Source organism: Mustela erminea, chromosome 14 (genome assembly GCF_009829155.1).
Source record: "Mustela erminea isolate mMusErm1 chromosome 14, mMusErm1.Pri, whole genome shotgun sequence".
In the NCBI taxonomy this organism is placed as follows: domain Eukaryota; kingdom Metazoa; phylum Chordata; class Mammalia; order Carnivora; family Mustelidae; genus Mustela; species Mustela erminea.
This window is the reverse complement of record NC_045627.1, coordinates 14,600,205-14,733,909: the sequence shown is the minus strand read 5'-3', so window position 1 is coordinate 14,733,909 and position 133,705 is coordinate 14,600,205. Positions and strand designations below refer to the sequence as shown.

General features: G+C 43.5%; 4 protein-coding genes, 2 long non-coding RNA genes and 1 pseudogene across 9 annotated transcripts; 4 read left to right on the top strand and 3 right to left on the bottom strand.

Moving 5' to 3' along the window:
• Positions 1-12,014: 12,014 nt before the first annotated feature.
• Positions 12,015-80,019, bottom strand: LOC116573605 (zinc finger protein 25-like). Its single transcript, XM_032313769.1, is given in 6 exon segments — positions 12,015-12,835; positions 12,838-12,959; positions 15,320-15,416; positions 63,551-63,691; positions 64,717-64,776; positions 79,628-80,019. Coding segments are annotated over 5 exon segments (1,185 nt in total). The 5' UTR covers positions 64,721-64,776; positions 79,628-80,019.
• On the bottom strand, positions 72,860-75,535 carry LOC116573477. 3 transcript variants are annotated; one of them, XR_004278812.1, is made up of 3 exons: positions 73,862-74,238; positions 73,045-73,146; positions 72,860-72,944 (listed from the first exon to the last, which is right to left on the bottom strand). It is a non-coding gene; the product is annotated as an uncharacterized LOC116573477 (long non-coding RNA). The 3 variants fall into 3 exon arrangements; XR_004278813.1 differs by lacking the exon at positions 72,860-72,944 and adding an exon at positions 75,508-75,535 and having other exon boundaries at positions 72,951-73,146; positions 73,862-73,933; XR_004278811.1 differs by lacking the exon at positions 72,860-72,944 and adding an exon at positions 74,898-74,937 and having other exon boundaries at positions 72,956-73,146; positions 73,862-73,933.
• Positions 75,059-75,955, top strand: LOC116573475 (glycine-rich cell wall structural protein 1.0-like). Its single transcript, XM_032313639.1, has 2 exons — positions 75,059-75,113; positions 75,360-75,955. The coding sequence occupies exons 1-2, from the start codon at positions 75,080-75,082 to the stop codon at positions 75,686-75,688; spliced, it is 363 nt and encodes a 120-aa protein (XP_032169530.1). The 5' UTR covers positions 75,059-75,079; the 3' UTR covers positions 75,689-75,955.
• On the top strand, positions 76,053-92,961 carry LOC116573476 (zinc finger protein 37A-like). 2 transcript variants are annotated; one of them, XM_032313640.1, is made up of 6 exons: positions 76,053-76,071; positions 76,203-76,370; positions 89,986-90,098; positions 90,220-90,346; positions 90,591-90,686; positions 91,501-92,309. In XM_032313640.1, exons 3-6 carry the CDS (start codon positions 90,033-90,035, stop codon positions 91,539-91,541), a joined length of 330 nt encoding a protein of 109 aa, XP_032169531.1. In that variant the 5' UTR covers positions 76,053-76,071; positions 76,203-76,370; positions 89,986-90,032; the 3' UTR covers positions 91,542-92,309. The 2 variants fall into 2 exon arrangements, with proteins under 2 accessions (XP_032169531.1, XP_032169532.1); XM_032313641.1 differs by lacking the exon at positions 91,501-92,309 and adding an exon at positions 92,818-92,961 and having other exon boundaries at positions 76,054-76,071.
• LOC116573483 lies at positions 82,193-101,725 on the top strand. Its single transcript, XR_004278822.1, has 3 exons — positions 82,193-82,646; positions 86,906-86,917; positions 101,713-101,725. It is a non-coding gene; the product is annotated as an uncharacterized LOC116573483 (long non-coding RNA).
• Positions 101,726-102,156: 431 nt separating this feature from the next.
• LOC116573604 lies at positions 102,157-104,048 on the top strand (annotated as a pseudogene).
• Positions 104,049-122,326: 18,278 nt separating this feature from the next.
• Positions 122,327-126,651, bottom strand: LOC116573603 (zinc finger protein 25-like). Its single transcript, XM_032313767.1, is given in 6 exon segments — positions 122,327-123,943; positions 123,946-124,076; positions 124,535-124,598; positions 126,437-126,479; positions 126,481-126,533; positions 126,642-126,651. Coding segments are annotated over 6 exon segments (1,218 nt in total). The 3' UTR covers positions 122,327-123,026.
• Positions 126,652-133,705: the final 7,054 nt, after the last annotated feature.

Genomic DNA, 133,705 nt, shown 5'->3' with positions numbered 1-133,705 from the left:
CATCATTAAGCAAGTCAAATGCATTTTTTGTTTCCTAGTATTCATCAAAGTTACATTTATATCATACCATAGTCTATTAAAGTGCTCAGTAGCATTATATCTAAAGAAAAAAATAGTACACACATTGATTTTAAATTATTTCATTCCCAAAATATGCTACCCACTGTCCTTGAGTTCTCAGGGAATCATACTCTTTTTGCTGGTTGTGGGTCCTCAGTGTTGTTGGCTGCGGACTGGTCGGGGTGGTGGTTGTCGAAGGCTGGGTGGCCGTGGCCGACTCTAACGGCAGCAAGGCACACTTTGCTGTATCAGCTGATGCTTCCTTTCACAAACAGTAGCATGTGGTGCTGCTTGATAGCATTTTACCCACAGAACTTCTTTCAAAACTGGAGTCTGTCCTTTCAAACTCACTGCTGCTTAATCAGCCACACTCTGTGATAGTCTAGGTCTTTTCTTGACATTTCAGCCATCTCCACAGCATCTTCAGAAGTAGATTCCCTTTCATCCATAAGAAGCAACTTCTCGTCGTTCAGGGTTTATCATGAGATTATAGCAGTTCAGTCACATCCTCAGGCTCCACTTCGAATTCTGGTTCTTGTGCTGTTCCCACCACAGCTGCAGTTACTTCCTTCCCTGCGGTCTTGAACCCCTCAGAGTCCTCCCTGAGGCTTGGAATCCATTTCTTCCAAACCCCTGTTACTGTGGATACATTGACCTCTTCGTGTGAACCACATGGGAATCTGGAATAGGGAATCCTTTTCAGAAGGCTTTCAATTACTTTTCCCAGGTCTGTCAGGGAAATCACTTATGGCAGTTATAGCCTTTTAAAATGTGTTTCTTTTTTTTTTTTCTTTTTTGAGAGACAGAGAGGGAGTGCAAGCAGGGGAAGGCACAGCGGGAGGGGGAGAAAGAGAATCTTCAGCAAGCTCATTCCCAGCTGAGAGCTGATGGGGAGCTTGATCTCATGACCCATGAGATCACGACCTGAGTCAGAATCAAGACTTGGGTGCTTAACCGACTGAGCCACCCAGACACCCCCAAAATGTATTTCTTAAATAGTTAGATGTGAAAATCAACATTATTCCTTGATCCTTGGGCTGCAGAATGGATGTTGTGTTAGCGGACATGAAAACAAGATTAATCTCATTGTCCGTCTTCATCAGAGTTCTTGGGTGACTGGACGAATGAGCAGGAATCTTTTGATCTGGGTGATACATGTCAATTATTGACTTAAAATATTCCGTATACTGTGATGTCAACAGATGTGCTGTTATGCAGACTTCATTGTCCCATTGATAGGATACAGGCAGAGTAGATTGAGCAGACTTATTAAGGACCCCAAGATTTTTGGAATCATAGATGAATATTGGTTTCAATTTAAATTCATCAGCTGCATTAGCCCCTGCTGAGAGTCAGCCCGTCTTTAAAAGCTTTGAAGCCAGGCATTGACTTCTCTCCAGCTATGAAAGTCCTAGATGGCATCACCTTCTAGTAGAAGGCTGCTTTGTCTACTTGAAAATCTGTTGGTCAGTGTAGTGCCTTCCTGAATGATCTCAGCTCCATCTCCTGGAGAGCTTGCTGCCGCTTCTCCATCAGCACCTGCTGCCTCACCTGGCACTTTGATACTTCGGAGATGGCTCTTTTTCTTAAGTGTCATGAACCAGCCTCTCTAAGCATCTAACTTTTCTTTTGCAGCTCACTCACCTTCCTCAAACTTCACAGAATTGAAGAAAGGTAGGACCTTGCTCTGGAGTAGTCTTTGGCTTAAGGGAATGTGGCTGGTTTGATCTTCTATCCAGATCACACAGACTTTCTCTGGATCAGCAAAAGGGCTGTTTTGCTCTGCTTAACATCTGTGTGTCCACTGAGGTAGTACTTCTAATTTCCTTCCAGAACTTTTCTTTTGCATTCATGACTTGGCTGAGTGTCAGAGGAGGCCTAACTTTTGGCCTGTTTTGGCCTCTGATGTGCCCTTTTCACTCAGCTGAATCATTTCTAGCTTTTGATTTAATTTAGGAGACATGTTGACATTTTGTTTAACACCTAGAGGACATTGTAGGGTACAAACTGGCCTAATTCCAACATCGTTGTGTCTCAAGGAATAGAGAGGCTCTTGGAGAGAGAGAGAGAGAGATGGGGGAATGGCTGTTTGGTAGAACAGTCATCGCACACATTTATGATTAAGGTGTTCGTCTTGGCTGGGCACAGTTCTGGTGCCCCCAAATAATTAAAATGCTAACATCAAGGATGACTGATTACATTTCCATAACAAAAATAATAACAGTGAAAAAGCTTGAAATGTTGTGAGACTTACCAAAGGGTGACAGAGAGACATGAAGTGAACAGATGCTTTGGGAAAAATGGTGCTAACAGAGTTGCTGGACCCAGGATCACCACAAAACTTTAATCTGTAACGAATGCATTATTTGTGAAGTGCAGTAAAACAAAGCACAATAAAAGTATGCATGTATTTGGAAATCTTTCAAATTTGGCAGAAAACATAAATACACAGATTGAAGACGAAAAGTAAACCAGCAGAGCATAAATTAATACAAGTCCATGCAGAGACACATTTTAATCAGCCTAAAAACTAATAACAGGAAAAAAGACCTTGAAAGAAGTGCAAGAAAAACTATTAACTTTTAGGGAGGGCTGATACAAATGGCAGGAAATTTCTCATCTGAAACCTTGGAGGCCAGAAGTATATGGCATAAAATTGTCTAAACCATTAAATAATTGTCTACTGTGAATCTGTATTAAAAATAGCTTTTGGAAATAAAAGTAAAATATTTTCTCAGATAAATGAATACAGTTTGTTGTTTGGTGACCTATCTTCAAACAGTGGCTAAAGGAGGTTTTTTCAAGAAAATGATAACAGAAGGAGTCTTGGAAATTCAGAAGAAAAAGAAGGGAAGGGGTAAAAATATTGGTAAGTATAAAACTATTTTTATAGGTTTCTTAAATTATTTCATACTGGAAGCAAAAGTATAATATCACCTGACTTGGTACTCAGTATATATAGAGAGAAAATACTAAGGACAATTATATTTTGAAGTAGGACCTGTAAAGAACATGGGTAGTAATTTTCCATATTTCATGGAGTGATAAAACATCAGTACTAGTGGACTGTGAGCAAACAGTAAGAAAATGATTACACTCCCCTCCAAAAAAAATACACTGAATGTTAATTTTGCCCCGGTCATCCCTGAACAGAATCTGTACTGAGGTGTGTCCTTTAGCGTCATTCACAGTCCACAGTCGCATTAGCCATTGTCCTCTCCAGTGGCACTTTTTTAACTGTCCCTCTTTAACTGTTCAACTCTGTCCTTGCCCTCTCCGTTTCCCGAGGTGACCTCCAAAATGAACTATCTGTGCCTAATTCTGTCTCTGCTTTAGTGCAAACCCAGTGTAGTTCTAGTGGTGTCCAAAGTGGTCCCTTCAATGAGAACTTGACTTGGAATTTAAAGCTCCATTGCTTAGTAGTCACATTTCGCTGAAGGGCACCTCGCTGATAGTCTGAGGCTAGCCCTCGTCGTCCTGCATGGAGGAGGGTGAGGACGGGTACATTTGTCCTGTGTAGTTGTGGTGGCACGTGGAACAGGATGGGGCAATGACAGGTTTATGAGTGGCGGAGTTCCTGACTTTCTGCCGTAGAGGCCTCGAAGATACAGGTTCAAGTTAGCTGTCAACTCCGGGCACACAGTAAAGGATAGTAGACCTCCATAAAAGCATTCAGAAGACTCTTCTGTCCTGAGAAGTGAGGTTGTGCCCTGTTAAGCCCTGCCCAAGGTTTAACTTCCGGATAGCAGGAGACTGCAGCGGGGCAGGTGTTACAGACTTCTTGTGTGAAATTCAGGCATCTCCTAAAGAACGAGTGGAAAATTGGGATCTTGAATGGGGAAATTTGCAGCTGTTTACCCAAGACTCTTGAGCCCAGAGGTTCTGTTTAACTCTCCAGGCTGCCAGAAGCAGCCGTTTCTGTTTAATGGAGAGCGTACCCTGCCACTTGCTGGAAACCGTGCAGATGCCTGCAAGGAGGCCAGAGCCTTTCAAGACCATACTTGGCCTTCTCGAAAACTCCCATCCCTCTCCTCGTTTCCTTCCTTCATATTTAATGTAGCTGTTGATGGATTTAGTTCTATACTTCCATTATTTATGTTTGGTCCCTCTTTTTCTGTTTACTGATCTCTTGCCCTTTTTCTGTTGAATTTGAATATTTTTTGAATCCCACTTTAATTGATATGTTGGCATTTTAGCAATATCTCTTTGCCTTATATGTGTAGCTGTTGCTAGGGCAACTACTTCAGTATACATCTTCAACTTTTCACCTTCTAGTTGGAGGTAACCAGGTACCATTTCACATAAAATGTCAAAAACCTTGTAGCCATAAAAGTCCATTTCCCTCCTGCCTGGCATGTTCCTTTCGTTATAGTTGTTACATCTGCATTATAAATCCAGATGAGGTCGTTCTTCGTTTCCAGTTGTTGTGGACTGAATGTATCCCGCCAGAATTCATTTGTTGAAACCCAGCCTCCCAGTAGGTTGGTGGTAGGAGTTGGGGCCCTTGGGAATGAATTAGTATTAGATGTGTTCTTGGGGTGGGGCCCCCTACTTGCTCTACTTTTGATGGTCAGTGTTGTCACTCGCCACCTGTGTTGTCAGAATTCCGTCATCTTTGGCCTGTGAGCAGTTCATAGCAGCGTCTCCTACCATTAGCCTTGGCCTACAGAGGACAGTCGCTGCTAAGCTCGTTTGTTGTACCTGTGCTCCCCTAACTGGTATGTTCCCTCCCACTTTAGTGGCCTCTGGGCCCTACCGATTTGGCGTGGTCACTTTTCAGAGGACCAGCCCTGTGACCCAGCAATCCCGTTCCTCTTTGTTAACTCCTGGGGCTTTGGTTTTAAAATTGTAGGATGACATCTGATAGTAGGCTGTTCTTTCAGTGGATTTGTTTTCAGATGTTCATATGCAAGCTAAAATAGAAATAAAATAGTGCATTATAAATAGTGAGGGTATCTTTTCAGCGATTTGTTTAGGATATACTTCAGTTGTATTTGTATGTACTACAAATATTTTTTGTCTTTCTGCCTTAAATGCTTTTACTGTATATAGTGACATGGCTCATCTGATTATATCCTTAGTGTTTTCCCATGTGTAATGTCCTTTGAGGACTTCCTTGACAACCCGCACCCCCATCAGTTCTCCAGCTTTCTTTCTTAGGTTTTCATAACAAGTATCTTACTACCTACCCTGCCTTCCACAGCTAGAAGTAAACCTCGGTGAACACATGGAGTTTTCTTTTGTTCACTGCTATAAACCCCATGCCAAGAATAGTGCCTGGTACATAATAAGTGTTTAAGCATTGTTGAAGGTATCACCACATTTGAGTTCTTATTGCTCCTGGAGAATACTGCATTGCTTAAAGAGAACTGAAGTTTAAAAAAAGAAAGAAAGAAAGAAAGGAAGAAAGAAAGAAAAAACTTACTTAGAGAAACTTATTTAGAGTAAGTTTTCTTACTTACTTACTGAGAATAAGTTTCTTAGAGATACTTTGTAACCTTTTATTTATTAACGGGGGGTAGGTATTATTCTTTTATTATTCTCCATTCTTTTCTGTTTTATAAAGTATTTTATTTTTAAAATGACCAGGCTTCCAGTACCTTGAAAAGGTTATCTGTAGCACAAAACCTTGTACCTCTCCTGGCCCTAGTGCTTCTCTGGGAATTGGACTCGTGACATTGAGGGCACATGTCCTGGAGGTTTCCAGAAATGGCAGTTCTTTAGTTTTATGGTATGAACATTTTGCCACTAGAAGAGGTAGGTGTATGGTCTAAGATACTGGAATCACCCACCACCTCTGCTCTCAGTCTCTTCAGGGGAAGATTTGGTCAATCTTAAAGCTCCCTTAAGGGGGATTCGGGGATGAAATGGATTGGCAGGCACCATGGGGAAAGTTGAGGCCAGTCTTGTCACAGACATGTGAGATGGGATGGTCACAGTCTTGCAAGGACTCCCCCCAGGGTGTGACAAGAGTTTGAGGGGAAAGACAATTTCAAGCCAAGGGAATGATGAGATGAGATAGTGTGAGATTTTGCTCATGCTGTTGGAGCCTCTGAACGGTTATCTGTAATTAGGGAGTCCATATTCCATCAAAACGCTAATTAAGAGATATCCTTTACACAAATTTACTCATACAATAGAGCAATGCTAAAATGCAGGATTTATTTATGAGGATAAATGGGAAATCATGGCTACAATGAGAACAGTGAATCTTATCTATTCTGTTTTTGTAGGTAAACTTAGTATTTTGGCAGCTAACAGAAGCCAGTCTGGGAAGTCTCCCTTTAAGTAGCCTACCCACGACATCCAAGAATATATTAATTTTTATGGATTCTCTGAAAAAAAAAGTGAGAGTTAAATGGTTAAGTATTACTCAGAGGCTGTCTCTGTATAATGTCAGTGTTCTCCTCTTAGCTTCTCCACATTAGTTAGATCTGTATTATTTTCCTCATTAGAATTTCTCAGTTTCCCTCATTTGGTCAAAACGTTTTTGACCATTGAAGCCTTTAGTCTCTTCAGTGCAGAATCACCATTTATTGTTGGCTGATCATACCGGTGGCGCGGCAACAGTTAAGCATCTGGGGATCAGACATGGATAAAGATTCTTTCTGTGCAGTGGTCAACGTAAGTGTTATTTCCTGGTATTACTCCAATGAATGGATGTATTTTAGCCTGTGGGGCCTTTACAACGTAAGCTGTTTTGTCCATTTGTTCCAAAGGTAGAAATAAATAGATCAAATATTCTGGTGATTTGTATCGGTGGTTTTATTCTTGTAGCATTTATTATTAAGTGTATAAATACAGGAGATGATCGTTTTCAATATGATTTTAAGACTGACATTGATTGGTACCTCTTTTAACATAAACTCGTTAGAGAACATGTAGAGGTATTTCTGGTGACTTCACTTTTGGAAATGCAGTTCTTACCTTTCAGGCATACATTTTACATGACATTAGATATTTGATAATCCCAGTTTATGAGGGGAAAATTCAAGTTGTTCCTCAGATCATTTAGTAACAATTTCATGAGAGTTTATAAGGATTTTAGAAGTATAGATCACATTATCATTATCATGAGGAATAGTCTCTTACCTGAAAGCATCATGTATCGTCATGTTTTTCCTGTATTTTATGTTGGGCAACTTTAAAAAGCTTGCTGGCCAGGGACAGTCTGCCTCTCTTAGAGATGGCCCAGGGCTGGTCCTGGGGTACATCTTTCAAATGCAAACCAACTAGTCCCAGCCCCAACCTCCTCCTCTTAACTCTCTCAGGGCAGCCCAGTACTTGGCTCTGACCTGTATCAACCAGACAACCCAAAATACCCCTTTGGCCCAGAGCTATAATGCACCACGAGGGAGGGCCCCAAGCCATGTCTGAACTTCAGAGATAAAGCAAGATCTGGTCACCTGTTGAATCTCTTAAATAGAACCCTTACGGTAAAAAACTGTCTGGACAATTTCCGTCATTGGAGTTTAGTCTTTTTAATTTCCAGCATACAGCTGTAGTTGAGCTGGGATTGCTTCTCTGTCATGGGGGTAGATTGTTGTATGTGGGTAAATCCTTTTTAGACATCAGATTAAACAGTGGTCATTGTAGTGTTATTAATGTGGCAAAACTTCTCAGGGCTTCACATGCTGCATAGTTTTTTGAGATAGAAGAGATTAGTCAGTATCTACAACAAGCTCGATTTATGGCTCTCTTTCTGTTTCAGCTATCTATTACTGCGTAACAGAAACACCCAAAACTTCCTGGCTTAAAATGATTGTTTCTTGTAGGCAGAGTGAGTGGATTCTCTGCTTCCCTTTGGCATTAGCTAAAAAGTCTTGTTTGGCCAGCTAAATTCAGCCAGTGATGGAATACGCCAGAAGGTCTAAGGAAACTTTGCTCACGTGTCTGGAATTAAATGGGGCTTTCTCCTCGTGGCTTGAGTTTCCTCCCAGCTTTGTAATTTCAGACTAGTTGAACTTCCTGCGTGATGATTAGCTTCAAGAAGGAAAGTGGAAACTGCCATACTTCCTAAAGGTCGGGGACTTCTGCCATATGCTACTGAGTCAAAGCAAGTCACGAGGCCAGCGAAGATAGAAGAGGATGAGGGAAAAAAAAAGGAGAAAGAAAGCAATATAGCTTTTTAGAATGGAATAAGAGAAGGAATTGATATTGTCTGATATTTTCTTTCTTAGACCACCATAGTAACCGAAGATGGGCTATACTTCTAAATCAGCACAGGAACGTAAGAAGTGATAGAAGACTTGGGAGATGGATTCAGGGATTGGTGGGCTTTCAAAAACAGGAATGTTGAAGGACTGACTGGCTGGCTTTCAGTTGTAAAAGTTTGGTCACTGGAGTGAGGATGTAGCTGACTTTCTGACTGTACAGAACACAGTCATAGTGAATGCTATTGCCGATTGCCCTTCAGAATTGTGGAGCTTTTGGGCTGGCTGGCCCTCGTAAGCACGTGTGCTGATGAAAAACCCATCAGTTGATCTGGTGATCCGTTGTCCCTGATCCACTGACTCTTGTGGTTACTAATTCATGGATTAAAACTGTGGCCAAGAGGCAGGCAGTCTCTCTCCACCCTTCTAGACTTTGAAGGCCAGGAATATTTTATTCTCATCAGAGTATCTTTAAAGTCTTTTCATTAGTACAGATTTTATTTTTTTTAATTATTTTTATTAACATAATGTATTATTTGCCCCAGGGGTACAGGTCAATACAGACTTTATTCTTAATGACAGGTTTGACAGAGTTATTAGATTTTCCTCAAAAAGCAGTGATTTTTTAATTAACATATAATGTATTATTTGTTTCAGGAAAAAAAGCAATACTTCTTCATTTTTGATTGAAAACCCAGGGGAAATTAGGAAACATATTTGCTCTCACAGCAGGTTGAAATAAAGAACTTCTCCAAAGGCATAGCTATAAGCAAGATGGCATGCTCATGTCAGTATTGGGTAGAGTATTGGTAACAGTATTTACTCTACTCTCTTTGAGTATTCAGAAGTTACATAGACGACAAAGCAATTACTGAGTATCACAAGCAGGTGTTCATTAGTGGTCAACAGCAGACAAATCAAGCCATGTTGACAAAGTTGAACTTCAAGAAAGTCCTCATTTGGAAGGGGCAGAAAAGTGGCAGGATTCAGATCCGAGTGGCATTTAGCAATCACGTAGTTTAGGCAATAAAATAATGCTGCTCATACTCTAGTAATACTCGTAATGTAGGTTACTAGTAATGGAGCTGGTGGAGTTGGGTACTATAAGGTTTTTGTTACTAGATTATGCTAGTTAAGTATGACAAAGATGCTCATGGGATAGTGAGGAAATTATAAAATGATATAGGGAACACTGGCCATTGACTTGGAAGAAAATAAGGGAGTGTTTTTTAAGTAAGGACCAATTAACAATTTGATTTAATTTAGACAATGTTTATTTTATACACGTACCGCTACATTCCATCAGAAAATGTTTCAATTTTATAAGAGTTCAACAAATAAAACACACTTATTTGAAAAAATTCAAATGCTTTGGCGTTTAAAATATAAATACAACGTACAAAATAAATACACTGCACAAAACCACCCATCCAAAAATTGCTGTCTGCATCATTTCTGAAACGTAACATACAGAAAAGTACATCATATACATTGATTGTGGTGTTTTCAGCTCTAAGTAACAGAAAAACTTAATGTTGTAAAGTGCCAGACAGTAGCTGGGTAGGCTCTGTGAGCCATATGGTCTCTGTCAGAACTACTCAGCTCTTCTCTTGTAGTGCTGAAGGCAGCCTCAGGCAAAAGAGACAAATGAGGGGGCACCTGGGTGGCTCAGTGGGTTAAGTCACTGCCTTCGGCTCCGGTCGTGATCTCAGGGTCCTGTGATTGAGTCCCGCATCAGGCTCTCTGCTCAGCAGGGAGCCTGCTTCCTCCCCTTTCTCTCTGCCTGCCTCTCTCTCTCTCTGCCTGCCTCTGTGCCTACTTGTGATCTCTCTCTGTCAAATAAATAAACACAATCTTTGAAAAAAAAAGAGAGACAAATGACATTTATTAGTGTTCTAATAGTGTTCTAAACTTTATTTATGGACACTGAAATTTGAATATAATTTCACATGTCACAAAATATTCTTTATTTGCTTCCACCACTTAGAAATGCAAAACCACTCTTGGCTTGTAGGCTACAGAAACAGGCTTTGGGTCCCATCTGAATATCTGAATCACTTGTGGGAAAAGGCACAACCAAGCCAAACCAAGGCACTACAGCAATAAAGTGAGTGGTGAATGCTGGTAGCAAACTTTTTTTTCTCCAACTTTATTGAAGAAATACAAATTATAATGATAATAGTATCTAACATGTGCTTTTCTTGTGTCTCAGACACTATTCTAAGTGCTCTAAATATATTAACTCATTTATACCTCAAAGCAATCCTATCATTATCACTTCTCTTTTATAGAAAAGGAAACAGGCACAGAGAGCTTAAGTGGCATGCCCCATGCTGGAATTTGAGCTGTGGCCAAAAGAGTTTGGAGTTCCCACTCTTAACCACTACAATGTTGCTTCTACTCTGAAGAAAAAGGCAGTGAAGAACATTCTTAAAACATACAAAATTCTAATGCAGATAGCTCTGCACCCCGCTAAAATATCAACAGTAAGATAGATACTACTACTTTACATAGCATTGTTTTTAGCTGTTTTTAAAAATAATTTGTCTTTTCTTATGAATAAATGTGCCCCTAATGTAAAATTCACTGACCTTTCTTAACAATTGGTTCAGTAACGTCTATATTCATTAAAAAATACAAAAAAATAGGAGAAAAAGAAACGTTACAATTGTAAAAGAATATTACACTTAAAATACACATGAGAGTAACAGCAGGAGTCACTGCCCAGACATAATGTGAAGTATGTTCACATTCGTGAAAACTACTGAACCAAAGCTACATATTTCCTTATGTACAAATATGGATGGATCCACGTGCACATATACATCCACAGCCTGTCTTGCAGTGCGCTGACTCACATTAGTTCTACATACTAAAGGATTCTTCACATGTGTGCAAGGATGTCACCTGGTTTTTTCAATGTGTTTGTCCTTTTTAAAAAGCTTAAAATGGGGACGTCTGGGTGGCTCAGTGGCTCAGTGTTTTTCCTACACTCCTGACACTCTGCCTTCGGCTCAGGTCATGGTCCCAGGGTCCTGGGATCGAGCCATACATGGGGCTCTCTGCTCAGTGGGGAACCTGCTTCCTCCTCTCTGTCTGCCTCTCCGCCTACTTGTGATCTCTGTCTGGTAAATAAATAAAATCTTTAAAAAAAAAAAAAGCTTAAAATGTCTGGACATTGGTAGGTTTCTTTAAAAAAAAAAAACAAAGAAAACTCAAAAAGCAAAGAAAACCCCTCAGAATCTAATTGCTGCAACATGACTTCTGGCGTATCTGTTAACCCCACTCAGTACAGATTCTCCTTGAATTTTTGTCAAGAAACTTGCACATATTTGGAATGCTTGCAACGGTTCTAGCCTGGTATTATGGATCTGCAGTTCACGGAAGCAGCACTTCTCGATACAGGCGGTCTATGCAGTTACACCTCTGAGTGCTCCAAGTGCACCTGGTGTCAGCGGTTTCGGAATGCTCAGGAAGGGGACTGATAGGAGCGTCTCAGGTGAGCTTTGGCATCTACCGATGGCTGCCCTGTCAGAAAACTTCCTGATACTCATTTGCTTTTATAGGATTTCTCTCATGTGATTTCTGTGTTGTGCAATCTAGTAGGACTTCTGAACGAATGGTCTCCCTCAGATTTTATAATTTGTCGGTTGTCTGGTACTTAGTTAAGTCTGACATGCTGTCAAAATCTCTCCCTTATACATTTAAAGAATTTCTGTGTCTTTTGTTTTCTGTCAAGGCATACTGTGACCAAAATTTTCTGAGATAGATGATATTCCTAAGTTTTTTGTCTTGTGTGAATTATCCAATTATTCTAAAGGATGAATTCCCAAAGAAGTTCCCAATACATAGTATTTTACATTCATAGGGTTTCTCTCCTGTGTGCGTCCTTTGATGTAATCTGAGGACTGAATTCACGGAGAAAGATTTACCACATTCATGACATTCGTAGGGCTTCTCCCCTGTGTGTTTTCTCTGATGTTTAGTGAGGTCTGGTTTATAGTAACAGTTTTTTCCACATTTATTACATTCAAAGGGTTTCTCCCCTGTGTGAGTTCGCTGATGTACTTTGAGGGCTGACTTCTGGTAGAAGCATTTCCCACATTCCTTACATCCATAGGGTTTCTCTCCTGTGTGAGTTCTCTGATGAGTTTTGAGGTGTGGATTTCTAGAAAAGAATTTCCCACATTCCTTACATTTGTAAGGTTTCTCCCCCGTATGTGTTCTCTGATGTACTGTGAGGTGTGATTTCTGGGAAAAGGATTTCCTACATTCCTTACATTCATATGGTTTCTCCCCTGTGTGTGTTTTCTGATGTACCATGAGGTATGCCTTAACATAGAAGAACTTCCCACATTCATTACACTCCAAGGGTTTCTCTCCTGTGTGTGTTTTCTGATGTTCTACAAGGTGTGGCTTCTGGCAGAAGGATTTCTCACACTGATTACATTCGTAGGGTTTCTCCCCTGCATGAGTCCTCAAGTGTCTACTAAGAGATGACAGGTGATAGAAAGTTTTTTTACACTCTTTACATTCATAGGTTTCCTCTCTGGTGGGAGTTTTCTGTTGTACTGTGCGGCCTCCATTTCTAGAGCCAGATTCCCCGCATTCCCTGGTTTGTCCTTTGAATGAATATGCTGATGTATTACGAGGATAGACTTCTGGCAGAAGGACTTTCCACAGTCGTTGCATTTATGGATTTTCTCTCTGGCTGGAGTTTGCTGGTGTTTTGTGAGTTCTCCATTCCTGGGGAGAAATTTCCAAATTCAGTAATGTCTAAGGCACACTCACTGAGAACCCAATTTCTAGAGACTTTTCCTGTCTATAGATATAGAATCTATAGAGAATATTCACAGTTTCTCCACTATGAATTTTCTCTGACACCCACTGTGGTTTACCATTTGGTAGAAGGAACCTTCCCTTGCATTGTATGCACAGCGTCTCTCAAATGCCTGAGACCTATCTACAATGCCTCCCTTACTGTGTACCTCAGAAGAATTAAAAAGCAACTTCAAAGCTGGAATATCTTGGTCCTACATAAGATCTCCATTATGGAAGAGAACTTTCTCATTTGGGCTATATGCTTCGGAATGCACTCCAGTGTTAGTTTTCTCACATTTAGTGTGAATTAGTGTGGTCCCACTTCTAGTACTCGCGTTCTTATTACAAGGCTTCTAATATTAAAATCAAAATCTTGGACTTGTCTTGAATTTTCAGCTCAGATTTCCTGGCATTTTGCTCCTCTGTCATGAATTTTCCAGAGATCTTCTATAAAGAAATCCAAAATTTAGTACTATATAAATCTCAATGTTATTAGTATGGTTGTAGCGCTAATTCTTAGGCTTCAGGCCAATCTCCCCAAATAAAGGAACTCTCAAATGCAAATTTCTTCTAACCCACTGGTTTAGTAAAAACACATAAACATTAAAAACTATGGTACCAGACCCAGGAAGAAACGTAGTTATAAACCTAAGTACTTCTAGCACTTTGCAAAAAATATGACTTTAAAAACTTGGGAGGAAAAAGTTAAGGGGTTGGGGAGAATAGGGAGCAGAGAAGAACAGATCTTGAGAGTGCTGCTGAAGACGACTTTGGGACTCAGAATGCTGTAAGCCCATGACAGACAAGAAAGAGGAAGTCGGATGAAAAGAAAAATAAGTAGACAGCTATGTCTACTGGAATATCAGGGGAAAGATGAAACTGGATGGAAAGCTAAGAGCTCTTTGTCGCTCAAAATTAATTTGCTTTGTTATTTTAGCAGACTGTAAACTTCTGCTTGCTTCTCTCTGTACCCGCACACAACAATCCGGATGCCGACGCTAACGGGATTTTCTGGGCACACCGGTTTCCCCGTGTGTGGAGGAACAGTTTCACACTTAGAGCTCTCGCTCTCAGGCTTGGTCTCCTGTTTTCATAGTTTAGTTCCCACCTCTCTGTTTCAATTTACTACATGATCTCTAAAGAATTACTCAACATCATTCTGGAACCCTTACTGACCTTCATATTTATTCATCTTTAAATGCTTGACAGAAACTGAAAGATTATGAGCAGAGGCTTGGGACTGGAATTTCGTAGCATTTGTGGGGAAGACAGAAGATGCTGCTTGATGAGAACCTGGACAAGGCTAACTGGGACACTCAGGAACCAAGATCCTGTGTGTCTCTGGTCTTAGGAAAGGGGGAACCCTTGCAGGAGTTACTGTGAAGGGCACAGAGAAGACAGTGCCAGCCTCTTACTAAAATTCACATTCAGTCTCTCAACAGATACCTAGTGAACAACTACTAGAAACCAGACATTGTTCCTGGTCCCGGCAACAGCTAAGTACACATGTCAGGAGTATAAAAAAAGCATTTACAGAAGCAGAGTGAGATCATCTTAGTAGTCTTTTGGCTTGTTTTTAGCTTTTTAAATCTTTGTGTTACAATACTTCCGAGTAAGGTGTGGTAGATTTTAGAAGGGATAATAATTAATACTTTATGTGAAAGACAAACCACATGTAAAAGGAAGCATCAGCTCTGAAATAATGTAGTTGAGGAAAGGTATAAAGGTTTATAATTTGATATTTCAGAGTTTAAAGAGAAAAAAGGAAGTTAATAAAACCGGTGTTGAAAATAACTGAGGCATCTCATTGTTAGTAAAGGGAGGGAAGGACATTTGGAGAAAAATTTATCATCAGATTTGAGATCACAGTGTTCTAGAATTCCAGTAACTGGGAATTCTAGAAGAAAGATAGAAATCTAAGATGGGGTTGGGCAGCAATTAGATTTCATATATAGGAAAGAGAAGTCTATTTTTAAAAGTGTGGCAAAGGAGGAATTAATGTGGAAAAACAAAAACTGGAGGTGTGATTTATGGTACTTGCATATGCAGATCCAAGAATCCTTGGGAGAGAGGAGGAAGCAGGCTCACCTCTGAGCAGAGAGCCCCATGCAGGGCTCGATTCCAGGACCCTGGGATCATGACCTGAGCTGAAGGCAGAGGCTTTAACCCACTTAGCCACCCAGGCACCCCACTATAGAGCATTTTAAAAGATGCCTAAAAATATTTCGTAATGCAAAAGGCACCAATCACCTCACTAGCAACGGGCGCCACAGGTCCTCACTCACCCGGGTAATTCCGGTATGGAAATTCCACTTCCAATATCCACGGTTTCTTTTCCTTGTTTCAGCTTGAAGACTGCATTTGACTTATTCACATGGTAACCTATTAATGGGAAAGTGTGTAATACAGATTACTTGAAATTTAAAGGATTCTGAAGGATGAGGAAATGCAGCTTTAGCAGAACAATTGAAGGTCCCACTTAGGCTTGGCAGATGTTCATCTAGTTCTGAGTAGCAATGTTAACAGAGATAAGCATATACTGAGCAATCCTTTATATTATTATCACCTTAATAACAGGCAATAATTTTACTTAAGACAATTTTTTTTAAGAGATAGAGCACAAGTGAACGGTGGTGGGGGAGAGGTGGGAAGGGCAGAGGGAGAGGGAGAATATATTTTTTTTGTTTTAAGATTTTATTTATTTACCTGACAGGGAAACAGATCACAAGCAGGCAGAGAGGCAGGGAGAGAGAGAGGGAAGCAGGTCCCCCGCTGAGTAGAAAGACCAATGTGGGGCTCAATCCCAGGACTCTGATATCATGACCCGAGCTGAAGACAGAGGCTCAACGCACTGAGCCACCCAGGCACCCCCAGAAAGGGAGAATCTTAATCAGCCTCCATGCTCAGCGATGACACAGGGCTTGATTTCATGACTCTGAGATCAAGACCTGCGCTGAGATTAAAAGTTGGATACTTAACTGACTGAGCCACTCAGAAAGCCCCAGGATATTTTGTTTTAGGTACTGTTTTAAGGACTTTAAAATCACTAATTCATGTACTCTTTTGTAACAACTTTATAAGGTACAAATTATTTTTATCCCCATTTTACAGACGAGAATACTGAGGCCTAAACCCAGGCAGTCTGGCTCCATGGTCTCTGCTTTCATTCACTCTACTATGCTATTATAGAGGGAATAGGAGTAATCTCCACAGAGGCCAATCATCACCTAGTGCCTTTTTCAACAGAGAAGACAATGCAAACAAAATGAATGGGCAAACAAATAAACAAGTGCACAAATTAAACAAGCACACACAGTTTTGTGTAAAACTGATCAGACTTCTGGAACTACAACATGCATACAACATGTATGCTAGGACATGAGGTCTACAAATACCTCTGCAAGTTAAAAAGCCTCTTAGGGTTGAGAAGCTACAACAGGCACCCTCCCTAGCTCAATCTTTCCTACAAATTTCCCTTCTTACACACTCACCTCTACTGAACGAAAAACTCCCCACCCCCTTCTGCGCTCACTAACATCAGCAGCATTAAACCTCAGGCCGCTTCTCCTCAAATTCTGCTCTGGGATAATCCAGTTCTCCGCTCCATTTTCCATGGATAACACTCCGAGTGTTGCAATATGCTGCACGTTAATTCGTCCCATAACATGATCTAGTCCACGATTTGTCGTTTACAACAGCCCATCACAACACCCCATGCTTTCTTCCACCTGGAACCAGAACACAGAAATCTTGAGCAAACGTGCTCCAGGTATTGCCATGGTTACACAGGCGGCGGGGGGCGGGGTGGTGGTGGTGGTGGTGGTAAGGGGAACGACTGCAGCGGGGACTCTGTGCAGACATCTGCGAAGTTCTAGATACGAGCTAAAATCGAATTGCATTTTCTGTTTAAGTAGATTTGGGACACTTCTTCGTTCATACTATGAAAGATAATATGTGTTTTTAAGCCTTTTTTTCATAGCAGAATCCTTTTGTGTAAGGTTTGAAAGTTGCAAAAATCCCTCCCATCTAGGTAGAAATCTTAATTGGTTTCATAGATCGTCCTTCATCTTCTCGAAAGCTGACTGTCTTACACAGTAAAAGGGTACCTGGAGTTTTCCAAATAAGTACTTTTCAGAGACTGATATTTAATTGTGCAAGGCTGAGGTTCAAATATGCTTGGAGAAGTATGTAGGAAAAATTTCAAGCTTGAAACTCCTTCTTGAATAAAAAATATAAAAGTGTTACTGGATTATTAATGTGGATGTCAAAGATAAATTTACTGTTTGATATTTTACCAATTTGCAAAACTGATCTAAATTCTTTTTTTTTTTAAACTCAAGTAGGGATGCTCCCAAATTGGAACACACAAAGGTGGCTGTCAGATAAGGAATAAATACCAAACAGTAATTATTGCCAAGTTTCAATTCAGTAAAGCTCCAAAAGGACAGAATTCATATGAAGAATACAGGTGAGGTTTTTGGCTTTTACTTTCAGATGCCCCTCCGCCTTTTTTTTTGGCCCCATGAAGCTTGATTCTCTCTCCAATGATAGGAAGGATTCCAGAACTATTGCACACTCAGGTTTAAGGAATACATTTCCCCTTCCCCAAATCCCTCCCTCTCTCCACCCCAGAGCAGCTATCAGGAAATGCCTGAGTGGTAACGCTTTCCTTTTTTTCTGTGAAGGGAAAGCATTCCTGATCCTTTTTATCAGTAGGAATATCTGACAAGGCAGGGATCAGATAATTCCCATTTCTAAATCGGTTAAAATTAACAAGTCAGGAAATGACAGATGCTGGCGAGGATTCGGAGAAAGGGGTACCCTCCTACACTGTTAGTGGGAATGCAAGCTAGTGCAACCACTCTGGAAAACAGCATGGAGGTTCCTCAACAAGTTGAAAATAGAACTACCCTATGACCCAGCAATTGCACTTCTGGGTATATACCCTGAAGATACAAGCATAGTGATCCGAAGGGGCATGTGCACCGAAATGTTTATAGCAGCAATGTCTACAATAGCCAAACTATGGAAAGAACTAGGATGTCCACCTTCGGTTCAGGTCATGATCCCAACTTCCTGGAATCGAGCCCCGCATCGGACTCTCTGCTCAGTGGGGAGCCTGCTTCCTCCTCTCTCTCTCTGCTTGCCTCTATGCCTACTTGTGATCTGTCTGTCAAATAAATAAATAAAAATCTTAAAAAAAAAGAAGATGTGGCATATATGTATACAATGGAATACTATGCACCCATCAAAAGAAATGAAATCTTGCCATTTGTGATGACGTGGATGGAACTAGAGGGTATCATGCTTAGTGAAATAAGTCATTTGGAGAAAGACAACTATCATATGATCTCCCTGATATGAGGAAGTAGAGATGCAACGTGGGGGGCTAGTGGGGTAGGAGAAGAATAAATGAAACGAGATGGGATCAGGAGGGAGACAAACCATAAGTGACTCTTAATCTCACAAAACAAACTGAGGGTTGCTGGGGGGAGGTGAGTTGGAAGAAGGGGGATGGGGTTATGGACATTGGGGAGGGTATGTGCTATGGCGAGTGCTGTGAAGTGTGTAAACCTGGTGACTCACAGACCTGTAGCCCTGGGGATAAAAATACATTATATGTTTATTAAAAAAAAAAAAAAGATGGGGGCGCCTGGGTGGCTCAGTGAGTTGGGCCGCTGCCTTCGGCTCACGTGATGATCTCAGGGTCCTGGGATCGAGCCCCACATCAGGCTCTCTGCTCAGCGGGGAGCCTGCTTCCCCCTCTCTCTCTGCCTGCCTCTCTGCCGACTTGTGATCTCTATCAAATAAATAAATAAAATCTTTAAAAAAAAAGATGGAAAAAAAAAAGGGAAAGAGTGCTAGTCAAGACTTCTCTTTCAGAATTTGAAGACCAAGAACAGAGGACTTTTGCTCCTATTCTTTCATTTCTGCCTCAAATATGGATGTGATTCTCGGTGGTGCTGAGCAAGCCCACAACGATGAAGCAACAAGAATGGGATGGAAGCCAATGTGCTAAGAAATAGTACATGTAAAGATAAGGGGCGCCTGGGTAGCTCAGTCATTAAGCGTCTGCCTTTGGCTCAGCTCATGATCCCAGCGTCCTGGGAATGAGCCCTCCATCGGGCTCTCTGCTCAGTGGGAAGCCTGCTTCTCCCTCTCCTACTCCCCCTGCTTGTGTTCCCTCTCTTGCTGTGTCTCTGTCAAATAGATAAATATTTTTTTAAAAGTTTAAAGGTGAAAAAGGACATTTGCCCCTGATGCCAGCATTGAGCTGGTCATTAAAAATCCACACCTGCTTTCCTATAGACTTCATATTTGAGACAAGTAAGCACTCATTATCTAGCCCATCAACAGGGGATTCTATTACTACAGCTGAATACATTCACTGTGAATATAGCTATAAATCAACATCTCAGACTGGGCTATTTGACTTACAATGTTTGTGTTGGCTACTTAGATGATGCTGAAAACACCCAAGTCCACAAACAAGAAAGCAGACCCACATGTGCACCCTTCTCCTACAGATCATTAATGAATAATATGAACAATATGAATAATATGGGGATATTTAAAACATTTTTCCATAGGAGTCTCTGTTGTAGACTTCACCGAACATTTTAAAATTTCAGTGTAAAAATCTCCCCATTGTAACCTTAAGATTCTTAAACTATTTCCTTAAATAGAAGCCTCCATGTGTGTAGGTTTAATGAGTCTTTACTTTGTGCTAGGCTCTGTGCTGAGTATGGAGAATCAGAAATGACAAGACAGTAGGCCGCCTGATGAAACCCAGGCTAACCGGGGATATGAAAATGGAAAGAGTTACATATTAAAATGTTGGGGGCAACTTTTGCCTGTAGGAGACAGGAAAGATGCGAGAGAGGAGAAAAGAAAGGGACGTCTAGCTGGGGCGGTGACGGATAGGAAGAAGAGCACTCACCTGTCTTGCACTAAAAACTGCCCTCCCCTGCCACCTGAGCAGGAAAGGGGGAGCAGGACAAGTCAAGAAGGAGCCGACTAGAGAGAAAAGGAAGCATCATGTGTGCAGAGAAGGAGTCACAAAAAAACGGCCCAGTGTGCTGTGGGGAGTAAGGGGGCTTGCAGAGCAGGCAGGATGATTTGAGAGGAGACCAGAGCAGGTGCCAGGGCAGATCATGGTAAATTGCTTACAGTTTATCCTATAGACAATGCAAAACAACAGGAGGTCTTTTACCAGTGGAGAGAGAGGCTCAGATTTCAGATAACTCATCATTTCAGTATTTTTCTGTAATGTAAATATAATACATAGCCAGGTGGATGTTTAAACAATACAGAAGTATATGAAAATGGAGGATTTCCTTGCCTTCCTATCTATCCTCTCTCAGAAGAGCTCCTAGTACTATTTGGTGTATATTCTTCTGGACTTTTTCTTTTTTGTGCATATTGTACCATCTATTTTATCTATTTATTCCTTCCCTTGCCATCTGTCTCTGTCTCCCTGTATCTGTTTGTATATGTGTATATATATATCTCTATATAAATATAGAGAGATATGGATATAGGTATATAGATAAATATACAAAGATAAATATAGACATTTATCTTTTTAACAAAGATAGAAACACCAGGAAAGATAAAATGACAAACACAGGATATATTAGTAGCATACTATTTTGCCCAAGAGTATATTATTGATATCCTTCCTTGCCAGCACATGCAGATTTATCTCATCAATTTCTTTTTAAAGATTTTATTTATTTATTTGAGAGAGACAGAGAGAGTGTGAGAGAGAGCATGAGATGGGAGAAGGTCAGAGGGAGAAGGGGAGAAGGTCAGAGGGAGAAGCAGACTCCCCATGGAGCTGTGAGCCTGATGTGGGACTCAATCCCAGGACTCAAGGATCATGACATGAGCCAAAGGAAGTTGCTTAACCAACTGGGCCACCCAGGTGCCCCTATCTTATTATCCTTAATATACATACTGTAATCTATGCCAGGGATTGGCAACCTTCAGGCCTAGGGGCCAAATCAGCATGTTTGTTTTTGCAAATAAAGTTTTATTGGAACACAGTCATTCATGCTCATTATTTTACGGATCATCTTTTTGGCCACTTTTTTGTTTTTTTCATTAAGATTTGATTTACTTATTTGTTTTAGAGAGAAAGAGAGAGAGAGAGAGAGGGAGAGAGAGAAAATGCATGAGTCCACACAAGGGAGGGGCAGAGTGAGAGAGAGAATCCTAAGCAGACTCCATGCCAATCACAGAGCCCGATGTGGGGCTAGATCCCACCATCCCAAGATCAGGACCTGAGTTGAAACCAAGATTCAGAGGCTTAACCAACTGAGCTACCCAAAGGCGCCCATAATTATGGCTGCTTTCCTGATGTAAGAGCAGAGTCAAGTAATCATGGCAGAGATCATATAGCATGAAACCCCTAAAATATGACTATTTAGCTCTTTACAGAAAAAGTTCTCTGATTTCTGGTATATTAGGTAGGCATTAGAAAAAATGTCATTTTTTCCATATGATAGACACTTAAGTCACCCAATTGTTTTGTCACAAATAAAATGGGAACAAATGTTTGGATACATACATCCATACCCTTATGTGTGAGGAGAATCTTCTAGAAGTGGATTGGCTGTATGAACAGATTATCGTTAAGGTTTGTTTCATTTTGTTTTTGGGAAAGAATCCTGGTAGCAGTGTGTAGGGGAGTCTGAGTAAGGAATCTTAGGACAAATGGATCAATTAGGAGGCTGTGCTTATCATCCAGGCCAGAGATGAGGAAAGCCCGAAGGTGAGAATGGGCAGAAGTGTTAGAACTGAAGCAAGAAATACCAAGAAGGCCACACTGGATAAAGTCAAGGTCGAAGGGGTGTTGTAAGTGCTTCTGGGTTTAAAATGCTCCTGAAATCACAGGGTGCGTAACTCACCCCCCAGAAGAAGAATAAACAACAACAGAAATGTGAAGTTAAGGCAACATATTTTCCTGAACATCACTTTTATGACACAGCCATGTGAAACTCACACATGCACTTTCATTTTGTGACAAGCAAGATCGTGAACTAAGATTTGTGATTCTTTGTATTACCAAAGTCAGCGATTTAAACCCAACAGTTCCTTGTGTGGCCATCTAAAGCCTGCTGTCTTTCCACCTTCCTGCCCATTGTGAGCCTGCCCTCAGGTCCCCTAGGCAGCCATCTTCATTACAATGCTTTCCCTCATGCACAGAAAGGTGGGTAACACACTCCTGAGGCTAACATCCCTGAGTCCCTCAAATTGAGATTACTGAGATGTTTATTCAGGTGCCTTTTTCTGCATCACATTTTCATAGGGAATCACGTGTTTCCTGTGTATATCCTCATACCACAAGTTAAACATATTTTCGTATTTTGTTAAAATTATTTCTTTCACTTGATGGCCATTTTTCACAAAGAATTAAATTTTCTATGTCATAGGCATTACTGATTACACTCAGATCACCAGAGGACTACAAAGTCATATGGATACAGAGAGACACTGGTACTGTCTAGGTTTACCCACGGCCTTTGGAACCATTCGGATCTAGATGCCACAAACGTTCATTGAATCTGAGAGGAACCACATGTGGCCAAAATAAAAATTACTAAATCCGAAAATGCCATGGGGGTCAGCTGTACCCTCCAAGCATGTTCAACATGTTTTAATACAGAGCTTTTGTGCCTATTGATGAGGGAGCAGGAGGCTGGCTGAGGACAAAGTAAAAGCTGGCACCTTGCACCCCCTCTTCACCTGCTCCCCTCCATATGTGTAGCATTCCTCAGGCACCCCTGATTGCCACAAAACGATAAATAGTTAACTTGCAGGGATCGCAATCCTGCAGAACAGGAATCTCCCTTGCTCTACAGATGTCCTAGAGACCTAAACAGGGAGGTTACCTTATCAATAGCACAAATTTCCAGAGGCAAATAACTCTCGGTTCCTGAAGCCCTAATGTCTCCCTCCCACCATAAACTGGAGGAGGCTGAGACAGAAGGGAATGTAAATGATAGCCAGATCATAATACCCCACCAAGAATCTCCCAACTATCTTGACGTTAATGCCTGACCTAAAGACGACATTGATCAAGCCATAAGGGCAAGGACTCCCCCCCCCCCCGGCACCTTGTAGGCCCTCCCTAACATGTGAGAACTCTGTTGAAACCTCCCATCCCTTCACCACCCTTCACCACCTCCCCCCAACTGTATATAACATGCCTACCCTCACAAGCCGAGGCAGCAGCTCTTCGTGCCCACGGGTCCTGTCCCCGTGCTTTAATAAACCACCATTTTGCACCAACGAAGTCTTAAGAATTCTTTCTTTAGTCATCGGCTCCGAACCTCCTCACACCACCGAACCTGACTTAGGTTCAAGAACTTCATCAACTATTAAACCAGAATGCTCTAAAATCCAAAAACCACTTTACTATTTTTTTAATTGTTTTTAATCAAAAAACACTTTAAAAATGAGTTGATACTGGGATGCCTAGGTGGCTCAGTCATTTAGCATCTGTCTTTGGCTCAGGTCATGATCCCAGGAACCTGGGATCGAGCCCTGCCTTGGGCTCCCTGCTCGGTGGGGAGCCTGCTTCTCCCTCTACCACTCGCCCTGCTTGTGTTCCCTCTTTCTCTGTGTCTCTCTGTCAAATAAATGAATAAAATCTTTAAAAAAATATGAGGTGATAGATACCACATTTGTGGTTTGTTTGCTGTTTATCATGGCAATTTTTAAGAGAAAAGGAGGTGCCATAAGAGACAGAATCTGATCAAAAGAAAGCTAAATGCCCAAAAGAACAGGTAAACTGAAAACAAATGATTCTAGATCCTGAGGAGGAAAAAGTGATGGAATGACGGAGTGATCTAGAAAGAGAAGAGCTACAGCAGCAAAGCTGACAGCAAAATTTCATGATTCCTCTTGGAACATCGGGTTTATACAACTGTTCTACATACTGAATAGGTCAGCAATCATACAACCAGACTTTCCATTTGAAAGCAAAGATCCTGTGGCTGTCTCTGTCTGGGAGAACCAGAGTTCTTAGCTCTGGCTGACAAAAGAGCGACATAGATGCATTTGCTTGAGACTTCTGAGATCAGATCCAGGGAACTAGGGGCTAGGACAAACAAAGCCCCCCCACCCTTTTTAAAAGATATTATTTATTTGTCAGAGATCACAAGCAGGCAGAGAGGCAGGCAGAGAGAGAGGAGGAAGCAGGCTCTCCACTGAGCAGAGAGCCCGATGCGGGGCTCGATCCCAAGGACCCGAAGGCAGAGGCTTTAACCCACTGAGCCACCCAGGTGCCCCAACAAAGCCCTTTCTAATGGCCACCCAAGGGTGCCACATGCAGGTGGTAATGCAGAGTGCCCTTTGCTACCGACGGCCCCAGATCTCCCCCTCTGGAATGATCCAAGGCCTCACCACTCCCCCCCACCATAAAATAGCTGAAATGAAGAAGAAATTCAGAACACTGATGTGTAAAATCATGCAGGACACGTTCTGGGGAGAAAAAAAAATCACTGATGTTCTGGCCTGGCCCCCATGGAGAAGTCGGGAAAGGCCAGAGTTCTAATGCAGGAAAATGTTCAATCTGGAAAATGTTCTGACCCTAAACAAGCAATTTCCACAAGATCTAAGGATTTCACTAAAGGAAGCATCAGATACAGGAAAAAAAAACAAGAATTCAATACTACTAACAAAAGTTTAGACAAACAGTTACCCCCTCTATTTCTCGCTGCATGTTTTTTTATTTTTATTTTATTTATTTATTTTTTAAGATTTTATTTATTTATTTGACAGACAGAGATCACAAGCAGGCAGAGAGGCAGGCGGAGAGAATGAGGAGGAAGCAGGCTTCTTGCTGGGCAGAGAGCCCGATGCGGGGCTCGATCCCAGGACCCTGAGATCATGACCTGAACCCAAGGCAGAGGCTTTAACCCACTAAGCCACCCAGTCGCCCCCGTTTTTTTATTTTTAAACCTACATTTAGAATTCATTTCATCCTGCCCTGCAGTGGATTTTTTACATGTATTTTCACCAGGCTGAGCTCTCCTTGAAGGCACAAGTCCCACTTTATTCATCCTTGTCTCCCCCTCATGCCCCTCCATCCTTTCCCAACTCCAGTAACCACGAGGCATCGTAACGGTCATATAATTTTACCCCCTTCTGACTGCTGCCAAGTCTTTGTTTCAGTATTTTCCAAAAAAGGCATTCCCTTGAAACAACCTGATGGAAAGCAATACTTTGAAAGTGAACGCTGATCCTGAGGTATGCTTTATGAGAAAAAAATTTCTGCAGCCAAACAGATTTGACAGATGGGATATATGCTCTTCTCCTCTCAGTTCCCAATGTACATGAGCAAGTTCAAGGCTCCAAGAAGACCTGTAAGAAGATCAGTTCAGTCCTGCTTAGCCCCGTCTTCCCTGTTTTGCTAAGAGTACGTTTTTTGTTTTAATCATATCTATAGAAATACTCTGGAAATACTGCACTCTAGAACTTTGCTACTTGTGGTGAGTGTGCTAAGTGTGGTCCCCATGGTCACCAGCACGGAAAACTTATTATTTCTAAAGAGGAATATAAAACAACCTAAAAATAAATAAGTGATTGGAGGTGGCACAGTCACTTAAATCACTGACCCATGCACAATAGGGAAGGAGTTGGCAGTACTGTAAGCTTATAATATTAATGCTCAACTTACCCCCAAGAAGAAAGCTCATGGAAGACAAACGTTTCGGGTTTCTTAGTGTCACAATCTGGAAAATAACTAATACATTTTCTTTTCCCCTGAATACTGAAGGAATTCATGGGAATTCCTAAGAGTACTTTTTCAGGAGGGTCCAATCTCCAGGCCACAGATAATAATATTTACCATCTTCCATTTCATAGCACATTGGTGCTTTCAAAATATTACACCATATTTATTTGGGATTACTGTTCATTTGACATAGTATTGTACAGATTACTATTTCTGTCTAGACTATGCTGCTTAGCCACCTTACTTAAAATGGGGTTCATGTCTTCAAAATCATTCAATTTTAGGGAGGATTGAGTGGCTCAGTCAGTTGAGCATCTGATTCTTGATTTCAGCTCAGGTCATGATCTCAGGGTTGTGAGATAGAGCCCCACATTGGATTCCACACTCAGTAAGGAGTCTGCTTGAGATTCTTTCCCTCTGCCCTACCCCCAACACTCTCTCTTTCAGATAACTAAATAAATCCTTATAAAAAGTTTTTTTAAAAACTACTCAATTTTGTCATCTGTACAATGGAAATAATATTTCACAAATTCACTGTGAGGTTTAGATATTATATTTATGATATACTGAAAAGTTTAAAAAGCTATTTGAATGCTAGACACTCTTTTGCATGCCTGGAAGAGGTCAGTGCAGCCCCCACTTAAATGCTAGTCAATGTTCATAATAGTGTGTCATGTTTCTCACTTACTGTCTCCCAACGCTAAGGCTAGTGCTTTGGTTTCAGTTATAGGCAGTGGTTGTTCCTTTTTGTTTGCATGTTTTCTTTGTTACAGGAAGCTAATTTTCTGTACATGCACCTTGTTCTTGCAGAAAAATAAAAGAGCAAATGGGAAAGAGGGAATAAGTTCTCTTCATGGGTTCCATTTGCAACAATTTAATAGCTTTCATCTTAAAACCCTTTATTTGCTAATGCTATCAAAAACAGACCTCAAAAACTGCCACAGGATTTTATAAGGGTTGTACAATTATGACTGTAAAAGGATAATTATCTTTGCCACTTTTACAAAGCATCTTATAACAACAGGAAATTTCATTTTTAACATATTTTCAGCTTGTGACTCACTATAGCTTCTACAATCTTACGTGGTTCCAACCATCTCTATCATGGCAGGTGGCTTAATTTCTTTCTAAAATTTAATACCTTGTAGTTTCATTTAATTTTACTTACTTTGTGATTGCTCATCCTACTTGCCAAGGATAGAATTAACCCTAATCTTATATTTTGAGATTACGATTCCCTTTGGATTTGGAATCCTCTACAAATTTAATGAATGTGCTTATTATTCCCTCCTTCCTGTCACTGGTGAAATTATGCAGAAAGACTGAGGGGGAGAAAGTTGAGCAAAGGCAACTATTGGAAAATGTATTTCATTTTCCTGCAATGTTAGACAGAGGCCCAAATTCTCCCACATTAATTAATGAGGACATATGACAAATGCCTTTACTCATTCATTCCATTGACCTTTATGATGCACCATGTGTGCACTACACATTTTGTGATGTGCAGTGGGGACTTTGAAAAGGGTGTGTCATGGATTCTGCTCTCAAGGGGCTTGCAATTTATTGAGAGGTAACTTGTAAGCCTCAAGGAATAATACAAAATAAAGCAGAGACATGCCATAATGCTAGGTAAAGTGAAAAGCTGAAAAACTGGAGATGAAGTCATAAACACTTCTCTTGGGGGGAAAAGAAATCCACAGACTCTCATTTGGGACGTGATGGCTGAACTAGGATTTGAGGAGCTGCAAAGAGAGGGAGAGTTCTGGAGTTCTGTTGGGTGTGACTGCCCACTGCGTGTGCAGAAGGAAACGACCCGAGGTTGGGAGATGGACCCCAAGAAAGGAGTATCAAAGCAATCTTCAGAATACACAGGCTGGGGAGAATTTGTATTTCACCCATCTGGAGTGGAAAGGTCTCCTGACACTTGGGACATCTGGCAAAGCACTCCGAAGGCACCACTGCAGGAGTAAGGCCACAGTAACTTTAGACCAGAGACTTTCTGGGAGTCTCCTAAAAACGTTAAACAGAAGTATCAAAGAGCTTGAAGTGTTTCCAACTTAAATGCATCCCAAAACAAAGATAAAACATTTTAGAGGGATACAAAGTAACAGTAACCCATAGAATAAAATTCACAATGTCTGGCATCAAATCTAAAAGTCCTCAGACATGCAAACAAACAGAAATGTGTGATCTCTAATGAAGAGAGAATCAATAGAAATGAGTCTGGATGTGAAACTGATGGCATCATTAGTAGATAAGGACACTGAAAGAGCTTACACACACACACACACACACACACACACACACACACACACACACACACAGTGGTGAGAAAGTAAAGTAGGAGGATGGTAACAGGATCATACAAGACGTAAGAAGAACCAAATCAGAGATGCCTGGGTGGTTCATGGACTTGGATCATGATTCCAAAGTCTTGATATCGAATCCTGCATCGGTTTCCTTGGTCCGCAGGTGGCTGCTTCTCCCTCTGTCTGCTGCACTTTCTCTCTCTCAAATGGATAAATAAAATCTTAAAAAAAAAAGAATCAAGGGCCATCTGGATGTCTCAGGGGGTTAAAGCCTCTGCCTTTGGCTCAGGTCATGATTCCAGGGTCTGGGGATCAAGCCCCATGTTAGGCTGTCTGCTCAGCAGGGAGCCTGCTTCCTCCTCTCTCTCTGCCTGCCTCTGCTTGTGATTTCTGTCAAATAAATAAGTAAAATCTTAAAAAAAAAAGTCTATTTTGACAGAACGTCAGAAATCCATCCAATTTCCTCCATTGTCTTCTCTAAGATACTTGAAATATCTAGACTTGTCTTCACACCACCACCACCAAGGAAACCCTCGCCAAGTTGTAAACTCCAATTAATTGTTATCCCACATTTGCCAGAAGGACAGAGGTGACTGGGTATTATTCAAAACTTAACTTCTTAAAAGTACGTATTTTCAGAACACCATTAAGAGAGGTTTCCAAAACTGTGCCAGAAAAATGATCTATTTAGATATCAATTGGGCCAAAGGGTAGAATTGTGTTACCTGAAGCAGCATGACGACTGTATTGTCGTGTGTAAATACATGCTGTTACTAGTTTGGTTTTGTTTCCCCCTCCCATCGTATGACGTTGCAGAACTCATAAAATATCTTCATTTACGTATCATTTCTATTAACTTGTTGTTTATATTGTAACGATGTTATTCACTTCTTTGGCGGAGAGAGAGAAAACACTCCCAAGTAGGCCGAGCGACAGGCCAAGGCAGAGGGAGAAGCAGGTGCCCCTTCCCTGAGCAGGGAGCTTGACTCGGGCTGGATCCCAGGGCCTGGACCTGAGGCGAAGGCAACTTCTTAAGCAACTGAGAAACCCAGGTGCCCCAGGTAGAAACTGTTGTAAAGAAATCACATTATATTTGCTGCCTGTAAATGCCTACTATCCCCTGGGTTGTTGCCAAGGAGTTCTTGATGGTCACTTTCCAAGAGACCACATGGCAGTGGCCAGGCCCGCAGGGACTTAAGATGGATGTGGCCCCCTGCATGCCAAGCTCCCGGGAGTGCACGCACAAGGGGTGAAACCAGCAGAGAGGTTTTGGGTCCAAACACTCCAGAGTTCACAGACTGACCTCGGCAGAAGGGACCTACCCAGCTGTCAGCTGCCTCATCCTCTGTGTCCATGCAGGGACACCACATGTGCGTGCCATGTATGCAGGCCCCGGAGGTGCCATCTGGTGCTGGAGACGACCCGCTGTTCACAAAGGGCGACCCTCCCTGCAGACCAGAAATGGAGAATGGGGTGCAGGCAAGAGGGAGGTCCGTGCACTAAGGGCCTATGAAATCGAACGCACACAGAGAATTCAGGGTTTTCAAAGGTATCTCTCTGTCCCCTGCAGAAAGGGCACCTTGCGATCCACATTAATGCAGCTCACTGAAAAATGACAGATGTATGTTGGGCCTTCCTGGGGAGGGGAGCCCTGCAGGAAGCCCTTTACATATTTTCCTCCTTTTTAAATTACTTATCTATTTTCTATCTTTTCGGCGAAACAGTATTCATTGTTTTTGCACCACACCTGGTGCTTCATGCAATACATGCCCTCCTTAATACCCACCACCTGGCTCCCCCAACCTCCCACTCCCCGCCCCTTCAAAACCCTCAGGTTGTTTTTCAGAGTCCATAGTCTCTCATGGTTCACCTCCCCTTCCAATTTCCCTCAACTCCCTTCTCCTCTCCATCTCCCCATGTCCTCCATGTTACTTGTTATGCTCCACAAAGAAGTGAAACCCTATGGTAATTGACTCTCTGTGCTTGATTTATTTCACTCAGCATAATCTCTTCCAGGACCGTCCATGTTGCTACAGAAGTTGGGTATTCATCCTTTGTGATGGAGGCATCCTACTCCATAGCGTATATGGACCACATCTTCCTTATCCATTCGTCTGTTGAAGGGGGGCATCCTGGTTCTTTCCACAGTTTGGCGACCGTGGCCACTGCTGCTATAAACATTGGGGTAGAGATGGCCCTTCTTTTCACTCCATCTGTATCTGTGGAGTAAATACCCAGTAGTGTAATTGCAGGGTCCTTTATCGACAGAGCAGGCAGGACTTGGGGGAAGGGCAGAGGGAGCAGCACTCCCCCTGAGCAGGGAGCCTGATGCTAAGATTGATCCCGGACTCCAAGAGCAGGACCTGAGCCGATGGCCAATACTTAAGTCACTGAGCCACCCAAGAACTCTTGGAGAGACTTTGTGAAACAATCTCGTAAAAATAGGAGTTTTCCAGAGTAGTAGATGGGAAAATGAACATTTCAGTCTCCTAGGTGCCCTCAGGAGTATCCTTTTTTAATGTCCAAAAATGCAGGTAGTTAACATACAGCGCAGTATTGCATTCTGCAGTACAACTCAGGGACTCTTCACTTCTCTACACCACTCAGAGCTGACCACAACAAGTGCCTTAATTGCCCATCATCCATCGACCCCTCCCCCACCCACTTCCTTCCATGATGCTGCAGTGTGCAGGGATGCCTTCACCCTCAGAGTTCTGTCATGAGCCATCGCCACGGTGACCTGATGACATGCCTCCAACATTACATTTCAACTGTCACTCTGTGAGCCGAGCCCCTGGCGGTTGGGTGAACAGGATTAAAGGTCCCCACGATATGGAATCTTAACTGCTGTTTTACAGGTATGTGCCTATCGATTTTCTCAATTCTCTTCCCTCGAGCTGGCTGCCTCCCTTTTACAGAGACCGGCTTCTTCTCTTTGACTTTTCCTCTCCAGCCTCTGATTCCTCCTCCCGGTTGGATGCCTGTGTTTGTTCGTTTGTCTGGGTGATTTCATTGGGATTTCGTGGGGAAGCTGCCTTCCTTAAAGCGCTCTGACGTTCAGAAAACCGTACTCTTTCTGAATGCCCATTTTAGACACAGTCCTACAGGGACAACACACAAGTCACACGCCACACTGCTGTCCCTGGATCAGGAGAATCTTGGTGCGACCCAGGCACCACATTTGAGGGGAACGAATTGCCGGTCTCCTCTTCTCGATGGACATGACAAAATCGGAGAGGAAAGGTCAGAGGTCGAAATGCAGCTGTTCTTAGGAGAGACGCTGGAGGATAGCGGGGTGGTCTCATGGGTTGATGTGCAGGGTTTCCCGGGCCATCTGCTTGATGCCTGGGAGTGCACGGAAACGGGCTGTGCCACCGGGTGGGTGGACAGAACACACAGCAGCTGCACAGTGGACTGTCTCCTGCTCTCAAAGGTACTGCTGGGCTGGGTTCTCCAGGCCCAGCTTAGGGAGGGAGACAGGAGACTGTCCGCTAAACCTACAGTCTCCAGAGGGGATCAAGAGACCTGAGAGTAGACAGGGGATGCTGGCGAAGAATGAGAGAGCAGGGATGGACTCACGCCAGCCAGGGTAGCCTCACTTCCATCCAGCCTCCTCAGAGCAGTCCGCAGGGCAAGAGCGGGCCACTCAGCATCATCCGTCTCCTTCCTGAAACCAACCACTTGCCCAGCCCACATGGCCACCTCCATGTCCGTTTGTACCATCGACTGCTCCTCAGGACTGGCAAGCTCAAGGCAAGCGAGTTCTCGGCCGGGTCCTATGCTACTGTTGGGAGTTTGAATCACCTTGGGAGCCAAGCAGAACCCCAGGAGCCTGGGCTGAAAATGGCCTTCAGGACGGCCTTGGGCGACTGTGCTGACCTTGCAGAGAGGTGAGGTAACGTGGCTCATGCTACCCGTTCCTGGTCCTTCACTAGGGCCCCACTGGGCAGAAACCACCACCTAGTTGATGTCAGGGCCCCAAACACAGAGGTGAGTGAGGACTGAGGTTGGTCTCGTGGCCCTCACTCTCCCCTACAGACACAGTGGCACAGAGGGATTTGAGACTGTGAGGGCAGCTCTTGGTTCAGGGCTTCAGGACCTTTTCTCAGGGGCCGTGGGTTGGTGTCAGGGGCTGCGGGATCTCTGGCCACAGGGAAACAACGACTTTCCTGTCCCAGATCCATCCTTCATCAGGGTGGCAACTCTGGACGGTCCCTTCTGCACCCTACATTTCAGGGCCCTCCACTGTCCTGCACTATGGCTTCACCCACAGCTAGCCGTCTAGCTGAGTCCCTAGGCGGTCCGTTCCTCAACAGCTGCCTAGCGGCTGGGAAGCATCCAGTCCTCCCCTAGGTACCAGGTGATCCTTGAACTCAACCACTTGGAACACTGTGGCGGCACACTAACATCCGGAGGTCCGGAGGGCAGGGAAACAGGGCACAGAGGGTAGGTGTGGCTGCTCAATGGATGTGACCGAGGACATCACGCGTGCTCACGGGACTCTGCTGCGTTTCTTTCCTGTCTCTGCTCCATACAAGCTGTTGCCCACGGAACCTGTGGGTTTGGGAGGGGGCGGAATTCAGAGCACAGCACACGGTGACCTCTTTTTAAGTCCCACCTGGAGGGAGGAATGCCTGCTGGGCAGCTGGCGAGTAGGGGCAGGAGACGGATGGACTAGAAGGAAAGGACGTCCAATCCCCCTATGGGCTCCTGACGACAAGGTACCGACACTGCTCTCTATTTCTGTGCGTCTCCCAGAAATCTGTGGGGAGTGTCTCCTCGAGGATGTGGAGATGCCCCCACCCACGCCGCCCCCTCCATGAGGACCCAAGAAGAGAGTCCGGTTCTCTTTCCACGATGAGGTCTACACCATCAAGGACCCTGAGGAAGGTACCTTGGGGATTGACTCATTAGGTTGATTGGAGACGCATTCTTCCCTTCAGTAGCACAGACATAATGGAAGCTTTTAAAACTGCTGAGACACATTGTCCTCTGATTTCACTGGTAGCCATTTCCCTCTATGCCGTCAATCCGTCCCCTTTTAAGTCCACAAGTCACAATGAGATCCTCATTCAAACTGGATCCAAGGGGCACAGGAAAAAGTGTCTACTAGCTGAAGGGATGGATCTTAGGTCTTTCTGGAACACACGGGTCCCTACAGGTCTCCCCAGGAAACATGGTTCTTAGATGTGTAGGAAGGAAGAGACTATGTTTTCCGCCAGGAACGCTAAAGAAAAATGGACCAGAATACGACAGGAGGTTTCACGATGCCCCCCCTCCACTTCTGTCCATTAGCCACATCTTACATGGGTGTGCTACGTAACTTCAAAGCAACGAAACGACTTCACCACATTTGGGGAACTCAAGTACCCAGTACATTCCACTTGGTTACTGTTGTACAAATGGGGCCAATGCATTCGGTGATGTCTTCTCATTCTGGAAACAGACAAATCTGCACACTAATGTCTCACACAGCTGGGTTCCCAATAGCCCCAGACAGGCACTGCCCCCAAATCCATCATGGGAGGAAAGAACACATTCTATGGCATCCATACACATCATGTAGTGCAATTCAGGCGTAAGAAGAAACAAAGGTTTCCAATATTTTACAAAACAGATGGATCCTGGAAACCTAACACGCATTTTGAAAGCAAGCACACAAGGAAAGAGGTACATTACCCGATCCCAGGCTTTGAGGACACTCCAGTAGAGACATTCGTAGACCCAGAAAGTGGAAGGGACAGTGGAGGGAGGAAACGGGGAGGGCCGGTCATGGCGTCACGGGTACAGAGGTGCCATGAGATAGGATGGCAACGTTTTCCCCGTAGATGGCAGTGTGGTCTACAAAGCATCACGGATGTCAGCAGTGTCACTGAATGGACACGTACTAACAAATACAACCTTCCCCAGTACTTAGATTCCATCACCGAAAAACCCACTACTCCAAGGCACGATAGAGGAGCGATAGGGTCACACAGCAGAGGTGCAGGGGAGACAGCTGAACAGGCCCCATGACCAGCTGAAGAAGTGGAAAGCTGGCTTGGCTTCACAGTGGGCAGGAGGGATCAGGGGACTGTGCCCTGAAACCCAGGGTGCCTTGAGGGTTTCCCAGACATACGCTGAGAGTTCCCACTGATGACATCCCCTCTGTTAGAAAGCTAAGGCCCCATTTCCCTTTTCCATCCTGATCCCCTACTCTGTGTTTCTGTGTACATCACTGTGTACTGTGTCCATCACTGTGTCCACCACTGCTGGTCCACTGGCAAGTCAGGCCTTGCTTGGTCACCCTTCACATCCATTCCCTCCAGCCCCGCATAACATCCAGCAGACTTAACTCCCCGAGTCATTCCTGAGTAGTGCAGCCAGTGTCCTGACAGCTCCTCTCTGTTCTCCTAGACCGGGTGGAGGGCCAGTCCAAGGACCTTCCTAGGGGCTGGACAAAGGAAGGTCCCCCAACTCTCCCTGAGGTAAGCTCGCCTCTCTTTCTCAGAGACAGAAATGGTGCTTCCTTGATTTCTTCCATCAATGGAGTTTGATGGACATCTGGCACTTTAACTCCCAGGGGAGTCTCCCCTCGTGGTGGAATGCTAGGTCTGACCTCTTACGCACAGTGGACCCAAAAAGGGTGAGGACACAGGACAGCCTCAGTTACAAACTCCATGGGATCAAACACCTTCTTCAGCAGAAAAGGTTTCTCCTTGAAAGAGAACGTTCTGCCTGTTGATCAGAATGGACTTCGGAGATTGAATGATGCTCTAGCATCATTCAGCATCATTCAAACAATCCCCTTGAACTCGAGTGGGGGGGCATGGACTCAACCACGGGACCTCATCCAATTAACTGCCTGAAGTCCTCCCCAAACCAAAGAGCTGGCCCAACAGCGGACAGGATGCTGGGATCCTCACTGTGTTTCCTTTTCACCAATCGCAGGTAGATGCTGGGAGCAAGGACAGCTGTACGTATTTAAGAGCATCGGGCTCTGGGAGGAAATCTAGAGTACAAAGAAGCCTGCCCCCTGATTCTGGGTTCCAACAAGGAACGGGGGTTGGGGGATACTGACCGAGACTGTCTGGTGAGGCACGGTCACCACGTCGAACAGGGCCTGGAAGAACTCGTACATAGGGAAGGGGTGATCTGTGTGCATGTGGGATGAAGGCCCTGTGTGCGTGGGTGTGTGTGTGTGGGTGTGTGTCCCCATGCGTTATGCTTGTGAACATGATTGTGTGCCTTTCCCAGGAGATCTTTCTCACACTTCCATTACAATCACAGTGTCCCCCTTCCAAAACACTCTCATCACCCTGGCACAATTTACATACTCCTTCCCCTACTCACCACAGCTGTACCTGGTGGACGTTTCCCTCTAATTTCATGAGATGGGCATGGTGCAGAGATGAAGGGTCCAAACCCTTGACCTCCTACTTGGAAAGCCAAGATTGGAGCTCAGGTTCCAATCTGAAAGTTGCTCTGGCCTAGGCACCTGTGTTAGTCCCTCAGCCAGGGGGTCATGATGTACCATGGGGGCTAGCTAGCAAAGGGCCACCAGCATCTGTGCACACAGGCAAATACCTAGATTCCATGATGGTCCCCGACAGGACCGATCATGACACATTGGCTTCCATGGACACAGAAGCCAGGGCAAGGTTAGAAGCCCACGTTAAAGATTACAGCCTGGTCCCTGGAGTCAAGTGCACAGAGAAAAGCCACATCCTCGTGCTCAAGCCCACATGGATGGAAAGCGTGTGGACCCTTGGAGGACAGAACAGGGCAACATCGGTCATAGCCAGTCTCAGTGTGTACACACGACCGGCCAAAGGCAGAAAAGCATCATGGATGGAACTGACTGTACTTAATAAGATTTCCCTAAGCCTCAGGAAGGTTCAAATTCTCTAAGCACACACTCAAAGACCACTGGCCAATAGGAAATCAAGGTCAAGCTTGGGTGGAATCTTTGGACCCAACACCCCCAGAGCAAATCTCCTGCAAAGCAGGCCTACAGCCTATCAGCACACACTCCAAGACTCCTCTGTGTAAGCAACTTCCCACTGGTCAGAACACCTGGGAGGGTTCGGACAGCCACTGTCTTCAGGGGAAACACACACACACGCGCGCACGCGCGCGCACACACACACACACACACACACACACAGGACAGCTCAATAGTGGAAGAAATCTATCACACTCATCGACGGTGCTGGCTATTTACGGAAGCTACGATGTCCGTGCTCTCCAGTGTTGCACATGGGATTTTCTGAAGACAAAGAAAGGATGAGTGAAGAAAACTACTAGGATCCTTTCCTGAGGGTTGAATGAAGCCTGGCAAGCAAGGCTGCTTTTTATGCCATGCAAAATCTTACATAGACGTGATGCATATAGTCGCAGCAGGTGGGGATCTTGGGCCCAGAGCTGATGTCCAAAGCATCAGCGTGGGACATCTTAGTGGCACGTCGGTCAGGAGAGGTTATGGGACTCGGTCCTCACACAGAAGCCAGGTTAGGCTTCCCATGTACTGGACTGGCTATTTGGCTTTGATCGGGCTCGCTTTAGCTAGAAAGACAAGAACCCTCTTCGCGTTTCCTCCCTGCTCTTCTCCCATCCCTTCCCCTCTGCACCAAGGACAAAGCCTGGCAGCAGTGCGGCCCGTACCTCCTACACACATGCACACACACACACTTCCCTCCTGTCCTCATCCATCCAAACTCCCCGCCTACTTCCTGAGCAGCCTCACCAGTGTCATGGTGCCTCTGTATCCTCCTAGCTCCCCGCAAGGACCTGACGGAAGAGCTACCCATTTGGAGGGCCGAGGAGGAAACTCCGACTCTCCATCAGGTAAACTCATTGTTCCTCAAGATTTTATTTATTTGAAAGACAGAAAGAGAAGGGGAGAGAGAAAGAATGAGAGAGAGAGACAGGCAGACAGACAAAGAGCGCACGAGAGCGCAAGCAGGGGGAGTAGCAGAGGGAGATGAAGAAGCAGGCTCCCTTTTCGAGCAGGGTGCCAATGTGGGCTTCTATCCCAGGACCCTAGGATCAGGTCCTGAGCTGAAGGCAGAAGCTTCAATGTCTGAGCCGCTCGGTCACCTTGTAAAGTCTTTTTGTGCTTCTGAGGCACAACCAGTGTTTGATTTCTCTTTCCACGAACATCTGAGCATGGACATGCCAGAGGGGAGAGACAATGTCCTTGGTGCTGAGAGCCTGCCGTGAGTTTTTACCATTAACGGACAGCGGATTGAGACGGGCACTGAGAAAACATCACCACCACTGCTTAGGCAATGGATGGTCATGAGCATTTTCCACCAGGTCATTCTGTCTATGGGAAATGGCTTTGGTATTGATGAAGTCCCAGAACCTAAGTCAGGTTCAGTGGGGTGAGGTTCGGAGCTGACTACTAAAGAAAGAATTCTTAAGACATCTTTGGTGCAAAATGGTGGTTTATTAAAGCACAGGGACAGGACCCATGGGCAGGAAGAGCTGCTGCCCCAGGTTGTGAGGAGCGGCGGGTTATATACACAGGAGTTGGGTAGGTGAGGACAAAAGGGTGTCCAGAAGGGCTATTGGGGCAAAGAATACTATCAGGATATTGAAGGATTGGTTACTATAAAGTAAAGACAATTGAGAGTCTCCTGGTGGAATGTTACATTCCTGCTATCAAGCATCCTTGTTAATGAGATTTAGTTTTAGAAGAAATTTAACTTTATTTACTTTTCCTTCTACCTCCGCCTCCTTCGGTTTTTTATGGAGGGGAGGGTGACATTAGGACTTGAGGAACTGAGTTCTGTGTCTTTGGAAATTGGGTTATTGATAAGGTAACTTATTTGTTGTAGTCTCAAGGACATTTGCAAACCAAGGGAGACTCCTGTCTTGCAGGATTGTGATCTCAGCAAGTTAACTATTTATCATTTTATGGCAGTCAGGGGTGCCTGAGGAATGCTGCACACATGGAGGGGAGCGGGTGGAGGGGGGGGTACAAGGCGCCAGCTTTTGCTTTCTCCTAAGCCAGACTCCTGCTCCCTAATCATTCCCCCCTGAACAATTTTGACCCTTAAATCTTTAAGGTGGTTGAAGGTGGAAGGTCTCATCTTCTGTAACTTCTTCGTGCTGAATAGGGGTGTAGAGCTGTCCCTTACTGCTCTGGTAAATATTGATCAGGGTAGGAACGTATAAGGGAGTTACGAAAGGTGGAGGCAGCTGACAGTGAAGAAGCGTCCTCTCACGGGACAAGGATAGTCTGTCGTGGTGAAGTCATTGTAGCAATGGAGTCTCGGCACCAAGTAGAGAAACATGGAACAAAGCAACATAATAAGGTTAATAAGGCGATAAGAATGAGAAGCCCGAAAAGGAGATTTGGCCATAGTCCTCCTTCAAACCAGGAACTTAACCATTCACTGACAGAAAGAAGGATCTTGTAGGGTCGGATATGTCCCATATGCCTATTCGCCCATCAAGCCTTTTAGGGGGACAGATCAGGATGAACAAGGTAGGGCTATCTCTCCTACTTTGGTCTGGAGAGCTTCCCCCCTTCTGAGTTTTGACATAACAAGCCAGAGCCTTTTCGGGAGGTCATTTCCTCCTCCTCTGGATCATAGACGCAATAACCCCATTCCATCTAGCTTGCTTATCACACACACCAAGGGCAGAGAGATGTGTGCACACGGTGTGCACAGGGTGCGGGGTTCCTCACTGGGTATCCCTTTCTCCAACTGGAGGAGGCAGCGAACGGGCATGTCCCATACGCCTATTCCCCCATTACTCCCTCTAGGGGGACAGATCTAGCTGAACAAGATAAGGCTTTCTCTCCTCCTTTTGTCTGGAGAGCTTTCCCTCTTCTGAGTTTTGACATAACAAGCCGGAGCCTTTTAGGGAGGTCGTTTCCTCCTCCTCTGGATCATAGACGCAATGACCGCATCCCATCTAGCTTGCTTAGGAGACACAACAAGGGCACAGAGATGTGTGCACACGGTGTGCACATATTGCGGGGAACGTCTCTGGGTATCCCTTTCTCCAACTGCAGGAGGCAGCGAAGGGGTTTTTCCCATATGCCTATTCCCTCATCACTAAATTTAGGGGGACAGATCTAGCTGAACAAGGTAGGGCTTTCTCTCCTCCTTTGGTCTGGAGAGCTTCCCCCTTCTGAGTTTTGACATAACAATCCGTAGCCTTAACAGGAGGTCATTTCCTCCTCCTCTAGATCATAGACGCAATGACCGCATCCCATCTAGCTTGCTTACGACACACGCCAAGGGCACAGAGATGTGTACACAGGGTGCGGGGATCCTCACTGGGTATCCCTTTCTCCAACTGCAGGAGGCAGCGAGCGGGTATGTCCCATATGCCTATTCCCCCATCTCTCCCTCTAGGGGGACAGATCTAGCTGAACAAGGTAGGGCTTTCTCTCCTCCTTTGGTCAGGAGAGCTTCCCACCTTCTGAGTTTTGACATAACAAGCCGGAGCCTTTTCGGGAGGTCATTTCCTCCTCCTCTGGATCATAGACGCAATGACCGGATCCCATCGAGCTTGCTTAGGACACACACCAAGGGCACCGAAATGTGTGCACACGGTGTGCACAGGGTGCGGATCCTCACTGGTTATCCCTTTCTCCAACTGCACGAGGCAGCCAACGGGTAGGTCCCATATGCCTCTTCCCCATTCACTAACATTAGGGCGACAGATATAGCTGAATAAGGTAGGGAATTCTCTCCTCCTTTGGTCTGGAGAGCTTCCCCCTTCTGAGTTTGGACATAACAACCCGGAGTCTTTTCGGGAGGTCATTTCCTCCTCCTCTGGATCATAGACGCAATGACCGCATTCCATCTATCTTGCTTAGGACGCACACCAAGGGCACAGAGATGTGTGCACACGGTGTGCACAGGGTGCGGGGATCCTCACTGGCTATCCCTTTCTCCAACTGCAGGAGGCAGCGAACGGTTATGTCCCATACACCTATTCCCCCATCACTCCCTCTAGGTGGACAGATCTAGCTTAACAAGGTAGGGCTTTCTCTCCTCCATTGGTCTGGAGAGCTTCCCCCCTTCTAAGTTTTGACATAACAACCCGGAGCCTTTTCGGAAGGATATTTCCTCCTCCTCTGGATCATAGACGCAATGACCGCATCTCATCTAGCTTGCTTAGGACACACACAAAGGGCACACAGAGATGTGTGCAGATGGTGTGCACAGGGTTCGGAGATCCTCACAGGGTATCCCTTTCTCCAACTCCAGGAGGCAGCGAGCGGGTATGTCCCATATGCCTATTCCCCCATCACTCCCTCTAGGGGGACAGAACTAGCTAAACAAGGTGGGGATTTCTCTCCTCCTTTGGTCTGGAGAGCTTCCCCCCTTCTGAGTTTTGACATAACAAGCAGGAGCCTTTTCGGGAGGTCATTGCCTCCTCCTCTGCATCATAGATGCAATGACCGCATCCCATCTAGCTTGCTTACGACACACACGAAGGGCACTGATGTGTGCACACGGTGTGCACAGGGTGCGGGGATCCTCACTGGGTATCCCTTTCTCCAACTGCAGGAGGCAGCGAACGGTTATGTCCCATACACCTATTCCCCCATCACTCCCTCTAGGTGGACAGATCTAGCTTAACAAGGTAGGGCTTTCTCTCCTCCATTGGTCTGGAGAGCTTCCCCCCTTCTAAGTTTTGACATAACACCCGGAGCCTTTTCGGGAGGTTATTTCCTCCTCCTCTGGATCATAGACGCCATGACCGCATCTCATCTAGCTTGCTTAGGACACACACAAAGGGCACACAAAGATGTGTGCAGACGGTGTGCACAGGGTTCGGAGATCCTCACAGGGTATCCCTTTCTCCAACTCCAGGAGGCAGCGTGCGGGTATGTCCCATATGCCTATTCCCCCATCACACCCTCTAGGGGGGCATAACTAGCTGAAAAAGGTAGGGCTTTCTCTCCTCCTATGGTCTGGAGAGCTTCCTCCCTTCTGAGTTTTGACATAACAAGCCGGATCCTTTTTGGGAGGTTATTTCCTCCACCTCTGGATCATAGACGCAATGACCGCATCCCATCTAGCTTGCTTACGACACACACCAAGGGCACAGCGATGAGTGCACACAGTGTGCACAGGGTGCGTGGATCCTAACTGCGTATCCCTTTCTCCAAATGCAGGAGGCAGCGAACGGGTATGTGCCATATGCCTATTCCCCCATCGCTCCCTTTAGGCGGACAGATCTAGATGAATATGGTAGGGCTTTCTCTCCTCCTTTGGGCTGGAGAGATTCCCCCCCTCTGAGTTTTGACAAAACAAGCCGGAGCCTTTTTGGGAGGTCATTTCCTTCTCTTCTGGATCATAGACTCAATGACCGGATCCTATCTAGCATCCTTAGGAGACACAATAAGGGCACAGAGATGTGTGCACACGGTGTGTACAGGTTGTGGGGAACGTCTCTGGGTATCCGTTTATCCAACTGCAGGAGGCAGCGAAGGGGTTATTCCCATATGCCTATTCCCCCATCACTAACTTTATGGCGACAGATATAGCTGAACAAGGTAGGGCTTTCTCTCCTCCTTTGGTCTGGAGAGCTTCCCACATTCTGAGTTTGGACATAACAAGCCGGAGCCTTTTCGGGAGGTCGTTTCCTCCTCCTCTGGATCATAGACGCAATGACCGCATCCCATCTAGCTTGCTTAGGAGACACAACAAGGGCACAGAGATGTGTGCACACGGTGTGCACATATTGCGGGGAACGTCTCTGGGTATCCCTTTCTCCAACTGCAGGAGGCAGCGAAGGGGTTTTTCCCATATGCCTATTCCCTCATCACTAAATTTAGGGGGACAGATCTAGCTGAACAAGGTAGGGCTTTCTCTCCTCCTTTGGTCTGGAGAGCTTCCCCCTTCTGAGTTTTGACATAACAATCCGTAGCCTTAACAGGAGGTCATTTCCTCCTCCTCTAGATCATAGACGCAATGACCGCATCCCATCTAGCTTGCTTATGACACACGCCAAGGGCACAGAGATGTGTACACAGGGTGCGGGGATCCTCACTGGGTATCTCTTTCTCCAACTGCAGGAGGCAGCGAGCGGGTATGTCCCATACGCCTATTCCCCCATCTCTCCCTCTAGGGGGACAGATCTAGCTGAACAAGGTAGGGCTTTCTCTCCTCCTTTGGTCAGGAGAGCTTCCCACCTTCTGAGTTTTGACATAACAAGCCGGAGCCTTTTCGGGAGGTCATTTCCTCCTCCTCTGGATCATAGACGCAATGACCGGATCCCATCGAGCTTGCTTAGGACACACACCAAGGGCACAGAAATGTGTGCACACGGTGTGCACAGGGTGCGGATCCTCACTGGTTATCCCTTTCTCCAACTGCACGAGGCAGCCAACGGGTATGTCCCATATGCCTCTTCCCCAATCACTAACATTAGGGCGACAGATATAGCTGAATAATGTAGGGAATTCTCTCCTCCTTTGGTCTGGAGAGCTTCCCCCTTCTGAGTTTGGACATAACAACCCGGAGTCTTTTCGGGAGGTCATTTTCTCCTCCTCTGGATCATAGACGCAATGACCGCATTCCATCTATCTTGCTTAGGACGCACACCAAGGGCACAGAGATGTGTGCACACGGTGTGCACAGGGTGCGGGGATCCTCACTGGCTATCCCTTTCTCCAACTGCAGGAGGCAGCGAACGGTTATGTCCCATACACCTATTCCCCCATCACTCCCTCTAGGTGGACAGATCTAGCTTAACAAGGTAGGGCTTTCTCTCCTCCATTGGTCTGGAGAGCTTCCCCCCTTCTAAGTTTTGACATAACAACCCGGAGCCTTTTCGGAAGGATATTTCCTCCTCCTCTGGATCATAGACGCAATGACCGCATCTCATCTAGCTTGCTTAGGACACACACAAAGGGCACACAGAGATGTGTGCAGACGGTGTGCACAGGGTTCGGAGATCCTCACAGGGTATCCCTTTCTCCAACTCCAGGAGGCAGCGAGCGGGTATGTCCCATATGCCTATTCCCCCATCACTCCCTCTAGGGGGACAGAACTAGCTAAACAAGGTGGGGATTTCTCTCCTCCTTTGGTCTGGAGAGCTTCCCCCCTTCTGAGTTTTGACATAACAAGCCGGAGCCTTTTCCGGAGGTCATTTCCTCCTCCTCTGGATCATAGACGCAATGACTGCATCCCATCTAGCTTGCTTAGGGACACAACAAGGGCACAGAGATGTGTGCACACGGTGGGCACATGTTGCGGGGAACGTCTCTGGGTCTCCCTTTCTCCAACTCCAGGAGGCAGCGAAGGGGTTTTTCCCATATGTCTATTCCCCCATCACTAAATTTAGGGTGACAGATCTAGCTGAACAAGGTAGGGCTTTCTCTCCTCCTTTGGTCTGGAGAGCTTCCCCCTTCTCAGTTTTGACATAACAATCCGTAGCCTTAAGAGGAGGTCATTTCCTCCTCCTCTAGATCATAGACGCAATGACCGCATCCCATCTAGCTCTCTTAGGACACAAACCAAGGGCACAGACATGTGTGCACAAGGTGTGCACAGGATGCGGGGATCCTCACTGGGTATCCATTTTTCCAACTGCAGGAGGCAGCGATCGGGTTTGTCCTATATGGCTATTCACCCATCACTAACTTTAGGGTGACAGATCTAGCTGAACAAGGTAGGGCTTTCTCTCCTCCTTTGGGCTGGAGAGCTTCCCCCCTTCTGAGTTTTGAGATAACAAGCAGGAGACTTTTCAGGAGGTCATTTCCTCGTCCTCTGACTCTCAGACGCAATGACCGCATCACATCTAGCTTGCTTACGACACACACCAAGGGCACAGATGTGTGCACACGGTGTGCACAGGGTGCGGGGATCCTCACAGGGTATCCCTTTCTCTAACTGCAGGAGGCAGCGAACGGGTATGTCCCATACACCTATTCCCCCATCACTCCCTCTAGGGGGACAGATCTAGCTGAACAAGGTAGGGCTTTCTCTCCTCCTTTGGTTGGAGTGCTTGCCCTCTTCTGACTTTTGACATAACAAGTCGGAGCATTTCCGAGACGTCATTTCCTCCTCCTCTGCATCATAGACGCAGTGACCGCATCAAATCTAGCTTGCTTACGACACACAACAAGAGCACAGAGACGTGTGCACACGGTGTGCACAAGGTGCAGGGATCCTCACTGGGTATCCCTTTCTCCAACTGCAGGAGGCAGCGAGCGGGTTGTCCCATACAGGTATTCCCACATCACTCCCTCTAGGGGGACAGATCTAGCTGGACAAGGTAGGGCTTTCTCTCCTCCTTGGGTCTGGAGAGCTTCCCCCTCTTTGAGTTTTGACATAACAAGCCGGTGCCTTTTCCGGAGGTCATTACCTCCTACTCTGGACCATAGACGCAATGACCACATTCCATCTATCTTGCTTAGGACACACACAAAGGGCACAGAGATGTGTGCACACGGTGTGCACAGGGTGCGGGGATACACACTCGGTATCCCTTTCTCCAACTGCAGGAGGCACCGAATGGGTATGTCCCATACACCTATTCCCCCATCACTCCCTCTAAGGGGACAGATCTAGCGAACAAGGCAGGGCCTTCTCTCATCCTTTGGACTGGAGATATTCCCCCATTCTGAGTTTTGGCATAACAAGCCGGAGCCTTTTCGGGAGGTCATTTCCTCCTCCTCTGGATCATAGACGCATGACCGCATCCCATCTAACTTGCTTAGACACACAACAAGGGCACAGAGATGTGTGCACACGGTATGCAAAGGGTGTGGATCCGCACTGGGTATCCCTTTTTCCAACCTAGGAGGCAGCGAACAGGCATATCCCATACGCCTATTCCCCCATCACTAACTTTAGGGCGACAGATATAGCTGAACAAGGTAGGGATTTCTCTCCTCCTTTGGTCTGGAGAGCTTCCCCCTTCTGAGTTTTGACATAACTAGCTGGAGACTTTTTGGTAGGTCATTTCCTCCTCCTCTGGATCATAGACACAATGACCGCATCCCATCTAGCTTGCTTACGAAACACACCAAGGGCACAAATGTTTCCACACGGTGTGCACAGGGTGCGGGGATCCTCACTGGGTATCCCTTTCTCTAACTGCAGGAGGCAGCGAACGGGTATATCCCATACACCTATTCCCCCATCACTCCCTCTACGGGATCAGATCTAGCTGAACAAGATAGGGCTTTCTATCCTCCTTTGGGTTGGAGAGATTCCCCCCTTTTGAGTTTTGACATAACAAGCCGGAGCCTTTTCGGGAGGTCATTTCCTCCTCCTCTGGATCATAGACGCAATGAACGGATCCCATCTAGCTTGCTTAGGAGACACAACCAGGGCACAGAGATTTGTGCACACGGTGTGCACAGGTTGCGGGGAACGTCTCTGGGTATCCCTTTCTCTAACTGCAGGAGGCAGCGAAGGGGTTTTTCCCATATGCCTATTCCCCCATCACTAACTTTAGGGCGAACAGATCTAGCTGAACAAGGTAGGGCTTTCTCTCCTGCCTTGGGTCTGGAGATCTTCCCACTCTTTGAGTTTTGACATAACAAGCCGGAGCCTTTTAGGGAGGTTCATTTCATCCTCCTCTGGATCATAGACGCAATGACCGCATCCCATCTAGCTTGCTTACTACACACACCAAGAGCACAGAGATGTGTGCAGACATGGTGTGCACAGGGTGCGGGGATCCTCACAGGGTATCCCTTTCTGCCAATTGTCAGGAGGCAGCGAGTGGGTATGTCCCATATGCCTATTCCCCCATCACTCCCTCTCTGGGGACAGATACTAGCTGAACAAGGTAGGGGCTTTCTCTCCTCCTTTGGTCTGGAGAGCTTCCCCCCCTTCTGAGTTTTGACATAACAAGACTGGAGCATTTTCGGGACTTCATTTCCTCCTCCTCTGGATCATAGACACAATGACCGCATCCCATCTAGCTTGCTTACGAAACACATCAAGGGCACAGAGATGTGTGCACACAGTGTGCACAGGGTGTGGGGATCCTCACTGGGTATCCCTTTCTCCAACTGAAGGAGGCAGCGAGCGGGTATGTTCCATACGCCTATACCCGCCTCACTCCCTCTAGGGGGACAGATCTAGCTGAACAAGGTAGGGCTTTCTCTCCTCCTTTGGTCTGGAGAGCTACCCCTTCTGAGTTTTGACACAAAAAGCCGGACCCTTTTCGGGAGGTCATTTCCTCCTCCTCTGGATCATAGACGCAATGACCGCATCCCATCTAGCTTGCTTACGAAACACCTCAAGGGCACAGCGATGTGTGCACACAGTGTGCACAGGGTGCGTGGATCCTCACTGGGTATCCCTTTCTCCAACTGCAGGAGGCAGCGAACGGATATGTGCCATATGCCTATTCCCCCATCGCGCCCCTTAGGCGGACCGATCTAGATGAATATGGTAGGGCTTTCTCTCCTCCTTTGGGCTGGAGAGATTCCCCCCCCTCTGAGTTTTGACATAACAAGCCGGAGCCTTTTCGGGAGGTCATTTCCTTCTCTTCTGGATCATAGACTCAATGACCGGATCCTATCTAGCATCCTTAGGAGACACAACAAGGGCACAGAGATGTGTGCACACGGTGTGCACAGGGTGCGGGGATCCTCAATGGGTATAACTTTCTCCAGCTGCAGGAGGCAGCTATCGGGTTTGTCCCATATGCCTATTTACCCATCACTAACTTTAGGGCGACAGATCTAGCTGAACAAGGTAGGGCTTTCTCTCCTCCTTTGGTTGGAGAGCTTCCCCCCTTCTGAGTTTTGACATAACAAGCCGGAGCATTTTCGGGAGGTCATTTCCTCCTCTCTGGATCATAGACACAATGACTGCATCCCATCTAGCTTGCTTATGACACACACCAAGGGCACAGCGATGTGTGCACACAGTGTGCACATGGTGCAGGGATCCTCAATGGGTATCCCTCTCTCCAACTGCAGGAGGCAGAGAACAGGTATGTCCCATACACCTATTCCCCCATCACTACCTCTAGGGGGACAGATCTAGCAGAACAAGGTAGGGCTTTCTCTCCTCCTTTGGTCTAGAGAACTTCCCCCTTCTGAGTTTTGACATAACAATCCGTAGCCTTAACTGGAGGTCATTGCCTCCTCCTCTAGATCATAGACGCAGTGAACGCATCCCATCTAGCTTCCTTAGGACAAACACCAAGGGCATAGAGATGTGTGCACACAGTGTGCACAGGGTGCGGGGATCCTCACTGGGTATCACTTTCTCCAACTGCAGGGAGCAGCGATCGGGTTTGTCCCATATGCCTATTCATCCATCACTAACTTTAGGGCGACAGATCTAGCTGAACAAGGTAGGGCTTTCTCTCCTCCTTGGGTCTGGAGAGCTTCCCCCTCTTTGAGTTTTGACATAACAAGCCGGAGAATTTTCGGGAAGTCATTTCCTCCTCCTCTGGATCATAGATGCAATGACCCCATCCCATCTAGCTTGCCTACGACACACACCAAGAGCACAGAGATGTGTGCACACGGTGTGCACAGGGTGCGGGGATCCTCACTGGGTATCGCTTTCTCCAACTGCAGGAGGCAGCGAACGTGTTTGTCGCATATGCCTATTCCCCCATTACTAAATTTAGAGCGACAGATCTAGCTCAACAAGGTAGGGCATTCTCTCCCTCTTTGGTCTGGAGAGCTTCCCCCCTTTTGAGTTTTGACATAACAAGCCAGAGCCTTTTCGGGAGGTCATTTCTTCCTCCTCTGGATCATAGACGCAATGACCGCATCCCATCTAGCTTGTTTACTACACACACCAAGAGCACAGAGATGTGTGCACATGGTGTGCACAGGGTGCGGGGATCCTCACTGGGTATCCCTTTCCGCAACGGTAGGAGGCAGCGAGCAGGTATGTCCATATGCCTATTCCCCCATCACTCTTCTCGGGGGACAGATCTAGCTGAACAAGGTAGGGCTTTCTCTCCTCCTTTGGTCTGGAGAGCTTCCTCCCTTTCTGAGTTTTGACATAACAAGCAGGAGCCTTTTTGGGAGGTCATTTCCTCTGCCTCTGGATCATAGACGCAATGACAGCATCCCATCTCGCTTGCTTACAACACACACCAAGGGCACAGCGATGTGTGCACACATTGTGCACAGGGTGCGGTATCATCACTGGGTATCCCTTTCTCCAACTGCTGGAGTCAGCGATCGGGTTTGTCCCATATGCCTATTCACCCATCACTAACTTTAGGGCGACAGATCTAGCGGAACAAGGTAGGGCTTTCTCTTCTCCTTTGATTGGAGAGCTTCCCCCCTTCTGAGTTTTGACATAACAAGCCGGAGCCTTTCCGAGACGTCATTTCCTCCTCCTCTGGATCAGAGACGCAATGACCGCATCCCATATAGCTTGCTTACGACACACGCCAAGGGCACAGAGATGTGTGCATCGGTGTGCACAGGGTGCGGGGATCGTCACTGGGTATCCCTTTCTCCAACTGCAGGAGGCAGCGAAGGGGTTTGTCCCATATCCTATTTCCCCATCACTAACTTTAGGGCGACAGATCTAGCTGAAAAAGGTAGGGGTTTCTCTCCTCCTTTGGGCTGGAGAGCTTCCCCCCTTTCTGAGTTTTGACATAACAAGCAGGAGCTTTTTCTGGAGGTCATTAACTCCTCCTCTGCATCACAGACACAATGACCACATCCCATCTAGCTTGCTTACGAAACACACCAAGGGCACAAATGTTTCAACACGGTGTGCACAGGGTGCGGGGATCCTCACTGGGTATCCCTTTCTCTAACTGCAGGCGGCAGCGAACGGGTATATCCCATACACCTATTCCCCCATCACTCCCTCTACGGGGACAGATCTAGCTGAACAAGGTAGGGCTTTCTCTCCTTGAGTGGTGGGAGAGCTTCCCCTCTTCTGACTTTTGACATAACAAGCCGGATCCTTTCCGAGACATCATTTCCTCTTCCTCTGGTTCATAGACGCAATGACCGCATCCCATCTAGCTTGCTTAGGAGACACAACCAGGGCACAGAGATGTGTGCACACGGTGTGCACAGGTTGCGGGGAACGTCTCTGGGTATCCCTTTCTCTAACTGCAGGAGGCAGCGAAGGGGTTTTTCCCATATGCCTATTCCCCCATCACTAACTTTAGGGCAACAGATCTAGCTGAACAAGGTAGGGCTTTCTCTCCTGCTTGGGTCTGGAGATCTTCCCACTCTTTGAGTTTTGACATAACAAGCCGGAGCCTTTTCGGGAGGTCATTTCATCCTCCTCTGGATCATAGACGCAATGACCGCATCCCATCTAGCTTGCTTACTACACACACCAAGAGCACAGAGATGTGTGCACATGGTGTGCACAGGATGCGGGGATCCTCACAGGGTATCCCTTTCTGCAATTGTAGGAGGCAGCGAGTGGGTATGTCCATATACCTATTCCCCCATCACTCCCTCTCTGGGGACAGATATAGCTGAACAAGGTAGGGCTTTCTCTCCTGCTTGGGTCTGGAGATCTTCCCACTCTTTGAGTTTTGACATAACAAGCCGGAGCCTTCTCGGGAGGTCATTTCATCCTCCTCTGGATCATAGACGCAATGACCGCATCCCATCTAGCTTGTTTACTACACACACCAAGAGCACAGAGATGTGTGCACATGGTGTGCACAGGGTGCGGGGATCCTCACTGGGTATCCCTTTCCGCAACGGTAGGAGGCAGCGAGCGGGTATGTCCATATGCCTATTCCCCCATCACTCTTCTCGGGGGACAGATCTAGCTGAACAAGGTAGGGCTTTCTCTCCTCCTTTGGTCTGGAGAGCTTCCTCCCTTTCTGAGTTTTGACATAACAAGCAGGAGCCTTTTTGGGAGGTCATTTCCTCTGCCTCTGGATCATAGACGCAATGACAGCATCCCATCTCGCTTGCTTACGAAACACACCAAGGGCACAGAGATGTGTGCCACACGGTGTGCACAGGGTGCGGGGATCCTCACTGGGTATCCCTTTCTCTAACTGCAGGAGGCAGCGAACGGGTATATCCCATACACCTATTCCCCCATCACTCCCTCTACGGGATCAGATCTAGCTGAACAAGATAGGGCTTTCTATCCTCCTTTGGGTTGGAGAGATTCCCCCCTTTTGAGTTTTGACATAACAAGCCGGAGCCTTTTCGGGAGGTCATTTCCTCCTCCTCTGGATCATAGACGCAATGAACGGATCCCATCTAGCTTGCTTAGGAGACACAACCAGGGCACAGAGATGTGTGCACACGGTGTGCACAGGTTGCGGGGAACGTCTCGGGTATCCCTTTCTCTAACTGCAGGAGGCAGCGAAGGGGTTTTTCCCATATGCCTATTCCCCCATCACTAACTTTAGGGCAACAGATCTAGCTGAACAAGGTAGGGCTTTCTCTCCTCCTTTGGTCTGGAGAGCTTCTTCCCTTCTGAGTTTTGACATAACAAGCCGGAGCCTTTTTGGGAGGTCATTTCCTCCTCCTCTGGATCATAGATGGAATGACCCCATCCCATCTAGCTTGCTTACGACACACACCAAGAGCACAGAGATGTGTGCACACGGTGTGCACAGGGTGCGGGGATCCTCACTGGGTATCCCTTTCTCCAACTGCAGGAGGCAGCGAACAGGTTTGTCCCATATGCCTATTCCCCCATCACTAACTTTAGGGCGACAGATCTAGCTGAACAAGGTAGGGCTTTCTCTCCTTCTTTGGTCTGGAGAGCTTCCCCCCTTCTGAAGTTTGACATAACAAGCCGGAGCCTTTTCGGGAGGTCATTTCCTCCTCTCTGGATCATAGACGCAATGACCGCACCCAATCTAGCTTGCTTATGACACACACCAAGGGCACAGAGATGTGTGCACACGGTGTGCACAGGGTGCGGGGATCCTCACTGGGTATCCCTTTCTTCAACTGCAGGAGGCAGAGAACCGGTATGTCCCATATACCTATTCCCCCATCACTACCTCTAGGGGGACAGATCTAGCTGAACAAGGTAGGGCTTTCTCTCCTCCTTTGGTCTGGAGAGCTTCCCCCTTCTGAGTTTTGACATAACAATCCGTAGCCTTAACAGGAGGTCATTTCCTCCTCCTCTGGATCATAGATGCAATGACCGCATCCCATCTAGCTTGCTTAGGACACACACCAAGGGCACAGAGATGTGTGCACACGGTGTGCACAGGGTGTGGGGATCCTCAAGGGATATAACTTTCTCCAACTGCAGGAGGCAGCGATCGGGTTTGTCCATATGCCTATTCACCCATCACTAACTTTAGGGCGACAGATCTAGCTCAAAAGGTAGGGCATTCTATCCCTCTTTGGTCTGGAGAGCTTCCTCCCTTCTGAGTTTTGACATAACAAGCCGGAGCCTTTTCAGGAGGTCATTTCCTCCTCTCTGGATCATAGACTCAATGACCGCATCCCATCTAGCTTGCTTACGACACACACCAAGGGCACAGCGATGTGTGCACACAAGGTGCACAGGGTGCGGGGATCCTCACTGGGTATCCCTTTCTCCAAATGCAGGAGGCAGCGAACGGATATGTGCCATATGCCTATTCCCCCATCGCTCCCTTTACGCGGACAGATCTAGCTGAACAAGGTAGGGCTTTCTCTCCTCCTTTGGTCTGGAGAGCTTCCCCCCTTCTGAGTTTTGACATAACAAGCCGGAGCCTTTTCGGGAGGTCATTTCCTCCTCCTCTGGATCATAGACGCAATGACCGCATCCCATCTAGCTTGCTTACGACACACACCAAGGGCACAGAGATGTGTGCACACGGTGTGCACAGGGTGCGGGGATCCTCACTGGGTATCCCTTTCTCCAACTGCAGGAGGCAGCGAACAGGTTTGTCCCATATGCCTATTCCCCCATCACTCCCTCTAGGGGGACAGATCTAGCTGAACAAGGTAGGGCTTTCTCTCCTCCTTTGGTCTGGAGAGCTTCCCCCTTCTGAGTTTTGACATAACAAGCCGGAGACTTTCCGGAGGTCATTTCCTCCTCCTCTGGATCATAGATGCAATGACCGCATCCCATCTAGCTTGCTTAGGACACACACAAAGGGCACAGAGATGTGTGCACACGGTGTGCACAGGGTGCGGGGATCCTCAATGGGTATAACTTTCTCCAGCTGCAGGAGGCAGCTATCGGGTTTGTCCCATATGCCTATTTACCCATCACTAACTTTAGGGCGACAGATCTAGCTGAACAAGGTAGGGCTTTCTCTCCTCCTTTGGTTGGAGAGCTTCCCCCCTTCTGAGTTTTGACATAACAAGCCGGAGCATTTTCGGGAGGTCATTTCCTCCTCTCTGGATCATAGACACAATGACTGCATCCCATCTAGCTTGCTTACGACACACACCAAGGGCACAGCGATGTGTGCACACAGTGTGCACATGGTGCAGAGATCCTCAATGGGTATCCCTCTCTCCAACTGCAGGAGGCAGAGAACAGGTATGTCCCATACACCTATTCCCCCATCACTACCTCTAGGGGGACAGATCTAGCAGAACAAGGTAGGGCTTTCTCTCCTCCTTTGGGCTAGAGAACTTCCCCCTTCTGAGTTTTGACATAACAATCCGTAACCTTAACTGGAGGTCATTGCCTCCTCCTCTAGATCATAGACGCAGTGAACGCATCCCATCTAGCTTCCTTAGGACAACACCAAGGGCATAGAGATGTGTGCACACAGTGTGCACAGGGTGCGGGGATCCTCACTGGGTACCACTTTCTCCAACTGCAGGGAGCAGCGATCGGGTTTGTCCCATATGCCTATTTCCCCATCACTCCCTCTCGGGGGACAGATATAGCTGAACAAGGTAGGGCTTTCTCTCCTCCTTTGGTCTGGAGAGCTTCCCCCCCTTTGAGTTTTGACATAACAAGACGGAGCATTTTCGGGACTTCATTTCCTCTTCCTCTGGATCATAGATGCAATGACGCCATCCCATCTAGCTTGCTTACGACACACACCAAGAGCACAGAGATGTGTGCACACGGTGTGCACAGGGTGCGGGTATCCTCACTGGGTATCCCTTTCTCCAATGCAGCAGGCAGCAAACGGGTATGTCCCATACACCTATTCCTCCCTCACTCCCCCTAGGGGGACTGATCTGGCTGAACAGGTAGGGCTTTCTCTCCTCCTTTGGTCTGGAGAGCTTCTCCCCTTCTGAGTTTTGTCATAACAAGCTGGAGTATTTTCGCGAGGTTATTTCCTCCTCCTCTGGATCATAGACGCAATAACCGCGTCTCATCTAGCTTGCTTAGGACACACCAAGGGCACAGAGATGTGTGCATATGGTATGCACAGGGTTCTGGGTTCCTCACTGGGTATCCCTTTCCTCAACTGCAGGAGGCAACCAACGGGTATGTCCCATACACCAATTCCCCCGTCACTCCCTCTAGGGGGACATATCAAGCTAAACAGGTAGGGCTTTCTCTCCTCCTTTGGTCTGGAGAGCTTCCCCCTTCTGAGTTTTGACATAACAATCCGTAGCCTTAACAGGAGGTCATTTCTTCCTCCTCTGGATCATAGATGCAATGACCGCATCCCATCTAGCTTGCTTAGGACACACACCAAGGGCACAGAGATGTGTGCACACGGTGTGCACAGGGTGTGGGGATCCTCAAGGGATATAACTTTCTCCAGCTGCAGGAGGCAGCTATCGGGTTTGTCCCATATGCCTATTTACCCATCACTAACTTTAGGGCGACAGATCTAGCTGAACAAGGTAGGGCTTTCTCTCCTCCTTTGGTTGGAGAGCTTCCCCCCTTCTGAGTTTTGACATAACAAGCCGGAGCATTTTCGGGAGGTCATTTCCTCCTCTCTGGATCATAGACACAATGACTGCATCCCATCTAGCTTGCGTACGACACACACCAAAGGCACAGCGATGTGTGCACACAGTGTGCACATGGTGCAGGGATCCTCAATGGGTATCCCTCTCTCCAACTGCAGGAGGCAGAGAACAGGTATGTCCCATACACCTATTCCCCCATCACTACCTCTAGGGGGACAGATCTAGCAGAACAAGGTAGGGCTTTCTCTCCTCCTTTGGGCTAGAGAACTTCCCCCTTCTGAGTTTTGACATAACAATCCGTAGCCTTAACTGGAGGTCATTGCCTCCTCCTCTAGATCATAGACGCAGTGAACACATCCCATCTAGCTTCCTTAGGACAACACCAAGGGCATAGAGATGTGTGCACACAGTGTGCACAGGGTGCGGGGATCCTCACTGGGTATCACTTTCTCCAACTGCAGGGAGCAGCGATCGGGTTTGTCCCATATGCCTATTTCCCCATCACTCCCTCTCGGGGGACAGATATAGCTGAACAAGGTAGGGCTTTCTCTCCTCCTTTGGTCTGGAGAGCTTCCCCCCCTTTGAGTTTTGACATAACAAGACGGAGCATTTTCGGGACTTCATTTCCTCTTCCTCTGGATCATAGATGCAATGACGCCATCCCATCTAGCTTGCTTACGACACACACCAAGAGCACAGAGATGTGTGCACACGGTTTGCACAGGGTGCGGGTATCCTCACTGGGTATCCCTTTCTCCAATGCAGCAGGCAGCAAACGGGTATGTCCCATACACCTATTCCTCCCTCACTCCCCCTAGGGGGACTGATCTGGCTGAACAGGTAGGGCTTTCTCTCCTCCTTTGGTCTGGAGAGCTTCTCCCCTTCTGAGTTTTGTCATAACAAGCCGGAGTATTTTCGCGAGGTTTTTTCCTCCTCCTCTGGATCATTGACGCAATAACCGCGTCTCATCTAGCTTGCTTACGACACACCAAGGGCACAGAGATGTGTGCATATGGTATGCACAGGGTTCTGGGTTCCTCACTGGGTATCCCTTTCCTCAACTGCAGGAGGCAACCAACGGGTATGTCCCATACACCAATTCCCCCGTCACTCCCTCTAGGGGGACATATCAAGCTAAACAGGTAGGGCTTTCTCTCCTCCTTTGGTCTGTAGAACTTCCCCCCTTCTAAGTTTTGACATAACAACCCGGAGCCTATTCGGGAGGTCATTTTCTCCTCCTCTGGATCATAGACGCAATGACCGCATCCCATCTAGCTTGCTTAGGACACACACCAAGGGCACAGAGATGTGTGCACACGGTGTGCACTGGTTGCGTGGATCCTCACAGGGTATCCCTTTCTCCAACTGCAGGATGCAGCGAACAGGTTTGTCCCATATGCCTATTCCCCCATCACTAACTTTAGGGCGACAGATCTAGCTGAAGAAGGTAGGGCTTTCTCTCCTCCTTGGGTCTGGAGAGCTTCCCCCTCTTTGAGTTTTGACATAACAAGCCGGAGAATTTTCGGGAAGTCATTTCCTCCTCCTCTGGATCATAGATGCAATGACCCCATCCCATCTAGCTTGCCTACGACACACACCAAGAGCACAGAGATGTGTGCACACGGTGTGCACAGGGTGCGGGGATCCTCACTGGGTATCGCTTTCTCCAACTGCAGGAGGCAGCGAACGTGTTTGTCGCATATGCCTATTCCCCCATCACTAAATTTAGAGCGACAGATCTAGCTCAACAAGGTAGGGCATTCTCTCCCTCTTTGGTCTGGAGAGCTTCCCCCCTTTTGAGTTTTGACATAACAAGCCAGAGCCTTTTCGGGAGGTCATTTCCTCCTCCTCTGGATCATAGACACAATGACCGCATCCCATCTAGCTTGCTTACTACACACACCAAGAGCACAGAGATGTGTGCACATGGTGTGCACAGAGTGCGGGGATCCTCACTGGGTATCCCTTTCCGCAACGGTAGGAGGCAGCGAGCGGGTATGTCCATATGCCTATTCCCCCATCACTCTTCTCGGGGGACAGATCTAGCTGAACAAGGTAGGGCTTTCTCTCCTCCTTTGGTCTGGAGAGCTTCCTCCCTTCTGAGTTTTGACATAACAAGCAGGAGCCTTTTTGGGAGGTCATTTCCTCCGCCTCTGGATCATAGACGCAATGACAGCATCCCATCTCGCTTGCTTACAACACACACCAAGGGCACAGCGATGTGTGCACACATTGTGCACAGGGTGCGGTATCATCACTGGGTATCCCTTTCTCCAACTGCTGGAGTCAGCGATCGGGTTTGTCCCATATGCCTATTCCCCCATCACTAAATTTAGAGCGACAGATCTAGCTCAACAAGGTAGGGCATTCTCTCCCTCTTTGGTCTGGAGAGCTTCCCCCCTTCTGAGTTTTGACATAACAAGCCGGAGCCTTTCCGAGACGTCATTTCCTCCTCCTCTGGATCAGAGACGCAATGACCGCATCCCATATAGCTTGCTTACGACACACGCCAAGGGCACAGAGATGTGTGCATCGGTGTGCACAGGGTGCGGGGATCGTCACTGGGTATCCCTTTCTCCAACTGCAGGAGGCAGCGAAGGGGTTTGTCCCATATCCTATTTCCCCATCACTAACTTTAGGGCGACAGATCTAGCTGAAAAAGGTAGGGGTTTCTCTCCTCCTTTGGCCTGGAGAGCTTCCCCCCTTTCTGAGTTTTGACATAACAAGTAGGAGCTTTTTCTGGAGGTCATTAACTCCTCCTCTGCATCAAAGACACAATGACCGCATCCCATCTAGCTTGCTTACGAAACACACCAAGGGCACAAATGTTTCCACACGGTGTGCACAGGGTGCGGGGATCCTCACTGGGTATCCCTTTCTCTAACTGCAGGAGGCAGCGAACGGGTATATCCCATACACCTATTCCCCCATCACTCCCTCTACGGGATCAGATCTAGCTGAACAAGATAGGGCTTTCTATCCTCCTTTGGGTTGGAGAGATTCCCCCCTTTTGAGTTTTGACATAACAAGCCGGAGCCTTTTCGGGAGGTCATTTCCTCCTCCTCTGGATCATAGACGCAATGAACGGATCCCATCTAGCTTGCTTAGGAGACACAACCAGGGCACAGAGATTTGTGCACACGGTGTGCACAGGTTGCGGGGAACGTCTCTGGGTATCCCTTTCTCTAACTGCAGGAGGCAGCGAAGGGGTTTTTCCCATATGCCTATTCCCCCATCACTAACTTTAGGGCAACAGATCTAGCTGAACAAGGTAGGGCTTTCTCTCCTGCTTGGGTCTGGAGATCTTCCCACTCTTTGAGTTTTGACATAACAAGCCGGAGCCTTTTCGGGAGGTCATTTCATCCTCCTCTGGATCATAGACGCAATGACCGCATCCCATCTAGCTTGCTTACTACACACACCAAGAGCACAGAGATGTGTGCACATGGTGTGCACAGGATGCGGGGATCCTCACAGGGTATCCCTTTCTGCAATTGTAGGAGGCAGCGAGTGGGTATGTCCATATGCCTATTCCCCCATCACTCCCTCTCTGGGGACAGATATAGCTGAACAAGGTAGGGCTTTCTCTCCTCCTTTGGTCTGGAGAGCTTCCCCCCCTTTGAGTTTTGACATAACAAGACGGAGCATTTTCGGGACTTCATTTCCTCTTCCTCTGGATCATAGATGCAATGACGCCATCCCATCTAGCTTGCTTACGACACACACCAAGAGCACAGAGATGTGTGCACACGGTGTGCACAGGGTGCGGGTATCCTCACTGGGTATCCCTTTCTCCAGTGCAGCAGGCAGCAAACGGGTATGTCCCATACACCTATTCCTCCCTCACTCCCCCTAGCGGGACTGATCTGGCTGAACAGGTAGGGCTTTCTCTCCTCCTTTGGTCTGGAGAGCTTCTCCCCTTCTGAGTTTTGTCATAACAAGCCGGAGTATTTTCGCGAGGTTATTTCCTCCTCCTCTGATCATAGACGCAATAACCGCGTCTCATCTAGCTTGCTTACGACACACCAAGGGCACAGAGATGTGTGCATACGGTATGCACAGGGTTCTGGGTTCCTCACTGGGTATCCCTTTCCTCAACTGCAGGAGGCAACCAACGGGTATGTCCCATACACCAATTCCCCCATCACTCCCTCTAGGGGGACATATCAAGCTAAACAGGTAGGGCTTTCTCTCCTCCTTTGGTCTGGAGAACTTCCCCCCTTCTAAGTTTTGACATAACAACCCGGAGCCTATTCGGGAGGTCATTTTCTCCTCCTCTGGATCATAGACGCAATGACCGCATCCCATCTAACTTGCGTAGGACGCACACCAAGGGCACAGAGATGTGTGCACACGGTGTGCACTGGTTGCGTGGATCCTCACAGGGTATCCCTTTCTCCAACTGCAGGATGCAGCGAACAGGTTTGTCCCATATGCCTATTCCCCCATCACTAACTTTAGGGCGACAGATCTAGCTGAACAAGGTAGGGCTTTCTCTCTTCCTTTGGGCTGGAGAGCTTCCCCCCTTCTGAGTTTTTACATAAAAAGCAAGAGCCTTTTTGGGAGGTCATTTCCTCCTCTCCTGATCACAGACCCAATGACCGCATCCCATCTAGCTTGCTTACGACACACACCAAGGGCACAGAGATGTGTGCACACGGTGTGCACAGGGTGCGGGGATCCTCACTGGGTATCCCTTTCTTCAACTGCAGGAGGCAGAGAACGGGTATGTCCGATACACATATTCCCCCATCACTCCCTCGAGGGGGACAGATCTAGCTGAACAAGGTAGGGCTTTCTCTCCTCCTTTGGTCTGGAGAGCTTCCACCTTCTGAGATTTGATATAACAATCCGTAGCCTTAAATGGAGGTGATTTCCTCCTCCTCTGGATCATAGACGCAATGACCGCATCCCATCTAGCTTGCTTAGGACACACACCAAGGGCACAGAGATGTGAGCACAGGGTGTACACAGGGTGCGTGGATACTCACTGGGTCCCTTTCTACAACTGCAGGAGACAGCGAACAGGTATGTCCAATACACCTATTCCCCCATCACTCACTCTAGGGGGACAGATCTAGCTGAACAAGGTAGGGCTTTCTCTCCTCCTTGGGTCTGGAGAGCTTCCCCCTCTTTGAGTTTTGACATAACAAGCCGGAGAATTTTCGGGAAGTCATTTCCTCCTCCTCTGGATCATAGATGCAATGACCCCATCCCATCTAGCTTGCCTACGACACACACCAAGAGCACAGAGATGTGTGCACACGGTGTGCACAGGGTGCGGGGATCCTCACTGGGTATCGCTTTCTCCAACTGCAGGAGGCAGCGAACGTGTTTGTCACATATGCCTATTCCCCCATCACTAAATTTAGAGCGACAGATCTAGCTCAACAAGGTAGGGCATTCTCTCCCTCTTTGGTCTGGAGAGCTTCCCCCTTCTGAGTTTGGACATAACAACCCGGAGTCTTTTCGGGAGGTCATTTCCTCCTCCTCTGGATCATAGACGCAATGACCGCATCCCATCTAAGTTGCTTAGGACACACAACAAGGGCACAGATATGTGTGCACACAGTGTGCACAAGTTGCGTGGATCCTCACAGGGTATCCCTTTCTCCAACTGCAGGAGGCAGCGAACGGGTTTGTCCCATATGCCTATTCCCCCATCACTAACTTTAGGACGACAGATCTAGCTCAACAAGGTAGAGCTTTCTCTCCCTCTTTGGTCTGGAGAGCTTCCCCCCTTTTGAGTTTTGACATAAAAAGCCGGAGCCTTTTCGGGAGGTCATTTCATCCTCCTCTGGATCATAGACGCAATGACCGCATCCCATCTAGCTTGCTTACTACACACACCAAGAGCACAGAGATGTGTGCACATGGTGTGCACAGAGTGCGGGGATCCTCACTGGGTATCCCTTTCTCCAACTGTAGAAGGCAGCGCGCGGGTATGTCCATATGCCTATTCCCCCATCACTCCCTCTCGGGGGACAGATTTAGCTGAACAAGGTAGGGCTTTCTCTCCTCCTTTGGTCTGGAGAACTTCCCCCCTTCTGAGTTTTGACATATAAGCCGGAGCCTTTTTGGGAGGTCATTTTTTCCTCCTCTGGATCATAGACACAATGACCGCATCCCATCTAGCTTGCTTACGACACACACCAAGGGCACAGCGATGTGTGCACACAGTGTGCACAGAGTGCGCTGATCCTACTGGGTATCCCTTTCTCCAACTGCAGGAGGCCGCAAACGGATATGTGCCATATGCCTATTCCCCCATCACTCCCTTTAAGCGGACAGATCTAGCTAAATAGGGTATGGCTTTCTCTCCTCCTTTGGTCTTGAAAGCTTCCCCCCTTCTGAATTTTGACATAACAAGCCGGAGCCTTTTCGGGAGGTCATTTCCTCTTCTCTGGATCACAGACACAATGACCGCATCCCATCTAGCTTGCTTACAACACACACCAAGGGCACAGCTATGTGTGCACACGGTGTGCACAGGGTGCGGGGATCCTCACTGGGTATCCCTTTCTCCAACTGCAGGAGGCAGCGAACGGACATGTGCCATATGCCTATTCCCCCATCACTCCCTTTAGGCGGACAGATCTAGCTGAATAAGGTAGGGCTTTCTCTCCTCCTTTGGTCTGGAGAGCTTCCCCCGTCTGAGTTTTGACATAACAAGCCGGAGCCTTTTCGGGAGTTCATTTCCTCCTCCTCTGCATCATAGACGCAATGACCGCATCCCAACTAGCTTGCTTACGACATACACCAAGGGCACAGAGATATGTGCACAGGGTGTGCACAGGGTGCGGGGATCCTCACTGGGTATCGCTTTCCTCTACTGCAGGAGGCAGCGAACGTAATGTCTCATATGCCTATTCCCCCATCACTCCCTTTAGGGGACAGATCTAGCTGAACAAGGTAGGGCTTTCTCTCCTCCTTTGGTCTTGAGAGCTTCCCGCCTTCTGAGTTCCTCCCGGGATCGGAGGCTGTGGCGGACTGAACAAACGGAGTGTCCTGCAGAAAACCAGGACCCTGTGCTACAGTCCCTGCAAACCAGTAGGTCATTCGGGCGGTGTGCTTGGTCCATCGGAGGGTTGGCGCTCGTTTTCGCGTGGGTCGATGCGACGGGACTAGGCATGTGGGTGTGTGGACTGCGTGTGTTTCACAAGTAGACATCTCCCACTGAATGGACTTGAGGGCACAGGTGAAGGTTTCAAAGCCAAACCTCCTTCATCCCCACTGCACACACCCCGCTAGGACACCACATTCCTCACTGACCACAGCTCCACCTGGAGGGTTGCTCAGGATTCCCTTTCCTCAGACAGGGATGGGGAGAAAGGAAGGGGCCCACATCTGTCCTAGCTCGGGACGTTTCTCAGGCAGGGTCAAAACACAAAGGAATCAGAAGCTACTTTAGTCGACCCATATATCACCACCAGCATTACAAAAACACTCCCTTCTTGAACGCACATAGAGGGAAGGCTCACTGGCAAATGGCAATGGCTGTTCGATAGAGCTCTCACATTTGGAGACACCAGACAACTCAGAGCAGTGAAATCTGTGTCTGTTATCACTGGGGTCCCGCCTGTACCCAGAGCGCCCACCTTGCTCACCGCCACAGAGAATACACAGTACAAACCCCTTGTCTCCCGTCACTGAGGCAGAGCCTTCAGCCAGAAGTGGGCCCTTTCCCAACACCAGAGAACTCACACGGGGAGAGCCACTAGCACAGTATCCTGGTGGGAGAAGCTTCAGGTGGGGCTCAGGCCTGAGGCTCCCGCTACCACCTCAGAGTGTGCTTCATCCCTCACACGGGAGCGAAGGTGCAGGCACCCCTGGGACCCCCTGCATCATCACTGTGGCTGAATGCCGAGGACATCCCATATGGGAATCCCATTCCTCACGGAGCCAACACAGGAAGGACCTGGCAGGATTCACACACAGGAAAATCCTCCTGGTCTGATGAGCAAAGGAATGGGCTCAGCTATCCCTTCTTCCCTAGCCAGCAATGACACCCTCACACCGAGGAATCACTGATCCCAACGCAATGAGGGGAAATTCTTCCCCGGACACTCCCATCAGAGAATGACTGGGCAAATACCTCCCAAGGAATTCCTCGGGGTGACTCTGAGATACAAATTCAGACACTGCAAACACATACAACAAGGCCCCGTTCTGAGGGAGGCGGAATGCGCTATTACAGTAACCAACAGCCAGAAATCAAGCACATCTGCTCCGATCCAGCAGTACTTGCATAAAGGCCAGTCTCACCGAACAGGCGGGGTCTCACAACCGTGCACACTGTGTCAAGTAAGAACGGGGGACGTTTCCTTTACGACCTCTCACAACTGACACAGGTACTGTCTCTTGCTAGCAAGTGGGGTCACAGGAAGTAACGCTGCCCGGGATCCATGAGAACATCAAGTCGAGGGTGAACTCGGAATCTCAGAACACAAGGCGATCAATGGATGTTCACGAAAACATGAACCTAACCATGTAGGTAGATCGCAAGGATGAATGGCCACAAGATTCAACAAACACATGGTTTGTGATCTACCTCTCATGTCCTTCATTCTACTAATATTGTCCCCACAAAGTGCAAAGGATTTACAAATTAATTACACGCTTAGAAATATCTCTATTTACTTCACTTATCGGAGAGTGACAGAGCTAGCAGGGGAGCAAGAACAGTCGGGGTCGGGCAGCGAGGAAGACGGAGAAGGGTGCCCAATACAGGGCTTGATCCCCCAGGATCCAGGGATCCTGACCTCAGCCAAGGGCAGATGCTTACCCAACTGCACCACCTGGGGGCTTGAAAATTAATTTCATCTCATACAAAGGTGTTCTTTGGAAGACCTGTGTGGACCAGGGCAGGAAAACCTCGACAGTTCAGCATCAGGCAGTGAGGGCTTCCTCCCCGTCTATGAGAACATGGGAGCCAAGGGCTTTTCTCCACCACCAAGTCAGCTATGTATCTCTGGGCCTGAGAGGGTGTACGACCACTGCAGACATGGAAATACTCCCCGATTCGGAAGATTTTAGAACAGGAGGGGGTTCTTACACTCCCTTCCATAAAGACAAAGCCTGTCCAGGAATGCCTGTGAGGTTCCTTCAGTTAAGGGACCAATGTTTGGCTTTGGTTCAGGTTATGATGTCAGGGTTATGGGACTGAGCACGGAGTCAGGCTATGGAAGGCATGGGGAGCCTACTAGAGGGTCTCTCTCATCCTCTGCAACTCCCACATCCCCACCAAAAAGAAACAGGAGAGAGAGAGAGAGAGAGAGAAGTCCACTCAGACATCCATTTGTAAAGATGCCCGGGATTCTTTGCTCTAGATGAATGGCCCAATAAAGCAAGTGTGGGCAGAACGTCGATGGTCGAGAGAATGTTTATTTATTAACTTTTATTTTATATAAAATAATTTATTTTTTATTAAGTCAGTCGTGTGTCTTACTAAGTCAGGCTGCAATAACTCGGGACTCTGCAACCAGGGGCAACATGGACTTCAGAGGTTTTGTGTGAGGCAGGGACTTGCAGAACCTTCGCCATATGTGCCCAGAAGTAATTTTCCCCCACAGCCAACTCTAGACATTCTGGTTAAGGGTACATCTCCAAGTTAATCAACAAGAAGAGGCTATCTTTTCCTCCGGAAGAGAGACAAAGCCAGCAAGAAAGACACCCAGGTCAAGGCCTGAACCTCATCCCAGGGGGGAGATTCAGAACCAAGACTACTTACCACTGCGATGCACGTGCACCAGGGAGATGGCAGCGGTCACACTCCTGGACGTGCTGCACTTCCATTTGCACTGAAGAGACAGAGGCCAGACGCTTTGGATGCTGCCCAGGAGGCCACGTCCCCTGAGCCTCGAAGCACCACCTGTAAAAACAAGGAGAGCATTCAGTCGAGGTCTCAGGACCCACACGTGGGGAGACACAGAGTCACCCATGATGGAACGCAGGCCCCTCCCTCCCAGCAGGGAGTGCAGGCTCAAGGAGGCCAAAACCACAGGGCCCCGCCATCTGTCAAAGTCCTAACATGGCTGGAAGACCTTCCCCTAATACATGCTTAGAGATTTGGCTGCCAGGAGTTCCATGAGGCTGAAATGGGCCTCTGGTCTTTCCTTGCTAAGACGTGCCTCTTGTGGACCCTGGAACTCAACACAGGACAAAAAACAACAACAACAACAACAACAACAAAAAACCAAAAAAACCCAAAAAAAAACCCCACCACCACCACCAACTACCTTCCCCTTCTCCAACACCCTTCCACTATAGGGTCGTGGCTAAGGCAGACTTCACACTGTGCGCATTTTGCCCTGCTAAACGTCAACCCTCCAATAAAGCACAGAGCATAGAGCCAGACTTGGGCACCCCGGCGACCTGGCTGGCTGCCGTGGCTGCCTGGGCCTGCCTCCCTCCCTCCCTCCCTGGCTCCAGTCCTTTCCTATGAGCATCTGCCTGGGCCCTGGTACTCTGGCTCTGCCCCAGGTGCCCCGGGCCCTGGGTGCAGGCCGTCAGAAGGCAGCTGAAGGGCCGCAGACTCCAGCCGGCCGGCCCTGTGCTCCCCTCAACCCAACCACCTTGGTAACCAACGTGGGCCCAGGTGCCAGATCGAACTGCAGCCCCTGCCCTCCTGCTCAAACACAGGTTCGCCTCGGAAGCAAGGCACATCGGCCCCAAATAACCTGCCCCTTAGCCCCCACCCCACCGGCCTGAATATCCCCTCGGAACGGAAGCCCCAGAAGCCAACACAGCCACCATTCCAGGCAGCGCATTTCACTCATCCTCACGTCTTGCACAGATTGTCTGAAGGGTCCAGAAAAACCCGCCTATATTAAGGCCCACGTGCTGCTGTGATGTGAGGAACCCTTCACCTCCCCAGAGTTTGAAAGGTCACCTGACCCATTTCAGAGGGCTGTCCCAGCGACCACGCCCACTTCTCTTGCCAGCCTGGGACTCTGCCTGCAGAAAAAGAACAAGAAAGAACAAGAGTTGGTGATAATGTGAAGAAAAAGGAACCTTGTGTACTGATGGTGGGGATGAAAACTGGTGCAGCCATTATGGAAAACAATGGGAGGTTCCTCAAAAAATTAAAAATAGAACTGTCATATGTTCCAGTAATTCCATTACTGGGTATTTGCTCAAAGAAAATGAAAACCTTTGAAAAGATACGTTTACAGTGCAGCACTATTTACAGTAAGCAAGATATGGAAGAGCCCATCAATAGATGAATGGATAAAAAAGACATGGCATATATATATAGATATAGATAGATAGATAGACAGATCTCTAATAGAATAGTACTTGACCAGAGGAAAGAATCAAATCTTAACATTTGCAACAACATGGATAAATCTAGAGGGTATAAAACTAAATGAAATAAGTCAAAGAAAGACAAATATCCTATGATTTCAATCATATGTGAAATTTAAGAATCAAAACAAAGCACAAAAGAGACCAAAAAAGAGACTCACGAATATAGAGAACAAACTGGTGATTGCTAGAGGGAAGGTGGGTGGAAAGAGGGCATGAGAAAACGAGGGTCTATCACTGAAAAGGAAAAACTAAACACGATCTGAAGTCATTATTATTGTCTATGTAGAAAATCTCAAGTAACTTATAAAAATAAAATAAAACTATTGGAAGTAATGAGGAAATACCAAAACATCATAGGATACAAGGTCAATATAAAAAAGTCAACTATTTTCCTATATCTGAATAAAGAATTGAATTCCATATTTTCAAATGAAAAAAATACCATTTACAATACACCCCTAGAAAGGGGTACTCAAGTATAAAATCTAACACAATACATATATACAGGAAGACAAACCTGATGGAAGAAATCAAAGATATAAATAAATGGAGAGAGAGTTCGTATTCATCGGTAGCAAGACTCAATGTGGCTAAGACATCAATTCTTTCCAACTTAATCTATAAATTCAATGAAATCCATATAAAACCTCCCAGTCATCTTGCAGATATTGACAAGAAGATTCTGAGTTTACACAGAAACGCAAAAGATCTAGAATAGCCAACACACTGGACACCTGGGTGGCTCAGGTGGTTGAGCATTTGCCTTCAGCTCAGGTCATGATCCCAGAATCCTGGGAAGAAGTCCCGAGTCAGGCTCCTTTCTCAGAGGGGAGCCTGCTTCTCCCTCTGCTCTCTCTGCCTCTGACATCCTCTGTTTGTGCTCTCTCTCTGACAAATAAATAACATCTTTAAAAAAAAGTTTAAAAAAAACAGAACAGCCAACACAATGTGGAAGAAAAATGAGAATTCACCTCACCTGGTCTTGAGACTTACTATAAAGCTACTAGTAACCAAGACAGTGTGTTAGTGCTGAGAGAGACACACAGATCAACAGAACAGATTACAAGGACCAGGAATAGATCTACCAAAATAAAGTCAAACATTTTTTGACAAAGGCACAAAGGGAATAAAAGGAGAAAAGACAGTCTCTCAACAAATGGTGCTCGAACAACTGAACAGTCATGCAAAAGAAATAAAACTAGACACAGACCTTACACAAGTATTAACTAAAAATGAATCAGAGATCTAAATGTAAAAATGCAAGAATAAAGAATACAGGAGAAAAATCTCTAGGACACTGGATATGATGATGAGTTTTTAGATACAACAGAAAAAACAAATTCCACGGGGAAAACATGTGTTGGATATATTAAAAATAAGGTCGTCTGCTCTGTGAAAGACATTTTTAAGAAAATGAAAGGATAAGGCACAGACAGGGAGAAAATATTTGGAACACAGATATCTAATAAAGGCTTTGTGTCCAACATCACAAAACAGCTCTTAAAGCTTCAGTAGTAAGAAAACAAATGACCAAATGAAAAATATGCTAAGATTTGAACAAACACTTCACCAAAGATATAAGGATAGCAAATAAATACACGAACAGATAGATGCTCCACATCACCTCAGTGGGGATATGCAGACAACATGACAGTTATTGGAATGGTTACATCAATTTCAGGTCCAGAATCAGAACAAGATTCTGATTCATAGTTGGTAGGAACAAAAACTGATACAGCCACTCTGTAAAAATAGTCTGGCAATTTCTTGCAAAGCTAAATATACATACATACATTCATACATAACAAACACAGCAATTTCACACCTTATGTTTTTGAAAACTTATGTTTTAAAACCTACATGCGAATATTTCTAGCACCTTAATTCAAATGGTCCCAAACTGGGAGAATCAAGCATCCATGGGTTAACAACTCTGAAATCACATATGTAATTCTGAAATCATGTGTGTGTATTCTGGAATTAAACTATCAAATAAATGAAATTCAGATATTAGCTGGATTCTAAATGTTAGTGCAGGAGATTACAGACAAGCAAGGAGTGAAGGTTAGAATGTTCCATTTGGTAATGATTACAACAGGAGACAACAGTGGGAATACTTATCTTACTATAGATACAGATGTTTACATACTAAACTATTTATAGACACATGTATATACATGAGAGAGTATATACATATTCCCTTCTTGAGTTAGCTGAGCGGGTCTTTGAGCAATGACTTCACAGTCACAACAGACACACCTAGTCCCCCAATCTTGGTTTCTCATACTATGCTCCAGTGAAAAGAACCAGAACTACTGGTGGTGGGGGGGAATGGCTAATCCTAGGGCAGGAAAGACAGAAGATGAACCTGGAAAACCTACTGCCACAAAGCAAGGAAGAAATATTCAAACAATAACAGGGTATGTCAATAGACACAGGAACCAACAGAAGGTGCTTTTTAAAAAATTTATTACTGTGCATTGATCACAGTAATAAATTTTTTAAAAAAATTTCTCTACACCAACAGCAAGACAGAAGAAAGAGAAATTAAGGAGTCAATCCCATTTACAATTGCACCCAAAACCATAAGATACCTAGGAATAAACCTAACCAAAGAGACACAGAATCTATACTCAGAAAACTATAAAGAAATTGAGGAAGACACAAAGAAATGGAAAAATGTTCCATGCTCCTGGATTGGAAGAATAAATATTGTGAAAATGTCTATGCTACCTAAAGCAATCTACACATTTAATGCAATTCCTATCAAAGTACCATCCATCTTTTTCAAAGAAATGGAACAAATAATGCTAAAATTTATATGGAACCAGAAAAGACCTCGAATAGCCAAAGGGATATTGAAAAAGAAAGCCAACGTTGGTGGCATCACAATTCCGGACTTCAAGCTCTATTACAAAGCTGTCGTCATCAAGACAGCATGGTACTGGCACAAAAACAGACACATAGATCAATGGAACAGAATAGAGAGCCCAGAAATAGACCCTCAACTCTACAGTCAACTAATCTTCGACAAAGCAGGAAAGAATGTCCAATGGAAAAAAGACAGCCTCTTCAATAAATGGTGCTGGGAAAATTGGACAGCCACATGCAGAAAAATGAAATTGGACCATTTCCTTACACCACACACAAAAATAGACTCAAAATGGATGAAGGACCTCAATGTGCGAAAGGAATCCATCAAAATCCTTGAGCAGAACACAGGCAGCAACCTCTTCGACCTCTGCCGCAGCAACATCTTCCTAGGAACAACGCAAAAGGCAAGGGAAGCAAGGGCAAAAATGAACTGTTGGGATTTCATCAAGATCAAAAGCTTTTGCACAGCAAAGGAAACAGTTAACAAAATCAAAAGACAACTGACAGAATGGGAGAAGATATTTGCAAACGACATATCAGATAAAGGACTAGTGTCCAGAATCTATAAAGAACTTAGCAAACTCAACACCCAAAGAACAAATAATCCAATCAAGAAATGGGCAGAGGACATGAACAGACATTTCTGCAAAGAAGACATCCAGATGGCCAACAGACACATGAAAAAGTGCTCCATATCACTCGGCATCAGGGAAATACAAATCAAAACCACAATGAGATATCACCTCACACCAGTCAGAATGGCTAAAATCATCAAGTCAGGAAATGACAGATGCTGGCGAGGATGCGGAGAAAGGGGAACCCTCCTCCACTGTTGGTGGGAATGCAAGCTGGTGCAGCCACTCTGGAAAACAGCATGGAGGTTCCTCAAAATGTTGAAAATAGAACTGCCCTATGACTCAGCAATTGCACTATTGGGTATTTACCCTAAGGATACAAACGTAGTGATCCAAAGGGGCACATGCACCCGAATGTTTATAGCAGCAATGTCCACAATAGCCAAACTATGGAAAGAACCTAGATGTCCATCAACAGATGAATGGATCAAGAAGATGTGGTATATATACACAATGGAATACTATGCAGCCATCAAAAGAAATGAAATCTTGCCATTTGCGACAACATGGATGGAAGTAGAGCGTATCATGCTTAGCGAAATAAGTCAAGCAGAGAAAGACAACTATCATATGATCTCCCTGATATGAGGAAGTGGTGATGCAACATGGGGGCTTAAGTGGGTAGGAGAAGAATAAATGAAACAAGATGGGATTGGGAGGGAGACAAACCATAAGTGACTCTTAATCTCACAAAACAAACTGAGGGTTGCTGGGGGGAGGGGGTTTGGGAGAAGGGGGTGGGATTATGGACATTGGGGAGGGTATGTGCTTTGGTGAGTGCTGTGAAGTGTGTAAACCTGGTGATTCACAGACCTGTACCCCTGGGGATAAAAATATATGTTTATAAAAAATAAAAAATTAATTTAAATTAAAAAAAAATTTATTACTTGTTTTTGAGAAAGGAGAGAAACCATAAGCAGCAGGGAGGAGCACAGGCAGAGAAAGAGAGAGAATTTCTATTTATTTATTTATTTATTTACTCATTTATTTATTTGACAGAGATCACAAGTAGGCAGAGAGGCAGGCAGAGAGAGAGGGGGAAGCAGGTTCCCTGCTGAGCAGAGAGGCCGATGCGGGGCTCGATCCAAGGACCCCAAGATCACGACCTGAGCCGAAGGCAGAGGTTTTAACCCACTGAGCCACCCAGGCACCCCGAGAGAGAAAATTTCAAGCAGGTCCCATACTCAGCAAAGAGCCCAACGTGGGGCTGGATCCGAGGACCCTGAGATCATGACCTGAGCCGAAATCAAGAGTCGGACACTCAACCAACTCAGCCACCCAGGTGCCCCTAGAAGATGCTTTTACTAACCAGCCTGGAACAACTTGAGCAACAAAAGGAACAAGGTATCATTGTACTAGAACCAAAATATAAAATAACTAGCCACGAATTCATGCTGATATAAATGGATTAGTAAATAGGAGAGAACAGAAAAATCTCCTATGCAGAATTCCTGATAATTTATGTACATAATTGTGTAGCTACTCCAACAGGAAGGAGGTATAGTGTAAGTGGTATAGTGTAACTGCCCACTTCCTTCCAAGGAGTCCAGTATGAGGACAGAGAAAACAAAGTAATAAGTCATGTCCAGAGCACTAACCCTTGATATGATAAGACCAAATCACATTTTATCTCTGTGGTCTTCCTCCAAGAAACCCATAACCTCAGTCTAATCATGAAAATAAGAGCAGACAATTCCCAATTGAGGGACATTCTACAAAACACCTAACTGTACTCCTCAAAACTGCCCAGGTTATCAAAAACAAGGGAAGTCTGAGAAATTGTCACAGCCAAGGGAAGCCTAAAGAAACGACTAAGTGCAGGGGCGCCTGGGTGGCTCAGTGGATTAAAGCCTCTGCCTTCGGCTCAGGTCATGATCCCAGGGTCCTGGGATAGAGCCCCGCATCCGGCTCTCTGCTCAGCGGGGAGCCTGCTTCCTCCTCTATCTCTCTGACTGCCTCTCTGCCTACTTGTAATCTCTGCCTGTCAAATAAATAAATAAAAAATCTTAAAAAAAAAAAAAGAAGAAAGAAACGACTAAGTGAAATGTGGCATTCTGAAACAGAATACCTGAATGGGGTCAACTATCAAAAGACAAATCACATCCCATAAAATAAGAGTTTGCAACCCATAAAATGGACAAGCACTAGTATCCCTAATCTATAAAGAGCTAGACACTGAAGAAGAAGAAAAACAAAAAAAGCCACAAACCTAAGACGAAAATGGGCAAAAGATATGAACAGAGGGTTCACAGAAACGTAAATACCTCTTTCAGATACATGAAAAAATACTTAACCTCACTCATAGTAAAGAAACTTGCAGATATAAACTTCATAAAATACCATGTTTATCTTTCCACTGCCAAAATTCCAGAAGTTGAACCACATGTTTTATGGGAGAAGCTGTGGACAAACAAGCACTCAGGCGGTGTCGATGGGAGTGACACAAAATGATACCATAATCCCGAATGATCGAGTTATCAATTCTATGCACCCGTTGACCTGGCAGCGCACTTCTAGGAATTTATCGGATAGAAAAAACCTATATGTACAAGGTCATTCATTAGAACATGGTTTGTAATAGCAAAAGGTTTGAAATAATGCATATGTAACAATAACCAGTTAACGAACTATGGAACGTCCATGCTTGAATTACTGTGCAGTTATAACAAAGAAACAATCCATATTCTGTTTAGATACAGATGTCTGGGACAGGCTTTTAAGACAAAAAAGCAAAGGAAGAACAGAAAATCACGTATAGACTCGTTACTCAAAGTGTGGCTCCCTGAGCAGCAGAGTCAGCTTCACCTGGGAGCTTTTTAGAAATGCAAAACCCAGGGCCCCCACCAGATCCACTAAATGAACATCTGCATTTTAACAGGATGCCAGGGGTGTACAGCTGCATCTAAGTTCAGAAAACCCTAAAGATGATGGATTCCCTTCTAAATAAAAGTAGGGGGCATACAAGAGTATCTTTTAACTGAAAAAAGCAGCACTGCTAGGACAAACAAGACAGACAGATATTTACAGCAGGAAGACCATAACTCCAGTTTGTCTGGGACTGTCCCAATATAGACAGCTGTCCCATCATAACTTTATGGAACCTCTTTCATTCTCAGTGGAAGTGTCTCAGTTGAGATAAAAAATGTCACCCTTCCTAGAGGGAACATCACTTAACCTTTAACCATGTTATTACTAATTCAAAAGTATTTTATTAAAAAGAGAGAGAGAAAGAGAGAGAGAGAGAAGACCAGTCAGAAAAAAGCACAGACTGCAAAATAGCAGTGAGCCAAGGATGGTTGAGCAACAAATCCAAGGAGAGGCAACGTCTGGGGCTAAAGGGAAAGACAACTTTGTGAGGAACAGTAAGGGGATGTATCAGAGTTAAGAAAGGAAAGCTAGCAGGCAGGTGTCAGAGACAACAGAGACTGAGGTTTATGCTGCAGGATGGTCAAGTAAGACAAAGCCCAAAACTGGATTTGACTACAATTTGGTAGCCTTTTCCAGAGCTGACTCAGGTGAATGTCGAAGAAGCAAGAATGCATTCATGAAGTTGAAATATGAATGAGAAATGCAGAAACCAAAGCTGGAACAGTCGGCTATTCAAGCTAGAGATGTGAACAAGCTGACACAAACCCTTAGGGAGAGTCATCTGGAGGACGCGTGGTCCCTCCATTGCACCAGATCTTCCAAGTCCTATTCCTGGATCAAGCAGGACCATGAGAGAGCTGTCTACTCAGACCTCATAGTTCGGTCCCCTGAAAAGCATCCGAACACTTCTAGCACAATGCTGTGTCTATCAGAAATGATTATAGGCAATTTCAGTGTTGTTATTAGAAAAATCAAAGGAAGTTTTACAACTTGCACAACTCTGTGAAATTAAGAGTCCTGCTTCTCATTCTACTAACTGTTCTTTGAATTTGCTTGATATACTTGATATACTTCCCTTCAAGTAATTCTTGCCTATTTCTATCTTTTCGGGTTTTTTTTTTAAGATTTTATTTATTCATTTGACAGACAGAGATCACAAGTAGGCAGAGAGGCAGGCACAGAGAGAGAGGGAAGCAGGCTCCCTGCTGAGCAGAGAGCCAGATGGGGAGCTTGATCCCAGGGCCCTGGGATCATGACCTGAGCCAAAGGAAGGGGCTTTAACTCACTGAGCCACCCAGGAGCCCCTCTATTTTTTTGTTTTAAAAATATGAATCCTTTCAAATTTTAGAAAACTCATTTTCAAACAAAGTGGAAATAAACAAACAAAAAGCTCACCTCGGATCTGTTCATTTTCTGCTCTTAGTGGAGGAGAGAGAGCTGAGGAAGAAGGAAGGAAGAAGGAAGTTAGAAGAGACTTGGCCTGCCTTGCAGTTCCTGGATTTACCTGCCTACACAGCTCCACATACAAGATACTTACGTGTCCATGTGTGGCTCCGATAGATGTTGAGCTTAGACATGATACTTTTCACTGAGTGAATGTAAACATTTGTTTCTTATTGATTTATTACCAATTTAGGTTCTGTGATACAGAAAAATTAAAAACATGAGAAGATGAGTTTAACATTTAATAGTAACCTAAAGGAGGAAACACTATGGCTTTTTCAGAACTGATGTGGAAAAAATTAAAAATTAAAAATCTCAAGCCACACTGTTCATCTGTTTTCCTGTGAACACTATTAATCCCCTGAGGTCAGAAAATCCAAGAAACCTCTGGAAAAAAGAGATGCGGGTGTTTAAGGCAAGATAAAAAATAAATGTTTAATGTTTGTTTCTTACAACTTTCAAAAGGTCTTTTAATGAGAAACTATCTTTGACTTAATTAACAGTGACAAAATGAGCCGTGCCCTGGGAATTTGCAGACCTGACTTTTAACCATGGTTCTGCCACCAACAAAATGCATGATCTTGGTCAGTCACCTTCTCAGGCTCAAGTTTGTTTTTTTTTTTTTCATTTCTCAAATAAGGCCAAAACAGATAACCTCGTGCCTGCACTACCATCCTGTACGTCTATAAGGCCAGGAGAGCAGGAACCTCTGCATCTTTCTAGATGCCATCAACAATGGCAAATGGGGAATGGAAAATGAGGGGAGGAGCGGGTGTTCAGGGAGGAGTGATGACAGAATTTCCTTCGCTATGGCTGCTGAGCCTTTCATCCCGACCATGCCCTCACAGACTCTCCAAAGAAGTGACATTTCCTGTGTAGCCTGCGTGCCCACCCTCTCAGCTCCAGCTCACCTCGCTCTTCTTAAATTTGTCCCAGACCTTCCACCGTCACACAGCCTTCGATGGCTTCAGGATACTGTCATGCTTTTACATAACAAATAACAAATGAATACATAATAAATAATAACTGGGGACCTGGGGAATGTTAGAGTGGGGAAAGGGCCTTGGTGGCTAGCTAGTACAGCCTCTCCCCTCCTCCATTGTACAAATGAGTTAACCGAGCAATGAAAGCCCTAGAGAATTGTCAAAGCTCCAGCCTCACGTTATTACATACACAACAAATACAAGAGCAGCTAACAAAATGTGAGTGCTCAGGGGACGCCTGGGTGGCTCAGTTGGTTAAGCCTCTGCCTTTGGCTCAGGTCATGATCCCAGGGTCCTGGGATCGAGTCCCGCATTGGGCTCCTTGCGAAGTATGGAGCCTGCTTCTCTCTCTGCCTCTGCCTGCCACTCTGCCTGCTTATGTTTTTTCCTCTCTCTCTCTCTCTGACAAATAAATAAATAAATAAAATCTTAAAAAAACAATAATAATTTGAGTGCTCAGAATAATCACGTCGACTATTCGGCCAGAGCAACTCATTCACATCAGACACCCTGCCTGGTTCTCCTACAACCGCGCCCCTCCTAGGAAGCCCGGCGCACTTAAGACGCGCACACACACACACGTCACAACGCCAAGAGTGCACGCACGTCACACAAGCACACTCACCCCTACCCGCAGCCCCACCCCCTCCCCGTGGGTCTGGCGCACACGTCACGCATGCAAACTTCCCACCCGCCGCCGCAGGACGGCGCGGCCAGCTTAGCGCTGCAGCCGGACACCTGCGGGCCTTGGGAACCCGAGAGCCAACGTTCCCACTCCGGACCCTGGTCCCTCATGCAGAGACGCACCCGCTCGCCGGCCCTTCAACTCTGCAGGCAACGCAGAATCTAGGGGTCCGTCCGGTGCCCGCGGGGCTCCGACCCACAACCCGGCACCCCCGCCCCCGCCGGACCCCCGGGCCGCACAGGGCCCCTTAGGCACTCGCCCCCATCCCCCGGGGCTCACCCGTAACTCCCTCACCTTGTGAACCCGGAAGCCAGGAAAGGTTTCGCCGGAGGGGCTGGAGGCCGGGGAAGACCAAGCCAGGAGGAGAAGGCGGGGATGCACAAGCGCAGAGGGAGGAAACAGCGCCGCGGCGGCGAGGAGCTGGGGGCCGGTAACGGTCGAGCGGGGAGGAGAAGGCGGGGATGCACTTGCGCAGCGGGAGGGAGCGGCGCGGGGCGGCGAGGAGCTGGAGGCCGGTAACGGTCGAGCGGGGAGGAGAAGGCAGGGATGCACTTGCGCAGCGGGAGGGAGCAGCGCGGCGGCGGCGAGGAGCTGGAGGCCGGTAACGGTCGAGCGGGGAGGAGAAGGCGGGGATGCACTTGCGCAGCGGGAGGGAGCGGCGCGGTGCTGGCGAGGAGCGGGAGGCCAGGAAAGGTCTAGCGGGTTGGAGAAGGCGGGGACGCACATGCATAGAGGGAGGCAGCGGCGAGGAGCTGGAGGCGGGTGAAGGACCAGCCGGGAGGAGAAAACGGGGACGCACTTCTGCAGAGGGAGGGAGCAGCGCGGCGCGGGGCGGCGAGGAGCTGGAGGCCGGGAACGGAGGAGCGGGAAGAAAAAGGCGGGGACACACCTGTGCAGAGGGAGGGAGCGGCGCAGTGGTGGCGAGGAGCTGGAGTCCCCCAACGGAGGAGCGGGGAGGAGAAGACGGTTACGCACTTGCTCAGAGGGAGGGAGCGGCGCTGAGAGGTGGCGGCGGGGAGCTAGAACTCTGCTCCTGGCAGTTAGTGCTGGGAAAGTGCGTCTACCCTTAAGAGGGCTATCTAACCCTAAGTCTTAAAAAGTTACTCATCGTACTGAGCTAGCAGGGGTTTAGTGAACATTAGAGGCGTTTACCATGTATATCTGGCGCATAAATGATTCAGTACCTCTCTCAAGATTCTCTTCCCCAGTGTACCCCGTGAGCTTTTCTTGAGAAACCAGCTGGAGAGTTTCTGCCCAGTCGGCTGAGCTGAGAGATTGCTGTCTGAGGTACTCACTCCTGCTGCCTGGAGCCAGGCTTTTGTCCTCGTCCTTCGACCAAATTTTAGACGCAAGCCAAGAGAAGGGAAGCTGTGTTTGGATTTCATCTCTGTACCTGCTATCTGTGACCAGCATGGTTATTCTCGAATGAGAAAAGCAGCAAGCTAGCAATTCGGTATTAATACTAAAAACCGTTCATGTGTAAAAAACTGTCCATATACCAAACTTGAAGAAAGCACGCTCTCATCTCCTGCAACCTCCCATATACACTTCACGCAACTTCCCCCAATGTTAACATTTTAACAGAGCCATGGTACCGTTATCAAAACTGAGAAAGCAACTCTGGCGCAATTGTATTAACGAAATTACAGAGTTTGCTCAGATTCCGTCAGGTTTTCCACGAATGCCCTTTTACTGATCCAGGATTCTGTCCAGATACCACGATACATTTAATCATCATGTCTGCTCCAACCTGTAAGTTTTTTGGTCTTCCTTTGTCTTTCATGGCATTCACATGATTGAAGAATAGTGGTCAGGTATTGTGAAAAGTGCCTCTGAATTGACGTTTGTCTAATGTTTTCTCCTTATTGGACTGAGGTATATATTTTTAGGAAGAATACCCTTGGAAGGATGTGCCCTACCTTTGTATCAGGTGACACGTGATATCAACATGATTCGTCATACTAACCTTTAGTACTTGGTTAAGGTGGTATCAGCAGGGTTTCTGCACTATATATTTAGGATTTTTCCATATCCAGTCTACACTTAAGAGTGGATTGGCTAAGTCCAGTGCACACCCAGGGACAGAGGAAATTCGCTTAGCTCCTTTTCGAATTTATGGTCATATTTTAAAACCACCAGGTGTATTAGTAAATTTGAGGAAAAACTCTCTGAGTTTACCCAAGTATCCTGTTTATATTTATAGTTTTGGCCACTAATTTTCACTTTCATTGTTGGGTCTTGCCTGCAACCACTTTTACTGTGGTGTTCTAAAAGATTTTTCTGTTTTACTTATATGTTTATTGGGATTCTTCTGTAAAGGAAAGATTTTCATTTTCCTCATTTATTTCATCATTTGTTTATGTCAGTACCGGCTCATGGATAATCTAATTCATTCCCTGTGGTCGATACTCAACCCCACCTTTTTCACCCAACCTTGATCTGTTTTATATTTTACAATGTCAACTGCATTTTATAATATGTATCTCCTGAGTTTGGCTTTTTTCACTTAGCAATATTCATTTAAGACTCATTTGTGTTTAAAAAAAAAAAAAAGATTCATTCATGTTCTTGGTCCTTTTCTCAGATCAGCTCCTTTCTCTCCACTCTTTTCATTTCACCCATGCTATTATTGTGTTGCTCAAATTGTCCCAGCTTGGGCATTGAGAGCTATCATAGGTTGGCTTTTAGGTCCTTTTAACAAATCCTTATCATAGTTTCTAAAGGACTTCCTTACTTTTGACACACAAGGTGCTCCAGGCTCCTTGTATTTTCTGTGTCTAAGCCCTGGAATCAGACATCTTTCCAAGGAGCCCTAGTTCCTTCTATTGGAGAAACCAAGATCTGAGCTCTAGGTATGCTGATTGGTACTGGGTGAAACTTTCTAGATGCTGCCTGCCTGCATATCTAAGAAATAGATGTGTACCAGTCCATGCTAGTCATCTGCCTCACAGTATCCATATTTCTATATCGATCTGTATACATATAAGTCTGTATACAGATGTGTTACATACACATGACTACATATTTGAAAATGAATGAGCTAACATTGTTATCTTTCCCACCCACCCACCCCTTCCTTATTTTTAACTTCATCCATACACTAAAATACCTGGTTATCATTATCTACGACATGTGTATTCTTTTTGACCTTGTGTACATGGAAAGTAGTTTCAGAATTGCTAACCCCTGTGAGAATTTACCAGCCAGAGTCTTTTTGTTTTCAGTCTTAATGTATCCAGTCAAAATGCAGTTCTACGGAATTATTTAGGTCAGCTCCTTTTCCCCCATTTTTAAAATTCAGGCTACGTGATACATACATTTGTAAAAACAGAGTCACTTGTCACAGTCTGCTTTATATCTGTAACCTATTTGATTTTTTTTCTTTATTTAAATTGAGTTACATTCTGTCTTAGTGGTGTACAGCTCTGAGATTCCACGAACGCATCACCCTGTACCGTGCACAACAATCCTATTATTTTAAAAACTCCCCTTGTGTGATCTGTTCTTACTCAACCCCTCCTTCCTCCCTTAGCCCCATCCACTGATTTGGTCTCTGTCCTATAATTTAATATTTTCAAGAATGTCAAAATAGATTGATGCAAAATGCACTTTTTAGGTTTGGTTTCTTTCACATAAGCAAACGTCACTTGAGATTTTTCCTATGGTAGGGGCGCCTGGGTGGCTCAGTGATTTAAAGCCTCTGCATTTGGCTTGGTCATGATCCCAGCATCCTGGGATCAAGCCCCACATTGGGCTTTCTGCTCCGCGGGGAGCCTGCTTCAACCTCCCTCTCTCTGCCTGCCTCCCTCTCTGCCTACTTGTGATCTCTGTCAAATAAATAAATAAATAAAGTATTTAAAAGTAAATATAAATAAAAATTTTAAAAAAGATTTTTCCTATGGTAGTGTGAGACATTAATTCATTCCTTTTTTAAAATTGCTGAATAGTGGGGCGCCTGGGTGGCTCAGTGGGTTAAGCAGCTGCCTTTGGCTCAGGTCATGATCTCAGGGCCTGGGATTCAGTCCCACATTGGGCTTTCTGCTCAGCAGGGCGCCTGCTTCCCTTCCTCTCTCTCTGCCTGCCTCTCTGCCTGCTGTGATCTCTCTCTGTCAAATAAATAAATAAAATCTTTAAAAATATATAAAAAAAATAAAATTACTGAATAGTATTCCACTTATAGATGTCCCACAGTTTATTCACCTATTAAAGGATATTTGAGTTTTTACCTGTTCTGGTGATTATTAATAGGTACTAAACGTTTGTGTTGGGCGCCGGGGTGGCTCAGTCAGTTAAGTGTTTACTTTCGGCTCAGGTCATGATCCCAGGGTCCTGGAATGGAGTCCTACGTGGAGCCTGCTCCTCCCTCTAACTTTGCCCGGACTTCTGTTTGCCCGGAGCCCTGTTTGCACTCGCTCACTCACTCTCTCTCAAATAAGTAAATGAATCTTTAAAAAAAAGAAAACAAAAAAACAATTTGTGTTAAGGCTTTTGTGTTGACTTAGTTTTCGATTTACTTAGGTAAATACATAGGAGTAGGATCACTAGGTTGCGTGTTAAGTACATGTTTACATTTATAAGAAATTGTAAAACAGTTTTCCAAAATGTTTGTATTATTTTGCATTCACACCAGTAATGAATAAGAGAGGTTTGTTTGTTTAGATTATTTGAGAGAGAGAGCGTGTACATGAGCCCGAGTAGTGGGGAGGCAGAGGGAGAAGCAGACTCCCTGCTAACCAGGGAGCCTGACATGGAGTTCGATCCCAGGACTCTGAGATCCCTACCTGAGCCAAAGGCAGGTGTTTGACCAATTGAGCCACCCAGGTGTCCCAATGAACGAGAGTTCTTGTTTCTCAAATCCACAGTGGTATTTTGTATTTCTAGTATGTAAGCGAGCCTTTCTACGTCCCGGGCAAGCACAGTTACGGGAATGAAGTCCGGAAGTTTGTGAGCCCGCCGCACGCGGTTATGGGAGTTAGTAGCCTGCGGCTCTTTCTGCGCATGCACAATACCTCGCAGGTGCTTCCCAATGTTCGGCTTTCTGTGGGAGACGATCCGGAACCTCCAGGCTTCTGGCGGTCTGCTTGCCGTTCTCGGAGCTAGTGCAGCCGGAGCGGGAGGGTGTGAGAGGTGAGAAGGATGGGGAGATCCGAGGGGGGTCTCTGCGTGGCGCCAAGACGCTGTTGTGGGCGACGGTGCCCGGCTGTAGGGAAGAGGCCCGCGGACCCCCGCGGGACCCTTGGCTGTTCTTCCGGAGAGCTGGTTATGAGGAGGCCTAGGTCGGATGGAGGGATCACGAGACGGGAGACTCTTTACTACGGGAAAGGTCGGCTTGGAAGGCAGGGAGGTGGGGATTGGGTGCCCGCGGGAAGTTGCAGACTCCGCGCGGATCTGCCCGCTAGGTTTGTGCAGCAACGGGGGGGCGTGGAGTGCGGTGAGGAGGGAGGCAGGGGGAGGGTGGTGGGGAGTGACCGGTGCACATGCGCGGTGGGTGCGCTTGGTAGTAGAGCAGGCGGGCTTTGATTCGTGCGGGGCTGAACTATCAAAGTATCATCTGAGAACGGCAAACCTGCGTGAGACTTCATGTCTGTAAAACTGAGGATATTAATAACACCTGTCTCGTGCGGTTGTTCAGAGGATTAAATAACATAGCTCAGTGCCTCGCAGTAAATATTAGCTGCTGTTGTTAATACAACTATTCTTATCACTCGTTGCATTATGCTTTCAACCTCTCACTTAGATCCATAGAGCTCTCTCTGCCATAAAATTATAAAACTGAGGTGGAGAGGAATGTTATATACCCTATGTCACAACACTAGCAGGTAAACTAGAAGGCAATTTTATTATTTTATTTTTTAAAGATTTTATTTGAGAGAGGGGGAGAAAGGGGGCATGATCAGGGTGAGGGACAGGAAGAAGGAGAATCAGACTCCCTGCTGAGCAGGGACACCCCCCCGCCCCCGCCAGCAACCGGAGGACTCAATCCCAGGACCCCAAGATCATGATCTGAGCTGAAGGCAGTTCTTAGCCAACTGAGCCAGCCATGCACTCCACTAGAAGACGTTTTTAAAAAAAATTCATTCATGCATTCATTCAAGATTTTATTTGATAGAGTGATACAGCCAGAGAGCGCAAGCTGAGGGAGGAGCAGAAGGAGAAGGAGGCTCTCCACCCAGTGGGGATCCAGATGCAGGGGCTGGATCCCAGGCCTCTGTGATTAGGACTTGAGCAGAACTCAGATGCTTAACCCTCTGAGCCACCCAGCCGCCCCAGAAGACAATTTTAGGTGTTTCTCCAAATGTCATGGTCTTTGCAGCTTCCCTCTTGGTTATAAAAGCCAGCATGTCATCCTGCAGGGCACTTAGCAGAAATAATTAGGCGTTTGAAGAAATGATCTGAACGATTGAATCTTATCTGAACGATTGAATCTTAACCGTGTAATAGCTCTGTGTATGGGATTTCTAGATGTCTTCAAAGCCTCTAAAAGAGACGGTATAATTGTATCCAAGTTAGGTTTGTAACAGTTCTCAGCAGCCTTGATTTAAATTTATGGAAGGTCTGACCTGAGAGTCTATGGAATAACAAATACATTGGCACTGTGAGCCTGGGTGACAATTCCAGCTAAAATGAATTTGCCCCTCAGGTGTCTTTCTCATCTACGTTAGAAAAGCACATCTTGTGAAGTAAGAAGGAGGAGTCTCTAAGTATATGTTAGTTGGAGAGAACCCTACAACTATTTGAGGTTCTTTCTTTTTTCTTTTTCTTTCTCTTTTCTTTTCTTTCTTTCTTTTTTCTTTTTCTTTTTTTTTTCTTAAGTAGGCTCACTGCAGGGCTGAGCTCATGACCCTGAGATCAAGACCTGAGCTGAGATGGAGTCATTTGCTTAACCGACCAAACCACCCAGGCATCTCTTGAGTGAGTTTTCAGCAGAGTGTAGTTCCCAGAGAGGAGCAGATCCTAGGTTTTCACAGGTGTGTTCAGAACAAGTGAGATTTGAGAATATTGCCCTATTCAGAAGCTCCCAGGCTGCCTAATGGAGAGAAGCCTGGACCAGGGCAGCTGGGCTCGAAGGAGTGAAGGATGGTTAGATGACCTGGGAAATAGAACTGCGCTGGAGGCATTCCAGGGATTTGCGGGAAAAGGCCTTAAAACTAGATGTGAGTCAGTTTTGTCTCACCAATCCCAGTTCAACCCCTACTCTTTGTTTTGTGCTCCCTCTTCCCAGATTCTGAGCTCTGCTCACACAATGAATCTGGCATTTAATGATGTGCTGTTGAGTTCTTTACAAGACAGCAGTACAAGGAGAGTTACCTATTTTTCTTCTTGAAGGTTGAGAAGAAATTGGTGCTGAGAATGTAAGTGAATTTCCCTGTCTTTGTGTTGGGGCAGAACCCAGAGGAAACATTGAGTTTTCCTACCCCAGTCCTGTACGGACCACATCATCACTGGTTTAAAAAAAGGTAGCCATTTGAGAAACTGCAATGCTTTAGAAAAACAAAAGTACACTCACTTGAAAGTGCCTCCATCCTTTTTTTCTTAGCTTTGGTTGCCTTCTCTAACTTGGGTAAAAAAGGAAATACAGATGTAACAACTTTTGTTGTACAACCTTTGCTGAAGGTTTCGTGTTCCTTCATTTAGCGTATTATAATTTGCTTAACCAATTTTTCTCATTTTTAAAATTTCTTTGAAACAGAACAGAGGGGTACAGACATTGTCCTAGACAATAGTTCTATTCAAGCTCAAGCTTGAATAGAACTCAAGCTCTTCATGGCCAAATCACAGTCATACATAGTCATGTGGGTGGTTTATCATATGTCCTTTCCTGCCCCTTCTGCGAGGTGAAAAGGATAGTCTCCCACAGAGGGGCATTTCACCCAGGTGATGTTTGCAACTTTTTAAGCAGGCCGGTCCGGGAACTGCAAGGCAGTCTGTACCTTTAATGACTTCATTCCTCTTTCTCTATCCCAGCTCTGCCTTCAGAGATTTCTGCATTCTTCCAAGGGAAACCAGCAAAATATGAAGAAGTCCTGTGTGAGTTATTGAAGTCATTTTCTGCTTTGTTTTATAATGGAACTTATGAGGATAATGACTCGTGTTTAAAATAGAAAAGTAGAAATAGATAAAATGAACTGAGGGAACCAGCCTGACACAGTGGTTCTCAGACTTTAGTGTGCATCAGATCAAAACTGGGAAGTGTTTTAAACCATAGAATGGGGCCCGAGAATTTTCGTTTTGAACAAGGTTGCAGGTGATCTTGAGGTCTGTAGACCAGTAGCATCGGATCAGCAGATCAATAGGGCAAAGTTGGCGTGGGTGCACACACACACATCATATAAAGTTAGATAGTTATCAAACGTGCAAATATTTCGAACTTTTAACCATGACTCCCCCCACACTCCCTCCCCAGCCCCACCCCCACCCCCAAAAAACATGCATAGTGCATCCCTATTCCTTCTGGAGCCTAAAGACTTTCTGGCATCAAGAGCTGAATAAAAAACTTCTGTTTCTCTTTATATAAATGAACAACCTTCTTGTGGCAAACCACAAACTAAATGCCTATAATTATTCTTCAGTGGGAGCAAAAGACAGATTACCAAGCAGAACCCAGTTAATGAGGTTTTTTAGGAGAAGGTATTACTAAAGCCCATGTGGAGAGCTTTCCCCTGGTCTTGGTTTGTTTTTGTTTTCCTTTTACAAAACCTCGAATTTTTTTAGAATAAATTGACCACACGTCCTTAAAATAACTCCAAAATTGTCAGACCCTGGCAACCACTAATCTACATTCTGTCAGTATGGACTTGGATCTTCTGCATCTTTTGTAGGAGTATAGTCATACAAAATGTAAATTTTATTTGTATGTTTCCTTCACCTAGTGTAATGTTTTTAAACTTCATCATATTGGAGCATGCTACAGACTTCATTGTTTTTCTTTTCTGGCTTTATTAAGGTATATTTGACAAAACTATAAGGTATGTAGTGAACATTGTGATAATTTTGATATTCATATACATTGTGAGAGGATTCCTCCCATCTAATCTAACACATCCATCACCTCACATATTTCTTTCTTTCTTTGTTTTGGGGTTTGGTTTTCTTTTTTTTTGGTGAGAGTATTTAAGCTCTGCAGTCAACAGATTTTAATCGTGATATCAGCTGTAGTCACCGTGTTATACATGAGACCCTCAGACCTTCGTTTTATAGCTAAGTGTACCTTTTTACCAAGCCTTCATTTCTTTTTATCATTGAAGAATATTCCACTGTGTAGATGGACCCGAGTTCTGTTCATCCACTTACTGGTTAACAGACATCTGGCTTGTTTCTGCTTTACTGCTGTTGTGAATAATGAGCTCTGAACATTCATGTGCAAATTTTGGTAGAATACATGTCTTTGGTTCTTCTGGGTATTTACTGAGAAGTGAAAATGCTGGATCATGCATTAGTTGTAGTTTTAAATTACCGCAGGACCGCCTGTTTTTCACAATGGGCACAATTTTATATTTCCACCAGCAATGCATGAGAGTTCTTTTCCTCTCTTTATTGACAGCACTTGTTGTCTTATTATAGCCATCATAGTGGATATGAAGTAGCATGTCATTGTGGTTTTGATTTGCTTTTCCTTAATGTCTAATGAGTACCTTTTCATGTGCTTGTTGGATATTTGTATATCTGCTTCACAGGCATGTCCATTCAAATCCTTGGCCTGTTTTTTAATTGGATTTATTGAAGAGTATTTTGGGGAATAGACTTTCATCACATATGTGATTTTCAAATATTTCTTCCTGTTCTGTGAGTTGTCTCTTCATTCTCTTGAAAGTATATCCTTTGATTCACAAAAGGTTTTAATTTGGTAAAGTCTTTTTTATCTCTTTTCCTTTGGTGTGTTTGCCTTTGAGGTCGTATCTAAGAATCTGTTGTCATTCTAAGATCATGAAGATTCACTCCTGTATTTTTCCTAAGAGTATTATTGTTTCTAGCTCTCACATTTAGGTCTTTGATCTATTTTGAGTTAATTTTTGTATATGATATGAGGAACGGGTCCATTTTCATTCATTTGCATGTGGATATTCAGTTCCAATACCATTTATTGAAGAGACTCATTTTTTCTCCCATTGAATGATCTCGGCACCCTTATTGAGCATCAGTTGACCATAGGTGTATGGGTTTGTTTCTGGACTCCCACTTCTGTTCATTTGTGGATATGATAATATCCTTATGTGGATATTATCATGCTGGTTCCTTGTGTTTGATACTGTAGCTTTATAGCAAGTTTGAAGTCAGGAATGTAAGTTCTCCAGTTTGTTCTACTGAACAAATTTTCTTGACAAACTTGTCAAGATTGTTTTGGCTGCCTTTTTTTTTTTAAGATTTATTTATTTATTTGAGAAAGAGCTAGAGCAAGAGAGAGCACACACAAGTAGGAGGGGCAGGGAAAAGAAGAATTTCTAGCAGATCTCTTGCTGCCTCCGACATGGGGCTTGATCTGACGACCCCGAAATCCGACCTGAGCTGAAATCGAGTGCTGGATGCTTAACCAACTGAGCCATGCAGGTGGCCCTGTGTTTAGAAATTAATATTGTGTTTAAGATCTATCCAAATTGGTTACTTCATTCCTTTTAATATTCTGTTATGACAGCATACATTTTAGTTGTCTGTTTCTTATGTCATTTCTGTTTATCATTATTATGAATTATTGTGCAGTGACCATCTTTTACATTTTCTCTCCCTATAGAAGAGCAAGCATTTCAAGTATTCTGTAGTGTACATACATGATACATATTGTTGGGTCAGAGAGACTAAGCATTTCCAGTGTCAATTTATGCTGCCAAATTGGTCTAAGTGACCATACAACTCCCACCAGTTGTTAGGTGACAGGACAGCTTTCTTTGTCTCCTTGTTCACAGTTGATACCGTTATTTCAAAATTATGGCCAGTCTGATGAATGATGAAAACCTTATTGTTTTGATTTGTATTTCTCTGATTTTGGATAGGATTGGGCCTTTCACTTTTCTTCTGTGAAATGTTGATTTACACTTTTTGTATAGTTTTACATACTTTTCCATTAATTTTGTTGTGTATTTCTTACTGATTGATAAATATCCTTTATGAGTGTTGTATAGTAATCTTTGTTCTATTCATTGTAAATATGTTCTCCAGAGTTTGTCTTATTTTTTCACTTTGTGGTATCATTGGTAATATGAAAGTTTTACATGTTGATGTGGTCAGATTTGTGAATCATTTTTCCACAGTTTTGTTTTGTTTTTTTGGTGTTTTTTTTTTGTTTGGTTTGGTTTTGTTTGTTTTAGTTCTCTTATCCTTCAGTGTATTCCCATTGTGGCACATAGTCACATTCCTGTGTCTTAAACTTAGCAGTTATTTCCTCTCATCAAATTGAGACACAATTTGATTTTCTTACATTTGCTCTTTGTTTTTAGGGTTTTGTTTTCATTTTGATTATTGTTTTTGTATAAGTACTAAAAATATTTAAATTTTTCTAAAGATGGATTGTGAATATAAATTTAGCAAAGCATATTCAGAGATCAGTCTGGCTTCTCTCTGTCCCCTTATTCTACTCTTGCCCTTACCCAATGTGGGTAGCCATTTCTTTAAGTTTTTATTTTTTATTTTACTCATTTATTCTTTTAAAATATTTTCATTTATTTATTTGACAGACAGAGATCACAAGTAGGCAGAGAGGCAGACAGAGGGGGTGGGGGATGCAGGCCCCCTGCCGAGTAGAAAGCCTGATGCTGGGCTCCATCTCATGACCCAAAGATCATGACCCGAGCTGAAGGCAGAGGCTCAACCCACTGAACCACCAGGCGCCCCTAAGTTTTTATTTTAATTCCAGTGAAATCAACATACAATTTCATATTAATTTTAGATATGCAATATAGTGATTCTCATTTTGTTATTTTTAATATAAGAAGGCCCATATGTAGATCTCTGTCATATTGTACTTGATTTTCACTTAAACTTTGTAGGTTTTCTTTTTTTAAAGAGTCTATTTATTTGACAGACAGTGAGAGAGGGAACACAAGTAGGGAGAGTGCAGGAGGGAGAAGCAGGTTTCCTGCAGAGCGGGGAGGGATGCTGGTATGATCCCAGGAACACGACCCAAGCTGAAGGCAGACACTTAATGACTGAGCCATCTAGGCACCCAGTTCTTTTTTTGTTGTTGTTTTTTGTGGGGTTGTTTTTTTTTTTCTGGTTTTGTTTTTTAAGATTTTATTTATTCATTTGAGACAGAGAATACAGAGAGAGAGCCTGAGCGGTTGGGGAGGCACAGGGAGAGGGAGAAGCAGGTGTGCTGGCAGCCAGATGCTGACTCTGGCTGGATCCTAGGACCTGAAGGCAGACGCTTAAGCATTTGTGGCACTAAGGTGCCCCTAACTTAAACTTTGTTTTGTCACTTAATAATGTACTATGGAATTCACTCTGTAGTGCCACAAAGAGATATTCCTCAGTTCCTTTTCCAGTTGCTTAGCACTTCATGGTGTGAGTATAACATAACACATCCCACGAGTTCATTAGTAATCAATATCGGGGGTGTTTTTAGTCTTTTGCAAATATAAATAGTGATATAACCTCTTCTTTGATCAGTGTGCCCTTTTGGTTGGTCCCCAGAAGTGGGATTTCTGGGTTAAATGTTAAATTCTTGTATAATTTAGCTAACTATTGCCATATTTCACTTAATGGTGGTTAATCTTTTTTTGTATTTTGAACAGGATATGAGGATGCTTTTATGAATATAACAAATTAAGTATGTGTGGTTATTCTTTTGGATTTCTGCCAGTCCAATAGGAGGGAAATAGTTCAGTATACTTTTTATTTATATTTTTCTTTTTAAAGGGTAAGCTTGATCTTCTAAGTTTAGTACCATTTGCATTTCTCTTCCTGTGAGTTTTCTCTTCACAGTTCTTGCCCATATTTAGAGGGTTATTGTTTTTTTTCCTTTTTAGAAATTCTTTATATAGGGACCCTAACCCTTTCTTTGTCATGTAAGTTGCAGACAATTCTGGGTTGTCATTTTTCTTTTGATTTTGGTTTTTCTTTTATTTTGTAGAGGACTCGATTGGTTGGTTGTTTATAATTTTATGTGGTCAGGTCTGTCAGTATTTTATTTTATTGCATCTGGATTTTTACAAGTCTGATGCTCTAGTGACTGAACTATGTGAGCTCTGCATCTGAATTTTTAGTCATGGTTAGGGAAGTTTTATTCTTTCTTAAGTTATGGGGGAACTCACCCATGTTTTCTTCTAGTACTTACATAGCACTTACTTTTTATTATTATTATTTTTTTACATTTAAGCTTGACCAGTCCATTTGCAGTTGTCCTGATGTATAGACGAGAATGAGTTAGGAGTAGGTTAGCTAAGTTTCTTAGGCATTAATGCTGCAATCAAGGTGTTGCTTGGGACTCCTTATCTAAGGCTTGGTTGGGGTCCCATCTGTACATATGTGGCAGAATTTATTTCTGGACAGCCGTAGGATTCACAGTAGCTTGTTTCTTCTTTGAGGTCAGAAGAAGGGTCTCTGATATTTTACATTCCTTAAAAGACTCACATGAGGGACGCCTGGGTGGCTCAGTTGGTTAAGTGTCTGCCTTTGGCTCAGGTCATAATCCCGGGGTCCTGAGATCAAGTCCCATGTTGGGCTCCTTGCACGGCAGGGAGCCTGCTTCTCCCTCTGCCCCTCACCCTGCTCGTGTGCTCATGCTCTCTCTCTCTCTCTCACACACACACACTCTCTTTCTCAAATAAATAAATAAAATATTAAAGATAAATAAATAAAAGACTCACATGATTAGGTCAGGCCCACCCAAGTAAATCTTCCTTTTAGACCAAAGTCAACTGATTAAAGGATCTCATTTATACTTGCAAAATCTGTTTTGCCATAGAATGTATCACAATCACAGGGACTTAAGTCTCTTCCATTTAAGAGGAGTTTATGTCACGTTGTTGGATCCATTGGAGGTCGTCATCTTAGATTCTGCCTATCATAATTAGTGTGAGTTTATCCATTCTGTTTTCCAAGGTAGTTTTGGTTATTCTTGGCCATTCAAGTTTCTATGTAAGTCTGAGAGTAAACTTATCAGTTTCCACAAAAATATCTGCTAAGATTTTAATTCTGATTGTCTTGAATTTATAGGCCAATTTGTGGAGAAATGAGATATTTTTGTAATATTAAATTGTCCAAGCCATGAATATAGTGCATTCATTTACTTAGGTATTCTTTGTTTTTGTTTGTTTGTTTGTTTGTTTGTTTGTTTTCTCAATAATACCTTATACATTTCTGGAAAATAGTCTTGTTTTTCCTATTAACCAATTTTTAGTGTATGACATGAACATTGATTAGCTGTTTGTTTTGATAACCTGGGAATGATATGTCTCTGTTTCTTCTTGCTATATTTTCCACAGTGGTCATTTTATAAATGGGTGGTATAAAACCTATGAACTGTATAAGACAGTCAGTTCAGTTATGGGAAGAAAATACTTGGGTATCTCCCTAGATTTATTGTAATCCATAAAAAGAAGAATGAAGAAATCTAGTATACAGTGAAATGGATATACACACTAATGTGCTGTAATTATGTAATATGGTAAATACAGCTACATTGGCAATCGTTACAGTATATAAGCCTATCAGAGTTATACAATGTTACATGCCAAATATATTCATTTGAAAAAATAAAAGTGACTTAGGAAAAATAACAATAATGCAATTTAATATATAAATTGACATTGTAAGTTTACTGTTTATAAAAAAGGGTTTCCTTAAAAAAAAAAAAAAAGAAAGAAGGAAAGAAAAGGGTTTCCTAGATGGAACAGTAACCAAACATTTTGGGTACCCCGTCCTACAGGAGTTATGTTCAGAATTATTAAATAGCATTTTCCCTGAAGACGACTGTAGCTCTTTATGTGAACATAGTCCCAGCAGTCCTTTCCTGTGTGTTCACTGACTCCTTTAACTACATTTTAAAAAGATTTGTATTCCTTTGACAGAGAGAGAGAACACACACACACAGGGGGAGAGGGAGAAGCAGACTCCCCACTGAGCAGGGAGCCTGACATGGGGCTCGATCCCAGGACCCTGAAATCATGACCGGAGCCAAAGGCAAACACTTAACTCCATATTTTAGAAGTGTGCATGGTTATGCTCTTGGCCCAGGTTCATGAATGATACTATGTTATCAGTGAAACCCACCCTAATAGCAGGAATAGAACTTTTCTCCCCTCTGTAATCTCACTCTACTTTGCACCTGTTTTACTGTAGTAGGATTTCATGCTACATGGTAATTGGATGCTTCATGCTTGTGTCTGTCAGATTATATGCTCCTTGAGAACAGTGATATGGTTTTATTGGTTTTCAGATTCTCAAGGTAGGAGAGTTCTTTATGGCATGTAGGCACATGATGGGATGCCAGTAACTTATCACACTGGTGAGGAATGTCTGCCATGCTTTCTCCTCCAACCAAGTACAAAGGTAGGCACGCCAGAACACATTTTCTAATTGTGAATAGTGAACTCCGTAACAGTTCTTCGACAGCTTTTCCATGTCTTCCCATTGTGATTACTTAAATTTGAACACAAATGTGCTGTTTCAGGGATCCTTATCATTTGCGGATGTGACTGTGGGCTTTACCCAGGAGGAGTGGCAGCATCTGGACCCTGCTCAGAGGACCCTGTACAGGGAGGTGATGCTGGAGAACTATAGCCACCTTGTCTCAGTGGGTAAGGATTGTTTCCCGTGCAGACTCCTAGTATGCACTTTCATTCTTGGTTTGACACCTGTAGAAGCTTTGTTGAGTTTAATGATATTTAGGTTTGAGATATCAAGTATTAAGCAGAAGGATTGTTGAATCACTGTAAAGAATGAAGTGTTGTAATTGGCCCCTGAAGCTTCGTCTTCTGTCTTCTTCAAGGGCCCTGAAGCCCATGAGCTTCGCCGAATTCCCATGTTATTTCCCAATTACAGGGTGTTGCATCCCTAAACCAGAAGTGATCCTGAAGTTGGAGCAAGGAGAGCAGCCATGGATGCTAGAGGAAGAGTCCCCAAGTCAGAGCTACCCAGGTGAGTTAGTATGTATTAAACAGATGGACACTAGGTGACATGGTATGAATTGTTTTTATTCTCAGGTACTTGCTTATATGTTCGTTTTCACATTTAACAAATACTGAGTACCTGCTGTGCCTCACTCAAGTTTTAGGTGCTGAAACACATGATCAAACTGAATTTGTTCCTGACCTCATGGAGCTTACATTCTGATAGGTAAAGAAAAGAAATAAACACACATATACATACTATACACATAATATGTCATAATATACATAATACGTACACACATACACATACTGTATACATAGTATGTCAACAAAATAGCAAGGAAGTTATTAATTGAAATAATGAAATGTAATACTTGAGAAAAGGAAGCCATTCAGGAAGGCATTTGGATGATATCAACTTGAATGAAATGATTATAAAATGCACAGGTTTACATGGGAATAAGCATTTGGTTGTATGAGCAGAGGTGATATAGGGAAGACCCCAGGTTGGAGATACTTACTTGGAAATTATCAACTTATGGTAGTATTTAAAGTTATTAAAATTAGTATTTGAAGCTAAGGGATCAGGTAACCACCTCTCAGAAGTAAGAATGAACAAATTTGAGAGGTCTGAAAGCTGTCCCCTGGGACACTAATGTTTAGAAGTCATGAAAATGAGAGGACTCAGTGAAGAAGAGAGAAGGAACAGTCTGGAGATAAGGTGGAAACAGAGAATATGGTGTCCTGTAGCTGAGTTAAGATGGTTTTCAAAGACAAAATGAACTTCTTGAAGAAGAATGTATAAAGTCAGCATTTTCTGCCTTTGTCTGCAAATCATCCAGAAGCACTAAGGGAAGTGAGCAAGACAAGCTTCATTCTATGACACTAGTGGATATCTGAAATCCCAAATCAGTACAAGTGTACCTGCAGCAGAGCTGATGATGGATCAAGGAACGTGTGTATGTTAGCAGGTGGGTAGAAAACAAAAGCATTTCTGATGCGCACGGGGTCTGGCAGTGTGCTTTTCATGAACAGAGCACATCCACACCTAAAACTTCCATGAACAACGGTGCCATGAACTAGATAGCTGAGCTCCCTTGGAGACAGTTTCATTCTGCAAAGGAGACGTACTGAAGTGTAGAAGCACAAACCACACTTTTCAGTAGCCCTCTGTTTCCATGATGGTGCAAGAGAGACTGTACATGAGGGAAAACCACCTCATAGACACTAAATGTGCAGAAATAATCTTACATGCCATCTTAGCAGGTACTCCTCTGACATAGAATTTGATGCAAAAACTTACTTGACAACGGTTGATCGGGATTTGCAGACCTTCTACAAAAGTGAGGGAAGCATGGGGGACGGTAAGGCTGGTTAGGAGGAGGGGAATGCTCAGGGGGGTGATTACCTCGTTGACTGTAGCTTTGTAATTAGCACATCTGATTGCTCAGACTAGCAGGATATGTTCCGAGTCTCAGTGTGAACCACTGTGTGCCAGAGCAGCTGGTCAGAAAGGTGGAAGGGGAAAGGATGTTATCTTTTGTCTTGTTCCTCTCTCTCAGATGAAACTGTTCTGTAGAGTTTTAACTACCTTTCTTTCCTGGATTGCATCAGACAGTTGGTCTAGGCAGATGCTGGGGAAGTCGGAGCCTCCATGGGCCCAGTTCTGCCTCTGGGCTTGTTTCTGTGAAATGAGCCCAACACTTGGTTTTCCTCAGTTTGGAGCTGCAGTCAGTGATTGACTCTGTGATGACCAAGAGAGCAAGCTGTTGTGGAGGCTATTCCAACGAGGAAGGAAGGCACATCCTGGTTGATCTGTAAACTGAGACCAACACATGTGCAGAACACTTGTTCATAATGAATTACCCCTCTAGCCTAAGGGATGACTCTGTTCCATCTCCCAAGTAAACCTTTTGCAGTGTGGTCTTCCTTGAAAAGCTCACATCCTTTTAGCCCAAGTAATGGAAAAGGAACCAGCACAAATGCATGCAAAACGATTATAAGAAAAAAGGGGTGAAAAGTATTGGGAAGAAAGCTAGTTGGTGATAGAATTGTCATCTGATCAAAGTAGTCATAAAGTAGGTAAATTATGTGACCAAATATTAAATCATGAGTTTCCAAAGGGTGAACTAATTGAATTAATTATCTCTGTGGTACAGGTATTTAAGAAAGATATTAATAAGGGAATAGCAAACACATGGCAGGGTGTCAAACTGAGAAAAGAGAACAGAAAATATAATTACAGTAAAGAAAGCAAATTGGAAGAACCCCAAGGATGAATACATACTGGCAAAAATCTGTTCAGGGCCCCCCGGGTGGTTCAGTCATTAAGTGTCTGCCTTCGGCTCAGGTCATGATACCAGGGTCCTGGGTTCGAGCCCCTCATTGGGCTCCCTGCTTGGCAGGAGGCCTGCTTCTCCCTCTCCCACTCCCCCTGCTTGTGTTCCCTCTCTCGCTGTGCCTCTCTCTCTCTCAAATGAATAAATAAAATCTTTTAAAAAAATTTGTTCAGAAAGAAAGGATAGATGTAAGCAAGAAGAAAATGAAATAAAATTAGAAGATTACATTAAAAAGAGAGTTCACATACATACCATACATAGAATTCCTTCCCAAAAATAGAAAGGAAAAGAAATAGAACAAATGTTTAAAATATTTCAAGAATACTTTTTGTGGGGGGAGAGATTTGTGATTGAATCTGTGTAAAAGAGCCAGTCCTTAGCAACATTAGGATATATTCTGATCAAGGGACTAGATTTCAAAAACAGTTATTTTGACAACCGGCCAATATAAGAGAAAGTCCAAATAGCCTCAGACTTTTCCATAGTAAAATCTGTAGCTCAGAGTCAGCAAGAGCAGTTTCTACAAAATCCTCAAGGTGTCACATTGAGAGTATTACACCCAGTTAAGAAGATACTCTTCAACAAAGACAGCAAGTCTTTTCTGAATGGACAAGAACTCTAGGATCTTTGTTCCTAGAAGGCTCTGTTAGAGAATGAGTATCAGGTAACCCGGGAGTGACATAAAGAAGCATGGTAAAAAGGCTGGTAGTAGACTCTGACTTTAACTGAAGAACTAATTTTATTTTGTTTCTTAGTTTTTTTTTTTTTTCCCTTAAAGTCTTACATGTTTGAGAAAGAGAGAGAGTGAACATGGTAGGGAGACAGAGAAACAAGCAGACTCTGTATTGATATTGGAGCCCGATGAGGGACTCTACTCCCAACCCCGAGATCACGAGCAGAGCTGAATCCAAGAATCAGTCAGCCGACTGTGCCACCCTGACACCCCCCCCCCACAAAGAACTGAAAACAAATGTGGGAGCTAGGTGACAGATTGTATGAGTTGCAAATCTAGGCAACACAGAAAGGGTATGTATCTATATAGATAAGAGGAGGCTAAAAACAAACGGAGAGGAGAGAAGGTATACAAATACGGTGACTTCTTTTATAACGTGATGTGTGTTTTCCTAAAAAAGAATCACTGCTCCATATAAAATAGTGTACTGAAAATCACAGGGCTAACGGAAAATTGGGTTTGGGGATAAAATTCCTAAGAGCTTTGTCAGTGACACAGTGAGAAGCAGTGTTGAACTCTGTAGCTATAATTTTGTGTTTACTTCTCCTTTCAGTTCTATTGGTTTTCGTGTTATCAATTTTAAGAACTATTAAGTGTATAAATACTCGGATCTTTATGTCCTTTCGAGCCCTTGACCCCTTTATGATGATGTCTTTATTTCTGGTAGAACTTTTTTATTCTGAAGCCTACTTTAATATTACTACTGCTAGCCCACAAATCCTAGCTAAGCCACTTACTGGCTTAGAGGAGTCACTTAATCTCTATGAGCCTTTGTTTCCTCATTGTAAATTTGGATAATAAGACCTTTGTCACAATATTTGTGAGCATCAGATGAGACAAGATATAAATACACAGGGCCTTGCTAAAATAGGTATCTGGGAAGTTTATACTTTTTTTTTAAGATTTTATTTATTTTATTTATTTGATAGATAGAGATCACAAGTAGGCAGAGAGGCAGGCAGAGAGAGAGGAGGAAACAGGCTCCCTGCTGAGCAGAGAGCCCGATGCGGGTTCGATCCCAGGACCCTAGCCGAAGGCAGAGGCTTTAACCCACTGAGCCACCCAGGCACCCCTGGGAAATTTATACTTTTAACCAGCATTTAACTAATGCCCTTCTAAAAGCTCAGGATATACAAAGTCAATGAACAAGAAAGTCAAGGACTCTCCCTTTGCTGGGCTTACATTCAGGAGGGAGGTGTAGAGATAAGGACCACAGAGGAAGAAAGGATACAAATAAATTAATTCTATAAATCCAAGTCATGCTAAATGCTGTGAAGGGTTTTAAAGACCAGAAGATGAGATGATAGTAAATAAAGGATAGGATAGGATAAATTAATCCTATAAATCCAAGTCATGCTAAATGCTGTGAAGGGTTTTAAAGACCAGAAGATGAGATGATAGTGTAGAGGGTATTGGGGATAAGTAGACTGTTTCAGCAAAGTGGCCAGGGGTAGTCTCTTCAAGATTGTATCTGGAAAGGACCTAAATTATATGAAAAGTCTTGACAGCCAAGATCTGTGAGGAGAGCATTGCTGAGAGAGGCAGGAACGTCCTGGTCAGGAGTACCCTGGACTCATTCAGTCAATAGCAAGATGGCTAGTGTGTTTCTGTCACGACAAGCACAGTGAGCAATGGCATGAAATAAAGTTGGAGACACCAGCATAAACTTGATCTTGAAGTTCTAGGCCATGCTGCAAAATTTGAATGTCCTTAAAAAAAAATGGGGGTCCATTGCAGGTTTTGTAGTGAGAGAGACTATAATATCACCAAAGGGAAAAAAAAAAGTTTTTGGCTCTTTGCCCATGGTTCCTGGCACATAGTTCCTAAAACCCTTGGAATCTCTGGCATGAAAAGAGTGTCTTTTGTATACTGAAGTAACTGGTGGCTGGGGGCCGCTAGATCACTTGAGGTGTGTGGGGTTCGTGGCCATCACCAGTGGCCAGTGACTTAATCACTCAAGCCTAGGTAATGAAACCTCTCTAGGAGCCTCTAAACAACAGTTCAGGAAGCTTTGAGAGGTGTGCATCAGAGAGGGTGTGAGAGTTCCACATACCACACACATCCCCAGCCCTTGCCTATATATCTCTTCTCTTTGGCTGCTCCAGAATTGAATCCTTTATAATAAATTGGTAATATAGGGGCCGCCCAGGTGGCTCAGTTGTTAAGCGTCTGCCTTTGGCCCAGGTCACGGTCGAGCTCTGCATCCGGCTCTCTGTTGGGAGGGAAGCCTGCTTCTCTCTCTCCCAATCCCACTGCTTGTTTCCCTCTCTCACTGTGTCTTGCTCTCAGATAAATAAATAAAATCTTTAAAAATAAAATTAAACCAATTAGCAATATATAAGTAAATAGTTTTGGGGGTTTTTGAGGTGTTCTAGTGAATTACTAGTCTGAGGTGAGATGGCTAGTCATGGGAACCCACGGTTTATAGTCAGAAGCCCTGGAGGCAAAAAAAAAAAAAGAAAAAGAAAAAAACTAGTCCCTTCAGCTTTCTTGTAATGTCTATGTGGTGTATCTTTTTCCATCTTCTTACTTTTAATCTATTTATATTTAGAGTGGGTTTCCTATAGATAATACATGGTTGGGTCTTTTTTAACTAATGTGAAAATCTCTCATTTTTTAATGGGAATATTTTCACCACTTAAGTGGATGCCCTGTGGGATACGATATCTTCAGACTGTCACAGACTGATTTCAAATGACATCATGCTATTTTTTAAGAGGCTTGCAGTGTTATAATAATATGCTTCTGTTCCTCCTCCCGTTCTGTGTGATATTTTACTTCAAACCCCACAAGGCAGCAAGCAGCTCTTTCTGCCTACAGGCCTTCCTTGTGCAGGATGTTTCCTGTCGGTACGGAAATCTGGATCGACACTTTTCTGCTCATATTGATTCACTTCACTGTCTTCTAGGTTACATACTACCTTCTCTGATTTTTAAATCTCTTTTTTTCCGTATTTTAATATTCTGTTTTCTCTTGTTGCCGTCAAGATTTTCTTTTCATCTTTGGTTTTTAGCTGTTCAACTCTGTTATTTCCAGATTTACCTTTGTTTTTTTTTAGTGTGTGTGTGGGGGGAGGGTGGGTTTCCTGGTTATTTTTCATGTTGGCTTCTCGGTTTCCTAAATAAGTGGTTTGATGTATTTCATTTTTAATTTTTTCCTGGGACTCCAGTTCCTTATGTGTGGCTGTATTTGATACTGTTCCCTAGTTCTTGGATCTGCCATGTCAGAATTTCCTCAGTGTATGTGCTCCGTTTTCAGCTTTTGGCTGCCCATCTAAGCCTGTGTCACAGAGGGTTTATTTCTTTACTCCTGTTTCTCTTCCACCAGTCAGCTGGGCTCATGCTGCTTCAATGAGAAATAAAGCCAGCCACCAGTTAACAGTGATAAATACAGATTTTATTCAGTAACTGTTGGAATAGGGGGTGAGAAGTTTCAGTAAAATCGAGCTCAACTCCACATACTGCTAAGACAGCTAGGGACTTACAGCCAACAGGCAGAGTGGGGGGAATCACTGGATAGAAGATTACTAAGAGAAACACCAACAGTAGGGGGATTCTTGCCGAATGCAGATCGGGCACTAATGCATCAGGGACAGGGTTTAAGGAATTTGATCAGATATCAAGGGTGAAGGGACTGTCACTAGACTGACTTCAAAGGGTTCTTGTGGAAACTGAGCTCAGCCCGGATAGACCTGGAAGACCTAGTCAAGGCCTAGTTGAGAACAAGGCTCAGAGGACACTAACTGAGGTTTAGTCAACAGGAGAGTTCGTCTCAGAGTATCATTAAATTTGCGTTGGTAATGAAATAAATTATAGCAGCTGTACCTTTAATTGTGTAATTTCATTGTAAAATTCTAATGGACATACTACAGGAAAAGAAAATGAAACCCAAAAGAATGCTTGAGAGGAGTGGCAAGTGATAAGTCATGACAAAACACAGAGGTGAATCTGAACAAATGGGTGTGTAAAGTAATTATGATACAAATATGTAGGGCTAAAAAACATACACAAAGCACTAACTGTATATAAATGAGGTGAGAGGTGATCAAATTGAGTTTGATGCTTCTGTTCTTCAGAAAGGGAGATCTAAGATATTGAATTAGTCTAGATTTTAAGTTAAATATTCATGGTATGATGTGATGGATAGCCCCTTAAAGCTGAGAAACAGATGTGTATAACTTCTAAAGTTGTAAGGAAGAAAAAAATGGAAAAGATAAGAAATTATTTCAAAAAGGAGGAAGAAAAGTACAATAGAATTGGTAGTAAAATTGTGACAGATATAAAGTACCAGGTAAAATGTGAGAGATGACTTGATATGTTTCAGGAATCACCATAAATAGCAACAGACTACATTTACCTGTTAAAGTACAAATTGTCAAATTGGATCTTTGAAATAAAATAATACCTTCCTATAGCTAAGATAAGAGGTTTTCATTTATTCTGCTAACTGCATATTTATATTTTTAAATTTTTTTTAAAGATTTTATTTTATTTATTTGACAGAGAGAGATCACAGGTAGGTAGAGAGGCTGGCAGAGAGAGAGAGAGGGAAGCAGGCTCCCTGCCGAGCAGAGAGCCCGATGCGGGACTCGATCCCAGGACCCTGAGATCATGACCTGAGCTGAAGGCAGCGGCTTAACCCACCTAGCCACCCAGGTGCCCCAATATATTTTTAGCATCTTTTGACCACTTGACATTCAGTGTTATACCTGTGTGTACACAGAAGATACAGGATATCCTGATCCCTTCAGTGTGGGAAGAAGTAATATCACAGTCAGCATTTACAAATCATAAATTTTCCCCACTTCATTTGTTACCTCCTGTGAATCTTCTCTTGTAACTGTGTCCTTGTGTCATTTTATTTTTCTGTTCTTCCTTTCTTATTAATGTCAGATCACTGTTGTTATATTTTTGTAAACTTAAAAAAATTTCTTTTTATATTCTTAGTTTGTGCTGATACCACCCAGAACACTTGGGCAGACTGTTTTCCTCTTTGTTCTGATTCCTAAATGCAGTTAGACTTTGCCCACCGAAGCATCTAATTTATCATGTTAATATCTTGAGTTGTATTTTGCCCAATACAGAATACAGCAAATTTATGTTTTTCTCATTTAATGACCCTTAATCTTTTTTACCCATTGAAAACAAAAGATTTTATTTATTTAGAGCAAGCACACATGAGTTGGGGGAGGACCCAGCAGAAGAGGGAAAGAAAGTATCTCAAGCAGACTGTGCTGAGGGTTGCCTGGGTGACTCAGTCATTGGGCGTCTGCCTTCAGCTCAGATCATGACCCAGTGTCTTGGGATTGTCTTGCTGAGCAGGGAGCCTCATTCTCCCTCTCCCTCTTCCCCTGCTTGTGTTCCCTCTCTCTTTCTCTGTCAAATAAATACATAAAATCTTAAAAAAACAAAACAAAACAAGACAAAAACTCTGTGCTAAGCGTGGAGCCCTACACAGGGCTCGATCTCACAACCCTGAGATCACAATCTGAGCTGAAATCCAGGAGTCAGACATATAACCACCCGAGCCACCCAGGTGCCCCAGTTACCTTTAAATATGGCTGAGTTTCCTCTGTATGGCACAGAACTGGTGCTAATCCTTCTTTTTAGGATTACCCACAGATGTGCTTTCCTGCCATATAAGTCTACATTTCATTCCTAACGTACTTGGGGATTTTTGTGAGTTAATACATGAAAAGTACATGGAACAGTGCTTGGCTCATGGTAATGGTTAGTTTTCCTGTTAACTTTTCTTGTTGCTAATATCATTATCATTGGTTTTAAGCACATTTTCAAATTTAAGCTCAGCTTTCCACAGCTTTTAAAATGTTTCTTCATTCCTTTAATTTACGTTATCTACTATAGAATCTGATTCCTGGTAGTGTATGCATGTTGAATGAAGAAGCTATTCTCTGAGTTCTAATTTCTTCAAAGAGAGCATATCTTACTTTGTTGTATAACATATAGTGGCTATCGGATCATTACTTAATTCATTAACTGTGCCTCTTGATGAGTGAGAGAACCTTTATATTCAGAAAATACTATGAAGAATTAATTTCTAAATAGACATGTTGGGTTATAAACCTGTAGGTTCTTGTTCAAAATTACAGATTTGTAGAAAACTTGAACTTTATGTTGAAAAAGCACCCCACTTGTTAAGGACCATTACTTTCATAATCACTCAGGTGTATTCAGAGGAAATCAGATATAAATACTTGCCACACACCATAGATTGTAGTTGGAAAAAGAAAAAAGATTACCGAGTATTTCAAATTTCGGCAGTTAACAGGGTATGTTTATGTTTCAAGGGAGTATTAGCCAACATTCTTATAGAATGAGATGTATAGAATGTGATTAATTTTTTAAATTGATGCATAAGTAGGACTTGAAATGGTAGAGATGTTTGTGAAGACTTATTATGAGACAGTGTCATTTTCCTAAAGAGTGAAGTTCTGAGCAAGTCCAAAATGGGAATGTAAGCCAGCTGAGTTGAAAAGTCTTGCTTGAACTTGAATGATTTTTGACAAAGTAATAGTCTGGCATTTCTGCAAAGAAGATATTTATTATGGACTAGTGAAGCGATCACTTGAATACCCAATATGTATGTAGTTGAGGACAAGTTCCCCCTCCACCCTAGCATTATAACTGCAATATGTTTCCTTTAATGGTGCTTGGAGACAATGGGCTTTGAAGAGGTTTTTAAACAGGGTCATCATTGTTACATTGTATGTACTGAGCAAGAAGGTAATGTGAAGTATAGCTGAGAATTCCTAGGGTGACTAGATAGATCATTGAGTATTTGGGGTCAGGTCTTCCATGGTTATACATACACATAAAACCAAGAAATGTAGAAATCTGGGTGTAAAAGAAAAATTCTTACTAATAATATGTCAGAGCAAGTTTATAGTGGGGAGAAATTAGCATTTGGTGGTAGGATATCTGACCAAATAAGCTTGAATATACCACAACTAAAAACAACGGAAGGATTTGATTGTCTTTCCGTCTTCTTCCTCATCTTTTTAATTTTACTTTTCCTGCTAGACATTTGTATTTTTCTTTTTCTCTCTCTCTCTCTCTTTTTTATTTTTTTTAAAGATTGTATTTATTTATTTGACAGGCAGAGATCACAAGTAGGCAGGGAGGCAGGCAGAGAGAGAGGAGAAAGCAGGCTTCCTGCTGAGCAGAAAGCCCGATACAGGGCTCGATCTCAGGACCCTGGGATCATGACCTGAGCTGAAGGCAGAGGCTTTAACCCACTGAGCCACCCAGGCGCCCCGACATTTGTATTTTTTATAAGTAACATGAATAGAAGGAAAATTAGAAACTACATTACAGGACTCTCTTCATAGGCACAAAGAAATCAGTGCTTCCAGAAATTTAATGTGGTATTAACAGTATACTAAGATAATGTATATATAACAAAACAGAAGTAGTTTTAAAGGGGGGAGAATGAAACTGGAAACATGTAAAGTTTAGAGAGAATTTAGGTGCACTAATGTAAGTATGAGAGGAAAATTATGTAAAGTCTGATCCTTATAAACGATACCAAATCATTCCTCTATTTCTTTAGGGCACTCTTATCTACTAAGTGTCATGGCCTCTCTGGTCTCTGCATTTCCCCTTCCTAGATGAGCCTTTTTTTTTCCCCAAAGTCTTTTCTTCACCATGCTTTATATTTATTTGTAACGTACATATTAAGTCTTGAAGTATGTATTTGTAAATTGCCAAATGTAGATGTGTGTGTTCTAAGTTTTTAATCCCCTTTTCTACCCTTTCAGGTTTTGTTTTTCTAATCCAAACGGATGGGGCAATATGACTGTTTGGATCACTCTTATTTCACAAAACTAAGTCAGTGACGTAGAAGGGCATTTGTTTTAAGTGTAATTTCATCATAATTAAGACACGATTCATGGCTTATGGTTTGTTGGTCTTTGTCATCTTTAGAAGTCTGCAAAGTTGATAGCCAAGCAGAAGAGACTCAAGAAACCCAGGACAGATGTTTCTGGCAAGCTCCATTTATCAACAACAAAACACTGACTGTGCACAGAGGTAATGTATTAGGAAACATTTTTTTAAATTCAGCACAGACACAGTTCCTTCCATAAAAATACCGTGTTGGGGCGCCTGGGTGGCTCAGTGGGTTAAAGCCTCTGCCTTAGGCTCAGGTCATGATCTTCGGGGTCCTGAGATCGAGCCCCACATCAGGCTCTCTGCTCGGCAGGGAGCCTGCTTCCTCCTCTCTCTCTCTGCCTGCCTCTCTGCCTACTTGTCATCTCTGTCTGTCAAATAAATAAATAAAATCTTAAAAAAAAATACCGTGTAGGTGTGACTCCTGTGGTATGAATTTGAAATGTATTTCAGAATTAATTATTAATAAGAAAACCTATTTAAGTAAGAAGGCTATTGGCCTCAATACAATAAGGAACAATGTTCCTGCAGATTAACCATGAACAAACTCAAATGGGAAAGAAACCTTGTGAATTCATTCAAAATGGAAAATACCTCAGTCATAATGAAGATTTAATCCTGTATCAGAGAACTAAAAATATAGAGCAATGCTTTGTTCAAAGCAATAAGGAATACAAGGAATGTGGGAAAGCTTTCCATGAGACGGCAGTTGTCATCCCATATAACCAAGCTTACATAGGACAGAGTCCTTGTGAACATAATGAATCTGATAAAACATTCTGTAGTAATTCAACCCTCATGGTCAGTAAGATGGCACAAAGAACAGAAAATAAGAGTTTCAAGAATATGCTACAACTTTTGAGAAATCATCTCTCTTGGAACACAGTTCATTTAGAGGTGAAAGGTTATGAGTATATTGGAAGAGTGGATAATTTCAATGGGAGATCAGACTTTCTTGGCACAGGAGAGAGAATATTTGAATATAACAACTTGGGAGAACCCTTTTGGGAGAAGTCAGTTCTTAATATAACTCAGAGAACACACATAGGAGACAAAGTCTATGAATGTAATGAATGTGGAAAAACATTCTGCAAAAAGTCAAAACTCACCAAACATCAGAAAACACATACAAGATAGAAACCCTATGAATGTAAGGAATGTGGGAAATGCTTCTCTCGCAAATCTCTCCTCGCTTTACATCAGCGAGGCCACACAGGAGAGAAACCCTATGAATGTAAGGAATGTAGAAAAAGCTTCTACCATAAGTCATATCTCATAGTACACCAGAAAATTCACACAGGGGAGAAGCCATATGAATGTAATCAATGTGGAAAAACCTTAATAAGTAACTCAGTCCTCACAGTACATCAGAAAACACACACAGGCGAGAAACCCTATGAGTGTAATCAGTGTGGGAAATTCTTCTCTAGAAACTCCTACCTCAGAGTACATCTGAGAACTCACACAGGGGAGAAGCCCTATGAATGTAAAGAATGTGGGAAGTTCTTCTCTAGGAATTCATACCTGACAGTACACCAGAGAACTCACACAGGAGAGAAACCCTATGTGTGTAAAAAATATGGGAAGACCTTTTGCCATAAGTCAGACTTTACAATACATAAATGAACACACAGAGGGGAGAAATCATACCACTGTACTCAGTGTGGGAAAGCCTTCACTTGCAGCTCAGTCCTCAGATCACATCAGAGAACTCACACAGGTGAGAAGCCCGATGGATGTAATCAGTGTGGGAAGTCATTTTCTGAGAAATCAGTTCTCACAGTACATCAGAGAATACACACAGGGGAGAAACCTTGTAAGTGTAGTGCATGTGGGAAGTCCTTCTATCATAAGTCAGATCTCACTAAGCATCAGAGAACACATACAAGAGAGAAACCCTGTGAATGTAATCATTGTGGGAAAACCTTCAGTTGCAACTCGGGCCTCAAAGTACATCAGAGAAGACACATAAGAGAGAAACCCTGTGAATGTATTGAGAGAGAGAAAACCTCCAAGAAATCAGTTATCACAGTACATCCAAGGTTACACACAGGGGAAGAAAATTTATAAATACAGCAGTGAGAGAAATCTTTCTCTTGTGATCCATACCTCTAAATACCACAGAAAATTCACAAAGGACGTGACCCCTATGAATGTAAAGAATGGCAAATTTTTACCCTAAGTCATCTTCCAAAGTAAACAAGAGAATACTCGTAGTGGGAAATACTCTGAATTTGTCGAATGTCTGAAAACCTGTTGAAATAAGACAAATAAAATGACTGTAGAAGAAACCCTATTAATGCATGTAGGAAATATGGGGGATTATTATGAAGTAGAACTTATTAAATAAGGAACTTACGTAGGAGATAATCCTGTCAATCAAACAGATGTGTGAAAATATTCTTCCAGAATTTGACCTTAAATAACAATCATAGCACACTTGAGGGAAAAGTGTCAACATCTTGTATACTTTTGAGACTTTTATACACAAGTTGTACTCAGTGTATGTCAGGGAAATAATAGGGAAGATACCCAAAGAATGCACAAATGTGGTTCAGCCTATATCGAGAAATGCCATTTTGTTGAGCAAGACAATTGATATCAGAAGACATCGTAAAGATGTTTTGAGCGTGCACGCTTAAACAAAATTTGGACTTTCTTATATCTGAAGATTGTATTGAAGGAAGTATGTCTTTAGGAAATACGGACAGAAATTTTCCTTTAGCTATATTATCTCTGATCTCAAAATTTTTAATAGAAATAAAACTGAAAATAGACATTTATAAAAACATTAACTGTGGAATGTGAAGCTTTTTGAAAAGAACAGATAAACAGACTATTCTTCTCAGACCCCGATTTCACTTTTGGAGAGACATATGTCACCCCATCCCCCTGTCAGAGGGTTTTTGATTAGTCTGTCCCCAACCTATGCTGATACTTCTGCGAATAATGCTTGATGGTCTGGTTCATCGTGGAATCTACTCTGGGGGTTCTCCTCATGGACTAGAGCCAAATCAGAATGTACACTGCCATCAGCCAGGGACAGTTGAGGATGTGTCTGCTTCTTCTTCTTGGGTTCAGGAACCAGAAGTAACATTGAGTGTGTTAATGAAAGTAGAGGACTGCCTAGAGTGCCGGGACTTTTGTGTCCCACCTGAAATTTACAGGAAGCTCCTCATGGCTTAGCTTTATTGAATTCAGGCCTGTTGACCCAGGGATAGCCCGCCTTTCCAGGGAGAGAAACTTGGTGGTGTTTTAGTGAAATATTTCATATATCTATCTAATTTGAGGCATATCTTAACCATTGGTGTGTCTGCCGCAGGTTGGAAGTAATGTAGTACAAGAATAGTTGAAGTATCTGCATAGCATCCTCAAATCCATTCCATACCCTATAACTCCTACCACCTTCCGCACTTTTCTGAATTTGGTTAGTATTGATCTCAGGTCTTAACTAGTTTTACAGTAATATTTCACATATATTTCTCTCTCTCTCTCTCTCTGTGTGTGTGTGTGTGTGTGTGTGTGCGTAACATTGTTTTGCTAGTATATCAGTGGGAACTCATGTTTTGCAACTTATTTTTGTCTTGAAATGCATGGTTTTGATATTTATACATACTGATCTATTTAGCTTTAGTTGATTCACTTTAATAAAGCTTAATATATGACCATAATGATATTGTCTCTTTTCCTGTTAATGATTTTCAGAATTTTAAGATCTTTGTTATTAAAATAATAGTGCTTCCAAATTTTTAAAAATCAACTCTGGGCAGTAATTGAAATATGGTTAAATAGACCCTATTTAAGTCACCAACTTGAGTTTTAAAAATAAGAGTATACTCATATGTATGACTCCTACAGTTAAGAGGACACACCCATTACCCAGAAAGGTTTCTCATTCCTGGGACTTCCCCCTCCCTCCCTCCTGGCCTCTGGCAACCAGTGATTTGCCTTCTGTAGCTAGGTTAGACTGATTTTTTAAAATACGATTTCACATAAATGGAGATGCACAATATGTCCTCTTCCTTGTCTGTGTTTCATTCAGCCTGATTTTGAGATGCATCCGTGTTTTAGTATCTGTCAGTAACACCTTCATTTTTTGATTAAGTCATATTTTATTGTATGTTTAGTACTACGGTTCTGTTTACCCATTCCCTTTCCAGTTTTTAATTATTACGAGCATAGCTGCAGTGAACTTCATGTGCATTTTAATATAGGCCTATTGTTATTTCCCTTGGCTGAATACGTAGAAGAAAAGTTTCTCGGATTGTAGGATTAGCATACGTGGTATCAGACTTTTCTGAAGTGTTTGTTCCATTTTATATTTCTGTCACCAGTGTGTAAGAGATGTATTATTTCATGTTTTGGTCAATACTTGGTATTGTTACTTTTTTTTAAAATTTTATTTATTTATTTGACAGAGAGAAATCACAAGTAGATGAAGAGGCAGGCAGAGAGAGAGAGAGGGAAGCAGGCTCCCTGCTGAGCAGAGAGCCCGATGTGGGACTCGATCCCAGGACCCTGAGATCATGACGTGAGCCGAAGGCAGCGGCTTAACCCACTGAGCCACCCAGGTGCCCCGGTATTGTTACTGTTAATGTCCCCATATTAATGTGCATAGTGGCATTTCCCTATGCTTTTTCATTTGCATGTCCCTGATAAATAATGATATGCATCTTTCACTTACTTATTGGCCATTTGTGTATCTTATTTTGTGAATCATCTATTTAAATCATTTGCCCACCTTGTAGGTTGTTTGGCTTATTTTTGAGTTATAAGGATTTTTTTTTAATTTAATATTTTCCCCCATTCTGTGCCTCCACCCCCTCTCCCCCCAGTTTGTGGCTTTTTAGAAGAAGTTTTTCATTTAGATAAAAGTCCAGCTTACTAGTTCTAATCTTTTCTAAGAGATCTTAACAATAGTATCAGGGATTTCCCCCCTTGTTTTCTAAATGCCTTAGTTCTGTGTTAGGTATAGGATCTCTTTGGAATACATTTTTATGTATTGTGTTTTAAGGGTTGAAATTTATATAATTCCATTTGAGCATTCAATTTTTTCAGCACCATTTGTTGAAAAGACTGTCTTTTCTCCATCAAATTACCTTGGCACCTTTTAAGACCCCCAATTGATTATTTGTCTTTGTGTGTATTGGGGGTGGTTTCTACCTATGACCCTTTACTCTGTCCCACTGATCTGTTTAGCTTCTCTGTGTTGTCTGTATTCCCATATCTTTGTTAATAAGTCTTTAAATGAAACTGTATAAGTTCTCCAACTTTGTTCTCTTGTCCAGAATTGTTTTGGCCCTTCCAAATCTTTTGCATTTGCATGTATATTTCAGAATGAGCTTGTTAGTTTCCAAAACAAAAACAAAAACAGAGATTGCCGGGATGCCTGGGTGGCTCAGTTGGTTAAGCAGCTGCCTTCAGCTCAGGTCATAATCCCAATGTCCTGGGATCGAGTCCCACATCAGGCTCCTTGCTCAGCGGGGAGCCTGCTTCTCCCTCTGCCTGCTATTCTGTCTGCCTGTGCTCTCTCTCTCCCCCTCTCTCTCTCTGATAAATAAGTAAAATCTTTTTAAAAAACAAACAAACAAACAAACAAAAAAATAAAGATTGCCTTAATATTGCTTTTAGGATTTTATTGATACTGTATGTCTGGGGAAAGTTGACATTTTAATAATACTAACTTTTCTGACCCATGAATATGATCTATCTCACCATTTAATCCGGTCTTTCTCTCGGCAGGATTTTGTATTGCCTAAGTAATACATATATAATATATATAATGTTATATTAATATAATAAATAATTATTATATTAATATTAACAGTATATATTATATATAATATTAATATAACAGTATATATATATAATATAACAGTATATATTATATATATAATATATACTGTTTTGTTAGGTTTATCCCTAAGCCTTTCTTGCTTTGAATGCTATGATAAGTAATATTATTTATATATTTTCACTTTTAGTAGTTTTTTTGTTAATCTGTAGCAATATGGTTGAACCTTGTGTATTGACCTTGTTTCCTATAATCTTGATAAACAAACATCGTCTTGGTAGCTTTTTTCACTCCATAAGATTTTCTGATTGTATATGATCATGTCACCTGTACTTGCTTCTTTCTTTTCAACCTTGATGCTGTTCACATTTTTTTTTCCTTTTCTGCATTCTCACTACAATGCTGAAGAGAACTGGTGTCAAAAGACATCCTTGCCTTACTCTGTCTTAAGGGACAGCACTGAGTCGTTTACCATATGTTTCATGTCAGCTGTGGGTTTCTCAGGTACAGAATGTTGTTTTTAATTCGAGTTTGCTCAGAGTTTTATCATAAATAAATGTCGATATTTTTTCTTTTGGCCTTTTAAGCACAAAATCTAATAATCATATGATTCCTTCTGAAATTCTTCTGATGCAATTAATTACACTTACATATTTCTAAATGTTCAAACAACCTTGTATTTCTGTAAAAATTCACTTGGTTGTGATCTGTCCTTTATATATTGCTGAGTTTGATTTGCAGATTCTGTGTTAAAGACGGCTGTGTCATTACTCATAAAGAATGACGTCTGTATGATCTGTGCTGGTTGCCCCTCGCGTTTTTACATTGGTAATTTGTTTTCTCTCTTTTCCTTCCTTGGTTTGGAGGAAATTTACCAGTTTTACTGATTATGTTTTTCAAAAGAATGAACTTTTGGTTTCACTGATTTTTCTCTGTGCTTTTTCTATTTCATTGACTTATGTCCACTTCTCTACTATTTTTATCTTTTCCTTCACTCTGGGGTTGGTTCTTTTTTTAACTTCTTAAAATGAAAGCTGGGTTTTCATTGGCTTTAATAATGTTTTCATTTTAATTATAAGTTCTTTAAAGTTCTGATTTTCACTCCAGGATCTAGAAATTCTGGGAAGTTATGGGTTCATTTTCTTTTAATTAAAAATATTTTCTAATTTACCTTAAGGTCTCTCTACCCACCCTCCCATGAGTTACTTAGAAAAGCACGTGTGACTTCTACATATTTGGAACTTTTTTCAGATACTCTTCATTTCTGACTTGTTTGGTGTTCAGAGAATATAATCTTTATGGTATTCCTTAAGTTTATCTTTCTTGTTGAATGGCCCATGTGAACTTGGAAAGACTGTATTCTCCTGTTACTGCACAAGATGTTCTAAAATGTCAGTTGGTTGATAATGTTTTGCAGCTTATACATATTCATGCTTCATTTCCCTTTCAGTTGTTTTATCAACTCCTGAGAAAGGTATGTTGAAGTTTCCAGGTGTAATTGTGATTTTGTGTTTTTTTGTTGTCAGTTTCTCACATAACGGAGCTCTCATTTTAGGTACAGTTGCGTTAAGATTGTTGTATCTTCTTTCTCATTGTGAAATTTTCCTCTTTATTCCTGGTGAAATTCCTTTTCCTGAAATCTACTTTGTTTTATATTAGTATAACTACGTCAGCTTCTTATGATTATTGTTTGTATGGTATATCTAATTCCATCTTTCTGTAGTTTATATTTCTCTTTTAATTTTTTTTAAGATTTTATTTATTTATTTGACAGAGAGAAATCACAATTAGATGGAGAGGCAGGCAGAGAGAGAGAGAGGGAAGCAGGCTCCTCGCTTAGCCTGATGTGGGACTTGATCCCAGGACCCTGAGATCATGACCCGAGCCGAAGGCAGTGGCTTAACCCACTGAGCCACCCAGGCGCCCCATATATTTCTTTTTTAATTTAAAGTGAATTTTTTTTTATAGGATAGTGTTGACTCTTGCTTTCTTATCCTTTCTGATAATCGCTAGCTTCTATTTTAATGCTTTTATTTGGAGCAACTTCTTAGGTGAACTACCATCTTGCTATTTTTTTTAAATTAAAATACTTCTTTTTATGAGATGACTATAGATTCCAGTGCACTTTTAAGAAACGATATATGCAAGTCCTGGGAACAGTTCACCCAGTTTTCACTAATGGTAACATTTTGCAAAACTGTTGTATAAATATCATATCCAGGATATTGACATTGATAAAATTTTGAGAGGGAGTCTTAGAAAGATTTCTCCAGTTTTTCTTCTTTTCATTTGTTTGCATACATTTAGTACAGTACAACTTTGTCACTTGTGTAGGTTTTGCGTATCTGCCCCTATAGTCAAAATACTCTATAGTTTCATTATCATAAGAACCTCTACTGTTGTCCCTTTTATAACCGCAGCCTCTTCACTCCTGTGCGCTCTGCCACTGTCAGTTCAAATGTTACATAGATTTGTATGTATGTCACTTTGGGATTAGTTTCTTTCCCTCGACATAACACCTTGAATATTCATCTAAGTTATTGTATCAATGGTTCATTCCTTTTAGTTGCCCAGTAGTGTTCCATTTTATTTACTTATTTGTTTATTTATTTATTTATTTATTTATTTCACTTTGTTTAATCATTTATTGATAGATCTGGGGTTTTGCAGTTTTGGGCTATTACAAATAAGCTGCTACGAATGCACGGTTTTGTCTTCCCAATAATAAATATAAATTCCTTCCCCAAAATAAATATAAATAATAAAAATCATCTAGTTTCTCTGCATCTTCACCATTATTTGTGTTAGGACTATTTTTTTGTTTTAACAGTTCTGATAGGGGTGGCTTAGCTGGTTCAGGGTCTGTCTTTGGCTCAGGTCATGATCCTGGGGTCCTGGAATCAAGCCCCTGCATCGGGTTCCTCGTTCAGTGGGGAGCCTGCTTCTCCCTCTCCCTTTACCTTTCTACCTGCTTCTTGTGTGTGTGCACACTCTCATTCTTGCTCTCTCTCCCTGTCTGTGTCAAATAAATAAAATCTTGGAAAAACTCTGATAAGTATGTAGTGATAGCTTGTTGTCATTTTATTTTATATTTTTTTAAGATTTCATTTGTCAGAGAGCACAATAAGGGGAGTGGCAGGCTCCCCGCTGAACAGGGAGCCCAAGGCAGGACTCCATCCCAGGACCCTGGGATCATGACCTGAGCTGAAGGCAGATGCTTAAAGATGCTTAACCCACTGAGCCACCCGGGTGTCCTGCTTGCATTCCCTAATGGTGTTTCAGATGTTTTCGTTTGTTTATTGGCTGTCTTGTGTTGCTCTTTGTTGAAATACTTCTTCTTGAGTTTTGCCCATTTTCTAACTGGGTTGTGGTTTTGCTGATGAGTTTTGAGGTCCTTTGTACATTGTGGATTATAGTTCTTTGTCGGACACACGTATACCTCAGAGATATTGCAGGTTCAGTTCCAGATCATGACAATAAAGCGAATGTCATCATTAAGCAAGTCAAATGCATTTTTTGTTTCCTAGTATTCATCAAAGTTACATTTATATCATACCATAGTCTATTAAAGTGCTCAGTAGCATTATATCTAAAGAAAAAAAATAGTACACACCTTGATTTTAAAATATTTCATTCCCAAAATATGCTACCCACTGTCCTTGAGTTCTCAGGGAATCATACTCTTTTTGCTGGTTGTGGGTCCTCAGTGTTGTTGGCTGCGGACTGGTCGGGGTGGTGGTTGCCGAAGGCTGGGTGGCCGTGGCCGACTCTAACGGCAGCAAGGCACACTTTGCTGTATCAGCTGATGCTTCCTTTCACAAACAGTAGCATGTGGTGCTGCTTGATAGCATTTTACCCACAGAACTTCTTTCAAAACTGGAGTCTGTCCTTTCAAACTCACTGCTGCTTAATCAGCCACACTCTGTGATAGTCTAGGTCTCTTCTTGACATTTCAGCCATCTCCACAGCATCTTCAGAAGTAGATTCCCTTTCATCCATAAGAAGCAACTTCTCGTCGTTCAGGTTTTATCATGAGATTATAGCAGTTCAGTCACATCCTCAGGCTCCACTTCGAATTCTGGTTCTTGTGCTGTTCCCACTACAGCTGCAGTTACTTCCTTCCCTGCGGTCTTGAACCCCTCAGAGTCCTCCCTGAGGCTTGGAATCCGTTTCTTCCAAACCCCTGTTACTGTGGATACATTGACCTCTTCGCGTGAACCACATGGGAATCTGGAATAGGGAATCCTTTTCAGAAGGCTTTCAATTACTTTTCCCAGGTCTGTCAGGGAAATCACTTATGGCAGTTATAGCCTTTTAAAATGTATTTCTTTTTTTTTTCTTTTTTGAGAGACAGAGAGGGAGCGCAAGCAGGGGAAGGCACAACAGGAGGGGGAGAAAGAGAATCTTCAGCAAGCTCATTCCCAGCTGAGAGCTGATGGGGAACTTGATCTCATGACCCATGAGATCACGACCTGAGTCAGAATCAAGATTTGGGTGCTTAACCAACTGAGCCACCCAGACACCCCCAAAATGTATTTCTTAAATAGTTAGACTTGAAAATCAACACTATTCCTTGATCCTTGGGCTGCAGAATGGATGTTGTGTTAGCGGACATGAAAACAAGATTAATCTCATTGTCCGTCTTCATCAGAGTTCTTGGGTGACTGGACGAATGAGCAGGAATCTTTTGATCTGGGTAATACATGTCAATAATTGACTTAAAATATTCCGTATACTGTGATGTCAACAGATGTGCTGTTATGCAGACTTCATTGTCCCATTGATAGGATACAGGCAGAGTAGATTGAGCAGACTTATTAAGGACCCCAAGATTTTTGGAATCATAGATGAATATTGGTTTCAATTTAAAGTCATCAGCTGCATTAGCCCCTGCTGAGAGTCAGCCCGTCTTTAAAAGCTTTAAAGCCAGGCATTGACTTTTCTCCAGCTATGAAAGTCCTAGATGGCATCACCTTCTAGTAGAAGGCTGCTTTGTCTACTTGAAAATCTGTTGGTCAGTGTAGCGCCTTCCTGAATGATCTCAGCTCCATCTCCTGGAGAGCTTGCTGCCGCTTCTCCATCAGCACCTGCCGCCTCCCCTGGCACTTTGATACTTCGGAGATGGCTCTTTTTCTTAAGTGAAATGAACCAACCTCTCTAACCTTCTAACTTTTCTTTTGCAGCTCACTCATCTTCCTCAACCTTCACAGAATTGAAGAGAGGTAGGACCTTGCTCTGAAGTAGTCTTTGGCTTAAGGGAATGTGGCTGGTTTGATCTTCTATCCAGATCACACAGACTTTCTCTGGATCAGCAAAAGGGCTGTTTTGCTCTGCTTAACATCTGTGTGTCCACTGAGGTAGTACTTCTAATTTCCTTCCAGAACTTTTCTTTTGCATTCATGACTTGGCTGAGTGTCAGAGGAGGCCTAACTTTTGGCCTGTTTTGGCCTCTGATGTGCCCTTTTCACTCAGCTGAATCATTTCTAGCTTTTGATTTAATTTAGGAGACATGTTGACTTTTTGTTTAACACCTAGAGGACATTGTAGGGTACAAACTGGCCTAATTCCAACATCGTTGTGTCTCAAGGAATAGAGAGGCTCTTGGAGAGAGAGAGAGAGAGATGGGGGAATGGCTGTTCGGTAGAACAGTCATCGCACACATTTATGGTTAAGGTGATCGTCTTGGCTGGGCACAGTTCTGGTGCCCCCAAATAATTAAAATGCTAACATCAAGGATGACTGATTACATTGCCATAACAAAAATAATAACTGTGAAAAAGCTTGAAATGTTGTGAGACTTACCAAAGGGTGACAAAGAGACATGAAGTGAACAGATGCTTTGGGAAAAATGGTGCCAACAGAGTTGCTGGACCCAGGATCACCACAAAACTTTAATCTGTAGTGAATGCATTATCTGTGAAGTGCAGTAAAACAAAGCATAATAAAAGTATGCATGTATTTGAAAATCTTTCAAATTTGGCAGAAAACATAAATACACTGATTGAAGAAGAAAAGTAAACCAGCAGAGCATAAATTAATACAAGTCCATGCAGAGACACAGTTTAATCAGCCTAGAAACTAATAACAGGAAAAAAACAACCTTGAAAGAAGTGCAAGAAAAACTATTAACTTTTAGGGAGCGCCGATACAAATGGCAGGAGATTTCTCATCTGAAACCTTGGAGGACAGAAGTGTATGGCATAAAATTGTCTAAACCATTAAATAATTGTCTACTGTGAATCTGTATTAAAAATAGCTTTTGGAAATAAAAGTAAAATATTTTCCCAGATAAAGGAATATAGTTTGTTGCTTGGTGACCTATCTTCAAATAGTGGCTAAAGGAGGTTTTTATCAAGAAAATGATAACAGAAGGAGTCTTGGAAATTCAGAAGAAAAAGAAGGGAAGGGGTAAAAATATTGGTAAGTATAAAACTATTTTTATAGGTTTCTTAAATTATTTCATACTGGAAGCAAAAGTATAATATCACCTGACTTGGTACTCAGTATATATAGAGAGAAAATACTAAGGACAATTATATTTTGAAATAGGACCTGTAAAGAACATGGGTAGTAATTTTCCATATTTCATGGAGTGATAAAACATCAGTACTAGTGGACTGTGAGCAAACAGTAAGAAAATGATTACACTCCCCCCCCCCCAAAAAAATACACTGAATGTTAATTTTGCCCCGGTCATCCCTGAACAGAATGTGTACTGAGGTGTGTCCTTTAGCGTCATTCACAGTCCACAGTCGCATTAGCCATTGTCCTCTCCAGTGGCACTTTTTTAACTGTCCCTCTTTAACTGTTCAACTCTGTCCTTGCCCTCTCCGTTTCCCGAAGTGACCTCCAAAATGAACTATCTGTGCCTAATTCTGTCTCTGCTTTGGTGCAAACCCAGTGTAGTTCTAGTGGTGCCCAAAGTGGTCCCTTCAATGAGAACTTGACTTGGAATTTAAAGCTCCATCGCTTAGTAGTCACATTTCGCTGAAGGGCACCTCGCTGATAGTCTGAGGCTAGCCCTCATCGTCCTGCATGGAGGAAGGTGAGGACGGGTAGATTTGTCCTGTGTAGTTGTGGTGGCACGTGGAACAGGATGGGGCAATGACAGGTTTATGAGTGGCGGAGTTCCTGACTTTCTGCCGTAGAGGCCTCGAAGATACAGGTTCAAGTTAGCTGTCAACTCCGGGCACACAGTAAAGGATAGTAGACCTCCATAAAAGCATTCAGAAGACTCTTCTGTCCTGAGAAGTGAGGTTGTGTCCTGTTAAGCCCTGCCCAAGGTTTAACTTCCGGATAGCAGGAGACTGCAGCGGGGCAGGTGTTACAGACTTCTTGTGTGAAATTCAGGCATCTCCTAAAGAACGAGTGGAAAATTGGGATCTTGAATGGGGAAATTTGCAGCTGTTTACCCAAGACTCTTGAGCCCAGAGGTTCTGTTTAACTCTCCAGGCTGCCAGAAGCAGCCGTTTCTGTTTAATGGAGAGCGTACCCTGCCACTTGCTGGAGACCGTGCAGATGCCTGCAAGGAGGCCAGAGCCTTTCAAGACCATACTTGGCCTTCTCGAAAACTACCATCCCTCTCCTCGTTTCCTTCCTTCATATTTAATGTAGCTGTTGATGGATTTAGTTCTATACTTCCATTATTTATGTTTGGTCCCTCTTTTTCTGTTTACTGATCTCTTGCCCTTTTTCTGTTGAATTTGAATATTTTTTGAATCCCACTTTAATTGATATGTTGGCATTTTAGCAATATCTCTTTGCCTTATATGTGTAGCTGTTGCTAGGGCAACTACTTCAGTATACATCTTCAACTTTTCACCTTCTAGTTGGAGGTAACCAGGTACCATTTCACATAAAATGTCAAAAACCTTGTAGCCATAAAAGTCCATTTCCCTCCTGCCTGGCATGTTCCTTTCGTTATAGTTGTTACATCTGCATTATAAATCCAGATGAGGTCGTTCTTCGTTTCCAGTTGTTGTGGACTGAATGTATCCCGCCAGAATTCATTTGTTGAAACCCAGCCTCCCAGTAGGTTGGTGGTAGGAGTTGGGGCCCTTGGGAATGAATTAGTATTAGATGTGTTCTTGGGGTGGGGCCCCCTACTTGCTCTACTTTTGATGGTCAGTGTTGTCACTCGCCACCTGTGTTGTCAGAATTCCGTCATCTTTGGCCTGTGAGCAGTTCATAGCAGCGTCTCCTACCATTAGCCTTGGCCTACAGAGGACAGTCGCTGCTAAGCTCGTTTGTTGTACCTGTGCTCCCCTAACTGGTATGTTCCCTCCCACTTTAGTGGCCTCTGGGCCCTACCGATTTGGCATGGTCACTTTTCAGAGGACCAACCCTGTGACCCAGCAATCCTGTTCCTCTTTGTTAACTCCTGGGGCTTTGGTTTTAAAATTGTAGGATGACATCTGTTAGTAGGCTGTTCTTTCAGTGGATTTGTTTTCAGATGTTCATATGCAAGCTAAAATAGAAATAAAATAGTGCATTATAAATAGTGAGGGTATCTTTTCAGCGATTTGTTTAGGATATACTTCAATTGTATTTGTATATACTACAAATATTTTTTGTCTTTCTGCCTTAAATGCTTTTACTGTATATAGTGACATGGCTCATCTGATTATATCCTTAGTGTTTTCTCATGTGTAATGTCCTTTGAGGACTTCCTTGACAACCCGCACCCCCATCAGTTCTCCAGCTTTCTTTCTTAGGTTTTCATAACAAGTATCTTACTACCTACCCTGCCTTCCCCAGCTAGAAGTAAACCTCGGTGAACACATGGAGTTTTCTTTTGTTCACTGCTATAAACCCCATGCCAAGAATAGTGCCTGGTACATAATAAGTGTTTAAGCATTGTTGAAGGTGTCACCACATTTGAGTTCTTATTGCTCCTGGAGAATACTGCATTGCTTAAAGAGAACTGAAGTTGAAAGAAAGAAAGAAAGAAAGAAGGAAAGAAAGAAAGAAAGAAAGAAAGAAAGAAAGAAAGAAAGAAAACTTACTTAGAGAAACTTATTTAGAGTAAGTTTTCTTACTTACTTACTGAGAGTAAGCTTTTTAGAGATACTTTGTAACCTTTTATTTATTAACGGGGGGTAGGTATTATTCTTTTATTATTCTCCATTCTTTTCTGTTTTATAAAGTATTTTATTTTTAAAATGACCAGGCTTCCAGTACCTTGAAAAGGTTATCTGTAGCACAAAACCTTGCACCTCTCCTGGCCCTAGTGCTTCTCTGGGAATTGGACTCGTGACATTGAGGGCACATGTCCTGGAGGTTTCCAGAAATGGCAGTTCTTTAGTTTTATGGTATGAACATTTTGCCGCTAGAAGAGGTAGGGGTATGGTCCAAGATACTGGAATCACCCACCACCTCTGCTCTCAGTCTCTTCAGGGGAAGATTTGGTCAATCTTAAAGCTCCCTTAAGGGGGATTCGGGGATGAAATGGATTGGCAGGCACCATGGGGAAAGTTGAGGCCAGTCTTGTCACAGACATGTGAGATGGGATGGTCACAGTCTTGCAAGGACTCCCCCCAGGGTGTGACAAGAGTTTGAGGGGAAAGACAATTTCAAGCCAAGGGAATGATGAGATGAGATAGTGTGAGATGTTGCTCATGCTGTTGGAGCCTCTGAACGGTTATCTGTAATTAGGGAGTCCATATTCCATCAAAACGCTAATTAAGAGATATCCTTTACACAAATTTACTCATACAATAGAGCAATGCTAAAATGCAGGATTTATTTATGAGGATAAATGGGAAATCATGGCTACAATGAGAACAGTGAATCTTATCTATTCTGTTTTTGTAGGTAAACTTAGTATTTTGGCAGCTAACAGAAGCCAGTCTGGGAAGTCTCCCTTTAAGTAGCCTACCCACGACATCCAAGAATATATTAATTTTTATGGATTCTCTGAAAAAAAAGTGAGAGTTAAACGGTTAAGTATTACTCAGAGGCTGTCTCTGCATAATGTCAGTGTTCTTCTCTTAGCTTCTCCACATTAGTTAGATCTGTATTATTTTCCTCATTAGAATTTCTCAGTTTCCCTCATTTGGTCAAAACGTTTTTGACCATTGAAGCCTTTAGTCTCTTCAGTGCAGAATCACCATTTATTGTTGGCTGATCATACCGGTGGCGCGGCAACAGTTAAACATCTGGGGATCGGACATGGATAAAGATTCTTTCTGTGCAGTGGTCAACATAAGTGTTATTTCCTGGTATTACTCCAATGAATGGATGTATTAGCCTGTGGGGCCTTTACAACGTAAGCTGTTTTGTCCATTTGTTCCAAAGGTAGAAATAAATAGATCAAATATTCTGGTAATTTGTATCGGTGGTTTTATTCTTGTAGCATTTATTATTAAGTGTATAAATACAGGAGATGATCGTTTTCAATATGATTTTAAGACTGACATTGATTGGTACCTCTTTTAACATAAACTCGTTAGAGAACATGTAGAGGTATTTCTGGTGACTTCACTTTTGGAAATGCAGTTCTTACCTTTCAGGCATACATTTTACATGACATTAGATATTTGATAATCCCAGTTTATGAGGGGAAAATTCAAGTTGTTCCTCAGATCATTTAGTAACAATTTCATGAGAGTTTATAAGGATTTTAGAAGTATAGATCACATTATCATTATCATGAGGAATAGTCTCTTACCTGAAAGCATCATGTATCGTCATGTTTTTCCTGTATTTTATGTTGGGCAACTTTAAAAAGCTTGCTGGCCAGGGACAGTCTGCCTCTCTTAGAGATGGCCCAGGGCTGGTCCTGGGGTACATCTTTCAAATGCAAACCAACTAGTCCCAGCCCCAACCTCCTCCTCTTAACTCTCTCAGGGCAGCCCAGTACTTGGCTCTGACCTGTATCAACCAGACAACCCAAAATACCCCTTTGGCCCAGAGCTATAATGCACCACGAGGGAGGGCCCCAAGCCATGTCTGAACTTCAGAGATAAAGCAAGATCTGGTCACCTGTTGAATCTCTTAAATAGAACCCTTACAGTAAAAAACTGTCTGGACAATTTCCGTCATTGGAGTTTAGTCTTTTTAATTTCCAGCATACAGCTGTAGTTGAGCTGGGATTGCTTCTCTGTCATGGGGGTAGATTGTTGTATGTGGGTAAATCCTTTTTAGACATCAGATTAAACAGTGGTCATTGTAGTGTTATTAATGTGGCAAAACTTCTCAGGGCTTCACATGCTGCATAGTTTTTTGAGATAGAAGAGATTAGTCAGTATCTACAACAAGCTTGATTTATGGCTCTCTTTCTGTTTCAGCTATCTATTACTGCGTAACAGAAACACCCAAAACTTCCTGGCTTAAAATGATTGTTTCTTGTAGGCAGAGTGAGTGGATTCTCTGCTTCCCTTTGGCATTAGCTAAAAAGTCTTGTTTGGCCCCCTAAATTCAGCCAGTGATGGAATACACCAGAAGGTCTAAGGAAACTTTGCTCACGTGTCTGGAATTAAATGGGGCTTTCTCCTCGTGGCTTGAGTTTCCTCCCAGCTTTGTAATTTCAGACTAGTTGAACTTCCTGCGTGATGATTAGCTTCAAGAAGGAAAGTGGAAACTGCCATACTTCCTAAAGGTCGGGGACTTCTGCCATATGCTACTGAGTCAAAGCAAGTCACGAGGCCAGCGAAGATAGAAGAGGATGAGGAAAAAAAAAAGAGAAAGAAAGCAATATAGCTTTTTAGAATGGAATAAGAGAAGGAATTGATATTGTCTGATATTGTCTTTCTTAGACCACCATACTAACCGAAGATGGGCTATACTTCTAAATCAGCACAGGAACGTAAGAAGTGATAGAAGACTTGGGAGATGGATTCAGGGATTGGTGGGCTTTCAAAAACAGGAATGTTGAAGGACTGACTGGCTGGCTTTCAGTTGTAAAAGTTTGGTCACTGGAGTGAGGATGTAGCTGACTTTCTGACTGTACAGAACACAGTCATAGTGAATGCTATTGCCGATTGCCCTTCAGAATTGTGGAGCTTTTGGGCTGGCTGGCCCTCGTAAGCACGTGTGCTGATGAAAAACCCATCAGTTGATCTGGTGATCCGTTGTCCCTGATCCACTGACTCTTGTGGTTACTAATTCATGGATTAAAACTGTGGCCAAGAGGCAGGCAGTCTCTCTCCACCCTTCTAGACTTTGAAGGCCAGGAATATTTTATTCTCATCAGAGTATCTTTAAAGTCTTTTCATTAGTACAGATTTTATTTTTTTTAATTATTTTTATTAACATAATGTATTATTTGCCCCAGGGGTACAGGTCAATACAGACTTTATTCTTAATGACAGGTTTGACAGAGTTATTAGATTTTCCTCAAAAAGCAGTGATTTTTTAATTAACATATAATGTATTATTTGTTTCAGGAAAAAAAGCAATACTTCTTCATTTTTGATTGAAAACCCAGGGGAAATTAGGAAACATATTTGCTCTCACAGCAGGTTGAAATAAAGAACTTCTCCAAAGGCATAGCTATAAGCAAGATGGCATGCTCATGTCAGTATTGGGTAGAGTATTGGTAACAGTATTTACTCTACTCTCTTTGAGTATTCAGAAGTTACATAGACGACAAAGCAATTACTGAGTATCACAAGCAGGTGTTCATTAGTGGTCAACAGCAGACAAATCAAGCCATGTTGACAAAGTTGAACTTCAAGAAAGTCCTCATTTGGAAGGGGCAGAAAAGTGGCAGGATTCAGATCCGAGTGGCATTTAGCAATCAGGTAGTTTAGGCAATAAAATAATGCTGCTCATACTCTAGTAATACTCGTAATGTAGGTTACTAGTAATGGAGCTGGTGGAGTTGGGTACTATAAGGTTTTTGTTACTAGATTATGCTAGTTAAGTATGACAAAGATGCTCATGGGATAGTGAGGAAATTATAAAATGATATAGGGAACACTGGCCGTTGACTTGGAAGAAAATAAGGGAGTGTTTTTTAAGTAAGGACCAATTAACAATTTGATTTAATTTAGACAATGTTTATTTTATACACGTACCGCTACATTCCATCAGAAAATGTTTCAATTTTATAAGAGTTCAACAAATAAAACACACTTATTTGAAAAAATTCAAATGCTTAGGCGTTTAAAATATAAATACAACGTACAAAATAAATACACTGCACAAAACCACCCATCCACAAATTGCTGTCTGCATCATTTCTGAAACATAACATACAGAAAAGTACATCATATACATTGATTGTGGTGTTTTCAGCTCTAAGTAACAGAAAAACTTAATTTTGTAAAGTGCCAGACAGTAGCTTGGTAGGCTCTGTGAGCCATATGGTCTCTGTCAGAACTACTCAACTCTTCTCTTGTAGTGCTGAAGGCAGCCTCAGGCAAAAGAGACAAATGAGGGGGCACCTGGGTGGCTCAGTGGGTTAAGTCACTGCCTTCGGCTCCGGTCGTGATCTCAGGGTCCTGGGATCGAGTCCCGCATCAGGCTCTCTTCTCAGCAGGGAGCCTGCTTCCTCCCCTTTCTCTCTCTGCCTGCCTCTCTCTCTCTCTCTGCCTGCCTCTGTGCCTACTTGTGATCTCTCTCTGTCAAATAAATAAATACAATCTTTGAAAAAAAAAGAGAGACAAATGACATTTATTAGTGTTCTAATAGTGTTCTAAACTTTATTTATGGACACTGAAATTTGAATATAATTTCACATGTCACAAAATATTCTTTATTTGCTTCCACCACTTAGAAATGCAAAACCACTCTTGGCTTGTAGGCTACAGAAACAGGCTTTGGGTCCCATCTGAATATCTGAATCACTCGTGGGAAAAGGCACAACCAAGCCAAACCAAGGCACTACAGCAATAAAGTGAGTGGTGAATGCTGGTAGCAAACTTTTTTTTCTCCAACATTATTGAAGAAATACAAATTATAATGATAATAGTATCTAACATGTGCTTTTCTTGTGTCTCAGACACTATTCTAAGTGCTCTAAAAATATTAACTCATTTATACCTCAAAGCAATCCTATCATTATCACTTCTCTTTTATAGAAAAGGAAACAGGCACAGAGAGGTTAAGTGGCATGCCCCATGCTGGAATTTGAGCTGTGGCCAAAAGAGTTTGGAGTTCCCACTCTTAACCACTACAATGTTGCTTCTACTCTGAAGAAAAAGGCAGTGAAGAACATTCTTAAAACATACAAAATTCTAATGCAGATAGCTCTGCACCCCGCTAAAATATCAACAGTAAGATAGATACTACTACTTTACATAGCATTGTTTTTAGCTGTTTTTAAAAATAATTTGTCTTTTCTTATGAATAAATGTGCCCCTAATGTAAAATTCACTGACCTTTCTTAACAATTGGTTCAGTAACGTCTATATTCATTAAAAAATACAAAAAAATAGGAGAAAAAGAAACGTTACAATTTTAAAAGAATATTACACTTAAAATACACATTAGAGTAACAGCAGGAGTCACTGCCCAGACATAATGTGAAGTATGTTCACATTCGTGAAAACTACTGAACCAAAGCTACATATTTCCTTATGTACAAATATGGATGGATCCACGTGCACATAAACATCCACAGCCTGTCTTGCAGTGCGCTGACTCACATTAGTTCTACATACTAAAGGATTCTTCACATGTGTGCAAGGATGTCACCTGGTTTTTTCAATGTGTTTGTCCTTTTTAAAAAGCTTAAAATGGGGACGTCTGGGTGGCTCAGTGGCTCAGTGTTTTTCCTACACTCCTGACACTCTGCCTTCGGCTCAGGTCATGGTCCCAGGGTCCTGGGATCGAGCCATACATGCGGCTCTCTGCTCAGTGGGGAACCTGCTTCCTCCTCTCTGTCTGCCTCTCCGCCTACTTGTGATCTCTGTCTGGTAAATAAATAAAATCTTTAAAAAAAAAAAAAGCTTAAAATGTCTGGACATTGGTAGGTTTCTTTAAAAAAAAAATAAAAACAAAGAAAACTCAAAAAGCAAAGAAAACCCCTCAGAATCTAATTGCTGCAACATGACTTCTGGCGTATCTGTTAACCCCACTCAGTACAGATTCTCCTTGAATTTTTGTCAAGAAACTTGCACATATTTGGAATGCTTGCAACGGTTCTAGCCTGGCATTGTGGATCTGCAGTTCACGGAAGCAGCACTTCTCCATAGAGGCGGTCTATGCAGTTACACCTCTGAGTGCTCCAAGTGCACCTGGTGTCAGCGGTTTCGGAATGCTCAGGAAGGGGACTGATAGGAGCGTCTCAGGTGAGCTTTGGCATCTACCGATGGCTGCCCTGTCAGAAAACTTCCTGATACTCATTTGTTTTTATAGGATTTCTCTCATGTGATTTCTGTGTTGTGCAATCTAGTAGGACTTCTGAACGAATGGTCTCCCTCAGATTTTATAATTTGTCGGTTGTCTGGTACTTAGTTAAGTCTGACATGCTGTCAAAATCTCTCCCTTATACATTTAAAGAATTTCTGTGTCTTTTGTTTTCTGTCAAGGCATACTGTGACCAAAATTTTCTGAGATAGATGATATTCCTAAGTTTTTTGTCTTGTGTGAATTATCCAATTATTCTAAAGGATGAATTCCCAAAGAAGTTCCCAATACATAGTATTTTTCAGCTGTTTCCTTCTGTGTGTGTCTTCTGATGTGCGGTAAGTTTTGATTTCTGAATAAAAGTTTTCCTACACTCCTGACACTCATAGGGTTTCTCCCCTGTGTGTTTTCTCTCATGGATGATAAAATGTGACTTCTGAGAGAAGGATTTCCCACATTCCTTACATTCATAGGGTTTCTCTCCTGTGTGCGTCCTTTGATATAATCTGAGGACTGAATTCACGGAGAAAGATTTACCACATTCATGACATTCGTAGGGCTTCTCCCCTGTGTGTTTTCTCTGATGTTTAGTGAGGTCTGGTTTATAGTAACAGTTTTTTCCACATTTATTACATTCAAAGGGTTTCTCCCCTGTGTGAGTTCGCTGATGTACTGTGAGGGCTGACTTCTGGTAGAAGCATTTCCCACATTCCTTACATCCATAGGGTTTCTCTCCTGTGTGAGTTCTCTGATGAGTTTTGAGGTGTGGATTTCTAGAAAAGAATTTCCCACATTCCTTACATTTGTAAGGTTTCTCCCCCGTATGTGTTCTCTGATGTACTGTGAGGTGTGATTTCTGGGAAAAGGATTTCCTACATTCCTTACATTCATACGGTTTCCCCTCTGTGTGTGTTTTCTGATGTACCATGAGGTATGCCTTAACATAGAAGAACTTCCCACATTCATTACACTCCAAGGGTTTCTCTCCTGTGTGTGTTTTCTGATGTTCTACAAGGTGTGGCTTCTGGCAGAAGGACTTCTCACACTGATTACATTCGTAGGGTTTCTCCCCTGCATGAGTCCTCAAGTGTCTACTAAGAGATGACAGGTGATAGAAAGTTTTTTTACACTCTTTACATTCATAGGTTTCCTCTCTGGTGGGAGTTTTCTGTTGTACTGTGCGGCCTCCATTTCTAGAGCCAGATTCCCCGCATTCCCTGGTTTGTCCTTTGAATGAATATGCTGATGTATTACGAGGATAGACTTCTGGCAGAAGGACTTTCCACAGTCGTTGCATTTATGGATTTTCTCTCTGGCTGGAGTTTGCTGGTGTTTTGTGAGTTCTCCATTCCTGGGGAGAAATTTCCAAATTCAGTAATGTCTAAGGCACACTCGCTGAGAACCCAATTTCTAGAGACTTTTCCTGTCTATAGATACAGAATCTATAGAGAAGATTCACAGTTTCTCCACTATGAATGTTCTCTGACACCCACTGTGGTTTACCATTTGGTAGAAGGAACCTTCCCTTGCATTGTATGCACAGAGTCTCTCAAATGCCTGAGACCTATCTACAATGCCTCCCTTACTGTGTACCTCAGAAGAATTAAAAAGCAACTTCAAAGCTGGAATATCTTGGTCCTACATAAGATCTCCATTATGGAAGAGAACTTTCTCATTTGGGCTATATGCTTCGGAATGCACTCCAGTGTTAGTTTTCTCACATTTAGTGTGAATTAGTGTGGTCCCACTTCTAGTACTCGCGTTCTTATTACAAGGCTTCTAATCTTAAAATCAAAATCTTGGACTTGCCTTGAACTTTCAGCTCGGATTTCCTGGCATTTTGCTCCTCTGTCATGAATTTTCCAGAGATCTTCTATAAAGAAATCCAAAATTTAGTACTATATAAATCTCAATGTTATTAGTATGGTTGTAGCGTTAATTTTTAGGCTCCAGGCCAATCTCCCCAAATAAAGGAACTCTCAAATGCAAATTTCTTCTAACCCACTGGTTTAGTAAAAACACATAAACATTAAAAACTATGGTACCAGACCCAGGAAGAAACGTAGTTATAAACCTAAGTACTTCTAGCACTTTACCAAAAAAATGACTTTAAAAACTTGGGAGGAAAAAGTTAAGGGGTTGGGGAGAATAGGGAGCAGAGAAGAACAGATCTTTAGAGTGCTGCTGAAGACGACTTTGGGACTCAGAATGCTGTAAGCCCATGACAGACAAGAAAGAGGAAGTCGGATGAAAAGAAAAATTAGTAGACAGCTATGTCTACTGGAATATCAGGGGAAAGATGAAACTGGATGGAAAGCTAACAGGTCTTTGTCGCTCAAAATTAATTTGCTTTGTTATTTTAGCAGACTGTAAACTTCTGCTTGCTTCCCTCTGTACCCGCACACAACAATCCGGATGCCGACGCTAACGGGATTTTCTGGGCACACCGGTTTCCCCGTGTGTGGAGGAACAGTTTCACACTTAGAGTTCTCGCTCTCAGGCTTGGTCTCCTGTTTTCATAGTTTAGTTCCCACCTCTCTGTTTCAATTTACTACATGATCTCTAAAGAATTACTCAACATCATTCTGGAACCCTTACTGACCTTCATATTTATTCATCTTTAAATGCTTGACAGAAACTGAAAGATTATGAGCAGAGGCTTGGGACTGGAATTTCGTAGCATTTGTGGGGAAGACAGAAGATGCTGCTTGATGAGAACCTGGACAAGGCTAACTGGGACACTCAGGAACCAAGATCCTGTGTGTCTCTGGTCTTAAGAAAGGGGGAACCCTTGCAGGAGTTACCGTGAAGGGCACAGAGAAGACAGTGCCTGCCTCTTACTAAAATTCACATTCAGTCTCTCAACAGATACCTAGTGAACAATTACTAGAAACCAGACATTGTTCCTGGTCCCGGCAACAGCTAAGTACACAAGTTAGGAGTATAAAAAAAGCATTTACAGAAGCAGAGTGAGATCATCTTAGTAGTCTTTTGGCTTGTTTTTAGCTTTTTAAATCTTTGTGTTACAATACTTCCGAGTAAGGTGTGGTAGATTTTAGAAGGGATAATAATTAATACTTTGTGTGAAAGACAAACCACATGTAAAAGGAGGCATCAGCTCTGAAATAATGTAGTTGAGGAAAGGCATAAAGGTTTATAATTTGATATTTCAGAGTTTAAAGAGAAAAAAGGAAGTTAATAAAACCGGTGTTGAAAATAACTGAGGCATCTCATTGTTAGTAAAGGGAGGGAAGGACATTTGGAGAAAAATTTATCATCAGATTTGAGATCACAGTGTTCTAGAATTCCAGTAACTGGGAATTCTAGAAGAAAGATAGAAATCTAAGATGGGGTTGGGCAGCAATTAGATTTCATATATAGGAAAGAGAAGTCTATTTTTAAAAGTGTGGCAAAGGAGGAATTTATGTGGAAAAACAAAAACTGGAGGTGTGATTTAAGGTACTTGCATATGCAGATCCAAGAATCCTTGGGAGAGAGGAGGAAGCAGGCTCACCTCTAAGCAGAGAGCCCCATGCAGGGCTCGATTCCAGGACCCTGGGATCATGACCTGAGCTGAAGGCAGAGGCTTTAACCCACTTAGCCACCCAGGCACCCCACTATAGGGCATTTTAAAAGATGCCTAAAAATATTTCGTAATGCAAAAGGCACCAATCACCTCACTAGCAACAGGCGCCACAGGTCCTCACTCACCCAGGTAATTCCGGTATGGAAATTCCACTTCCAATATCCACGGTTTCTTTTCCTTGTTTCAGTTTGAAGACTGCATTCGACTTATTCACATGGTAACCTATTAATGGGAAAGTGTGTAATACAGATTACTTGAAATTTAAGGGATTCTGAAGGATGAGGAAATGCAGCTTTAGCAGAACAATTGAAGGTCCCACTTAGGCTTGGCAGATGTTCATCTAGTTCTGAGTAGCAATGTTAACAGAGAAAAGCATATACTGAGCAATCCTTTATATTATTATCTCCTTAATAACAGGCAATAATTTTACTTAAGACAATTTTTTTTTAAGAGATAGAGCACAAGTGAACGGTGGTGGGGGAGAGGTGGGAAGGGCAGAGGGAGAGGGAGAATATTTTTTTTTTGTTTTAAGATTTTATTTATTTACCTGACAGGGAAACAGATCACAAGCAGGCAGAGAGGCAGGGAGAGAGAGAGGGAAGCGGGTCCCCTGCTGAGCAGAAAGACCAATGTGGGGCTCAATCCCAGGACTCTGAGATCATTTTGCGTAAGGTTTGAAAGTTGCAAAAATCCCTCCCATCTAGGTAGAAATCTTAATTGGTTTTATAAATCGTCCTTCATCTTCTAGAAAGCTGACTGTCTTACACAGTAAAAGGGTACCTGGAGTTTTCCAAATAAGTACTTTTCAGAGACTGATATTTAATTGTGCAAGGCTGAGGTTCAAATATGCTTGGAGAAGTATGTAGGAAAAATTTCAAGCTTGAAACTCCTTCTTGAATAATAAATATAAAAGTGTTACTGGATTATTAATGTGGATGTCAAAGATAAATTTACTGTTTGATATTTTAGCAATTTGCAATACTGATCTAAATTCTTTTTTTTTTAAACTCACCTAGGGATGCTCCCAAATTGGAACACACAAAGGTGGCTGTCAGATAAGGAATAAATACCAAATAGTAATTATTGCCAAGTTTCAATTCAGTAAAGCTCCAAAAGGACAGAATTCATATGAAGAATACAGGTGAGGTTTTTGGCTTTTACTTTCAGATGCCCCTTCCTTTTTTTTGGCCCCATGAAGCTTGATTCTCTCTCCAATGATAGGAAGGATTCCAGAACTATTGCACACTCAGGTTTAAGGAATACATTTCCCCTTCCCCAAATCCCTCCCTCTCTCCACCCCAGAGCAGCTATCAGGAAATGCCTGAGTGGTAACGCTTTCCTTTTTTTCTGTGAAGGGAAAGCCTTCCTGATCCTTTTTATCAGTAGGAATATCTGACAAGGCAGGGTCAGATAATTCCCATTTCTAAATCGGCTAAAATTAACAAGTCAGGAAATGACAGATGCTGGCGAGGATTCGGAGAAAGGGGAACCCTCCTACACTGTTGGTGGGAATGCAAGCTAGTGCAACCACTCTGGAAAACAGCATGGAGGTTCCTCAACAAGTTGAAAATAGAACTACCCTATGACCCAGCAATTGCACTTCTGGGTATATACCCTGAAGATACAAACGTAGTGATCCGAAGGGGCATGTGCACCGAAATGTTTATAGCAGCAATGTCTACAATAGCCAAACTATGGAAAGAACTTAGATGTCCATCACGGATGAATGGATAAAGAAGATGTGGTGGGGCACCTGGGTGGCTCTGCCTTCGGCTCAGGTCATGATCCCAACTTCCTGGAATCGAGCCCCGCATCGGACTCTCAGCTCAGTGGGGAGCCTGCTTCCTCCTCTCTCTCTCTGCCTGCCTCTCTGCCTACTTGTGATCTGTCTGTCAAATAAATAAATAAAAATCTTAAAAAAAAAGAAGATGTGGCATATATGTATACAATGGAATACTATGCAGCCATCAAAAGAAATGAAATCTTGCCATTTGTGATGACGTGGATGGAACTAGAGGGTATCATGCTTAGTGAAATAAGTCATTTGGAGAAAGACAACTATCATATGATCTCCCTGATATGAGGAAGTAGAGATGCAACGTGGGGGGCTAGTGGGGTAGGAGAAGAATAAATGAAACGAGATGGGATCAGGAGGGAGACAAACCATAAGTGACTCTTAATCTCACAAAATAAACTGAGTGTTGCTGGGGGGAGGGGGGTTGGGAGAAGGGGGGTGGGGTTATGGACATTGGGGAGGGTATGTGCTATGGCGAGTGCTGTGAAGTGTGTAAACCTGGTGACTCACAGACCTGTAGCCCTGGGGATAAAAATACATTATATGTTTATTAAAAAAAAAAAAAAAGATGGGGGCGCCTGGGTGGCTCAGTGAGTTGGGCCGCTGCCTTCGGCTCACGTGATGATCTCAGGGTCCTGGGATCAAGCCCCACATCGGGCTCTCTGCTCAGCGGGGAGCCTGCTTCCCCCTCTCTCTCTGCCTGCCTCTCTGCTGACTTGTGATCTCTATCAAATAAATAAATAAAATCTTTAAAAAAAAAGATGGCAAAAAAAAAAGTAAGGGAAAGAGTGCTAGTCAAGACTTCTCTTTCAGAATTTGAAGACCAAGAACAGAGGACTTTTGCTCCTATTCTTTCATTTCTGCCTCAAATATGGACATGATTCTCGGTGGTGCTGAGCAAGCCCACAACGATGAAGCAACAAGAATGGTATGGAAGCCAATGTGCTAAGAAATAGTACATGTAAAGATGAGGGGCGCCTGGGTAGCTCAGTCATTAAGTGTCTGCCTTTGGCTCAGCTCATGATCCCAGCGTCCTGGGAATGAGCCCTCCATCGGGCTCTCTGCTCAGTGGGAAGCCTGTTTCTCCCTCTCCTACTCCCCCTGCTTGTGTTCCCTCTCTTGCTGTGTCTCTGTCAAATAGATAAATATTTTTTTAAAAGTTTAAAGGTGAAAAAGGACATTTGCCCCTGATGCCAGCATTGAGCTGGTCATTAAAAATCCACACCTGCTTTCCTATAGACTTCATATTTGAGACAAGTAAGCACTCATTATCTAGCCCATCAACAGGGGATTCTATTACTACAGCTGAATACATTCACTGTGAATATAGCTATAAATCAACATCTCAGACTGGGCTATTTGACTTACAATGTTTGTGTTGGCTACTTAGATGATGCTGAAAACACCCAAGTCCACAAACAAGAAAGCAGACCCACATGTGCACCCTTCTCCTACAGATCATTAATGAATAATATGAACAATATGAATAATATGGGGATATTTAAAACATTTTTCCATAGGAGTCTCTGTTGTAGACTTCACCGAACATTTTAAAATTTCAGTGTAAAAATCTCCCCATTGTAACCTTAAGATTCTTAAACTATTTCCTTAAATAGAAGCCTCCATGTGTGTAGGTTTAATGAGTCTTTACTTTGTGCTAGGCTCTGTGCTGAGTATGGAGAATCAGAAATGACAAGACAGTAGGCCGCCTGATGAAACCCAGGCTAACCGGGGATATGAAAATGGAAAGAGTTACATATTAAAATGTTGGGGGCAACTTTTGCCTGTAGGAGACAGGAAAGATGCGAGAGAGGAGAAAAGAAAGGGACGTCTAGCTGGGGCGGTGACGGATAGGAAGAAGAGCACTCACCTGTCTTGCACTAAAAACTGCCCTCCCCTGCCCCCTGAGCAGGAAAGGGGGAGCAGGACAAGTCAAGAAGGAGCCGACTAGAGAGAAAAGGAAGCATCATGTGTGCAGAGAAGGAGTCACAAAAAAACGGCCCAGTGTGCTGTGGGGAGTAAGGGGGCTTGCAGAGCAGGCAGGATGATTTGAGAGGAGACCAGAGCAGGTGCCAGGGCAGATCATGGTAAATTGCTTACAGTTTATCCTATAGACAATGCAAAACAACAGGAGGTCTTTTACCAGTGGAGAGAGAGGCTCAGATTTCAGATAACTCATCATTTCAGTATTTTTCTGTAATGTAAATATAATACATAGCCAGGTGGATGTTTAAACAATACAGAAGTATATGAAAATGGAGGATTTCCTTGCCTTCCTATCTATCCTCTCTCAGAAGAGCTCCTAGTACTATTTGGTGTATATTCTTCTGGACTTTTTCTTTTTTGTGCATACTGTACCATCTATTTTATCTATTTATTCCTTCCCTTGCCATCTGTCTCTGTCTCCCTGTATCTGTTTGTATATGTGTATATATATATCTCTATATAAATATAGAGAGATATGGATATAGGTATATAGATAAATATACAAAGATAAATATAGACATTTATCTTTTTAACAAAGATAGAAACACCAGGAAAGATAAAATGACAAACACAGGATATATTAGTAGCATACTATTTTGCCCAAGAGTATATTATTGATATCCTTCCTTGCCAGCACATGCAGATTTATCTCATCAATTTCTTTTTAAAGATTTTATTTATTTATTTGAGAGAGACAGAGAGAGTGTGAGAGAGAGCATGAGATGGGAGAAGGTCAGAGGGAGAAGGGGAGAAGGTCAGAGGGAGAAGCAGACTCCCCATGGAGCTGTGAGCCTGATGTGGGACTCAATCCCAGGACTCAAGGATCATGACATGAGCCAAAGGAAGTTGCTTAACCAACTGGGCCACCCAGGTGCCCCTATCTTATTATCCTTAATATACATACTGTAATCTATGCCAGGGATTGGCAACCTTCAGGCCTAGGGGCCAAATCAGCATGTCTGTTTTTGCAAATAAAGTTTTATTGGAACACAGTCATTCATGCTCATTATTTTATGGATCATCTCTTTGGCCACTTTTTTGTTTTTTTCATTAAGATTTGATTTACTTATTTGTTTTAGAGAGAAAGAGAGAGAGAGAGAGGGAGAGAGAGAGAATGCATGAGTCCACACAAGGGAGGGGCAGAGTGAGAGAGAGAATCCTAAGCAGACTCCATGCCAATCACAGAGCCCGATGTGGGGCTAGATCCCACCATCCCAAGATCAGGACCTGAGTTGAAACCAAGATTCAGAGGCTTAACCAACTGAGCTACCCAAAGGCGCCCATAATTGTGGCTGCTTTCCTGATGTAAGAGCAGAGTCAAGTAATCATGGCAGAGATCATATAGCATGAAACCCCTAAAATATGACTATTTAGCTCTTTACAGAAAAAGTTCTCTGATTTCTGGTATATTAGGTAGGCATTAGAAAAAATGTCATTTTTTCCATATGATAGACACTTAAGTCACCCAATTGTTTTGTCACAAATAAAATGGGAACAAATGTTTGGATACATACATCCATACCCTTATGTGTGAGGAGAATCTTCTAGAAGTGGATTGGCTGTATGAACAGATTATCGTTAAGGTTTGTTTCATTTTGTTTTTGGGAAAGAATCCTGGTAGCAGTGTGTAGGGGAGTCTGAGTAAGGAATCTTAGGACAAATGGATCAATTAGGAGGCTGTTCTTATCATCCAGGCCAGAGATGAGGAAAGCCCGAAGGTGAGAATGGGCAGAAGTGTTAGAACTGAAGCAAGAAATACCAAGAAGGCCACACTGGATAAAGTCAAGGTCGAAGGGGTGTTGTAAGTGCTTCTGGGTTTAAAATGCTCCTGAAATCACAGGGTGCGTAACTCACCCCCCAGAAGAAGAATAAACAACAACAGAAATGTGAAGTTAAGGCAACATATTTTCCTGAACATCACTTTTATGACACAGCCATGTGAAACTCACACATGCACTTTCATTTTGTGACAAGCAAGATCGTGAACTAAGATTTGTGATTCTTTGTATTACCAAAGTCAGCGATTTAAACCCAACAGTTCCTTGTGTGGCCATCTAAAGCCTGCTGTCTTTCCACCTTCCTGCCCATTGTGAGCCTGCCCTCAGGTCCCCTAGGCAGCCATCTTCATTACAATGCTTTCCCTCATGCACAGAAAGGTGGGTAACACACTCCTGAGGCTAACATCCCTGAGTCCCTCAAATTGAGATTACTGAGATGTTTATTCAGGTGCCTTTTTCTGCATCACATTTTCATAGGGAATCACGTGTTTCCTGTGTATATCCTCATACCACAAGTTAAACATATTTTCGTACTTTGTTAAAATTATTTCTTTCACTTGATGGCCATTTTTCACAAAGAATTAAATTTCCTATGTCATAGGCATTACTGATTACACTCAGATCACCAGAGGACTACAAAGTCATATGGATACAGAGAGACACTGGTACTGTCTAGGTTTACCCACGGCCTTTGGAACCATTCGGATCTAGGTGCCACAAACTTTCATTGAATCTGAGAGGAACCACATGTGGCCAAAATAAAAATTACTAAATCCGAAAATGCCATGGGGGTCAGCTGTACCCTCCAAGCATGTTCAACATGTTTTAATACAGAGCTTTTGTGCCTATTGATGAGGGAGCAGGAGGCTGGCTGAGGACAAAGTAAAAGCTGGCACCTTGCACCCCCTCTTCACCTGCTCCCCTCCATATGTGTAGCATTCCTCAGGCACCCCTGATTGCCACAAAACGATAAATAGTTAACTTGCAGGGATCGCAATCCTGCAGAACAGGAATCTCCCTTGCTCTACAGATGTCCTAGAGACCTAAACAGGGAGGTTACCTTATCAATAGCACAAATTTCCAGAGGCAAATAACTCTCGGTTCCTGAAGCCCTAATGTCTCCCTCCCACCATAAACTGGAGGAGGCTGAGACAGAAGGGAATGTAAATGATAGCCAGATCATAATACCCCACCAAGAATCTCCCAACTATCTTGACGTTAATGCCTGACCTAAAGACGACATTGATCAAGCCATAAGGGCAAGGACTCCCCCCCCCCGGCACCTTGTAGGCCCTCCCTAACATGTGAGAACTCTGTTGAAACCTCCCATCCCTTCACCACCTCCCCCCAACTGCAGGGTATATAACATGCCTACCCTCACAAGCCGAGGCAGCAGCTCTTCGTGCCCACGGGTCCTGTCCCCGTGCTTTAATAAACCACCATTTTGCACCAACGAAGTCTTAAGAATTCTTTCTTTAGTCATCGGCTCCGAACCTCCTCACACCACCGAACCTGACTTAGGTTCAAGAACTTCATCAACTATTAAACCAGAATGCTCTAAAATCCAAAAACCACTTTACTATTTTTTTAATTGTTTTTAATCAAAAAACACTTTAAAAATGAGTTGATACTGGGATGCCTAGGTGGCTCAGTCATTTAGCATCTGTCTTTGGCTCAGGTCATGATCCCAGGAACCTGGGATCGAGCCCTGCCTTGGGCTCCCTGCTCGGTGGGGAGCCTGCTTCTCCCTCTACCACTCGCCCTGCTTGTGTTCCCTCTTTCTCTGTGTCTCTCTGTCAAATAAATGAATAAAATCTTTAAAAAAATATGAGGTG

What these genes read in the sequence shown, in the direction of transcription:
- LOC116573476 (XM_032313640.1), top strand. Translation starts at nt 90,033, where the DNA reads ATGCCAGTAACTTATCACACTGGTGAGGAATGTCTGCCATGCTTTCTC. An exon ending in TCCTCCAACCAAGTACAAAG is followed by an intron (nt 90,099 to 90,219) that starts GTAGGCACGCCA and finishes GTGCTGTTTCAG; the next exon opens with GGATCCTTATCATTTGCGGA. An exon ending in CCCAAGTCAGAGCTACCCAG is followed by an intron (nt 90,687 to 91,500) that starts GTGAGTTAGTAT and finishes CAAATCATCCAG; the next exon opens with AAGCACTAAGGGAAGTGAGC.
- LOC116573475 (XM_032313639.1), top strand. Translation starts at nt 75,080, where the DNA reads ATGCACTTGCGCAGCGGGAGGGAGCGGCGCGGGG. An exon ending in CGGGAGGGAGCGGCGCGGGG is followed by an intron (nt 75,114 to 75,359) that starts CGGCGAGGAGCT and finishes TAGAGGGAGGCA; the next exon opens with GCGGCGAGGAGCTGGAGGCG.